General features: G+C 35.6%; 9 protein-coding genes, 1 long non-coding RNA gene and 1 pseudogene across 12 annotated transcripts in view; 4 read left to right on the forward strand and 7 right to left on the reverse strand.

The window, feature by feature from the left end:
- The first annotated feature begins 13,473 nt into the window (after positions 1-13,473).
- On the forward strand, positions 13,474-13,944 carry LOC136066198 (uncharacterized). Its single transcript, XM_065770110.1, has one exon. It carries the CDS (start codon positions 13,474-13,476, stop codon positions 13,942-13,944), a length of 471 nt encoding a protein of 156 aa, XP_065626182.1.
- A 7,195-nt stretch (positions 13,945-21,139) lies between these two features.
- On the forward strand, positions 21,140-24,344 carry LOC112006451 (GDSL esterase/lipase At2g42990). The gene is made up of 3 exons (XM_024038723.2): positions 21,140-21,568; positions 22,751-23,237; positions 23,835-24,344. Exons 1-3 carry the CDS (start codon positions 21,203-21,205, stop codon positions 24,026-24,028), a joined length of 1,047 nt encoding a protein of 348 aa, XP_023894491.1. The 5' UTR covers positions 21,140-21,202; the 3' UTR covers positions 24,029-24,344.
- A 3,714-nt stretch (positions 24,345-28,058) lies between these two features.
- Positions 28,059-29,357, reverse strand: LOC136066199 (uncharacterized). Its single transcript, XM_065770111.1, has one exon. The coding sequence runs from the start codon at positions 29,355-29,357 to the stop codon at positions 28,059-28,061; it is 1,299 nt and encodes a 432-aa protein (XP_065626183.1).
- A 5,588-nt stretch (positions 29,358-34,945) lies between these two features.
- Positions 34,946-38,141, reverse strand: LOC112006425 (4-hydroxyphenylpyruvate dioxygenase). Its single transcript, XM_024038689.2, has 2 exons — positions 36,854-38,141; positions 34,946-35,420 (listed from the first exon to the last, which is right to left on the reverse strand). Exons 1-2 carry the CDS (start codon positions 37,978-37,980, stop codon positions 35,234-35,236), a joined length of 1,314 nt encoding a protein of 437 aa, XP_023894457.1. The 5' UTR covers positions 37,981-38,141; the 3' UTR covers positions 34,946-35,233.
- Positions 38,142-55,500: 17,359 nt separating this feature from the next.
- LOC112006409 (4-hydroxyphenylpyruvate dioxygenase-like) lies at positions 55,501-60,027 on the reverse strand (annotated as a pseudogene).
- Positions 60,028-61,797: 1,770 nt separating this feature from the next.
- Positions 61,798-87,413, reverse strand: LOC112006471 (anaphase-promoting complex subunit 5). Its single transcript, XM_024038749.2, has 20 exons — positions 87,020-87,413; positions 86,732-86,891; positions 86,475-86,596; positions 82,824-83,073; positions 79,016-79,193; positions 78,838-78,916; positions 78,622-78,707; positions 78,021-78,150; positions 77,853-77,885; positions 76,828-77,076; positions 74,159-74,236; positions 73,778-74,040; positions 71,930-71,989; positions 71,687-71,754; positions 66,942-67,047; positions 66,690-66,831; positions 65,976-66,074; positions 64,963-65,227; positions 63,206-63,273; positions 61,798-62,279 (listed from the first exon to the last, which is right to left on the reverse strand). Exons 1-20 carry the CDS (start codon positions 87,188-87,190, stop codon positions 62,118-62,120), a joined length of 2,769 nt encoding a protein of 922 aa, XP_023894517.1. The 5' UTR covers positions 87,191-87,413; the 3' UTR covers positions 61,798-62,117.
- A 1,864-nt stretch (positions 87,414-89,277) lies between these two features.
- LOC112006433 (uncharacterized) lies at positions 89,278-99,874 on the forward strand. The gene is made up of 8 exons (XM_065770113.1): positions 89,278-89,468; positions 89,599-89,721; positions 90,139-90,204; positions 91,516-91,773; positions 95,476-95,802; positions 97,734-97,961; positions 98,161-98,453; positions 99,289-99,874. The coding sequence occupies exons 1-8, from the start codon at positions 89,445-89,447 to the stop codon at positions 99,650-99,652; spliced, it is 1,683 nt and encodes a 560-aa protein (XP_065626185.1). The 5' UTR covers positions 89,278-89,444; the 3' UTR covers positions 99,653-99,874.
- LOC136066217 (uncharacterized) lies at positions 90,573-91,080 on the reverse strand. Its single transcript, XR_010627667.1, has 3 exons — positions 90,969-91,080; positions 90,814-90,845; positions 90,573-90,682 (listed from the first exon to the last, which is right to left on the reverse strand). It is a non-coding gene; the product is annotated as an uncharacterized LOC136066217 (long non-coding RNA).
- A 5,312-nt stretch (positions 99,875-105,186) lies between the features above and the next one.
- LOC112006470 (transcription factor JUNGBRUNNEN 1) lies at positions 105,187-108,675 on the reverse strand. Of its 2 annotated transcripts, none has more exons than XM_024038748.2 (3): positions 108,392-108,675; positions 106,658-106,953; positions 105,187-105,782 (listed from the first exon to the last, which is right to left on the reverse strand). In XM_024038748.2, the coding sequence occupies exons 1-3, from the start codon at positions 108,588-108,590 to the stop codon at positions 105,390-105,392; spliced, it is 888 nt and encodes a 295-aa protein (XP_023894516.1). In that variant the 5' UTR covers positions 108,591-108,675; the 3' UTR covers positions 105,187-105,389. The 2 variants fall into 2 exon arrangements, with proteins under 2 accessions (XP_023894516.1, XP_023894515.1); XM_024038747.2 differs by having other exon boundaries at positions 106,658-106,956; positions 108,392-108,672.
- Positions 108,676-134,879: 26,204 nt separating this feature from the next.
- On the forward strand, positions 134,880-138,279 carry LOC112006453 (putative pentatricopeptide repeat-containing protein At1g16830). Its single transcript, XM_024038726.2, has 3 exons — positions 134,880-137,115; positions 137,722-137,828; positions 137,928-138,279. The coding sequence occupies exon 1, from the start codon at positions 134,969-134,971 to the stop codon at positions 136,967-136,969; it is 2,001 nt and encodes a 666-aa protein (XP_023894494.1). The 5' UTR covers positions 134,880-134,968; the 3' UTR covers positions 136,970-137,115; positions 137,722-137,828; positions 137,928-138,279.
- A 111-nt stretch (positions 138,280-138,390) lies between these two features.
- The window catches only part of LOC112006452 (disease resistance protein RPV1), an 8,073-nt gene continuing 2,284 nt past the window's right edge, over positions 138,391-144,179 (reverse strand). The window contains exons 3-5 of one of the 2 annotated variants that reach the window (XM_024038725.2): positions 142,125-143,238; positions 141,380-141,652; positions 138,391-141,289 (exon numbers count right to left, since the gene is read on the reverse strand). In XM_024038725.2, the coding sequence (XP_023894493.1) occupies positions 140,792-141,289; positions 141,380-141,652; positions 142,125-143,238 (1,885 nt within the window). In that variant the 3' untranslated portion in view covers positions 138,391-140,791. Of the gene's footprint in view, positions 141,293-141,379; positions 141,653-142,124; positions 143,239-144,179 lie in introns of both variants that reach the window. The other variant, XM_024038724.2, reaches the window with a different exon arrangement.

Genomic DNA, 144,179 nt, shown 5'->3' on the forward strand with positions numbered 1-144,179 from the left:
ATGTCACATGAGAAATGATGAAAATGAACTTGGCAAGGAAGGGTTTAACCCCGGTTGGACACGTGTCCCTCTTCTGATTTGATTGGACAAGCTGGAGCTGATGATGATGGGCTCCAGCTGTTAGGTTGTACTTAAATTTGACTGGACAGTTCACGTGAGCTTCAGTTGCTGGGATTTGTATATGAGTTAGGCTGGCTTAGTTGGGTTTTGTGGTTAAGCTTCTTCGGAATTGGTCGTCCCTACAAAAATGAATGGTTTTGCCATAGGTAATATACATGGGCTTTTGTAATTAGTTGATTATGAGAAAATAAGCATAGTTCCCATGAAATTTGTAAAAGAAATTTTTTTGAGAGATGAGTGAGGGACTTTAGCATATGTAAAATAGGTGCTAAAATAATATTGAGCTTTTAGAAATAATTGCCAGAATAGATTTGGACCTTATGAAAATAGTGCTAAATTATTATTTGGGCTTTATAAAATAGTGCCAAAATAAGTATTTAGGCTTTGTAAAAATAGTGTCAAATTATCATTTGGGCTTTATGAAAATAGTGCCAAATTATCATTTGGGCTTTATTAAAATAGGTGCCAAATTAGTTTTTGGGTTTTGTAAAAATAGTGCCAAATTAGTATTTGAGTTTTATAAAATAGGTGTCAAATTAGCATTTGGGCTTTATGAAAATAGTGCCAAATTATTATTTGGGCTTTATGAAAATAGTGTCAAATTATCATTTGAGATTTATTAAAATAGGTTCCAAATTATTATTTGGGCTTTGCAAAATAGTGCCAAAATAAGTATTTGGGCTTTGTAAAAGTAGTGTCAAACTATTATTTGGGTTTTATAAAATAGGCGCCAAATTAGTATTTGAGCTTTGTAAAATAATTTGAGATTTTGTAAAAAATAGTGGCTTGTAACAACGGGCTTTGTAAGAGTGCCATGTAGCAACGGGCTTTGTTTGTAAAGGGTGCCGTGTAGCAACGGGCTTTGTAAGAGTGCCATGTAGCAACGGGCTTTGTAAGAGTGCCATGTAGCAACGGGCTTTGTAAAGGTGCTGTGTAGCAACGAGCTTTATAAAAGAGTTTTGTTGGGATTTGCCCACAAGTTAAAATGATTTTGGGTTTTTTTGTGTGGAGATAGTGTAATTTTGTGGCCCAATTTTGGTAGTAATGTGATAAATGTTTTTTGCAGAAAATCCAAGTTGGATAATATGTGGGATATAATGGGTAACATTTGTGAAAGAGCTCAAGGTAATTTATGGGGCTCATATAGGAAATATTTATGGGAGCCCAAGTTGGGCAATAATGTGGGAAATATTTACGTGGGCTCAAAATAGCTTATGGGCTTGTGTGGGTATATATTTTGTGAGCGGGCTAATGAATTAGGGCCCGAAAATTTGTATCTCAATAGATACTACTTCAAAAAATAATTTATCTTAAATTTTCTTACTCAAGGGGCAACATGTGCCTTGCACGTGCAACCCTTACTAGTATTAAGAAAAACACGTATCTGATTCTCAAATGACTTTGTGATATAATATAGTAATATACTTGTTTATATTTGGCTCAAAAAAAAAAAAAACTTGTTTATATCATATCATATGCTTTGTCATTTGCTTAAGAGAATCATGAAGTTGTCATGAGCTTTCAAGTTCTAACTCTTCCCTATTTATTATGTTTCCAAAAATCACATTTAGAGTTAGAATTCTCCCCCCAACTATTGAATTAAAATAAATAAAAGAGAAAAAAATCATGGGTTCTAGACTTATTTGATTTCGCAATAGTTTCATCTCAAAATCAAGATATTAAGGGTCTGTTTGGATACTGTTTATTATTGAAAACTAAAAACTAAAAACACTGTAGAAAAATAAATTTTAAATGTATGAATACTGCTGTGAGACCTAGTTTTAAAAAAAAATGTGTTGAAATCCATACTTGCGAGTCTCGTGAACAGTGCACGGAACCCACAAAAAAAACGCAGACGCGCGTCTGCTTTCTTTTTCAGTGCAGTCCAAACCTAGCCTATGGCTTTCTTGGGATTAATGATCCCTCCATTCTCAAAAACAATCTAGTCATTACTTGTCCAGTTTTTCTTATAGCGAATGAGTTTAAGAAGAGTTGTTAAAACTACTTAAAAGAAAGTATTATTTAGCTTCACATCATAACATAACATATGTCATTTCATATCATATATCAATATATCATATATACTATATTAAAATTGGAATACAATTATATAATTTAAATCTAATCCAAATTGTTTTTAATTGTAGTCAAATTTTGCATTACTTGTCAATTTTAATTTTCTTAATTTTGGTGCGAAGTCACCCATTCATAATACTTGGCACAAAGGTTGAGATGATAATCTCACTTAACTAGGTAAAATTACCTTGTCATCATTGTTGTTAAATATTTTCATGCATAAGCATAAGTTACAACCTAATAATCATTTCCTTCTCAGAAAAACTTAATAATCATTTTAATGATGTCAATTGTCAAATGTAACATATGATAGTTGTATATTGTACATTTTTGTGCTTCAAATTTAAAGGATAGATGAATTTGTTTTGTTTTGAAAAAAAAAAAAAAAAAAAAAAAAAAAAAAATTTTTTTTTTTTTTTTTGGGTATAGAAATGGATTAGTTTGTAACTCTTATATGATAAAATATTTTGTGTAATAACCAAAACATTTCTCCTATTTTGTTTTTGATAAGAACATTTCTCCTATTCAAATGGAATGAAGGTCAAATGAGTTCAAGATTTCAATCTATTTAACCTCCCCGGCGAAAAAGAAAATAAAATTGTTAAGTAAAAGAGTTTAGTTTCTAATTAAATTTTATCATAAAAAGAAAGAATCATTTTAAGCCAACTAATGTTAATAATTTTATAGACAAGATATTTGTGACAAGTTCAATTGATGTTTTGAGTATTGACATAGCCTGGTGGCTCCTAATCCTTAAAATGATCCTTATAATTAAGTTCGAATATCCCCTTCCCGACATGAGAGATAAGGGGTAGGGGGGGTGTTTGAAAATAAAGGAACTAGCAAATTGTTACTATTATTGACTTTGGCAAATTTGTTTCTTGGTTTATATGCTCTGTCATCAAAATCTCTTTGTATGTCAATATCTCCCAAGTAGATAAGGGTCGGCACTGTTACAGAACGAGAGTATAGAGGAAGGATTATACAACCAATAATCAATCCCAACAATTAGGCAAGACAAATTCAGTTGGTAGCAAGCAACTAATAAGAATTCTGCTCCTGTATTTTTAGTATCAGAGCATTCACATCGACTTGTATAAAAATTATTTATTTATTTTAGCATAAAAATCTACTTTTCTATTTTACGTACTCATTTTTCAAAATACTCTACATCAAATTATTTATTTATACTATATTTTATTAAAATATCAATTTTTTTAATTGTTTATTTTTCTTCACACACAATAATTACTATCTACTTTCTTTCTTCATTCTTAGGACACGTAAATAAATATATGCAAAATAAATTGTGTCAGTATAAATTTACATGTTTACTGTAACAAGTATGTTTTTACACAATTTTGCATGACTTGATGTAGATGAATTTTGAGTTTAGTTAGCTAAATTGTGGTCCTTTTTCTATTATACAAGCATGCTTTTATAAAAGGATTATAGAAACTCATTTAATTGTTAAAGTATTGTTTCATCAAATATGACCATACGAGATCTAGGATTTTCAATAGGTTCAAAATCTATCGTATCTATTTTTATTTTTATTTTTTTTTTTCTGATTCAGGCAATTCATTTACGTGTAAAATCATAACTTTTTTATGACCTTATTGACCTCAACAGAAAAAGATAGTTGATGAATTAGAATATTAGTAGCTATCAACTGAGTTTCAAAAGTGCATTTTAGCTGGATGGTTATCTACTTATCTTATGAAAACTGTATAGTAAGATTCTTATCAGCTTATCTTGAGCCAAGAGATTAATAATTTTTATTAGTCGGCCCTCACCATTATAGATTAGTGCAATTATATGTTTTTTTATATTAAATAATTTGATAGTTACAAGTTACAACAATAAAAAGAAATTTTTTGATTATGATTCCTCCTCATAAAGGAGAATAGGCAATAGCACTAAGGTATCGGGCTCTTAGCAGTTAGCATAACCTATTGGTTTGAATGATCCCTTGTGGCCAAGAGCGGCTCCACTTGAAGCCTATGGGGTTCAAATGAACACCCTGAACCGGCTATAAAAAAACTGTTATATATAATTTTTTTAAAATATTTTTTGTTTTGACTTCCTAAAATAAAAATTTAAATACTCTGACCCTAATTATTTTTCAAATCTAGCTGAAACAAGCTCGAATATGACAAAATTCAATCTATACTTTACACTACTAACTCCTGGCCATAGATTTAATAATGTATTAATATCATACAAGTAAATTTACTGGGGAAAAAAAAAAAAAAAAAAAAAAACCTCACACAATTTACAACGTGCCCTCTTGTTGATACATAATTATTAGTTTATTACACGATTGATCTAGATCACAAACACGCTAAATATCAACATACCTCTTGCATGGTGTCGGTCTCATTTTGTAAACTCAAAAGGTTTTAAATTATTATTTTGACAAAACAAGGATAGGTCCATAGACAAACTAAGGATGGATCTACAGCCTGCTGTTCTGTAGATCCTCAACTTCTGAATGCCTCAAGATTCAAGACATTTTAGGCAGCTACGAAAGAGCCTCTGGTCAACAGTTAAATTTGTCTAAGACATCTCTCTTTTTTAGCAAATCTACTCCAGCTGAATCCATAGAGCAGATCACAAGGTTACTTAGGGTCCAAGAGGTCAAGCAATACGAGAAATACCTCGGTTTCCCTACCCTAGTGGGCAGAAATAAGATGGCAAGTCTCCGGTTTATCAAGGAGCGGGTTTGGGCCAAGCTTTGTGGTTGGAAAGAGTAGCTCCTCTCCCAAGCGGGTCAGGAGGTATTGCTAAAAGCGGTGGTGCAGACTATACCAACCTTTGCCATGAGCTGCTTCAAACTTCCCATCACTCTATGCAATGACATTGAACAGTTAGTCTGTAAATTCTTGTAGGGACATCGTGGAAACCAAAGAAAGATTCATTAGTCAAAATGGAGCACTCTTTGTCTTCCAAAGGACATGGGCGGCATGGGTTTTAAGGATCTCCATAAATTTAACGATTCTTTGTTAGCAAAACAAGTGTGGCGGCTACTAGAGAACAAGTCCTCTCTCTTCCATAGATTCTTCAAAATGAAGTTTTTCCCAAATGGTACTATCTTTGATGCAAAGGAGGATAAGGGCTCCTTTGCTTGGAAGAGCATCCTTAAAAGCAGAGAGATGATAAAAAAAGGATTGGAAGAGCATCCTTAAAAGCAGAGAGATGATAAAAAAAGGATCCCAATGGCGTGTGGGAAATGGCGAAAATATCCTAATCTACAATGACAAGTGGCTTCCTGATCCGCAATACCAAAAAATTCAATCTCCTCCTTCTTTCTTCGGCTTTGATGCTAAAGTTTCAATTTTGATAGATAAGGATAGAAGCTGCTGGATTGAGGAAGCAATTGATAACAACTTCTCGGAGCATGAAGCCAAGTTAATAAAAGCTATTCCCTTGAGCATCACTGAAGTTGATGATAGGCTTTGCTGGTGTGGCAATTTGGATGGGTTGTATTCAGTGAAAGTTGGGTATAAGCTCTTGATGAGTGAAGAGCTGACCACAAATGTTGGTGTTTCTCTTGGGTTCATGCCTAAGTGCTCGTTGGGGGGGGGGGGGGCTTTGGGATTTGAAAGTTCCTAACAGAATAAAAACTTTGATGTGGCGAGCCATTTCGGATGTGCTTCCAACTCGGGCTAATTTAGTTAAAAGAAAAGTCCTCATGACCCCTCTTGCCAGGCTTGCGTTGTCGCTCAGGAATCTACTCTGCATGCCCTCTGGTCATGTCCAAAGCTGCTGGAGGTTTGGTCTGTCCACTTCAGTTTGCTCGGTAGAGAAGCCAGGGATGTTTCTTCTTTTCGGGATGTGTTTAGATTGTGCTTGGAAAGGTCTCACCCTTGTAAATTATTTGCAATGATTGTTTATCAAATCTGGTTCAGACGAAATAAACTAAGATTAGGCGAAGACGTGGCTGATCTGAAGTTGATTAAATCTCTGGTGAGGGATGCTTTTCTAGAATTTCATCAAGCCAACACAGCTCCGCTTAAGTCTCTCCCTGCCCGTAACAATGTCAGATGGTTACCTCCCCCTTTGGATTGGGTTAAAATCATTTTTGACGGGGCTATTTTCTAGGATCGTGAAGTAGCGGGTCTTGGTGCCATCATTCGCAACGACTGTGGTCTAGTTATGGTTGCGCTAACACAGGTTATTCCCCTACCCACCTCTGTGGAGATAGTGGAAGTGTTGGCAATGAGAAGTGCTCTTTTCTTTGCCTTTGAACTCGGATTTGATCAGGTCATTCTTGAGGGCGACTCTGAAATTGCTATTCGGGCTATGAACTCTGATGACTACACGGCTGCATCCTTTGGGCATATAATTTCTGATGTAAAGTCCTTTTCCTCTCATTTTCGGTCCGTGGGTTTCAGCCATACTCGAAGACTGGGAAACAAAGTAGGTCATAGGCTTGCTCGGTCAGCTTGTAATTTTTCTTCTCTTTTTTGTACATGGATAGAGGAAGTTCGTGTATGTTCTTTTGCAGAATACTTTGCTGAAATTATCAATGACACGTAATCCCCTTCTCTTGATGGGAAGGTTTCTAAAAAAAAAAAGGATGGGCCAAAGGCCTTTTAACAAAACAAAACAAAACAAATATAGACCTAAAACAGAAATTGATATGGATGGATTAGGTACTAGACAAAATGAGGATAAGCATAAGGATTATTTATGAATTTTGACAACACTCACCAAAATAGTTATACATATACGGGTAAATTGTATTTTTGTCTTTTCAAATTGGGGGCACACATGATTTTGATCATTCAATTTTAAAGTGCTTTATTTAAATCCCTCAAAATAAAAAAAATTTAAAAAATTAACAATGTAGTCACGTGACATCATCAACTTTCTGTATAAATTTTGAACATCCACATAAGCTAACTACTATTAGTTATGTAAAAAAAATTATAATGAAATCATATCATATCATCATATTATATATAATAAAAGTTGGGCTCAGACGCCGTGGTTACGTCAAGTGGTTTCACCGAATTGCAGAAATTTTCTTAGATTTTTAAGAAAAAATATATATAATTTTTCTTCTCCTATAATTTCTAAGTAGATATTGGACACTCAAGTAAACCTAACAATATTGGACACATAGTGCTAAAAATAAGGAAAGATTTTGATGAACACAAAAACTTAATAATTTAATAATATATATCAATCTCTTCTTTGGATAAATATAGACTTCTCTTAAGGGAAAAAAACAATTTGGTGAAATTAGGTTTTTTTTTTTCTTATAAAAATTTTAAACGTCCCATAAAAAAAAAAGTTTAAAGGATAGAATTAGAGTCCCACATAAATTAATGAGTTTTTTTTTTTTTTTTTTGGAAACCACGTGAATTAAGGAGTTTGAATAGCACACATAATGGTATGTAGCATATGGTGATATATATTGAGTGTAATATTTATTTTTGTTGTTATCCAAATTTTTTTGCAATTTAGTTTCTTAAAAACTCTATATTAACGTAAACTCCAAGAAGTTTAGGGTGTTTGATTTTTACTTGGTTTCCTTTTAGGTGGAATGTATATATATTCACGGTTATTGGGTGTTTTTTATTTATTCTCCAACCTATTGTATGGTTTTTTGGTTTAGTCTTCCATTCTTCTATCTATAGCACCTACAAAGGTATGTATTTGTATACTATGATTTTTTTATTATTATAATCAAATTGAGTAGTTTAAAAAAAAAAAAATTATTATAACATGTTTTACTTCCCAATTCTCATCATATCTTAAAAGTTATTTTCAATTATCAATGCAAACTTACTACCAACGTTTTAACTTTTAGTTTTTTTATTAAAAAAATATTGAAGTTTGTGTGTATATATAAACCCTCTTTTTTCTTTTGTAGGGTGAAACTCACCCAAGTTTTGGTATCTCATCCCCATCTTTCAAAGACAAAAATTAAATTATCATGTGAGTTTCTCCACTTTCATTTTTTTTAAAGTTTAGTAATGTGGATTGTTCTTGAATATTGAATTATGGTTACCACCTAAATATGCTTTCAATTATTATTTTTGGATTGATTATAATTATTGAATTCAAGGTTTTTCCATTTATATATGCAATGGTGAGTACTTAAACTTTAAAGCTTAATATATATAATGCAAACTCCCTGAATACTTTTTTTTTTCTCAGAAAAAAGAAAAGAAAAGAAAAAGAGTTATGTAGTTATCTATCATCTTCCATTACTAGACTTATATTTGATTTTTTTTTTATATTATTATATAAAAACATTAGTCTTACACAATATGCATTCATTAAGAAAAGATAAGAAAAAGAGTTATATGGTTATTTATCATCTTCCATTAATAGACTTATATTTGATTTATTATTATTATTATTATTATATAAAATCCTTAGTCAGACACAAAATGCATTCATTTTATAACCCAAAGTAAAAGATTACTTTATTTTTATTATTTAATTTTAATTAAATTAATAAAAAATTTCTTCAGTTTGCAACTACACATCATATATACATATATATATATATATATATCATATCCTATCATTTTATATTATATTATATATAATAAAAGTTGGGCTTAAACGTCGTGGTTGCGCCACATGACTTCACTAAATTGCAGAAATTTATTAAATTTTTAGAGTTTTAAAGAATTAAAAAGGAATAGTATACTTCATTCTCTAAAAAAAAAAAAAAAGGAATAGTATACTAGCAGGACTCTAATTCATTTTATCATTAAGTCATTTATCTCAAAAAAAAAAAAAAAACTATCACTTGCTTCACGTAACTATCATTAAGTAGTTTATCTAAGGGAGGAAAAAAAAAACTACTTCTTCTTTTTTTGTATTAACTTAAACGTAAACAAAAAAAAAATTAAAAAAATCTAATAACAATCTAGGTAATAACCTTAACTATTTTTTTGGGATAAAATATACCTAAACTTTTTAATTAGGTAAGCTCCTTTTTCTTTTTGTTCATATCAAATTATCAACTTTTTCACAACTTAAAATTATCTAATATAAAAATGAGGGTATATTATCATGACTCTAATTCATTCTTATCATTAAGTAGTTTAATAAAAAAAAAAAAGTGTTTCATATCTAAAGTAAGTGTATATCTATAATAATAAAAATATTGGAAAAAAAAAATTTCTTCACGTTAACTTTATTGTAAAATACATACAATATATATATATATATATATATATATATATATATCTAATAACAATCTAGCTAATAACGTTAACTATTTTTTTGGGATAAATTATTTTTTAAAAAAAACTAATATGTAATTAAACCTAAACTTCTTGATTGGGTAAACTCCATTTTCTTTTTGTTTATATCAAGTTATCAATTTCTTCACAGCTTAAAATTATCTAATATAAAAGTAGGGATATATATATACGGTTGGGGTATTTTTTCCTTTTCCTATTGTACAGTTTGTTGATATTATTTAAATACATTTTATGTATTTGTTGTCTTTTGTTTTCATAACAAATTTGTTGTCTTTTGTTTTCATAACAAGTGAAGACAATTTTGTATCAATTCTATAGCCATATTTCTTTTGTGCTGCTGAGGTCAGGTTTGTAATCTAGATGTAGAACTTCGCAATTTTTTTTTTTTTTTTTTTTTCCGTTTACACTAAGTTTATGTATAAAACTGTGCATTGCATGGAAAAAATTAGAACAAAGGTTTTATTTCTTGAATAGTTCTATCTTTTAAAAGTGACTAATTTTATGTTACTTTGTCTAAAGATTTTAATCATTGATATTATTGTTAACAATACTGCAAATCACTTATATTGTAGATTCATTAGATATAAAATTCATATGCAAATAGTTTGATATATGTAACTACAAATGATATTATAGCACAATTGGCATGTTAGAAGATAATTTTGTATTGAGGTGCTATCATTTTATATTTGATGTACTAATGCAATTTATTCCTTTTGTTTAATAATAACTTATTTGGTATAATAATTATATATATTCTATAAAGTTTAACATAAAACTGTGCAACGCACGAGCCTTTAACTAGTATATATTTATAGTCCCATGCCGTTTTTAGATTATGCAGCAATGATCTTCAAGTTTTATTTATTTATTATTTTTCTTGATTTGGCAGGTTTCTATACGAATTTATCATAAGATACGCTGACTTGATGGTTAATAATGATCAAACGGGAAGCCTATTTTGCTTTTTGTAGTAAAATCTTTTTTCTTTTTTCTTTTTTGATGAGAGTAAAATCAATAAATAAGTTTAGAGTTGATGGCGTTTATGACCTCTGAAAAATTCCCTTAAAGTTTTACAGTATGTTTTTATGCTTTCATGGATAAACCTAACTGCACTGCCTAAAGAGCTGCTTAGCTTCACCAATAGAGGAATTTGATGAAGAACAATTATCAAACATGATTGAGCAAAATTTGCCTTCATAGTTTCCTGAGCAAGAGAGTCAATACCATATCGGAGGCTATACCAATTTGTCTAATGATACGATATATTTCGAATACCGGTCAATAACGGTATACCGTTTTGAGTTTACCGCTATTTTTTATATTTATAAATAAATATATATATATATATATGTGTGTGTGTGTGTGTGTGTGTGTATTATAATAAATATAAAAGTTTACCATAAAACATTTCCTTAATTTAGAACTAATTAGTCATGGTTTTAGACTTTAATATCAATTAAAAGAAAAAAGAAAAAAAAACACAATATAAAAAATAGAAAGCTTAAAAGTTACCATTGCATACTAAGAAAAAAAATAATACTAATAAGTTAATGCAAATAAGTTACCATTCTACCCTAACAAAAATTTAAAAATTATAAAACTTTAAAAAAAAAAAAAAACTTTTTTCTGTACTGGCTGATATGCCCGGTACCGGCCAGTATTGCTCGAAATTGGTTAGTATGGCTAGTACAACCGGTATTTAAACCGGTACAAAATGTTGATGTTTCGATACCAGTATTCATACCGATACAGTACATACCGGCCGGTACGGTATTGACTACCTTGTTCCTAAGACAGCATAAGCATAAAAGGCTGCGGTAAGGGATAGCCATGAGCATTAAAAATTATTTACAAATTAAGTGCAGATTTCAGCCATAAATTATATGGATACTTGCACTTTATATCTCAAATTATAAGAACTTATAATTATAGAAAACCATTTTGTAAGCTTCCGTTTAACATCATTTGCAGGACAAAATCATCATTTTATAATATAAGCACACAATCATAATTTTAACCATTGAATTTTCAAATACTTAATTGAATATGAATCTAGAAACCCTAACGATCAAAACCACATATTATGCACTTAAATTGAACAATTAAATTGCAAGATATAGCTTAATCAAGATTTTAACAGTAGATGTTCTTGCGATTAAGGCCACATGTGAATGTAATTAATTAATTTTGATTGGTTCCCTAAAGGATCAATTATGATGCATCATGTGCCATATTTTTCATAATTTTAATTGACTTAGGCTTTGGACAAGGCTTCACATGCATGAATAGGATAGTTTAATTCTATTGGATAATTGAATTTTTTTTTTAGATTATTAATCAGTTATTTTAAAAATAAGAGTCTTAATTATAGCATTACCTAACTAACCCTAGCAAGGTTAAAAATGGTCCCAAGACGGATTTATCTCAACACTGATCAAAAAAATCCCAAAAGTTTCTTTGACCAAATCATAAAACTTGCCAACCAAGACATAAGAATGGGTAAGTAATTGAGAGAGACCCTAAGTTTAGAGTCACATAGGAAGGAACGGAGGAGGATAGTCCGAGGAGGAACTCCTTCTCGAATATGATGAATACTGATCAAATCTGTATTTCAACAATCTAGGTGACCTTCCAGGAGGTTTCAACGATAAAGATGAGCCTCATGCACATACAAGAGCGATAAGAACTCAAAAATATCTAAAGGAAAAGCTGCTATCATCGCATTAAATGCACTGCAGCTACTTTTCTGATTGCATTTATGTGGAAAAGATCCCTAAATAGTGTAGTCTTAACTATCACAACTCACAGAAAGCCAAAGAAGATGTCTAATGGGACATGCACTCAAGTAAAGGCTTAGATAATTAACAAGTGTAGAATCAAGATGATCTGAAAGGAACTATATAATGTGAGAGACCTCCTATGAGAAAGGGATTGAAGAAATACTATAGCAATCAAAGTTGTATTTGTAAACAGTTATATTGATTTATACTCAGAATTGTCTCCTCTAATAGTGAATTTACCCAGTCCTATGTATCCTGTTCTTACTTGATCATCTTCTGAACCCATACTGGCCATTATTAAATTTACTAGGGCCTAGTTCTTTGACCCACTCTCTACAAATTTATTGTACTGGGCTCATTGGGCCATTATCCCATTCATCTTGGGCTTAGGCTGCAAATTGTGTCCCTACAATTGGCGCCATCTGTGGGAAGAGCTTGTGTGATAATAAAGGGAACGGTTAACCATGGCAGAATCGGGTCCACAACAAGCAAAGTTGAGGGGATCCCAACACAGTGACCCTTTTCTCAACCTTAAGTAGAGAGGTGACCGTGAAGGAAGTGTCCATACCACACGCACTGATAGGATTCAACCTCGAGGAAGGAGCCATATCTCCCATACAAAGAACAACAAGAACATGCAACTGGAGATCGACCAGTTAAAGAGAGAGTTACGCCATGCGAAAAGGAAGCAAGCTTCTCCGAACTCTGATGTTTCTTCTGATGACAAAATGGATGTTAATTACAGGCGGAGGTCTCGAACCCCACCCAGCGAGTCTTTCTCCTATGAAGAGGAGCATCATCGTGAGCGGCGGTTTCGAAGCCCGTCACGTAGAGGTGTGGGAAATGACGCTATGAGCAAGGCCCTGAACCAAATCTCCAAGTCGCCTTTCATGCGTAAGATTGAAGAGGCAAAACTTCCTAGACGCTTTCATCAACCAACATTCACCATCTACAATGGTTAAACAGACCCTATGGAGCATGTGAGCCATTTCAACCAGAGGATGGCTGTTTATTCCAAGAATGAAGCCTTGATGTGCAAGGTTTTCCCATCTAGTTTAGGACCAGTCGCAATGAGATGGTTCGATAGCCTGAGAGCAAATTCTATAATTTCCTTCAAAGAACTCACCCAGGCATTTGGTTCCTGTTTTGTCATCTGTCGCAGGGTTCCTAAGCCTTTGGCTTCCCTACTATCCTTAAACATGTGAGAGGGCGAGATCCTAAAAATGTATTCGGATAGTTACTAGGAGAAGTTCAATAAGATGGATGGTGACTTTGACAAGGTGGTCATTAGTACTTTTAAGCTCAGCCTCCCAGCCGAGCACGGTTTAAGGAAATCTCTGACTGATAAACTTGTCACCAGTGTGCGCCAACTGATGGACTGGATTGATAAATATAAAAGAGTTGAGGAAGATCAACAGCAGGGGAAAAGAAAGGATAAGGTTATCTCTCAAGAGAAGAGGAATTTTAGGTCGGATCGGTATAGTAACAACAAACCATGGAGAGATTTTGTTGGACAATCAGGATCGGCGAATCTTCCGGCAATCAACGCCGTGTTTCGAGAGCCAGTGCATCAAGTTTTGGAGAAGATTAAGAATGAGTCATTCTTTAAATGGCCAAATAAAATGGTGGAAAACCCCATAAGGCGCAACCACAAACTCTATTGCCAATACCATCAAGATCATGGATATACCACAGAAGATTGTAAGAGTCTGTGGGACCACCTGGACTAGCTCGTCTGTGAAGGTAAGTTAAAACAACTCTTACATCACTTTAATGGTCAGAGGGCCAGGCAAACTCAGAATCTCGAAGAGATGATTCTTCTAGACTCCCCTTGGAAACGATAAATATCATCTTTGCTGCACCAAGGAAAACTGGGTCCTACCCATCCACAGTAATGTTCGTGGCTCGGCTATCTGCCGAGGATGCTAATCAAGAGTCGAAAAGGGCTAGAATGGAAATTCAACCAATATTGGGCTTCTCGAATGAGGATAAAATCGGAACCATCCAGGCTCATGATTATGCTTTGGTGGTCACCCTCAGAATTGGGAGATATGATGTGAAGAGGGTGATGGTGGACCAAAGCAGTAATGCCGAGATAATGTACCCCGACTTATATAAGGGGCTGAACTTGAAACCCGATGACCTAATGCCCTACAGTTCACCCCTGGTGAGTTTTGATGGGAAGATTGTCACCTCGAAAGGCCAAATTAGACTACCCGTGCAGACTGGTTCAGAAATGGTGAAGGTGGATTTCATCGTTGTGGATGCTTATTCACCCTACACAACAATTGTGGTCAGACCCTGGCTTCATACACTAGGAGTCATTTCTTCTACTCTACACCAGAAGGTTAAATATCCATCCGAAGGCTAAGTTAAGGAGATCCTAGGAGATCAGTCTGTAGCTAGACAATGCTTGGTGGCCGCCATCTGGCATAAACCCGAGGTTGAATCCTCGGCCCATGCGGAAAGGGATTTATAGCAGTTAAAACCTCTGGCGTTGCCTATCAATAATTCAACCGAGGAGGCAAAATGTGAAGAATTGGTAAAAGTTGTTATTGGTAACGATCCAGAAAAGTTCTTTCAGGTCGAGTTTTAGCTGCCTCCTCAAGAGAAGTAAGAGCTAGTAGAATTCCTCAGAAGAAACATTAATGTGTTTGCATGGGATGTTACTGAGGCCCAGGGGGTGGATCCGGAGTTCATTTTCCATCATTTAAATGTTAACCTAACCATCATTCCCAAAAAGCAGCCACCTCGCCGCCCATCTAAAGAGCATGCAGATGCTGTTAGAGACAAGGTGATGAAGCTCAAACAGGCAGGGGCAATCAAAGATGTTTTCTACCCTAAATGGTTGGCTAACACTGTGATGGTAAAGAAGAGGAACGGGAAGTGGCAAGTGTGTGTAGACTTCACAGACCTGAATAAGGCTTGCCTGAAAGATCCATTCCTTATGCCTAAAATAGATCAGCTGATGGATGCAACTATAGGTCATCCTCAAATGAGTTTCTTGGACGCCTTTCAAAGGTATCATCAAATACCATTAGCCTTGGATGATTAGGAGAAGACAGCTTTCGTCACCCTTGTTAGGAACTACCACAACAAAGTAATGCCATTTGGTTTTAAAAATGCGGGATCTACCTACCAAAGGATGATGACGAGGATGTTTGAGCCACAGTTGGGTAAAAGTATTAAAGTTTATATAGACGACATGGTAGTGAAAAACAAAGTGGTATCTGATCATATAGGAGATTTCGGAAACATTTTTGAAATTCTTAGAAAACACAAGTTGCGCTTAAACGCTTCCAAGTGCTCGTTTAGTGTGGGATCAGGAAAATTCTTGGGCTATATAGTAACCCACAGGGGGATTGAGGTCAATCCTGATCAAATCAAGGCTATTAGCAGTTTGCAACCATCTCGAAATCCCAAAGAGGTCCAAAAACTGAACGGAATGGCCATAGCCTTGAACCGGTTTATCTCTCGGTCAGTAGATAGGTGCAAGCATTTCTTCTTACTGATTAACAAGTGGAAGGAATTTGAGTGGACCGAGGAGTGTGTCTCAGCTTTCTAGTAACTTAAAAAATATCTAACTCGGCCACCTATCATGTCCAGTCCTGAAGTGGATAATGTCTTATTTGCCTATATAGCTGTGGCCCCTTATGTTGTAAGTTTGGTGTTGATACGAGTTGATAGTGGCATACAACAACGGCCAGTTTATTATGTGAGCAAGTCGTTGCATGAGGTCGAGGTTCGTTATCTACTACTAGAGAAAGCCATCTTAGCAGTAGTACATGGTACACAAAAGTTGCCCTATTATTTCCAAGCACATACAGTTGTCGTCCTCACCCAGCTTCTACTTAAAGCCATACTATGAAGTGCTGATTACACAAGAAGGATCGCTAAATGGGGTACAGTTCTAAGGGCTTTTGATATCAAATACATGCCTCGTACCTTTATCAAGGGCCAAGTCCTCGCAGATTTGGTGGCTGAGTTTACCGAACCGCCATTAGAAAAAGTAGCGTTAACACAAAACATGAATGAAAAATCGATTGGCATGATCTCCCAACGAGGTCCCTTATCCTGGGAAGTGTATGTTGATGGTGCAGCAAATCAGAAGGGTTCCGGAGTAAGGCTAGTACTAATATCCCCTGAAAAGATCACTATTAAAAAGTCATTAAGGCTGGACTTCTTGGCTACAAATAATGAGGCTGAATATGAAGCCCTACTAATGGGAATGGTCATGGTTCAAAAAATGGGCAGAAAGGTAGTAGAGATATTCTCGAACTCAAGGTTAGTCGTCAGCCAAGTGAAAGGAGAATTCGAAGCGAAAGATGAAAGAATATAGGGATACTTAAGTCAGGTTAGACACCTGCAATTCGAGTTCGAATCTTTCAACTTATTGTACATCCCTAGAAGCAGAAACACACATGCTAATTCCCTAAACACACTTGCAACCTCCTCGGCACGGAACCTACCTCGGGTTATCCTCATAGGGAATTTGAACAAACCTGCGGAGGTAAGGAGAAAGACGATCAAAGTTCACCAATTCAAAGCAGGGCTTAGTTGGATGGACCATGTGGTACTATTCTTGAAGGAAGATACCCTGCTTGAAGAAAAGTCAGAAGCTAATAAGGTATGGAGAAAGGCTCTTCGGTTCTGGCTGTCCAAGGACTAAAAATGATATAAACGCTTCTTCTCCGGGCCATACCTGTTATGTGTACATCCTAAAGCAACTGAATTATTCCTCGAGGAGTTACATGAAAGAATTTGTCGAAGCCATACTGGAGGCAGATCCCTGGCTCACAGAGCCATCACTCAAGGCTATTAGTGGCCAAATATGCAAAGCGAAGCACAAAACTATGTGAAAAAATGCGACTAGTGCCAACGGTTTGCACTAAACATACACCAACCAGGGGGAGTCCTTAATCCTTTATCTAGCCCTTGGTCATTCGCTCAATAGGGCTTAGACATTGTGAGCCATTTTTCCAAGGCAACAGGAAACAAGAGATACCTGTTGGTCGACATAGACTACTTCACTAAGTGGGTCGAAGCTGAACCACTGGCAAACATCAGAGATGTCGATGCCAAGAAGGATTTCTGGAAAAACATTCTCACCTGGTTTGGGGTCCCTCATACCCTCATCTCGGACAACGGCCTTCAATTCGATAGCAAATCTTTCAGGAGATATTGTGGTGAGTTAGGAATTACGAATAGATATTCTACCCCCACTTATCCCCAAGGGAATGGACAAGTAGAGGCTGTTAACAAGGTCATAGTAAATGGACTTAAGAAGAGCCTAGATGATGCGAAGGAAAAAAGAGTGGGAGTTATCCTGCCCAAACCTTGAGAAAAAATATCAGCTGTCAGATTAATGCCTTACTATTAGATACACGAGACATAACGCCGCCTGAAGCAATTAATGATGCTTCACGGATTCCAAAGAGTCAGTAGCAATTATGAAGCGCATAAAACTATACTCCTACACATGTAAACTTAGGGATTTTGATATTCCTAACCCTTGAATTTGAAACAAATCAAAACCCCACTTTTTCTCTTCAGATGCGACGGAAAAACTGAAATTTTGAGGGGCTATTGTAGGGATAAAAACCCAAATTTGTATATTGGGCCTTGGGCCTTATCTGGGGGCGTGGGCGTGTCCGAGGATGGGTAAGTAATTGAGAGAGGCCCCAAGCTTAGAGTCACATAAGGAAAGAACGGAGGAGGATAGTCCGAGGAGGAACTCCTTCTCGGATATGATGAATACTGATCAAATCTATATTTCAGCAATCTAGGTGACTTTCCAGGAGGTTTCAATGATAAGGATGTGCCTCATGCACGTACAGGAGCAATAAGAACTCAGAAATATCTAAAGGAAAAGCTGCTACCACCGCATTAAATGTACTGCAGCTACTTTTTTTACCGCATTTATGTAGAGAAGACCTCTGAACAGTGCAGTCTCAACTACCACAACTTACAGAAAGCCAAAGAGGATGTCTGATGGGACATGTACTCAAGTGAAGGCTTAGATGATTAACAAGTGTAGGATCAAGATAGTTTGAAAGGAACTATATAATGTAAGAGACCTCCCATGAGAAAGGGATTGAAGAAAAAGAGAGAAGAAATATTGTAGCAATCAAAGTTGTATTTATAAACAGTTATATTGATTTATACTTAGAATCGTCTCCTTGGACAGTGAATTTACCTAGTCCTATATGTCCTATTCTTACTTGATCATCTTTGGAACCCATACTAGCCGTTATTAAATTCACTAGGGCCTAGTTCTTTAACCCACTCTCTACAAATTTATTGTACTGGGCTCATTGGGCCATCATCCCATTCATCTTGGGCTTAGGCCACAAATTGTGTCCCTACACCTACCTTGATATAAGCTTGGTTTAGATACAGCATTTGCGCGTCTTCATTTTCAGTTTGCACATTTTGCCTCTTCTTTTTTCTTTTTTTCTTGGTTAGCCGTGTTTTTTGACTTTTGGTTAGTGTACAATGCACACTAGTGTACTATTTGGCAACTTTTCAGCAACTTTTTATTAAAAATGGGTCTCATAGCACTATTTACACATTTAAAAATTATTTTGCTACAGTATTTTTAGATTTTAATTTTTAGCAAAATAAGTTGTATCCAAACGGACCCATAGTGAAAATAAAAAACAAGAATTAGATAGTATCCTGAGAAGACCTTCAATCTTCATCACAATTTCACATGGTGCCCAAGATGTGCATGTGTGTTCTATTAATCAATTCTTACATACATTCACTTACGAATGGAAAACTATGCTCAAGAAAGATTATAGAGAAAACTGTTCCCTTCTTAATTTTAATCATAAGTACGTTTTGATTGCCTAGATAATTACGTTATTTAATAAGTTTTATTAAGTAAATAACTGATTATTTAACTGGATTAGCCTTTTAGGCCAGTCCAATTAGGCTCTAGTGTGTTGCTTGAGATGGAACCAAAAGGACAAATAAGACTAACTCTAATGGGCTTCAAGCTTTCATCAACTCTTGATAAGTCCAAAGTTACTATTAATTGTATAACAAATACTACTATGGAAATATAATTGCAATCTAAGCTTTATTAATAAATTACATCCCAATATGACCCCTGCATAAAACATTCATAATGAACAAAATAATAATAAACTGTCACTTCATAAATAAGACAAAATTTAGATACAATACTTAAGTATTGTTCCTTAAGTTTCTCTTCTTAAAATTTAGCCATGTGGCTTTTTTTTTTTTCATGAGATAGAAGTATATTTTTAGTTAAGCACTACTATATGGTTGAATTTTTAGATAGAAACCTAATAAACAATACCTAAGTATTGTACTTAAGTTTTGCCTTCGTAAATAACTATTTTATTCCTTGAGTCATTGGTTTAATATTTTAGTTATTTATATATTTTATGAAAACTAATTTCATTAAATATAAATTTTAGTAAATCTTTACTAAAGTGGCTAGGTCCAGACAGTTGAATAATCAGCTCTTATTAAACTTATCTTAATGAGATATTTTGTGTTTCTATAGAAAGATATTATTATGGATTTCATTTTAAAAATATGCGTTCCCTCAACACTACGTGTGGTTACCCAATATATTGAGATTTGACTTGTAATATTAGATCTCACTTTTGATATATTAAAGTAACTTACATTTCATGATCAAGTTTATAATACAAAGATGTATGGGACCCATCTACTATGAGAGAGATGGTATATTCCCGAAACAAGGTATACTACCCCCTATCATATATGACTTTTTGTCTTTTAAGTATCTGTATTTATCTTTACTTAATCTCATTTGTATTGATCTTTTGTCATTTAAGTAACTTTCATTGTAGAATAGTTTATTAAAAAGACTTTCATCAAATAATAAATGGGTCTAGTTAATAGGTGGTCTTAAGCCATTTGTTAATGTACTATTTTAAGAAAGTTTTTATACTACTTTTATGAAAAATATAAAAAATTATATAAAAAAAACAATTACTTTTTTCTTTTCTCATAAATTTTTTTTAAAAAAATATTTTCCTAACAAATTTTTTTAGAGCATCTATTAACTTTTTTATTTTTTATACAAGATAAAATTCTACTGTAGCCTAATTTAATTGTATATGTGTGTGGAACTTTCTCCTGGAGATTTGAATCCCGACCTTTGCCTCTCCCCCCCCTCCCAACACTCCACAACAAGCACTTATACTTGTGGAGTAATCATCGTACCAAGGATATGTGGTGATTCTATTAACTTTTTCATTATTCCTAGTAGCGTTATAAATTCAAACAAAAACATTGGTGCAGCGAAGCCTCCTGATAAATCACCTCTAAGCTAGTTTAATGTTCTTATTTATTATAGAGGCTCATTTAATGCAATTTAATATATATATATATATATATATTGGTTCTACAAAATTGTGAATTAAATCATGCTTTCTGAAAAAAGTAGAAAGGGGACTGCTTTTTCAAGAAGCACTTTATAGTTAACAGCTTATTTTTTTACCCAACGAACCATAAAGGTTGTATAAGTTTCAAGAAATGCAAGTGATTCCTTCATGTAACTAGTGCATGAGATCCAGGGGGGTACCGGGTGGAGCAGCAAGGGGCCAGAGGCTGCATTGTGGTGTAGTAATTTCTAACCTTTTCCCCACACAACCACACACACAAAATAAATTCATTATATACTTTTGACTTCAACAATTCGCACCATAAATATGAACTCAAAATGTTGGGAACACCGACTTTGATCGGCACATTACTGCAAGATGTCTTGATAGCTAAGCCCTGCACAACCTCATAATGATGGTAGACCTTGGTACTTCACAATTAAAAGCAATAATAACTACCCCACCAAACTTTTCAGATCGGTATCCAATTAAATTCTCATTTCCTTTATGCAATAAATTACTAGCATTTCTACTCCCACATCCCATTTCCATATCCAATCTCTATTGTTGCTTCAAGCAACTGAGATGCTAAAAAACTGCGATGGCATACATCTACATGCCCTGGCTGTTCTTAATCCAAATCCTAGTACTAGTAGGAAAATCCAAAGCTAAAGTTCCAGCAGTCATAGTTTTTGGAGACTCATCTGTGGATTCAGGTAACAATAACCAGATTCAAACGATTGCCAAGAGCAACTTCGTGCCTTATGGTCGTGACTTTTTTGGCGGCCGCCCAACCGGACGCTTCTCCAATGGTCGGATTCCTCCTGACTTCATCTCTGAGGCTTTTGGACTCAAGCCAGCAATACCTGCCTACTTGGATCCAACTTATAATATCTCAGATTTTGCTACTGGAGTTTGCTTTGCTTCTGCAGGAACTGGCTATGATAATGCCACTTCTGATGTGCTAGTAAGTACCAATATGAACTTTCCAATACATACACCTTAACAAATTTTGAATGTTTTTGTTTTTGTTTTTTCTTTTTCAATTCGAGAGTTAGCGGTGGGGAGATTTCAATCTTAAGTGTCTTTGTAGGAAACAGTAAAAAGTATCAACTAGTTGAGTTGCAAGACTTTTGACAACAAATTTGGCATGTTAATTCTATGTGTGCGTAGTATCAATATGCACATCACATTGCACTCTGCACACACTCATGCCTTATTTATCAAATTCTACATAGCAACAAGTAACCCATCAGTCTATGCGTAAGGGCTGTGGTAAATGTCTTCCATCAAAAGTGATAGGTCATGAATTTGAGTTTGGGAATCAACCTCTCAAAAAATAAAATGGAGATAAGATTTACCAATCACAATCTCCCAAATTCCACCAAAAAAGAGTATTACTTTTTCTAGTCCATATGTTAGTGTATTTGTAACTCAACTAGTTGGTACCCCTTGGTAGGAGTGTGTAGCCAACTTGCCAATTTGCCAAAATCAACCCAATCCAACCCAATCCATTGGGTTGGGTCGATTTTTAGGGGTTGGTGAGTTGAATTGGATTGGGTTGGTTTAGGTGCAGGTCAGCAAATTCACAAATCTGTCTAATCCAACCCGACTCACTTATATTTAATATATATTTAAGAAATATGTTATATAATTTTATTATTTACTCTTTTGTTCAACAACTGAGTTGGGATAGAAATATATGATATTCTTCTAACTTTGAAGCACTAATAAAATAGTTTGCGTTGGTTTGGTTCTATGCTCATGTTTATTAGGTTATAAATTTTCTCTTATTTGTATTAGTATTGCTCTAATGCTCAATTAAAAATTTTAAATTAAAAAATATGTCAAATCCATGGATCCAATCAGATCCATGTGAGTTGGGTTGGACCTCCTATGATGGGTTAGGTTGGATTGGAATTTTTTCAACCCAATCATGTTGGGTGTGTATGGGTCGGGCCATCGAATTGAAGAAACCCATCAACCCAACCCATACACATCCCTACGGCCCTACCTCCTGGTATTTTTAAAGAAGACATTTATGGTTTAAATTCTCACTTCCTATTATCTCCCTTGTTATAAGTAATAACAACGGGTTATCTAAAAAATAAACAAACAAGTTTTATTCATGTAATTTATCCCGTTTCAGGGTGTGATACCTCTATGGAAGGAAGTGGAGTACTACAAGGACTACCAAAAGAAATTGAAAGAGTATGCTGGCGATGAGAAGGCAAAAGAAATATTAAGTGAATCTTTATATTTAATTAGTGTAGGAACAAACGACTTCCTTGAGAACTATTACACATTACCAGACCGACAATCCCAATTCACAATCGAACAGTACCAGGATTTTCTAATCGGACTTGCCAATAATTTCATTCACACACTTCATGGTCTAGGAGCTCGAAAAATATCCTTAACTGGGGTTCCTCCAATGGGGTGTTTGCCATTGGAGAGGACAGTAAACATTTTCGATCATGATTGTGTGGAGGAATATAACAATGTGGCCTTGGAATTTAATGGGAAATTGAAGAGTTTGGTGGCAAAGCTTAACAAGGAGCTTCCTGGTCTTAAACTAGTGTTTGCAAATGCATATGACATTTTTCTTCAAATCGTTAAGAAGCCTTCTACATTTGGTAAGTTTTGATTTCGTATACATCATTTTAGTTTTTCTTCCTTCTCATTTTTTCTTGACATTTATTTCATTACTCCTTATTTTGGATCACACCAAAACAACTTTCCAACTGCATAAATTCAGTTAATAATTGCTTCGAGAAACAACTGTGGCCTTGGCCTGTCCATTTATTTAATGACTAGTTCCTAAATGGTCCTACTCCAACGGTAGGCAACCACGGGGAACTTAACAAATTTACATACAGTATATTTTTTTTAAGATACAGAATTATGAACAGCCATAATGGGACCAAGACAAGGGCGATTAATATGTCAGTTGGGAAATCTATATTAAGCCACAATTTCTTTATCACTTCCTTGTTTATTGTTCTAGCAGAAAATTTTAGTAATTTTAGAAAGAAGGAAAGGAAAATTTTATTTTATTTTTTTATTTTTTTTATAATTCCTATTTAATTATTAAATAAACTTGCAAAAGCATGCATTAATGCAATTTGAAATTAAATTTGAGATCTCTTAAGTTTTTCCTTTTTTAGCTAAATTATTTCTTTATCCTTTAAACCATTGGATTGGTTTTGAGAACTTTTTGCTCTTGGTTGCAGGGTTCGACGTTGTGAGTGTGGGATGCTGTGGCACTGGGTTATTTGAGATGAGCTACATGTGTGATCCGCAGAGTCCATTTACATGCTCAGATGCAAATAAATATGTGTTTTGGGATGCTTTCCATCCATCAGAGAAAGCAACTCAGATAATCTCGAATCATTTGATTAAAAATTCTCTAGCTAAGTTTCTGTGATATATATGTTATAGCGTGTGATGTCTGGTTCTCATGCTATGCGTAGAAGAAAATATGGGGCTAATTTTTTATATTTTTATGAAATTAAGTTGAGGGGTTAGGATTTTATTTTCTTAATTTCAGATATATTTAAGCCTTTTGTACTCAACTACTTAGAGTTCTGTTATGGTACTACTTTAATTAAAATATGTTTAGGAATGCTTACTTGGAAAATAAGTTTGTTAGAGGTTTAAATATGCCCTAATTTGTAAACAAAATAGAAGTTTATGTAAGATGGTTTTAGAGAATGTTGTAAATGTATTATAGCATAATTGTTATAGAACTTTATTAGAAATGAGTTCATCATAAAAAACAATAATTATAAATTGCACACACAAATCCATTATAATTATTCAATTGAAGTAATGAGGAAAAAAAAAAACAACAACTGATGAAGTGTGAATTCGTCAGCCAATGCGTGTAAACAGAAATGATCTCCGGCCTCCTGCAAGTATGTACCCTCGAATGTGGTCACCGGTGTGGTGCCTGCCACAACGTCTCCGATGCCAAAATCAGTATTGGAAATTATCTAAGAAAGGGCAATGTAATGTATCTGGGAAATTTTACAGTAACTATCTCAATGTGCACATACCTTTTTCTTGGGCATTTGAGGGCTTTATATATATTGTTGTAGCCTCTAGCCATTGGGTAATTATGGTGGTTCTTAATATCCTTCTGGGTAACGTTTTCTGGCCTCATCATGTTGCTTTAATTCTGTCCCAACGGTCTATACAACTGGTTTTGTAACCGTCCATGGCATTGAATGAGATGTTTAACTTCGTCAGTGAAGTGGATACTCGTCACTGCAGGCTTGTCTCGTTGGTCCAAATTACCTCGTCTATACTTGACTTCGTCAGTCCATCAGTTGCCCCCGGATTCCGTGGTCGTCATGACATGTCGTGTTGACCAGGGAAGGTGAAAGGTTTCTGAGTTGTAAGCGATTGGGTTTTTTAGCCGTATTAAATGCGCTGTGGCGGCTCTTTTGGGTTGTGGCCTACGTGGCACATTTTGATTGGGGGAGTTAATGCTGTATATGATGGGTTTCATTGATTTTCCCGCTGGTTTTTCAGCTTCCCAATCCTTGGTTTTAAACTTCCCCTCTTCTCATCTTTCCCTTCTCACTTTTTCGAAAAAACACCTTAATTATTGCTCTGGCCCTCTTCTTCTCCACCTCTCTTTTCTCGGCGATTTTTCCTTCCGATTAGTGTGCAGTGCAACAGTTTTCTTCTTCGAGGTATGTTCTTCTTTCTGCTTCTTTTTATCTTGCCTATTCGCATTGTTGTACATTTCTGATCTTGTATTTTTTATTTCCTTGCTGTTTTTCTTCTGTCTGGCTTCTCTTTGGCTTTGGGGTATTTAGATTCTTCTTTATTTTTTTGCGTTTTCTAGCTTCCCATGTTCAATAGCTCTAAAGTTAGATTAGATTGCCCTTCAATTTCATTTCTTTTTGCTCGATTAGGGGGGGGCTTTAGGAACTTTCCCACATCTTGAAAATTTTGTTTACGAGGGCAATAGTTTGGTCGTTGCGTTGTCTGATTTGCTGCCTCTACTGCGTCAATCAGTTGATTGGTATAAAAATTTAGTGAAGGAGGGTAGGACGATGTCAGAGGTCAGGTCTAGTGAGCTCGAGACTGGGTTATCGTCTAGCGGTAACCCAATAGAGGAGGATACAGCCCTTTCCAACCCTCGGGAGGTTAGGGCTTTTTATGCCCTGGAGGAGGAGTGTGGGCTGGACGCAGATACTCTGGGTAGATTTAGGGATAGGTTCCAGTTCCCAGATCGGGTTAGGGTTCGTCTGCCCGGTGAGGTGGATCGGGCCTGCCACTTCTTCCCCAAGGAGGTATGTTTCTACGAATCTGCCTTCATCTGTGGGTTGAGGTTCCCGGTCCATCCTTTCCTGATAGAGCTTTTGGACCGTTTCGGTATCGCTCCCGGGCAGCTAATGCTTAACTCGTGGAGGATTTTGGTGAGTTTTATGGGAATTTGGTTGGCTGCCAATGACGGGGATATGCTCAGGGTTGACGAGCTTGTTTACCTTTACCGTCTGAAAGCCTCTAAGGAGCATGGGTATTATGAGTTGGTGCCTTGGGAGAGAAAGACTAGGATCGTCAAGGGGTTGCCGTCCTCTTTCAGGTACTGGAAATCCAGGTTCTTTTTTGTGTCTAGGGACGATTTTGAGACATCCTCAGGCGAGTTGTGGGGTGATCTCCCAAGGTTACGTCGTCGGTGGGAAACCCCGACTTTAGGTGCGTCAATATTTCTTCTTTGTCTTTTGAATTCTGTCGTGCTTACAACTATGGCTGCTAAATTCTTCTTCTTCTTTCCTCTTTTTTTTTTTTTTTTTTTTTTTTTTTTTTTTTAGAAGGGTAGGCATTTGTCCGTCGCTCTAGAGATGAACCTATTGAGGGCTGCAATCCTTCCTGTCAGCTTCTGGACGTCCTTGACGATCTTGGGTGAGGTCATATTGATTATTGCTTGTACCTTCTCTGGATTCGCCTCAATTCCCTTCTGGGACACCATAAATCCTAGGAATTTCCCCGAAGCTACGCCAAAGACACATTTACTGGGGTTCAGCTTCATATGATATTGCTTGAGAGTAGCAAATGTCTCTTTAAGGTCATCCAGATGGGTGAGTTCCTCCTTGCTCTTGACGAGCATGTCGTCTACGTATACTTCCATGTTCCTGCCTATTTGCTTGCTGAACATTTTATTTACCAATCTTTGATAAGTGGCACCGGCATTCTTTAGTCTGAAGGGCATTACCTTATAGCAATAGAGCCCTTGGCTTGTGATGAAGGTTGTTTTCTCCTGATCTTGCTCTGCCATTTTTATCTGGTTGTATCCGGAGAAAGCGTCCATGAACGTCAGAAGCTTGTGCCCGGCTGTGGAGTCTACCAACTGGTCTATTCTTGGGAGGGGGAAGCTGTCCTTCGGGCATGCTTTATTCAAGTCTGTGAAGTCTACGCACATTCTCCACTTCATATTTGCTTTTTTCACCAGGACGACATTTGCGAGCCAGTCTGGGTAATATACTTCGCGGATAAAGCCGGCAGCCAAGAGCTTATTAACTTCGTCAGTAACCGCTTGATCCCTTTCTGGTGCGAAAACTCTTCGTCTCTGTTTTACAGGCTTCCTTTCCGGGTCTACGTTCAGCCTGTGTTGGATGACTTCTGGGGATATGCCTGGCATGTCATCATGGCTCCAAGCAAAGACGTCTAAGTTTTCTTTAAGAAATTGAACTAGCTTTGTCCTCATCTCAGGACTTAAGGTCGTCCCTATCCTGGTTGTCTTATTTGGTTCTTCATCGGATAATTCTACTGTCTCCAAGGCCTCCATTTTTTCTTTCTCTTTTTCTTCGATCGTCCATGTATGGTTCTCCTTTGCGCCCACGACGGTCTGGTAACACTCTCGAGCTAAGACTTGGTCTCCTTTGACTTCTCTTACCCCATTCTCCGTTGGGAATTTTATCTTCAGGCAATAGGTTGACGTGGATGATTTTCACTTGTTGAGCGCTGGTCTTCCAATGATTACATTGTAAGTCGAGGGACAATCCACCACCAAGAAGTCCAGATCACAGGTCAACTGTTTCGGGTAGGTTCCCACTGTCACCGTCAACGTCACTATGCCCTTGGGGTTTACCCTGTCTCCACTGAAGTTGACAAGTGGGGAGTCAAACGGGCACAATCTTTTTGGATCCAGTTTCAGCTGCTGGAACGCAGGGAAGTAAATGATGTCAGCAGAGCTCCCATTGTCCACGAGGATCCTCTTTGTGTTGAACCCTTCTATTGTAAGTGTTATGACCAGGGGGTCATTGTGAGGTTATTTCACTCCCCTAGCATCTCCTTTATTGAAAATCATGTCCTGATAAGTTCGTCTCTGTTTCAACGGGGTGTCATGTGGACTCTATTCACCTATCGTTGATATGCTTTCTTGAGGGACCTGAATGACCCACCTGCCATGGGTCCTCTTGCGATTGTCTGTATTTCCCCTATCACATTTTAAGGGGGCTGGTACTGGCGGTTATTTCCCCAGAGGTGGACTCGCGCTGACCCTTGTTTCCATCTCGGAATCTACTATGTTCCCTTCTCTTGACGAACTTCTGTAGCTTTCCCCTCTGTATTAACTCCTCAATCTGTTCTTTGAGGTCTCGACAATCCTTAATGTAATGGCCGTGGTCCTTGTGAAATTGGCAATATTTATTATTATCACAGACGTTATGGGATGAGTGCAATGGTCGCGGCCACTTAAGGTAATGCTCGCCCTTAATCTCCATCAAGATTTTATCGACTGGCATAACGAGAGGGGTAAATTTTACCGCTTGCGGCCCTTTGTCATCCTTCCTTCTGATTCCGTCACTGGTCCGACGATTTGGGCGCTCCCACTTTTGCCCTCTACGGTCATCATCTTTCCTTTCTTCTTTGTCTCTGGGTCTCCCTCCATCCCTGATGGCAGCTAATGCGTCTTCGGCGTTCATGTACTTCTGTGCATTCAGGAGCATTTCGGCCATCGTTTTTGGGGGATTCTTTGCGAGTGACGAAACAAGTTCTCTGGATCTCAACCCTGCCTTGAAGGTCGTCAGTTGCACCTTATCGTCTGCGTCGTCCACTTCCAGCGTTTCGCGAGTGAAGCGTTGCACGTATAACCTTAGAATTTCCTTTTCTCCCTGCCTGATGGTAAGTAAATGATCCGCGGTTCTCTTAGGACGCTGTCCTCCAATGAAGTGACGAAATAAGGCATTGCTCAGCTGCTCGAAGTTGTCTATGGACGACGTTGGCAGCTTCGTGAACCATTCCCTTGCAGCTCCTTTGAGGGTGGTGGGGAAGGAGCGACATAGTATCTCATCTGGGGGCTGCTGAAGCCCTAGGGTCGTCTTAAAAGTATTCAGATGATCCTGAGGGTCCTTTAGCCCATCGAATGGTTCAAGCTGGGGCAGCCGAAATTTCGACGGTACTAGACACTCAAGTACTGCTGGGGTGAACGGCGAATCTGTTGCCCTAACCATTCGGTCTACACTTCGATCTGTTTTCTCCTTGATGGCGTTTCTGAGTTCGTCCATCTCCCGCCTCATCTCTTGGAGAAGGTCCGAGTTGTGCTCGGTTGGAGTAGCGGGCCTTTGATGGTCACTTCTTCTGTGGCTGTCTCCCTCATCGTTTTGGTTCCTTTTAGATCGATTCTCTTCTTGTTGAAGTCGTAGTTTCAACTCCTGATTTTGTCTGGTCAGTTCTTCAACAGTGGCTGCGAGGGCTTGAACTTGTTGAGCTAAGGCTGCAGAATCCGGATTAGACTCCATGTGAGACTATTTTTCTGTATTGAACACGAAAATGTCGATTCCCACAGACGGCGCCAAACTGATGAAGTGTGAATTCGTCAGCCAATGCGTGTAGACAGAAATGATCTCCGGTCTCCTGCAAGTATGTACCCTCGAATGTGGTCACCAATGTGGTGCCTGCCACAACGTCTCCGATGCCAAAGTCAGTATTGAAAATTATCTAAGAAAGGGCAATGTAATGTATCTGGGAAATTTTATAGTAACTATCTCAATGTGCACATACCTTTTTCTTGGGCATTTGAGGGCTTTATATATATTGTTGTAGCCTCTAGCCGTTAGGTAATTATGGTGGTTCTTAATATCCTTCTGGGTAACGTTTTCTGGCCTCATCATGTTACTTTAATTCTGTCCCAACAGTCTGTACAACTGGTTTTGTAACCGTCCATGGCATTGAATGAGATGTTTAACTTCGTCAGTGAAGTGGAAACTCGTCACTGCAGGCTTGTCTCGTTGGTCCAAATTACCTCGTCTATGCTTGACTTTGTCAGTCCATCAACAACAACAACGACTTTAGAGGAATATTATAGAATAAAAGTTGATATAGAATATGTCCTTCTCTTTCTTCTTAATTCTAAAACAAAATACATATCCCAAACACTCATAGTTAATCACATCATTTACAAAACGCACAAATCCACAAGATTTGACCTTTACATCGAAATCGTAATTGCCATTATCATTCAATATAAAATGTAAGCCCCCATTCTTTGGTTGTAGCCAACTCATATAAGTTGGGATTAGATGAGACAACAGTGTTAGAGTTAGGTAGGTGTCGTCGAAAGATTAAAGGTAAATAATATCATTTTTAGTCTGTGTATTTGACATGGAATAGCATGAAAAGTTATGGGTAGATATATAATGATGTAGAAGTGCAAGAGGTAAAAATTGTGAATTAAAATGCAAAGAGTTTTGTGTGTATGTGTAAAGAATAAAAAATCTTGAAACATTGAATCAAAGGATACAAAGAATATTTATTTTTTAATTAGAAAAATCTTGAAACATTAAACTAAATGAAACAAAAAGTCAATATTTAATTTGTTCTTATCTCTGATGTGGTACCTGAATATTTCAATTCTTTTTGCATAAAATGCCTCACTTGGCAAAACGGATCTTATGCTTTCTCATATGAGGGCCCTGCTTTTTTATATAAATATATATATATATATATATATATATATATATATATATATATAATATATAATATATATATAGGTTATGAGATGAAGAAGCAGCCGTGTGTGAGAGAGAATTAGAGAATTCCTAAAACCTAGCAGCAACCGCATAAGAAGAAGAATAGTGTTTTCTTGTCTTGTGGGTGAGAGAGAGTGCTAGGGTGTAATTGGGATTTGGGTTTCTTGAGAGTGTTCTTGTGCACTATTGTATCTCCCTATTTTATAGTGAAATTTCTCCGTCGTCTCCGTGGAGGTAGGCAGTTTGCCGAACCACGTAAATTCTTGTGTTTTTGTGTGTGCTTGTTATTTAATTTCCGCTTATTTATTGTTATTGATTGGAGTCCTGGGGTGCTATCTGCACAACAAGTGGTATCAGAGCCAGGTTAGGATTCAATCCTTTGAACACAATAAAGATGTCAAGCACAAAGTATGATGTAGAGAAGTTTTGTGGCAAGGGAAATTTTTCTCTTTGGCAAAGGCGGATGAAGGATCTCCTAATTCAACAAGGAGTTCACAAGGCCTTGCTTGGGAAGGAGAAGAAACCGGAAACGATGGAGGATGTAGAATGGGTAGAGATGGATGAGAAAGCAGCTAGCGCTATTCGTCTAAACCTAGGTGATGAGGTCATTCACAACATCCTAGAAGCAAAGACCGCAAAGGAGGTTTGGGAAAAACTAGAAGGTCTTTATATGAGAAAGAANATCGACTGGCATAACGAGAGGGGTAAATTTTACCGCTTGCGGCCCTTTGTCATCCTTCCTTCTGATTCCGTCACTGGTCCGACGATTTGGGCGCTCCCACTTTTGCCCTCTACGGTCATCATCTTTCCTTTCTTCTTTGTCTCTGGGTCTCCCTCCATCCCTGATGGCAGCTAATGCGTCTTCGGCGTTCATGTACTTCTGTGCATTCAGGAGCATTTCGGCCATCGTTTTTGGGGGATTCTTTGCGAGTGACGAAACAAGTTCTCTGGATCTCAACCCTGCCTTGAAGGTCGTCAGTTGCACCTTATCGTCTGCGTCGTCCACTTCCAGCGTTTCGCGAGTGAAGCGTTGCACGTATAACCTTAGAATTTCCTTTTCTCCCTGCCTGATGGTAAGTAAATGATCCGCGGTTCTCTTAGGACGCTGTCCTCCAATGAAGTGACGAAATAAGGCATTGCTCAGCTGCTCGAAGTTGTCTATGGACGACGTTGGCAGCTTCGTGAACCATTCCCTTGCAGCTCCTTTGAGGGTGGTGGGGAAGGAGCGACATAGTATCTCATCTGGGGGCTGCTGAAGCCCTAGGGTCGTCTTAAAAGTATTCAGATGATCCTGAGGGTCCTTTAGCCCATCGAATGGTTCAAGCTGGGGCAGCCGAAATTTCGACGGTACTAGACACTCAAGTACTGCTGGGGTGAACGGCGAATCTGTTGCCCTAACCATTCGGTCTACACTTCGATCTGTTTTCTCCTTGATGGCGTTTCTGAGTTCGTCCATCTCCCGCCTCATCTCTTGGAGAAGGTCCGAGTTGTGCTCGGTTGGAGTAGCGGGCCTTTGATGGTCACTTCTTCTGTGGCTGTCTCCCTCATCGTTTTGGTTCCTTTTAGATCGATTCTCTTCTTGTTGAAGTCGTAGTTTCAACTCCTGATTTTGTCTGGTCAGTTCTTCAACAGTGGCTGCGAGGGCTTGAACTTGTTGAGCTAAGGCTGCAGAATCCGGATTAGACTCCATGTGAGACTATTTTTCTGTATTGAACACGAAAATGTCGATTCCCACAGACGGCGCCAAACTGATGAAGTGTGAATTCGTCAGCCAATGCGTGTAGACAGAAATGATCTCCGGTCTCCTGCAAGTATGTACCCTCGAATGTGGTCACCAATGTGGTGCCTGCCACAACGTCTCCGATGCCAAAGTCAGTATTGAAAATTATCTAAGAAAGGGCAATGTAATGTATCTGGGAAATTTTATAGTAACTATCTCAATGTGCACATACCTTTTTCTTGGGCATTTGAGGGCTTTATATATATTGTTGTAGCCTCTAGCCGTTAGGTAATTATGGTGGTTCTTAATATCCTTCTGGGTAACGTTTTCTGGCCTCATCATGTTACTTTAATTCTGTCCCAACAGTCTGTACAACTGGTTTTGTAACCGTCCATGGCATTGAATGAGATGTTTAACTTCGTCAGTGAAGTGGAAACTCGTCACTGCAGGCTTGTCTCGTTGGTCCAAATTACCTCGTCTATGCTTGACTTTGTCAGTCCCATCAACAACAACAACGACTTTAGAGGAATATTATAGAATAAAAGTTGATATAGAATATGTCCTTCTCTTTCTTCTTAATTCTAAAACAAAATACATATCCCAAACACTCATAGTTAATCACATCATTTACAAAACGCACAAATCCACAAGATTTGACCTTTACATCGAAATCGTAATTGCCATTATCATTCAATATAAAATGTAAGCCCCCATTCTTTGGTTGTAGCCAACTCATATAAGTTGGGATTAGATGAGACAACAGTGTTAGAGTTAGGTAGGTGTCGTCGAAAGATTAAAGGTAAATAATATCATTTTTAGTCTGTGTATTTGACATGGAATAGCATGAAAAGTTATGGGTAGATATATAATGATGTAGAAGTGCAAGAGGTAAAAATTGTGAATTAAAATGCAAAGAGTTTTGTGTGTATGTGTAAAGAATAAAAAATCTTGAAACATTGAATCAAAGGATACAAAGAATATTTATTTTTTAATTAGAAAAATCTTGAAACATTAAACTAAATGAAACAAAAAGTCAATATTTAATTTGTTCTTATCTCTGATGTGGTACCTGAATATTTCAATTCTTTTTGCATAAAATGCCTCACTTGGCAAAACGGATCTTATGCTTTCTCATATGAGGGCCCTGCTTTTTTATATATATATATATATATATATATATATATATATATATATATATATATATATTAATATTGATTACTATCAATTTATCTTCTTTGGTATGTGAATTCTTGAATTCATAATCTCCCTCTCTTTTTTCCTCCGTATTGAATGAGCCCTTTATGGATTTGAATGACCCCGTTTTGGATTTAAAGGTCACATCTAGCTAGAAATAAATCAAACTTTTTCATGCTTTCTATTCAGCACCAAGGATATCAAAGCTTGTTCGTAATATGGTGAAAGATAATGTGGAGGACAACCACCAATTGACAATGATTGTGGTTTGCGCTTGCGGAGTGTAGTTGTGCAGGCATTCAAGGTGACAACCACTCTATTGACAATGATTGCCGTTATGCAAAAGTTCCAAAATATTTCAAGCTACAACTGTATCTAGTAAATTTGAAAACAATATAATCTATTTGTGGGAACGACATACATCTCACATCAAAATACACTGATTTTCTTGGAGTAGAAACTTTTGGTGTTGTCTTCAATCATTTGTTGATTGATTTTGCAAATCAATTAAAAGCCAATGAGAAGAAATTTTTTGTTATTCTCTCTAAAGAAATACACTAGTTCCAAAACTGGATCGTATTAGTCAAACTGCATCCGATTGTTGTGTTTCGGAATTTACATACGTCCATGTACTAGTTGGGCTCTCTATTTAATAGATAAGTTTTTGGGTTAGATTCACTAACATTTTATCAACGATTAGAGCTGGGTTTGTTTGTTCTTGCCAATTAAGCCTATTTGTCTTTGTTCTGGTGAATTATAAGGATTCCTGTATCAGTTGTATGAGTAATAGTAATACTACCAGTTGGGATTCTCTACCTACTAGCTTACTGAACGTGCAGTGTTAGAAAAATCCCAAATGAGTTTGTTTTCATTTGGAACTTGATATGGGTATATGTACTAATTTTGCCTCTCTACCATTGCTTGCTACAACCTTCGAACCCCAACTTCTTTGCCATTACATATTCCAAATTGCTCCACACTTCTCTCACTCCTATCCTATGAGTTCTCTTCAAAAAAGTACCACCAATTCCAGATTGACATGCTTCACACCTAAATTTAAATTTTTTTGGGAACTGAATCTACTTGGTTGGAAATTACACTTGTTTTCACTTTACAAGATGGACTTTCTCCCTTCCTTTGGAGATGCCAACCTATCCTCCTTGGGGTTTTCTAGGCAATTGGCACCGAGTAGCAAGAAACCTTTAGGACAAGAGCTCTAGTAGCTTCTTTATACATACCCTAATGGACTACCAGCAAAATACACCTTGCCTTATTCATCATAGCTTGAATCCTCCAACACTCAATTTCCTCACTGCCAATTAGCCTCCAGTCTGAGACTCTCAATTCATACCAAAAATGAAATATTAACTACTGTTGCTAAACATCTATTTAGATATTGTTTACATAATTGTGCATTCTCCAAGGGACAAATATAAAACCTGCATTACAGAAGAAATTTCCAGAATTTATTCCTCATTTAAGTTGCCGAAAATTACAGCCAAAATGCATACACTAGACAATTTATATAAACATATTTCAGCATTCATGTCTTTGTACATTGAACTGATGGTTTGTGTGACACATGAAGCTTCCATGCATGACAATATCTTAGAATTTGTCCACAAATTTTGTAAAAATAGTATAACCAACCATGGCTCTAGCAACTACCTTATTCTTGGAAGAAAAATAGTATTGTGGTTTGTGGATGAACATTACATCAAAGACTATATTCTCATGCAGCAGCTGGTTCAGAAACTCGCTTGGTTTCAAGCGTCTTCTCATATTCCTCGATGGACTTGAAGAGCTCGGAGAAGTTACCCTTTCCAAATCCTCCACATCCACCTTTTTGGTATTCCTTCCCTTCCTCATCCTTGAGCATGCATCCTACTCTCTGAATTATCTCTATGAAGATGGTTGGCCTGTCCATATGATTAACCAAAACCAATCAATCCAAAATAATGTAAACAGGGCAAAACAGAACAACTAAAAAAAAAAATGAAATTATGTTGAAATTGCTATAATTATTACAAGTTTAAATCCCAACTACATGTGAACTCTGCCACTATGTTTGGTTCACCAATCTCCACTAAAGAAAGGAAAAGAACCAAAAGAAATAGATAAGAAAGTTGTGGGAGGGGGTATCTACACCACGTGGATTGCAGGCCGAAGAAAGACTATTGGAGCAGCAACTTAAGAGGATGGGATTAGGCCCAAGTCTCAGTATCATAAGCCCAAAGGCCAAAGAAGAGCAGAATCACCCAAGCTACCAGCCAAGGTGACCTGAGAATCCCTTAGCCAGGGAAAGCTACAGCAGTATTGCTGAGGTTGAAGTCTCAGCCCAGAATTCTCGCTGAGGACACTAAAAAACAGCACAAAGCCTAAAGCAATAGTTACCTCCGCGTTAATTAGATGTTCCTGCCTAATGTCAGCGCATTGAATGATGAATGACCCGCCTGAACTGTAAGGACACCCCAAAATTCTTCTTTCATGATCAAAAAGTAAGAGAAGAAGTGTCTGATGGGACTAGCTTCCTCTGAGATCCAGCCAGATAATGAACAGCTGGAAAAGGAGGAGAAGGGGGAAGATAAAAGGAGGACCTAACCCACAGAAGAAGGGGGTTCCAGTTTTAGAATAGAAAAAGAGAGAGGAAAGACTTTGTAATAGCTTAAGTTCATCTTTTGTATCTCGGCTAAGGCCATTTCTTAATGAAACATACTCAGTTCACCCATCTTGGTCTTCAATCTTTCTCCAATCTTCCCATTGTAAATTACCTTCTCTTTCCTCATAAAATAGTTGTGTTGATCTTAATCATCTAGTTTGTTCTTTTTTATTGGTGTTTTTGACCCCCCACAAAAATAATTTAAAATATTCCTCAAAAATCCATCTAAAGTCACCTCTACATAAAAGGTGAGATTTGGAGGGAAAGTCCATCGCAAGAACAAAAACATACCACAAATATCTTTTCTTTTAACATTCTCCACATAACTAATCAAGCAAAAAATAAACCCATAACTTTCTATTCTTTCAATTTACATTCTTTTCTCTTTTTCACCTTTTCAATAAAAAGTGAAGCAATCAAGGTGGGGGCAAAAGGTTACCAGCCAAGGTTACACTTGGGACCATGTTAACCACCACATACAAAATTAACCACCAAAACTACATTCAAAACACAATCTACTATTTCATTTTCATTTTCAATTTTCACTCCAAGATGGTTGCTTTTTAACCCACCTATTTCCAATTTTTGGTTCAAATGTGAAAAATGATCTCTAAAGTTTGGAAACAAATTAAAAATGCAGCAGCAATAGTGAATATAGAGTTAAAGAGTTAAATTAGTTGTTGCATAAAATACCTATCACCAACAGGTTTGGTGAAGATTTGGAGCAAGGTCCCCTGATCATCCCTATCAACCAAGATCCCCAACTCCTCACACTCCTTAATCTGCTCATCTGTCAACACATCCCCAGCCCTGTTCTTCAGATTCTTGTAATACGTTGGCGGCGGCGACGGCATGAACTCGAAACCCCCAACTCCACTCCTCTGCCTCATCTCCCTCAGTGTACTGAATATGTTCTCGCTCACCAGTGCCAAATGCTGCACTCCAGCTCCTTCGTTGTGCTCCAGGTATGTCTGTATCTGGCTCTTCCTTTTCGTCCCGTACACCGGCTCGTTCATCGGTATCAGAACCGTTTCCTCGTTGTTCGCCAAAACGACGGAGTTCAATCCGCTCTCGCTCGTCCCGACGTCCTCCGCCGTGAATTCGGCGAACTCGTGGAATCCGGTGAAGGTTTTTACGTAGGATACGGCGGCGGCGAGATCGGACACGTTGCCGACGGCGTGGTCTAGCCGTCGGATTCCGAAATCTAGCGACGGAAACGACGAGGTCGCGTCCACGGCCTCGAATTTGGGGAGGAACAAGGAGTCGGAGGTGGATTTGGAGCTGACGTAGCGCAAAACGACGTCGCCGTAGAGGTGGACTTCGGAGAGAGTGGTCGTCTGGTCCTTGTCGAGGTGGGCGGGAGGGGAGACGGGCGCGGCGCCGTGGGAGACGCTGACGTGGAAGGCGGAAACGGCGTCGTCGACCTCGACGGCGATGGCGCGAACGCCGAGGCCGTGCTTGGACGCGAAGTCGAGACACGCAGCGCGATCGAAGGTGGGGATGGAGGACGTGGCTGCGGGGGCCACGTTTTCCATGGTGGCTAGAGAAGGAGAATACGGAGCCGTGAAGAGGAAGCTGAGCTGGCCGGAGCGGAGGAGATAGGATGCGTGGGTCAAGTTACCCGTGGATAAATCCGACTTGGCTACGATGGGCATGCCCAAGCCCCATGAGAATCTTCGGGCCGTGTTGGTGGCGTCCGTGCACCAGAACTCCACGTGGTGGAACCGGTTGACCTTGAAACGGTCGGATTTCGGGTTGGCCCGGACGAAGTTGGTGAATCCGACGAGTTTGAACCCGGTTTCGTCCGGATTGTTGCCCATTGTTGTTGGTTGTTGGTTTCGGGTAACGTTGGGTTTACGGGGCAGAGTGAGTGGGAAATGATTGGGTGGTGGAATAGTAATATGGCGGAGAGTGAGTGGGTTTAAATAGAGATGGTGGAATTGGGTTTTGGAATGTGGGTTTGGAAAGATTGGATTAAGCGAGTGAAGTCCGCACGTAAGCGTTATGGTCAACATGGGCTGAGATTTTGCTTGTGGATGGAATAATGATCGGATGACGTGGAAGGTTTATCAAGGATTCACGGTAAGCAATGACTCCTATTCTTTGTTTCTAGACTTTTAGTCTTATCGGAGAAATTATGAGTAATATTTGGAAAAAAGTATCGTGGTCTATTATTTCATTAAAAAAATTTTATATATTTAAATTCGTTAAGTTAGAAAAAAGTGTTAAACAAAAATTAATTATTAACTCAGCAATTTTAAATAAATGAAATTTTTTTAATAAAGTGGTAGATAAATAACGTGGTCCACTAAAAGACTGTATAATTTCTCGTCTTATTGGGGGTAGGTACACTCATTTTGATTAAATTTATTTATCCATTTATATCTATATTACTAATAATAGAATTTCTTATTTTGGTTCCATCATTCAACGCACCAAAATGCTCTCAAGCTTAAATAATAAAGTTAAATATATAAAGTTACTTGATGAGTGTGAACTCGTCAGTACTGTTCATCGGACGGAGATGATTCTTCAGCCTTTGAAGATGGTCACCGTTGTGGTGCCTGCCACAACGCCTCCAATGTCAAAGTCAGAATATGAAACTCTCTTAAAAGAAAAGCAATATAAGATGAACATAAAAGCAAATAAACAATCTCCTTTCTTACTTGTCTCTCTTCTTTTTCATGGGAGTGTATGGGCTTTATATATGCTCTCATGGTCCCTAGCCGTTGGAGGAGTTATGGAGGTCTTAATGCTCCATTGGGTAACGTTTTGGGGCTGTGTAATGAGGCATCAATGTCTTCAAACGGTTCGTACAGTTGGAAGTGTAACTGTTTAGTTGACTGCATTAAATGGACTGGGTGTCCTCGTCAGTAAAGCTGCCTTCCACGTTGTCTATCCTGAGGGTGTTCTCATCTCTATCGAAGGTCTCCTCCTCATAGGACAGGCTCGATAGTTTCATCAGTACTTGTTTACCTCGTCATCTGCCCCCCGATTCTGTGTTCGTCGTTTTAATGACGATCATAGAATATGAAGGGTTACAGGTTGTAAATGACTCTTGGGGTTTTGTTCCGTATTAAGTGCGAAGCGGCGGCGCTTCACAGATCGTGGCCTACGTGGCGCGCACTGATTGGTGCAATTAATGCCTAAGGTGATGAGACTATTGGGTTTCCCGCCGACCTTTCCGTTTTTCGAGCTTTTCTTTTTAACTTCCTTCTCTTTCTCATTTTTCTCCTTCACATTTCAGCCATTACTCTTCTTTTAGCTTTTTCCTGCTACTTTTCTTTGAGTTGATACGTTGGTCAAGCAAAGCTCCCTCAATCCGCCATTGATTAAGGTATGCTTCTCTTTCCCTCTCGTTTCTCTTTTCTTGGTTTTGCTTGTGGTACTGTTCCTGATTTTCTTTTTTTTCTGCTTCTTTTTGTTTTTAATTTTCCTGTGATTCAGTTGGGTTGTTTGTCTTTTCTGTGTTTTTGTTGGATTTTCATGGTTGATAGTTCTGAGGTTAGAGTTGTTTGTCCCTCGGTTTCTTTTCTTTTTGCGCGTTTAGGGGGGGGCTTTAGGCACTTTCTCTGATTTTGGGAATTTTGTTTTTGAGGGTAGTGGCCTTAGTGTGGTATTGACTGAATTGTTGCCTTTAATTAGGCAATCAGTTGATTGGTTCGAGGGTCAGGTGTGGAGGGAGAACATTATGTCCGAGGTCAGATCCAGCGATCTCGAGACTGGGTTGTCGTCTAGCGGCAATCCAGTGGATGGGGATACAGCTGTCTCTTCTCCCCGTGTCGTTAGGGCTTTCTATGCCCTTGAAGAGGTTTGTGGTCTGGATGCCGAGACGGTGAGTAGATTTAGGGATAGGTTTCAGTTTCCAGAGAGGGTTCGTGTTCGTCGGCCTAATGACGAGGATAGGGCTTGTCATTTCTTCCCGGGTGAGGTGTGCTTTTATGAGGCTGCTTTTACCTATGGACTCAGATTCCCCGTCCACCCTTTCTTCATGGAGCTCCTGAGCTATTTTGGGATCACCCCTAGGCAGTTAATGCCTAATTCATAGAGAATAGTAGTCAACTGTATAGAGATATGGTTGGCTGCTAATGGAGATATGATTAAGGTGGGTGAGCTTGTCCACCTTTATCGTTTAAAAGAATCAAAAGAGTATTGGTATTATGAGCTGGTTCCTTGGGAAAGAAGGACCAGGATTATTAGAGGGCTGCCTTCGTCCTTCAGGTATTAGAAGTCAAGATTTTTCTTTATGTCCGAGGATGACTTTGAGACTCCCTCCAGTCCGGAATGGGGTGACATTCCAAGGTTGCTTCATCGGTGGGCAACCCCGACCTTAGGTGTGTCAGTTTTCCTCCTTGTCGTTTTAGTTTTGTTGTATTCATTTACTTGTGGTCGTCACAATTTTTTGTTATCCTTCTTTTTGCAGTGAAGAGACGGCCTAAGCTCAAGAGTAGGAATAAGGAATGCGTTGAGCAGGCAATCGAATACGCCCAGACAATTGAAAACTGGGACGACTTGGTAGACCCGAGGACGTTAGCCTTCTACAATCTTGGTCCAGATCCTTCCTCTTTCGTTTTGCGAAACATCGAAATTGAAGGAAAGAAAAGTAAGTGTTGAATCCGTCAGTTTTTTTTTTTTTTATTTTTTTTTTATGTTGCTCTTTTCTAGCAGAGATGACGATGAAGTTTAACAAGGACCTTTACGCCAAGATAAGGTCGAAGAAAGATGAGCTGCTGTCTAATCTCGGCAAGAAAACAGTTCGTGTTACTGGGAGGGGTGCCCCCGTTGCTCCAGCTGCTTCCGTCCACCCGATCGTCTCCGTGGGGGAGACGACAAGGACAGCTTCTCCAACGGTATCGTTGGAAGAGATAGGTGGCACTCCCGTCTCGAAAAGGCCACGTCTCTCTGAAAAAGGGAAAGAGAAGGAGAAGGCTGACTCTCGTCCATCTACCATCTGGAATGACGAGAAAATGGCCGTGGATCGAGCCCATGAAGTAGTGACTGCTGCAGATTTAAAGGCCTTGTCCGGTGTCCCCCTCAGTGGGGTAGCTGCTGGCCACGTCCATAAGATCATCCAGGTACTTCTTCCTCGATTTCTTTTTTTTTTTTTGAAAATCTCTAACTCTCTTTTAGGTGCTGGGGGAGAGTCTTCATCTTTCCTCTGAGTATCTTACTCAGGAGGCAAATGTGGCGTCCCTGACTTCTAGGGTGGAGGCGTTGGAGGCGGAAAATTCAGGCTTGAAGAAGGATCTCATCGAATCCATGGGCACGGCGAATACCTTGAGAGAGCAAGCAAAGAAACTTACAGACGATCTTAGGGTGAAGCGTCAGCTGAACATTGAGAAGGACGAGCAAATTGTAGCGGCCAAGGAGAGCCTCAAGACCATTGCAGCTAGATCAGTAGCAGCCTTCCAGACCACTGACGAGTACAACACCGTGCTCTTCAGTTGGTATTTCAAGGGTTTCGAGCTTCTGAGGAGATACCTCGTCAAACACCCTTCCGGAGTAAACATGGAGGCGCTTGATCTGGAAGAGGTGGATCAAGAAATGGCAGCTGACGAGGCTATTCAATCGTCTGCCACCGAGACTGAGGCTCTGGCTGACGCTCCTGATGACGCCGCTCGTATCGAGGATGCCCCTGCCGACGACACGACTGGACGAGTTTGACACTTAGCAGAAAAAATTTCTTTCTTTTTGTGGTGCCCGTCATGTTTTGGGCTTTTTCTTTTTTTTTTTTTGTAAATCTATTTGCTAAACAATTTTACGTATTTTGAGGACAGCATTTTTAGCCCAGCGTTTATGGGCTTTTAGTTGTAGAAACAGTGGCAATTGGCCTGCTAGCCTCTGGCTTTTAATTTTATTTCTTTGGCACTTACTTGTATTTGTGATTGCACGTCCCTCTTCTTTTTCATTTGATGCATGTTAGTAACTTGTATCCGTCTAGGCGGGACTTTATCACTTAGCCATTTTTGGCTTTTTAGTGATCTTCGTCAGTCTTTGGCTTTTCAATCACTAAGTGATCTTCGTCAGTAACTTACATCCGTCTAGGCGGAATCTTGTTACTTAGCCGTTTTTGGCTTTTTTAAACACTTAGTGATCTTCGTCAGTAACTTACATCCGTCTAGGCAGAATCTTGTTACTTAGCCGTTTTTGGCTTTTTAATCACTTAGTGGTCTTCGTCAGTAACTTACATCCGTCTAGGCGGAATCTTGTTACTTAGCCGTTTTTGGCTTTTTAATCATTTAGTGGTCTTCGTCAGTAACTTACATCCGTCTAGGCGGAATCTTGTTACTTAGCCATTTTTGGCTTTTTTAAACACTTAGTGATCTTCGTCAGTAACTTACATCCGTCTAGGCGGAATCTTATTACTTAGCCATTTTTGGCTTTCATTAGTTTCTCCAGGCATGTTTATACACAAATATTGGCTGAATAATTCATTTATTGATCGTAAATGACGAATACGTCTTTTCATTACATCTACTGATGGTATTTCTTCAAGTGTTCAATGTTCCACGGTCTTGGGAGTCTTTGTCCGTCTAGGGTCTCCAGGTGGTAGCTGCCTTATCTGGAGTAGTGAATGACTTTGTATGGCCCCTTCCACGTGGGGCCGAGCTTTCCTTGAGTTGGGTCTTTGGTTGCCTGGGTTACTTTGCGCAGGACGAGGTCCCCTATGTTGAGTCTCTTGAGCTTCACCCTTCTGTTGTAGTAGTCTGTCATTTTTCTTTGGTATTCTGTCATCTTGCTGAAGGCTTTGTCTCGTACTTTGTCAAGGCAGTTTAGGTCAACTCGCAGTAGGTCGTCATTTTCTTCTTCATTGAACGCTTCTCTCCTGGTGCTGGTTATTCCCACTTCGACAGGGATCACTGCTTCGGTACCGTAAGTGAGTCTGAAGGGGGTCTCTCCCGTTGGGGTTCTAGCCGTGGTTTTGTAGGCCCACAAGACGTTGGGCAGTTCTTCTGGCCAGGCTCCTTTCGTGTCGTCCAGTTTGGTCTTTATGATCTTGAGCAATGTGCGGTTCGTTACTTCCGTTTGTCCATTCGCTTGTGGGTGGCCTGGTGACGAGAACCGGTTCTTGATGCCCAAGCTCGAGCAGAAGTCCTTGAAATTCTGGCTATCGAACTGTCGTCCATTGTCTGATATGATCGTCCGTGGGATCCCGAACCTGCAAACTATATTCCTCCACACGAACCCCTGGATTCTGGCCTCGGTGATGGTTGCCAGTGCCTCTGCTTCAACCCATTTAGTGAAATAGTCAATAGCAACTAGTAAGAATTTTACCTGACCTTTGCCTTGAGGCAGTGGGCCAACGATGTCGATTCCCCATTGTGCGAACGGCCATGGAGATGTTATCGTCGTCAGCTTTTCTGATGGGAGTCGTTGAACGTTCCCGAACCTTTGAAATTTGTCACATTTCTTGACGAATCTTGTTGCGTCATCTTGCATGGTTGGCCAAAAGTAACCTGTTCGCATAATTTTTCTTACCAGGGATTTTAGGCCTGCATGATCTCCATAGATCCCTTCATGGACCTCTCTCAGGACATATTCGGCCTCTCCTTCGTCAACACACCTCAAGTAGGGCATGGAGAAACCTCTTTTGTACAAGGTATCATTGAGAATTGTGAATCTGGCGGATCTCTTCTTAATCTTCCTAGCTTCATCTGCGTTTTGGGTAGGTGGCCATCTTGGAGGAAGGACATGATGGGCGTCATCCAGCTATTTGTGCCATCGACTGCGAATGTTGAAATTTCTTCTATGCTGGAGTTTCTCTGTATCTCCATCATCAAGTCTGTTCTTGATTCTGTCTCTTCCGACGAGGCTATCTTTGAGACTTCGTCTGCAGCCATATTCTGGCTTCTCGGAATCTGGATGAACTCCACTTTTTCGAACTCTTGAGTCAAGTGTTTCGTCAACCTGAGGTATTTCTGCATTCTTTCTTCTTTTGCTTCGTACTCTCCTCTGATCTGCCTAATTATTAGCTTTGAGTCATTCTGGATTAGCAGGTTCCTAGCCCCAAGCTCTCTTCCGAGCCTTAAACCCGTCAGAATTCCTTCGTACTCAGCTTCGTTATTGGTGGCTGGAAATTTCAGCTGGACTCCATATTTCAATGTTTCTCCGCCAGGAGTGGTTATGAAGACCCCTACTCCCCCTCTTTTTTGGGCTGATGAGCCATCGGTCTGCATCACCCATGTCTCGTCCATGTTGGCAAGGCTCGGCTCGTCTGGGTGGGTAAACTCGGCGATGAAGTCAGCCAGAGCTTGTGCTTTGATGGCCGTCCTGGGATGGTACTCCACGTCGAATTAGCTGAGTTCAATTGCCCACTAGACCATCCTCCCGGCTACCTCGGGTTTATTCATAGACTTCTTGATGGGTTGGTCCGTCATCACTAAGATTGGGTTTGCCTGGAAGTATTGCCTGAGCTTGCGCGAGGCTAATATCAATGCAAACATGATTTTCTCGATCTTTGGGTACCTGAATTCAGCTCCTTGGAAAGCTTGGCTGACGTAGTAGACTGGGAGCTGTTTCCTATCTTCTTCTCGTATTAAGGCTGCACTGACGGCTGTAGATGAAACTGTCAGGTATAAGTATAAGTTTTCACTTTCTTTGGACGGGCTTAGGAGTGGTGGATTGCTAAGGTAACGCTTGAGTTCTTGGAAGGCCGCCTCACATTCGTCGGTCCATTCAAAGGCTTGCTTCAGGGTCTTAAAGAATGGTAAGCATTTTTCCGTTGCTCTAGACACGAATCTGTTAAGAGCTGCAATCCGGCCTGTGAGCTTCTGGACTTCCTTGACGGTCTTAGGTGATGCCATATTGAGTATAGCTTGCACCTTCTCAGGATTTGCTTCTATTCCTCTCTGAAACACCATGAATCCGAGGAATTTTCCTGAGGCGACACCAAAAACACACTTACCAGGGTTTAGATTCATTTGGTATTGCTTAAGGGTATCGAATGTCTCCTTAAGGTCGTCCAGATGCGCGAGTTCTTCCTTACTCTTGACGAGCATATCGTTGACGTACACTTCCATATTCCTGCCCATCTGCTTGACGACCATTTTATTCACCAACCTTTGATACGTCGCTCCTGCGTTCTTCAGTCCAAAGGGCATTACCTTATAGCAGTAGAGCCCCTGGCTGGTGATGAAGGCGGTTTTATCCTGATCCTCGTCAACCATTTTTATTTGGTTGTACCCTGAGAATGCATCCATGAATGTCAACAGCTTGTGTCCGGCCGTAGAGTCTACTAGCTGGTCTATTCTAGGAAGAGGGAAACTGTCCTTCGGGCAGGCCTTGTTTAGGTCTATGAAGTCCACGCACATTCTCCATTTTTCATTTGCTTTCTTTACTAGGACGACGTTTGCCAGCCAGTCTGGATAGTACACCTCCCTGATAAAGCCTACAGTCAAGAGTTTACTTACCTCGTCAGCAATTGCTTGGTCTCTTTCGGGCGCAAAAGTTCTTCGTCTCTGCTTGATGGGTTTCCTCTCTGGGTCCACATTCAACCTGTGTTGAATAACTTCTGGAGATATGCCCGGCATGTCGTCATGGCTCCAAGCAAAGACGTCCAAGTTCTCCCTGAGAAATTGAATGAGCCTCGTTCTCATCTCAGGACTTAAGGTCGTCCTTATTCTGGTTGTTTTCGTCATTTCCCCTTCGATCAACTCCACTATTTCCAGTGCTTCCACCTTTTCTTCCTCTTTTTCTTCCACTACCCACGTGTGGTTCTCCTTAGCTGCTAAAACAGCTTGATAGCATTCTCGAGCTAGAACTTGGTCTCCTTTAACTTCACCAACACCATCTTCCGTTGGAAATTTCACCTTCAAGCAGTAGGTGGATGTGGACGCCTTCCACTTGTTGAGTGCTGGCCTTCCGATGATGACATTATAGGATGAGGGACAATCTACTACCAAAAAGTCTATCTGACGAGTCAACTGCTTTGGGTACGTTCCCACTGTTACCGTCAGCGTCACTATGCCTCTAGGATACACCCTGTCACCGCTGAAACTAACGAGTGGAGAATCGAATAGATGAAGTCTTTTGGGATCCAGCTTCAATTGTTGGAATGCGGAAAAGTAAATGATATCGGCAGAGCTACCATTGTCCACGAGGACCCTTTTGGTGTTGAACCCTTCTATGGTGAGCATTATGACCAAGGGGTCATTGTAAGGCTGTTTCACTCCTCTGGAGTCACTCTCGTTGAAGGTCATATCCTGATCAGTTCGTCTGTACTTTGGCAGGGGTGTCATATGGACGTTGTTCACTTGTCGTTGATGTGTTTTCTTGAGTGACTTGAATGAGCCCCCGGTGGTAGGCCCCCCTGCGATCGTCTGTATCTCCCCGACCACATTTTGAGGAGGTTATGATTGACGGCCGTCGTTCCTGGATGAGGACCCATGTTGGCCTTTGTTTTCATCTCAGAATTTATTGTGTTCCCCCTTCTTCACGAATTTCTACAGCTTCCCCCTTCATATCAATTCTTCTATCTGCTCTTTGAGATCCCTACAATCTTTGGTGCAATGGCCATGATCTTTGTGAAATCGGCAGTATTTACTTTTGTAGCGGACGTTAGGAGATGAGTGCAGTGGTCTCGGCCACTTAAGGTAGTGCTCGTCTTTAATCTGCGCTAAAATTTTGTCAACGGGCATAACGAGAGGAGTGAATTTTACCGTGCGTGGATTTTTATCATCTTTCCTTCTGACTCCGTCATTAATTCGACGATCTGGTCGGTCCCGCTTTTGCCCTCTACGATCGTCTTCTTTTCTTCCTTTGTCCCCTGGTCTGTCCCCGTCCTTGATAGTAGCCAATACGTCCTCAGCGTTTATGTACTTCTGCGCCTTGAGGAGCATTTCAGCCATCGTCTTTGGGGGGTTCTTCGCAAGTGAGCTGACGAGATCCTCGGACCTCAGCCCTGCCTTGAAGGTCGTCAGCTGCACCATATCGTCGGCTTCGTCCACCTCCAGTGTTTCCCTCGTGAAACGTTTTACATACGACCTCAGGGTTTCCTTTTCTCCCTGCCTGATGGTAAGCAAATGGTCAGCGGTCCTCTTTGGTCATTGTCCTCCAATAAAGTGATGCAGGAAGGCGTTGCTCAGCTGCTCGAACGTATCGATGGACGATGTTGGCAACTTTGTGAACCATTCTCGGGCGGCTCCCATGAGTGTAGTTGGGAAGGAACGACACAATATTTCATCTGGGGGCTATTGAAGTCCCAGGGTCGTCTTGAAGGTGTTTAGGTGATCTTGGGGGTCCTTCAACCCATCGAAAGGCTCGAGCTGAGGTAACCGGAACTTTGATGGCACTGGACAGTCGAGGACCGCTATTGTGAATGGCGAATCCGTCGCCCGGACCATCCGATCCACGCTCCGCTCTGTTTTTTCTTTGATGGCATTCCTTAGTTCCTCCATCTCCCTCCTCATCTCTCGAAGAATATCTGAATTTTGCTCGGCGGGAGTGTTTGGCCTTCGATGGTCACTTCTTCTGTTGCTATCCCCCTCATCTTCCTGATTTCCCTTCGAACGATTTTCCTCCTGCTGAAGCCGTAACCTCATTTCTTGGTTTTGCCTAGTCAGTTCTTCAACTGTGGCTGCAAGGGCTTGAACTTGCTGAGCTAGGGCTGCAGAATCTTAATTAGACTCCATCCTAAAAAGAATAAGAATAAGGAACCACTATTTCGAGTTTGAACACGAAAAATGTCGTTCCCCACAGACGGCGCCAAACTGATGAGTGTGAACTCGTCAGCACTGTTTGTCGGACGGAGATGATTCTTCAGCCTTTGAAGATGGTCACCGGTGTGGTGCCTGCCACAACGCCTCCGATGCCAAAGTCAGAATATGAAACTCTCTTAAAAGAAAAGCAATATAAGATGAACATAAAAGCAAATAAACAATCTCCTTTCTTACTTGTCTCTCTTCTTTTTCGTGGGAGTGTATGGGCTTTATATATGCTCTCATGGTCCCTAGCCGTTGGAGGAGTTATGGAGGTCTTAATGCTCCATTGGGTAACGTTTTGGGGCTGTGTAATAAGGCATCAATGTCTTCAAACGGTTCGTACAGTTGGAAGTGTAACCGTTTAGTTGACTGCATTAAATGGACTGGGTGTCCTCGTCAGTAGCGCTGCCTTCCACGTTGTCTATCCTGAGGGTGTTCTCGTCTCTATCGAAGGTCTCGTCCTCATAGGACAGGCTCGATAGTTTCGTCAGTACCTGTTTACCTCATCATTACTAATTTAAATATTTCTAAATTTTAGCTAAATTAAATAAAATAGTTTTTTTTTTTTCACTCTATCTCTCTCTCTCTCAACTCATGTAAGTTTTTTTAACACTCTTTTTCTATCAGAGGAATGAGTAGTTCATTCCTACAAGGTAATTATTTTAGTGGTTTCTTAATCATTTTATTGCTCATATGATTTTGATTGTTGTATATGATTTTTAGTGGCTTCTTTCTCTTTTATTTTTTGGAAAATTTTGACACTAAAACTCAAAAAAAAAAAAAAAAATTCATCACACTCGTGAAGCACGTGTGGTAAGGCTGGTTTTTAATAAAAAGTTAGTGTTGTTATTAATTGAAATAATGAAGTAGTAAATATAGGAGTTCTTCCAACTAAACATTAAGTCACAAGCTTCCAAAGTTTGTCTAGCTAGCGCTTACGCTAGAGTATTTGTGTTGTTTAATGGTTAGATTGGATGGGGGAGGGAGGAGTGTAGGAGAGTACTCAAATTGACATTTTGTCCCAAAACCAACTAAACCACACTGCTCCACAAGCCAACCAACTAAATTCAAACTTGTAATTGGAGAAGACAGCTAGTTTCAACGCCAATGCGGTGTGCTCGTCGAAGCTAGATCATGTATTCTGATAGTAGCTAAACCAAACCAATATATATCATCAAATTTCTATCTCTCTCTACCCTTTCATCTTCATTTTTTTATTCAAAACTCTAAATTCTCTCAATGGCACCCTCAATCTGGGTATTAAGAATTGATACCAACCAAACCTTAACTCCTAAGTGCTAAATCTCTCTATTGTGGCTTAACCAGTGGTTCATCTCTCCACCACCACCCAACTAGGTGTCAAACCTCTCTCCCCCTCATTGTAATCAAAGAAAGTCTAATGTGGGTTTGATTTGTTGTGGGTTTTAGTGTATAGATCTAGGGTTTTGGATTTAGAACCTTTAGATCTTGGGTTTTGTTGTTTAGATCTTAAGTTTTGTATTTATATCTTGGATTTTTGGATTGAGATCTTAGATCTATGGGTTTGATCTAAGATTTATGAGTTTAGAACTTAGATTTTCATGTTCCTCTCTCTCTCTCTCTCTCTCTCTCTCTCTCTCTCTCTCGTGGAGGAATCTTGTGCAATTAACTTTCGATTTGACAAAAACTTAAAGACCAAAGAACCAACCTCCAATGGTTATCATCGGAGCTGGTGAAGGGGAAATTGACCCCTATGGTGCGGTGAAAAAATTGGCCAATAACCACAACAACCAAACCATAAACACCCTTACCTCTACTTCCCCCTCCATCCACTTAGACCAAATTGTGTTGTATAAAACTTGTGCTTTTTAGATTCTGGTGGCGGCTTAAGACTTTAGGCCACTTACAAGTTATGTCTGCATTTTTTAATGGTTTTTTTTTTTTTTAATAAATTATAAAAATAAAATAAAATAAAAAACTCATGCCTTATTATAAAATATCCCAAAATTATAGAATTTTAAGGATACTATAAACTTTATTATATAAAACTAATAAATTGATGTATCATCAATTATAAAATAAAAATTCCCATAAAAAATTATAAAATAAAAATAAAACAAAATATTCATTTATTAGAAGGTCAAAACTCACTAATAACATACATTGATATATTAGTTTGTATGTTTTATATAGTAAAATTTGTAATACCTTTAGCATTTTTAAAAAAAAATAAAAATTGATAAGAAGTTTAGGGATGGTAGGCCCAGAAGTGTATGTTGGGTCGTGGGTCCTGTCCGAAAACACTTATTAGTCCCAAGACACACTGATGTAGAAGTGTAGGCTAAAGAATGGAGGAAGGTGACTGGTCATGAGAGTTCAAGACGATGGTCTAAGGATAAACTCCTCGGCTTTAGCGATGCTGATGTAGAAGTGCAGGCTAGTGAATGGAGGAAGGTGACTGGTCATGAGAGTTCAGGAAGATGGTCCGGGGATAAACTCCTCCTCGGCTTTGACGGTGCAGAGGTCAAAAGGGTTGACCTACCATCAAGAGCAACATTCTTGGCAATTCCACTGTTAAGGATAAGCATCAAGAAGGAACGAGACAAGGGGAAGGTAAGAAGTATCTGAGAGAAAGCTGCTATCATTGTATTAAATACTTTGTAGCTAACTCTCTAACCACATTAATGTGAAAGTAATGCCTAAACAATGATGTTCAGCCTTACAACTACCACTAAAAGTTTCAGGAAGGTGTTGATGGGACAAGAATAAAAGCCAGCCATTTGATCTACATATGAAGGGCTAAGATAGAATAAAGGAGGGTAATATAAAGGAGAAGAATCCCATTCAAAAAGGGGATCTGATAATCGAAAGAGAAAAAACACTATAGCACGAAGAACTATAATTTTAACAAGTCTAAGAGAAATACAGATATCCAAGAATTACTCTCCTCGGACATTGCCAAGGAAGAATTTCTTTGCACAAACTTTTTTTTTCATTGTTTTTCTTGCTTTCTCACTATCTTTGGTCCATTGTGAGTGTTGTCCGATTCATTGAAACCTAGTTTTTAGCCCACTTTCTACAAATTCATTGTATTAGGCTCTTTGGTCCTTAATCCATCTATCTTTTGGGCTGAGGATACAAACCTGCCCTTACAAGAAGTGGTTCAAAAGATAAGGAAAAAAAAAATGGGTAATACACTTGTGTGTGCCCAACTTCTACTTAATGGATCGGGCTTAGAATTGGGCTCACAACTTATATGTATGGTGGGTTTAGAATCTCCTACTAAGGGTAGTTCACTACCAAGTATCCTAATTACACCTCTCAACTTTCACGAACTTCCCTTATCCCATTTTTAAGTTCCTCCCTTTAGATAGTGCTCTCTCTCTTTTTCTCACTCTCTATTTCTTACCCCCCCACCAACCAACCCCCTTATTTACTCCCTACTTCTATTTATAGCTTGAGGTTGGTGGGGTGCCCATGATTAGCTTCTAGTCTCACTCATGTGGGTGGGGTCCAATTTGATTATTCCTAACAAGGAATATGCTCCATTGGAAAAAGTGGTAATGGCATTGAAACTGATTTTTGTCTCCAAAAGATTGCTCAGCAACGATACTCCCCAAGGCAATACCGAGCTGTCGGGGACATGGGTTGTTCCAAGCAAACATATCCCCGAGCAAGTCATAATTGACCGGACATGGACTCGTCTATCATGCATCCAAAATAAAATGGACTTACTATAAGGTTTGGGCTCAGTTTTGGTCCTTGAGAATGTTTGGGACAAGGCTCAAGGCCCAATGGGCCTGGGATCATACCCCATACAACACTATTTTTCTTACTTCCAAAAATGGACTTCAAAATATTAGGACAATAAAAACTCAATGTAATTGAAAACCATAAATTTTTTTTTTTTTTTTTTAAGGTTTAACTTTTTTTTTAGGCTTTAACTTTTTTTTTTTTAAGGTTTTAAGGCTTTAACTTTTGTAAACTAATATCTTATATCATAGATTGTCAACATTAATTACTTAATTTTCCACATGGCCACATAGCAAATAATCTCTATCACTTTTTTAAACCAAATAAAAGTTTATAATTCTTCTCAAAAAAAAAAAAAATTATAATGACACTTTGCCTTATCTAAGATGAAGTAAATCACATTTTTAAATCTTTTCATTCATAATGATAATCCTACAGCACACCGATAGTTAAAAAATATATATATTGAGGAATTAAAACCTCAGAAAATGGATATACTTGATGAAAAATCAATTTTTGAACCCGGTTGTTGCTAGTTGGGGTGGAGTCAGTGGGAAATGGAGTGGTGAAGGAGGTACGTAGCAGAGAATGAGCGGGTTTAAATAGAGATGTTGGGGGGAATTTGGTTTTGGAATGTGGGTTTGGACAAATGGGATCAAGCGAGTTAAGTCGGCACGTAAGCTTTTGGGGGTAATGTGGTGGAATTGTCTCGTAGGGATATTGATGGGATGATGTGGCACGTTTATCAGAATGGCCAATCACTCTTATTCTATTCTTCCCTTCCGGCTTCTGGAGTCCTTCACTCATTAGTCATTTGGCTGGCTATTGATAGATGATCGTTATACATTATCGTCTGTATCGGACATATAACAACACGATTTGAGTTGTAACTGTTAAAAGACAATTTTATTGTGTAACAAATAGTGTCCCGTACGGCATTGTATAACTCAACGTGTAACAATAAATCGTGTAAAAGTTTATGACCATTTTGGGATTGGTAATGCTGAATTAGAAGCAAGAATTAAATGCACTGCTGAATTATGTGTTCAATTCTCTCTCTTATCCAATCTACCATGCCTTGCTGATGAATTGGTCAAAAGGGAGTGACAATCACGCATGACCAGAAAATTAGTAAAGGAGTCGAATCAATGTTGTACATACTAGCCGGTATGACCTATATTTATTGTACCGGTCGATGAACTGGTACATAAATTCATTCAAAACGTATCACTCTAAATATCGGTCTATAACGGATGTAGCGGATAATATCGGCCATTTCGGCAAGAAAAATAAAAATTGGTCGGTACAAATTATTGACTTGCAGTGCGAGTCTTGCATTTTCTTCTCCAGTTCTTTTTCTTCTTCTTCGTCGGTCTCTGCTTCTCTACTTCTATTTTCTCTTTCTATTATGACCATCTCTCTCTCCTTTCTTCACATTTTTGTGACAGAGATGTTTTGCGGGCTGAAATGAATCTTTTCGTGATTCCTTTTCATGTGTCGATTATTATAATTGCTGTGCTAGAGATTGGCATATTAACTTAAATATGGGCTAATAGTTTTAAGCTCTTAACAAATAGGGTTAAATTTGTTGCACGCAAATTGATTTACATAGTTTTACAATCACACCCCAAAAAGCAACTGAAATCGATATTGACCAAAATATATATTCTCTTAATTAGTCAAATTAAAATGATCTCTAATATGAAATTGGCTCTCTTTGAAATTACACACACTCGTGAGAATAATCAAATATACAAAGGATTTTTTAACACCCACATTAAGATAATAAATAAGAAATGACAACCGTGAAGTTTTATCTGTATATATTAAGAGGATTCAGAAAGTTAATTATTGCTTTTTTTCATGTCAAAAATACCCTTAAATTAATTAACCAACAACTTAAAAATTGGGTTAAAATAGTAAATTGGCAAAAGAAACTTAGTTATTGTTTTTTTTTTTTTTTTTTTTTTTTTTCTGTCAAAAATACCCCTACCTAAAACTTAAAAATGGGGTTAAAATAGTAAATTGACAAAAATAATAAATTCTTACTTTTACGTTGAAATGTCTTCCTGCTTCTAAACCCCTACTTTTATGTTGATTTAAATTCATATTTTTACTACTACTAACTCCCTACAAGATATGATTACTCTTTTGTTAGTTTTAAAACTCCTCCAAACTACAAAACTCACCCCACGTATTCATTTTTTTTTTTACCCAAAAAATAGAAGAGCCTCTGAGCACACGCGTGCTCAGAGGCTAGTTATTATTATTATTGTTGTGAAATTTTAAAGTACTCGCAAGTGTCCAAACCGTACCGAAGTATAGTTTGACAAAAAAGAGGTCGAACTCATAAAGACTTGAATGAACATAGAAAAATTAATCAAATCTTAACCAAATTAATCATAATCTAGTTTAATAAAAATTGGTTGTTTGAAATTAAATATACTAAGCAAATAATTAAACAAAAAAAAGATATAATATAATGCAGTAAAGAGATGTAAACAATTTAGAGAAAGTAATTAAGGTTTTGGAATCCACATTATTAATTCATATCAACATATATTTATGATCATTAATTTTTCCTAACCACTACATGATAATCTAGAAATCAATCATGCTACCATGGAGAATATTATCATTAAAACTTCTATTTAAATATCTAAAGCATGCTCTTCTTCGCTTCCTAGGTATAAAATCAAATCATCAATTGTATTTGTAGCCAAACAAATCATAAGAGATATCCAATTTTAAAATCAAGAAATAATAAACCAAGCATTCAATTAATTAAGACAAATTCTAAATCATGAGAAAAACATGATTGAACTCATATCTAGAATCTCATATTAGTCAATTGATATGAAGCAAGAACAATTTAAATCATTAAAGAACAACTATTGTGGGAAAAATCAAATCACATGAATATTACTGATAATCCTTAACAAGGTTTCACCATCAACCCTAATTATAAATTTAGCTACTCATGGTAATTGAAATAAAACACAAAAATAAAATACTAAACATTAAACTAGACAAATAAAATAGAACTAACTGTCATGAAAGAAAATCAAAGAGGTAGTCGCGCTCTCTATGTCTAGCCCACAGCCCTAGCACTAGCCTCCTCTGAATTTTGCCCTAAAGAGCCTTTAAATAGGTCAAGGAATCATATTACAAATTGAATTCCTGTTTGGAGAAAATCTCAGATTTTTAGGCTTCACTTAACCGATAATTTTGGCCCATTTAACGTTAGAATTCGTACTTTTGGTAAACTACAAAGTTGTAGCCCTTTAAGTTAAATTTCCAGCCCAACTTGAATTATCTCGATTAGATATCTGAGCCAAAACACTAATTGATATGCAAGCTGGAATCCTAATCTGAATTGGACTTGGATTTGGTGAAAATTTCCTTTGATTTCTTGCCTCAATTAGACTTAAATTTAATTGAGTTGGCCTTTTTTAACTTCATCATGGCTCTTGTAAAAGTAAAGTTCATTAGCTTTCTTCTTTGCACAAATCCACTTATTTAATTCCAATCTTCTACAAAAGACAAATTCACACAATAAAATTCAATTAAGCGCAAAATTAATTATTCCAAAACCAAATATAAATATGAATTAACTCAAAATAAGTATGATAGTACTTTCTAGCAATGATATAAATATGCAAAATTAAGCTATTATCACATCATTTTCTTTTTAAGAAGAACCGTGAAGCTTATTATGCATCACAAGATCTTTCATTATTCCACCATTTTTTTTTAAACATTATGATTTATGACCAAAACCATGGCTCTTGCAACTACCTTATTCATAAAGTAAAACAATACTCGTGATTCTCATAAAAAAAAAATACTCGTGATTTATTGATGAAAATGCCACAAGGAATTTATTTATGCAACATCTGGTTCAAAAATTCACTTGGCTTCAAGTGTCTTCTCATATTCCTTGATGGACTTGAAGAGCTCGGAGAAGTTACCCTTCCCAAACCCTCCACATCCGCCTTTTTGGTAATCCTTCCCTTCCTCATCCTTGAGCATGCACCCTACTCTTGATCTGAATTAATCTAACATAATGGAAATATAAAAAATTAATCAAAATTCCTATTCCACTTTTCTTCTTCTTCTTCTTCTTCATTTTTTTGGTTTTAAAAAAAAAAAACCTTAAAAAAACCATTAAATTATGTTGACATTGCTATAATTATTACAAGTTAGGACCTCCCCAACTTATGAACTCTAATGATAAAAAATTCTTTTTCTCATTTCGAGTATTTCATTTTACGCTTCACCAGTCATAATTTGTCACAAATATTTTATTTTTATTTTTTAAATAAAATAATTAAAATTTAAAATAAAAAATAATGAGACATATAACATACTCTAGTTCGTGGGGTATAAATAAAACACTATCAACAAAATAGGGAATTTTAATTATAAACTCGACCACTATATTTGGTTCACCACTAAAGAAAGGACAAGAAGAGAGCATCATTTAGTGGTATGTCTTATCATGCATTGTTAAGCTAGAATCAAGTCTTTCATTTTGTTTAATATATATATAGCACACTTAGAAATATTAATTTATTGGGTAAATTTCATTAACTACCCCTGAGGTTTGGCCAAATACCAAGGAGGTCCAAAAGATTTCAAAACTGATCATTTCAAGCCTTTAGTCCAAACAAATTCTAACACTATTAACCTCAGTTATAATGCTCATGTTTTGGTCTAATACCATATCGATTTTCCATGTCATCCAATAGCAGTTGACCTTCCTCTTAGATTCCTGCATGTGTACATGCCACTAGAACCCCAAGAAGGACAACCACATTAGGCTTTATCCCATCATCTACTTGCATCCTATCCAAACAATGAATTGCCTTCCCTGTGTACACATGTTAAGGCTATCCACGGGTCGGGCCGGGTCGGTTTTGGACCCAACCCAGACTCGACCCGCCGGCATCGAGTGGAGGGCAGAGGAACCCAGACTCGACCTGCCGAAACAATCGGTTGAGTCGGTTTTGGATGAGGGTGAACGTCGGTCGGGTCGGGCGGGTCGTCGGAATAAAGAAAGCATCAAAATTTGGAAAAAAAAAAAAGTCGCTGGAACCTGGAAAAACTCACCGGATTCTAGAAATATTCGCCAGATTTTGCATTTTCTCACCAGATTTTGCATTTTTGCCTAAAAATTGCTGGGACTTGGCTGGATCTCCTCGAATCTAAGTTTGACCTCGCCAGATCTACTCGAATCTAAGCTCGATATCGCCAGATCTCCTCGAATCTAAGCTCAATATCGCCAGATCTACTCGAATCTAAGCTTGATCTTACCAAATATGGTCGAGATCTCACCAGATCTCCTCGAATTTAAGCTTGATCTTGCCAGAGTTGGCCGGATTTGTATAGAACATTGATCGGGTCGGGTGGCTCGGGTTTTGGAGAAGAAAACCGCCACTCGACCCGCCGGCATCGGGTCTTGGGCGCAGAAACTCGTAACCGACTGACAGGAGCGTCGGTTCGGGCTGAAATCGGGTGGAGATCGGGCGGTTTGGTCAGTCCGACGGGTGTGGGTCGGGTCTGGGCACCCCTAACACATGTACTACCCATCCTTCAATCATGGCTGCCTATGAAAACACATTCCTTTTAGGCATCCCCTCAAAGACTTCTTCAGCCATGTCTATACTCCCACACTTAGCATACATATCAACAAGCGCGGTCCCCATAAACACATTTGACTCCATCCCATTCATCTTCATAACATACTCATGAATCTATTTCCCTTGCAAAACCACCACAATTTAAGCATAAGTAGTAAGCACAGTTTACACAAAATTCATCAGGCTCAACTCCACTCACCAACATATCCCTCAAAGTCTCCAAACCCATATTACACTTAACATAACCATTCATAAGAACCCACAAAACCTTTTGCTTAAACCAACTCAAACTCTTCGCTCAAAAAAAAAAAAAAAATCCAAAGTAAACCCACCACCACCGATCCAAACCAAAATCCACAAACCTCCATCGCTAATCCATAACCGATCTAAACCAAAATCCATAAACCTCCACTACCGATCCATAATCGATCTAAACCAAAATCCACAACCCTCCATCGCACTACCGATCCACAATCGATCTAAACCAAAATCCACAAGCCTCCACCGTACTACCGATCCACAATCGATCTAAACCAAAATCCACAAGCCTCCATCGCCAACCCACAAATAACCCAAACCCTCCAACGCCAATTCACACCAAAACCCCTGAACCAATGCTAACCCACAGCATGACGCCGCCACAAAGACCATGAGAGCCAACATAGATCCACATCAAAACCCATGAACACCACTTACCCACACCACGACGTTGCCGCAAAGACCACAAGAAGAGAAGAGAGGTCTAAGAGTGGAAAAGGGATGAGGGAGCCAGAGAAAGGGTGAGAAGAAAGAGTGGCCTGAGAGTAAAAAAAAAGGGGGGGATGAGGGTGCTAAAGAGAGAGTAAGAAGAAAGAGTGAGGAGAGAGAAGAAAGGTTTGAGGGTGAGAAAGAGAAACTAAAATAAATAACGGCGTTAGAGTCCATTTGAACTTAAGGATTAAAATAATCAATTTTGAAATTTACCCTAATTTATTTTTGGTATTGGCAAGCAACTAAGGTTAACATAATACTCAAATAATTCTTAAACTAACTTAACACAAACAGTGGAGTAACACTTCCCTCCTATTACATGCACTAACATATATGGTTCCATTCTACATCCACTTCACTTCATGCACATTGTCCTAACCATGCACGTATCAATAAAAATAGGACAACATATACCAATTCTAAGTTCAGGACATATTTAATCAAACTTTAAGCAAATTATTTCACTTCATATTCGAATGAAGGTAGTGTTTCAGTCTTTAATTATATTATTTCACTTCTTACTCATAAAACCATGAAAAGCCCAAAACACTTCAAGAATGGATAATATGGTAGTAGGTTTTTGTCTATTGAGTCCACCACCTAGCAAAGAAATACATATCTTTCTTTTTTAGAAGTTTTTTTTTTTTTTTTTTTAGAGAATCTCAACCTATGGAGTCCGGTTATGATAATAGCTCTTTATCATTGACAAATACATACTAGATTGTCATAACATTAGTAATATATATGAACTCTTAACTCTCTTCCATACTATTCACTACTACATTATATTATACTATAATGTATTATTAATGTTACATATTATACACACATAGCAGAAATTGAAATACCTATCTCATACAGGCATGGAGAAGATTTGGAACAATGTCTCCTGATCATCCCTATCCACCATAATCCCTAGCTAACTCCTTACACCCCTTAATCAGCGCATCCGTTAACACATCCCCTACCCTATTCTTTAAATTCTTATAATACGTTAGTGGCAACGATCGCGTGAACTCAAACCCCAACCCCTAGTACCCCATTTCGCTTGCTCATCTCCCTCAGTGTTCTATATATGTATGTCCTCACTCTCCAATGCCAAGTGGTACACTAGTCCTACCCCTCTATATATTTGGCTCTTTCTCTTTGTCCTAAACACCGGCTTAGTCAATGGTAAAAGAACTATTTCCTCATTGTTGACCAAAACTACAAAGTTTAACCTACTCTCACAGGTCCTTACATCCTCAGCTGTGAACTCTACGAATTCATGGAACCTGGTGAAGTTCTTCGGGTATGAAACCACAGGTGCTATTTTGGGGACGCTGCTCACAATGTGGTCAAGCCGTTGGATCCCAAAATCCAACAACGGGTAGGATGAGACTTCATCCACACTTTCAAAATTGGGCAAGAATAACAATGAATCGTCAGAGTTTGATGATTTGATGAAGGACGTCGCCTAAGAGGTGAACCTTGGTGAGAATGGTAGAGGAGCCGTCTTTGTTGCCGAGGTCAATAGGTGGAGACATAAGCTTGGCACCATGGGAGATACTGATATGCAAGGCAGACTCGGCATCCTCAACCTCAATTGCAATGGCATGCACACCCAACTCGTGTTTGAATGTGAAATTGCAACACACAGAGCAGTCGAAGAAAATACATGTCAAATTTCATGCCAATGAGATGTTACCACTACCCTAGCCCAAGAATCCACTAATCAATAATCAAGCGGTTACAAGTATAAGGAATCTTACCACTACCCTGACCTATCCCAAAATACCAACCTACAGTTGAACATTTGCTCCAATACCCAATTGGACTTGATTTTGTAGTAACCTTCTTTCCTTTGTTGCACGAATCTCCAATATGTGAATAACACGGATCCCAGTATGTGACTAACTCCAACAACTTGAATGATTGTTGTTGGCTACAAAATTCTTCACTTCATAAACGATGAAGATCAGGAAGCATTTGGTTACAAAACCTAAAGGCGTACAAATGCAGTCGCTTCACACATAGTATATGAGTTCTGGTTCTCTGTATCCATGTATGACGGCTTTTAAAATATGTCTTATATATTACTAGGGTTGTGAGAAAAGAAACTCTAATCAACTAATACGACATTGACCAGATTTCAGATCTGAAATTTTTGAAATCGTAATTCTCAATAGATCGAGCTTATGTTAAGCTTATTCATTTAACCTCGATAGTAGTATATATCAAGCTTCTGTTGAGACTTAATGAATCAGCTTTTATTCACTTGTTTCTTGGATCAATCTTCATGACTTTAAAGATACCACTTGATATGTTTAAGTAACATACGTCTTGGTTGATTAAACCTAACTTAGATCTACCCAATTACAAGTAAAGTGTGTTTTGTCAAAAGACTAGTTAATTACATGGAAAATATGACCCTAACAACATGCATGGAGGAAATAGAAGAAAATGTAATTTAATTGCAGATTTGTCAAAATTCACATTCAATAAAAAAATTTAAAAAAAATTTATTAAATGGAGTTATAACCTTAATCTACAACCAAGTTTGTTGCCAAACTTTGTCCAAAGTTTATTTATGTTGGAATTAAAAAAATTTAATATGGTCACAACTTTTTTTAAAGGTAAAAAAATCATACAATTTTTAAACTTTATTTATAATAAATTTTTTTTTTTCCAAAGTTAAAGTGCATATGACCACCCTGGCATGAATGTAGAGCCGCCCTTGGACTTGGCCACAATGGGCATGCCCAAAACCCATGAGAAACATGGCGCTGAGTTGGTGGCGACGATGCAACAGAACTCGGCATGGTGGAACCGCTTGACCTTGAAACAATCAAACCTTAGGTTCTTACGAACAAAAATGCATGTGAATAGTCTCTTGCAATGCACGTAATAGGTTGGAGGACGTTTCCTCCAAACTAGTTTAAAGGTAAACTTTTTCCTATTGTTTTTTTACTTCACTTTAAAGAAAATTCAAAAAAATTAATTGATACTAGAGATATTATAAATTGAAAAAAGTTTAGCCAAAAATCAAAATATATTAACAATCTCAATCTTTACATATTGAGCATTTTTAGTTTTTGAAGTCTTAAATGAGCACTACTACTCCATAAAGTTTAGTAAATAAGCAATATTGGTCCATTTATTAACTTCTGATAGCTGTCTAGCCTAATACGAAGTGCAGACATGACATTTTTTAATTATCTGGCAATCATTTAATTATTAAAAAGATAGACATAAGTTAACTAAACTATTAAAGCTCCAACTCAACAAATTTACAAAAATTACAATCTTTGGCGCAGCCCTCCATAACCCCCCATCCACGGCAAGATCATTATGCAATAGAAACAACACCTGTCAGAAAACTTGTGGACACAAAAATTTGCAATCAGAAAAGAAATACAGGTTAGTGCGCCACTACCCTATTGTCCTTTGAGGAATAGAAACAAGCACACCCTAAATTTCCATAAATTAAAGGAATCAGATCTCCTTCAGATCATCCTCGACCGATGATGCTCCGAATATTGCATTAACAAAGAAATCCCAAATGGGTCCGCACGACGAGGCCCAAAAATTAATGAAGGAACGAGCTTAAATAATAATCCTATAAATAGTCCTGCCACAAACGATCTTAAAAGGTTTCTAGGCGATCAACTCATAAAGACCACATGTTACATACTAAGAAACACTACATACATGACATACGGCTTCTTAATAAACATGAAATGATTGCTATGAACAGCAAATTGACGAATACAAAACATATTAGTAGAGCATAAACTAGAACACAAAAAGTGAGATAGAATTTGTATTCATATGGTACACGATAGACTTTTTCCAATTACTATAGTGCCTTAAAAAACAATTACAAGGACATGAATTACATAAATGCTGAAAAAAATTTCAACGTAATAATCAAAGCCTAATTGCCCTACAAACTACTCTGTAAATTAACATGGTGCAAAGCTGAACATTCTTGAGGAATAAAAAGAATGAAACAAATAGAGAAGCATTCATTCTCCCAATGCATAAAACCATTATATTTCCATATCTACAACTGGACACTTCAATTGGGAGAAAGCTACCGATATCATGGATATTATACAGGCTTGTCTAGATTAATATTCAACTTTGGCTTCATCATAAGACATTGAATAGAGGATCTTCATCGTCTAGAGGATTCTCAAGAGCCATCATGTGTTTCTTGAATGAATTTGCAGCTTCTTCCCTTTCCTCTAGTTGCCCCAGTTTGTGAAATACAATAGCCATTAGGTAGAAAGTCTCCGCTGCCAATTCGTGATACTGTAGACAATAGGAATTTTCATATCATATTTGAGAATATTGTACAAACCAAACATCAGGGAAAAAAAGCATCAATCCATACGAAAGAAACTTTAGTGAAGACACACAACAGATACATGATCAGCTGGAGGATTTAACTAGGAAAATCTAACATTCTAGTTTTGTACAGGGGTTCACTGGTTCTAAATTTTAAACTAAAGATATATAACATCCTGAAATGCTCCAAAACCAAAAACAAAAAGAGATATGACAACCTGAAAACCACTGTTTGATGTACAAGCTAAAAAAAAGTTCTATTTGGGTCAATTACATCTAAATGGGCATTTGCAATGTGCACCCCAAATATCAAAATTCCACAATCAATACACTAAACTATGTAATCATTTGCAGTGTATATCCTTAATTACAACAAAAACAAAATCTGTGAGCACCAACCAGCACCTGAATTTGAGGTTAATCTAATATTTTGGAAATTAACTTGGATGGTGGAAGGACATTACAAATTAATCTCAAGTTAATTTAAGCCTCATGCTCCTTTCTAGTTTTTGGAAGCACAAACTTCAAACTCGACAGAAACTGAAGAACAAAGTCTAAAAGGTGGGTCTGTTGAACTCTCACTATATTTTGCCACGAGATCACACAAGTGCAACATCAAAAGTGTGAAAAATTATGTATTTGAACTGCTATATGTTAAAACAATATTTCACCTCATCACACCTATGGCTAATCTACATGATTCAGCAAAACTGGAAAAAATGAAATTTTAGAAAGATTATACTTGCAGCTTTCACTATTTATAGGATACAGCATAATTACAGTTTTAGGTTTCCAAACCACGCTGTCTAACAGAATTCAAGATAAAACAGAAAACCCCACAATTGGTTAACAAATGCATAGATCTTCTCAAACTCATAAGATAATTTTACCTCTAGCACTTGAAGCTCAACAGAAGCTTGACTCAAAGGATCCAGTACGACCTCAGAATTCTCAGAAACTGGTGAAAAATTGAACAGAATTCTAAATGTATTAATTCAGTAAAATTAAAAATAAAGTTCAATTTAACCAAAAAAAAAAAACAAAAAAACAAAGCAAGGGCAGAAAAAATAGGCATCCCTAATGAACAAAATGTTGCACCACACTGTTTATCTACAAAAGCATTGTGATTAGTATTCTGTGTGAAGTATATAAACAGCTAAAAGAATAATTTGTGTAAAGTATATAATGCTACAAGAGTGATGAGATCAATTGTATTAATAGTCCCACAGCCCTGAAAAGCAGAACCTGTGATGGAGTTGGCAAAATTGACCTGACCTGTCAATTGCATTCAGAAACAGCAGAGTTTTATTTGATCACACAACTTTTTTTTTTTTTTTTTTAATTCATAAGTTACACATGTACCAGTGGGTCTTGAGAATCCATGACCTCACCCTCCATCCCATTAATAATACTAGTAATGATACTCCTACATGCATTTAAAGATGAGGGTACGTGTACATTAATTGACATGAAATTAACAAAAGATCTTCAGTGTGTTTCAGTCCGTTTTTTAATAGGTAATTAAAAAACTTGTTAAAGATCGAAAAAGATACTCCCCATGTACACAGACTGTGTATTTGGGGATGCTACAACAGTCGTCTAAACTTACATAAATCTAGAAAATGTTCCAATGAAAAAAGAAGTGACAAATCAAAGCAGTCATTTAATCACAAATGGAGCATAATAAAAACAGTTTTAGCTCCGCAAACCAATGCTCAACCCCTTATAAGGAATAAGGTACGTCGGTTTCATTCTCTCCAAATAGTCCACATAACACAGTGGAATAGCCCCCCATGAATCAGCACAATGATGTTTACTAAATCCCCCCTTCCAACAAGCCAGCAAATCCACCATCCACTTGAGCTATCCCAATGGACTACAAACAAACAACAAAACCCATAGGCTTGCGCATAATCATACTGAAGGAGCAAATGGTCTGCAGACTCCCAATTGTTCTTGCACATGCAACACCACTCGACAATACAAATATTTCTCTTCCGCAGATTATTCATAGTAAGAATCTTTCCTCTAGTTGTTTATGTCCATTGTATGACAACAAACTTTGTATCCATCGTGTGACATCTTTGACTTTGTCTAGGTCATAAAAACTTCTCACACTCGAAATCATTCAACAATTAATCATGTACCTCTATTTTATTTGGGGAAGAGGGAAAAAAAAAACAGTTGTTAATGGTTCAAAAACCTCGTAGCTTTTATAACCTTTACTAGCAACTATTACAGTTTACTGGAGACTAAATCGTATTTGTAAGGCCAAGAGCCTTGTGGCTTAATGGCACTACCTGGTTCTAGGTTCAAGTCCCCCTCTCCTACTTCTTGTAACTTGTAAGCCAAAACAGAAATCATATTTGAATGATAGTATGTGATTTAATGCAAAGTTCAAACAAAGCTTAATATAGTTATCTAGAAAAAATCAGATTGGCAACCAAAGTAATCATGAAGATGAAATTCAATATCTAACTTAGAGCACAAAAAGTGATCAAAGTTATAACCATTCAAACACATAATATATCAGTTCTCCAAATTTTATCAAGAATGGTTAAAAAAAAGAGGTGGGGGGTGTGGGGGGAGGACGGTGGTTCTTAACCGCTTTGATGTTTTAAATTTAAAGCAGAAAGACCTAACTTACCTGAAAAGCTTGGATCAGAGAGGTAGCATTTTGCTTCTGCAATATAGGCTCGAGCACGGAGCTCCAAACCTCCATGACCAAGAATCATAGGAAGAGCCCCCTGTATAAGACTTAAAGCTCTTTTTGCATGGTTTGATCCAAGTGAAAGCCACAACTCAGCCAGTGTGAGAGTGGCTGATGCTTTGAGAAGATCCAAATTAAATGATTGGCAAAAGGAGAGACTTGCCAATGCATATGGTAGACCTAAAACAGCATTTCCTGATCGCTGACAAAAAGAAATTAAGAAATGTTTTACCCGTAGAGAACTCAAACACAAGAAATTAGAAGATAAAAATCATAGTAAAATATAAGATTGACAAATAACTCCAGAGCCACAAGGCCGAGAGGAGAGAGGTGAAAACACCATGATTGATCAAATCTTTAAGATTTGTTAATACAACATAAAATCTAGGAAACCCCAATATCAACATAAAACATGGATACAATACAACACATATGATACAGTGGAAAGACATTAATTACTTGAAATATATTATTTGGTATAATTCATGTCACTTTTAACTTAGAAAAATAAATAAAAAGCATCAAAATGTTGAAAATGTACATAAAAGTATTTTATAAGCAATAATAAGTAGCAAAAAAAATATGTTTATCTTGATTTAAAACAAAGAAAATACACAATACAGCAAAGAATGATGTTTGTACTACTTATTTTTTATTATCTTACACTTCCACACAATAATGTTGGTGGGCAATGGGCTCTAATCAACAAACATTAGCAGGGCTGCAATGTTACTTTGTTAAGTTTTATTATTATTAAATTTACATATGCAATTTTGGTTGGGCTGCTTGTGCAGTTCACTATTCAAAAATTGGTTGTGCTTTTATTCATTTGCATGTGTGACAACAGGAAACAGATTTTAAAAAATAGTCAGCTTGTTTTTGCTAAGTAATAGTAAGCTTATTTATTCTGCCTTAACCTCCAAGGGATTTAGCCAAATGTAGCAGTGTACCTTGTGGATTTCAGCAAGCAAAAGAAGAACAGTGGCATTCTCAACCTGTAGATTAAATTTGTAACACATGCAAAACAGGGAGTGTGCTACTGCTGCTGCCTGCAAATAGCATTGTATTAAACAGATAAGAACCCTGGGTAAAAAAAAAAAAAAAACAAATACATTGAACCCCAGGCCTCTATCAAATATTTACATTAATAGATCATGCAGGATTATTAATTTTCATGCTAGGCTGTGCAATTTAGTTTTTCACCAAACCAAGCATCAATTTGCCCATACATTGGTTTGACTCGCATCATCTTGACAAGACTAGATATCCTGAAACTCTAACCAACATCTCTATTTGTTTGAATAGTATTTTCATGTCTACCATAACTCTACCTTACATACTTATACTGGACATTCTATTACTTATAGCTCTACCTTACATACTTATACTGGACATTCTATTACTTATAACTCTACCTTCCATACTTATACTGGACATACTATTACTTAGTAATTATACCAAGGGCATTACTAATTTGCATTTTGCAATATACAACACATCCAGCTTTTCAATTGGTCTCCCTACTAGACTTGATGTTTAGAATATAATACAAGCTACAGCAAAATTTATTATAGGTTGCATGATAAAAAGAAGCTCTACTATAAATAAGGTAGATGGACCACACAAGCCTATGAAAATAAGTTAGGTGTATTGAAATACTAAACCTCACTATACTGGTTTGCAGCAAGCAATGTACAAGCATGGCGAAGGCTTGCTTCTGTCTTCAGCTCCATGTCCACACCAGTGACAGATGATGCCAAAACTCCAAGTTCATCACATACTTGTTGCGCCAGCTTCAGATGTCCTCTACATGAGTGTAATATTAAACTTATATTAAATATCATGACATATGTGAACAATTAGCATGCAGTATGTAAATTGAAAAATCATGAAAACAATGCACATGGTAAACTTACCGATGTAAAGCACGCTCATGGAGCAGCTGCAATTTTAGTATCAAGATTCGTGATTTTGATACAGACAAAAACTTCTCCTCTGCTATTTTCAGAGCAGCAAAGGCCTCTAGAAATATTGAGAAACAAAAAATATAGTTCATCAAGGATGAAAAGTACTTATATGCTCACATGTCTATGCATGTAAGAGAGTTGCTACTCACACAAGAAACAGCCTTAAAAATAAATAAATATAGCAAAAACACAAGAAATTTTGAACAAGGTCCAATACAAGTAAATTTACCAGCTTTAAAAAGAAAAAAATAAAAATAAAAACAATGATAATAACTAACTCTAGGGCACCACCTCCTTTTCACACTATGCACAAACAAAAATAAGAATTTATTAAAACAACTTATATATATATATATATATAATTAATTAACTAATTAATTAACAGAATTTATTAATAAAAAGAAAGGCCACCAGAAGTAAACAAGGACTCAAAAAGAAAAACAAAAGAAACTAAAATTTTATAGTTCAACGACTCTTAAAAATTAAAGAAAGGAGTTAAGAAAAGAAATTAGACGCCACCATCAAAATTGTGAAGCGAACTCATAATTCATAAACTATGACAGTACCACAAAGGCCATAATATTTCAGAATTTTTTCACTCCAGTAGGTATCATCTAAGACATACGGGAACTAAATTTTAGATCAAACTATCCCAACGATCAATAAAGGACCCTTCCCAACATGTTACCATTGACACACCCATCCCAAGCATAACCTCTAGTCCAAGACAAAATGAAAACAAGTGACAAAAGATCTGTAGCAATGATGAATTGCAGGAAAATGTGGTCCCACCCTCTAGCCACTTATACAAGTAAGACCAATCTACTATACCATTTTTCTGCTTTCTACGGTTATCCACCATTAAGGTTTTATCAGGTGTGATGCAGCCATAGAAGATTGATTGGCAATTACTTTGCAAATTTGCCTCTTCAATAGTTATATTATGCAGTGCACTCGTGAAGTCCAATTGACGCAACAGTCATGTGGATTTAAAGGTCTAGGCATGAGTCTTTTAAAGTTAAAACAGGTTTTTATTTGTGTCTTTATTTTATTACTTATGATCAATTTTGTAGTCGGGCAAATATGTAATTCCAATCAACTTATTTATTGATAAAAAAAATTAAGAGAAAGGTGCTACACAAGCACACAAGAGTATACTGCTGGCACAACAGAAAAAATAAAAATAAAAAGAAAGAGCAAACAAAGACTAAGAATGAAGGAATTCAAGGAAACCCCTCAACAGTATAGGTCAGAGATTGCGAATTCCTAATCATATAAAGTCTTCAGCAATAGATACCTCAGCTTCGCCTCACTTGATTTTTGCCCCTCAAAGCACCTAGCATTTCACTCTCTCTAAATAGTCCACATGAGACACAAAGGAGCAGTTTGCCAAACCCTTCCACTACCTCTCCTTCCAAACCGCTTCTTCCAACATGCTAGGCTAGCGAATCATGCACTGACTTTGGCATTACCCAAGAATCTTTAAAAATACTAAAATTCATAGACCTCATCCCTCAAGCCACCACACAATGTAAGAATAATTTACTTACATCCTCCCCATGTTTCTTGCACATGAAACACCACTCTAGAGTGATAATGCGTGTCTTCCTTAGATTGTCAATCGTCAAAACCCTCCCTAACACCACTCACCACAAAAAGAAAGACACCTTTGGGGGAACCTGAACTTTCCAGATGCTATTCCATGGGAAATCTCCACCACTCCCCCTCAAAACCTTATAATAATTCTCCACTTAGAATCCTTTAGTTGGCGAAGGGATCCACACTAACTTCATTCCCAGGACAGATCTTATTTATGCAAAGATCTTCTAACAACTGTGTCACTAAATCTGCTTCCCGATCCTACTCTGCACGAATGAACACTGGATTCCAATAACATTGGTCATGTCTGATCTCAACATAATCTGCTGCCATGGCTTCAGTATCTCTCGTTAATAAAAACAAGTCAAGATATCTCTCTTTGAAAGTATTCTTTCCCTGCCATAGATCAAGCCAAAAACTAACTATTTTGGCATCTCCAACCTTGCACCTGCTATATCACTTAAGATTGTCCCATCCATGTCTTAGGTTTTATTTTCTCAGAGTCCAATTTAAGTCTTTTATTAGGTTTTTAGTTTATAGTCAAATAGAAGTCCTACCATTAGTACAAAAAAGAGTATATACATATAGCATAAATACTGAAAGGAAATGGAATTAAATAAAATGAGTGATAGAGTATAGGGCACATTAACCTTATTGTTCTTCTCCTGTTCTCTTCTCCCTTTCATCTTCCCTTTCTCTTCTCTCTTTTTTTGTTTTTTTCTCCTTCTTGTGGTACAGTTCATGGGTACATTATTTTTTTTAATAAGCTGTTCAAGGGTACTGTTTATACAGCCCCTAAACACCATAAATTGTCTCTTTTTTCTTCTTTCTTACAAACCCCAAATTAAGTCCTTCCTGTTACCTATCCAAACCCTAACTTTCTTCTACCAAATAGCCATCAAGAAACTCATCAAACTATCTTTTAATTCCTAACAGAACCCCATAACCTTCTCCTCAACAATTATAAATCAAAACCTACAAATTCTCCTAACCCTAAACCCACCACAAGCACATGTGCGCAAATTCCTCAATTTTGTCCTGCATCAAGGTGCTAATGGACTCTTACCTCCAATAGCACTTCCTCCCCTTGAAAAAAACCAATCTGGTGCATGTGCAACTTACCAATAAATAAAAGGCTTACTCAAAGTCACCAACTGACTAATAAAATTCAGTTAATATGTACTCTCACCTGCCACATGATTTGTGCACTCGAAGAAAACAAACCAAGACTCAAGCGACAATGGAGGTCAAAAGCAACCCAGGCATGTCACCTAAGCCAACATTAGGGTCTGTAATGTTCAAACACAACTTAAGATGGGCGAGGGAGGACTTCAAGATTGGGGTATATCTCATTTGGCCTTTGTCAGCATCCATCACTGGCACACAACACCACCATCTCTTGCAACCTCTTCTTCCCTCCAAGAACCTCCCCACAACAAACCTGACCGGTCCACAATCACAACATGCAACAAGGATCTCCCCCTCTCTTCAATAGAAAGAAGCAAAATGGGAGTAAGTTTTCGTATATAAAGAGGCAGGTGTGGCATTTATTGAAAATAGCTACGGCAATTGAGCCATTTTATAAACTAGTAAGTTACCTGTGCGATGCACGAATAATGCTGTAATATTTTATGTAAAATAGTTTTGAAGAATGTGGTAAATGTATTATAGAATAATTGTTATAAAACTTTATTACTAATGAGTTCATTATAGAAAGCAACAATTCTAAATTGTACACACATATCCATTATAATTATTCAATTGACCAAAAAAAAAACCCAACTCTGGGGGAATATGATAGAATAAAAGTTGATATAGAATGTCTTTTTCTTTCCCATTAACTCTAAACAAAATACACATCCCAAATATTCACCATCAATTACATCATTTACAAAACCCACAAATCCACAACGTTTGACCTTAACATCAAAATCGTAATTGCCATTGTCACTCAACATAAAATGCAAGCTCCCCTTCCTTGGTTGTAGCCAACTCACATGGATTAGAATTAGATAAGACACAACATTAGAGCTAGGTAGGTGTCGTTAAAAGATTGAAAGTAAATAACATCGTTTTCAGTCTATATGTATTTTGATATGGGATGGCATGAAAGGTTGTGTGTAGGTATATATAAAGGGATAGAAGAGCAAGAGGTGAAAATGATGAGTTAAAATACAAATAGTTTTGTGTGTATGTGTGAGGGATGAAAAGTCCTAAAACATTGAACCAAAGGATACAAAAAATATTTATTGTTTAATTAGAAAAGTCATGAAACATTGAACTAAATAAATCAAAAAGTTAATATTTAATTTGTTCTTATCTATAATGTGGCATTTGAGAATATTATTTCAATTTTCTTACCATAGAATACGCCATATGGCAGAACCTCATGTTTTTCCACATAAGGTCTCTGCTTTTATATATATAAAGGGGTTGAAGTACAAGAAGTGAAAATTGTGAATTGAAATGCAGAGTTTTGAGTGTAAGTGTGAGGGATGAAAAATCTTCATACATTGAACCAAAAGATACAATGTATATTTATTTTTAATTAGAAAAGTTTTGAAACTTTGAACCAAATAAAACAAAAAGTCAATATTTAATTTGTTATTATCTCTAATGTGGCATTTGAAAATATTTCAATTCTCTTTGCATAGAATGCACCATTTGGCAGAACCTCATGCTTTCTCACATAAATTCAATTCTCTGCTTTTATGTGTATATATATATATATATTGATTGATTTCATCAAACCTGATTCAGCTTCTTACATGAGCTAAAATTTGGCTTTTTCACAGACCCTTCAGATTACAGCTTTAGAAAACCATAAAATATGCTCTTCAGAGGAATTAAAAGAACTTTACTAAATTTTCTCTTGTATACCCGCGTGGACATTGGTTGCACCCAGTTGCACTCATTTAATGGGAATTGTTTACTTATCCAAAGATTCCAAACAAGTAACTATACAATAAGGATTTCATAAGGTAACTAATTCTGAATGTTAACAATCTCTCACAAACAAATAGTATATCAACAAAGAACACTATCTCAAGAAAATGCAATCTCATGTTAAATGTTGGATAAGCTTTCAATCTGACCTTTGTATCCTCTAAAAACTGCTAAATGTTGAATGAGCTTCACATATGCTAATGCTGCATCAGATGAGCTGAGGATACACAAGAAAAGGTAACGTAAACCTGTGTTTTATAACATTCAGCCCAGAAAAGGAAAAACCTCATGTCCAATAACATTTGTGTTGAAAATAAGAGGTGCTACAATTTAGGAAAGAAACGGCAAAAAACGCAAGGGATGATCAAGTGATACTTTCTGCTAAAGATTACCTTGAAGCATCAGTAAAGCAAGTTGCATAAACCAGTGCATTTATTCGAGCAAGAGGGGCACTGATAACAACAGGGAAAAAAAATAATATCAGAAATAATATCAAGGGTCCAAGAATTCCCAAACCTATAACCACAAAATTAAGAACACAAACACAGCATCACTTTGAATTTATTACAACTTGTATAGTCGCTGAGAATATCAAATATTGAGAGCTATATATTTTTGAGTTTAAAATCCAAGAATTAGAATTCCTTAGAGTTGACATTTATATTGTTCAAAAACACTAGGAATTTTAATTATTCCATATTTTAAGTAACAATAAATTTTATAAAAAAAAATTATATTTCAACTGCCAAGGCCTTGTAGCTCAATTGACACATTCTAATGTTTCTAACAAAGACATCCAGAGTTTGAATCCACTCCCCCCCAACTATTGAATTGTTAAAAAAAAAAAAAAAAAAAGTATATTTCAATCATTTAAAAAAATCTTATACATGCTCATTTAGTAACTAAAAAATAATGCTGGACCATTATGGATAGTCTTGTAAATAACCAAAATACCCTTGAACATTGAGGAACACTCTATTTGGGTGAAAAATATATATTTTTTCTAAAATTTACTATACATAGTTTTATAGGAAAAGAGTAAAAAGTTGAATTTAAGGATTTGTTTGGGATCCGCTTACTTTGCTGAAACTGAAAAATTATTACTAAAAATACTGTAAATAAAAGTAAAGTTACCTGAAACAGTACAGTGGGATCCATGAATAATACCAAAAAGTGCAATGGAACCCATGAATAGTAGCAAAAATAAGCCGAATAGTAAAATAAGTTAACAAAAATAATTTTTGCCAAACACACTAAATATCATATTAGTAACTCTCACAAGTACAAAATATTGTAAGAACTGATATTTCCTACATAAAAGGTGGGACTTGAAATCTTGCACGTCATGGGAATTGTAATTCTAAATGTCAAAGGAACAGCCAAATTTTCACAAATTCCCAAGATTTTATAATTCTCATCCAAACTCTTGCATAAAGAACACACCCTTAGAGGACTTGCTGGGATTAATCAAAACTTATAAATAGATGCGGGTTTCAAGGTTTCAAATAGTTATCATTATAAGCCGCAAGTATGTTTACATTGTTTTTAGAGAAAATTATGTTTTTAATGCTATAGTTTAGGGGTGTAACAAATTAAACCTTGTAGTTTGAAAAGAACAAATTAAACCTTGAAATTTCAAAAATTAACAAATTAAACCCTAAGGTTTCAAAAAGTAACAAATTAACCCCTAAGGTTTCAAAAGGTAACAAATTTAACCTCAACCCATTGAAGTAGATTGTGTTTGGGGTTTAACATAAGATAGGGGTTAATTTGTTATTTTTTGAAACCTCAAGATTTAATTTGTTACTTTTTAAAACTCTAAGGTTTAATTTGTTACATTTCAAAACTATAGGGTCTAATTTGTTCCACCCTTTAAATTATAGGATTCAAAATGAAGTTTTCCCTAGTTTCTATCAAATGCCGCATTCCACCAGCAATGTCCAGTCTTTATTATCTAAGAAATGATAATTCTAAGGATTTCCCCAAGAAAATAGAGATGCCTCCTATGTTCCTGTAATATGTGGAAGTGTGGCTGTGCATGCACAAGCACGGGAGGGCATGCATGCATGGAAGTATATCAATCTGATAATTGCAGCTAAGAAATCAACTAAAAATCAAGGTATGATTCCTTGTTTTCCTATTTCACTAGGACAATTCACTAACAATAATTATCAAAAGCTTTTAAATTTAAATAAGCACAAAAATGAACAAGAAATAACAGGGTCTAGAGTAAAGATCACCTGCCATATAACTCCCAGGCAGTGGCTCGAAGTAAGTATGAAGAACCTATTAATTGCAATACAGACCCAGGAATTGAACTGGGTTGCACACAAAACTGGAAAGCATTTTCACTGCTTCCAGATCCATTCTCTTGGGACAAAATTGCTGAACCCAATGGCTTCTGTAAATTCTTAAGCCAGGCAGTACTAAAAGCACCATCAGTTGTCATTGTTGAACTTTCAAAGCTAAATTCGCTAATCAGATGAGAACTTAGCCTCAATTCCTGCAAACATCACACAAAATAAGAAAAAGAAAGCAACAGCACTAAGAAATCAAATTATTTGGAATTTTATCTGAAATGGACAAAAGCCAAATGATAATCATCAAATGCCTCATGTTACCTTGCAAACATTAGTGGGACATGTTCTGAGTTTCATGGAAGCTTTAGGACCAAATGATACTAGAGGCCTTTGCACATGCTGCACATGATGGTAGAACATTTTCAATTTACTAGATGCAATAATATAAAACCATTAGAAATAAGATTCCATTCTACTCCCTAGATCTCTCTAACATTTTTTTTTTTATAAGAAAAGAGTTTATTGATATCAAAAAAAAGGGGAACACCCTAGCACACAGGGAGTGTACAAGGGGTCAAACAATCAAGAACAAAAATTACAAGAATCTAAGAAATCAAGAAAAGATAAAAATGATTAGTTCCGCAAAGCAGCCAACCAATCCATTAAAGTGCTAAAGAAAAATAGCTTCAAGTCTGATATGGATCTCTTCTTATCTTCAAAACACCGACTATTGCTCTCCCTCCAAAGGCACCACAATAAGCAATGGGGAACCATAAACCATATATACCCATTTCGATGATAGCCTCCCTAGATCTCTTTAACATGTAACTCATCACGTCACAAGGATCCAAAAATATGGGTTTTCTTTCAAATATAGCTTCAGAAAGATTATATATACATGACATGAAGTAATGTGTCACAGTAATTGTGGCACACATTTTGAATGGATATCACAACATTCCTAAACCTAAAATTTATCAAAGTTCAATGGAATTATTAATCTAGCAATGATTCAGTAGCACTTCCCAAAAACATTCCCCGTGCTTAAATTGAAAATAAATCAAAACCATAAAAGCTATTGATTTTAACGTTTTTAAGTATAGAAACATGTGTAAGTACACGAAACAGTTAATCCAGTGCAAAACCATGGAACCCATTCATTTATGCACAAGAATTTTTATATAAAAAAAAAAATTTATATAAATAAAATAAAATAAAATAAAATAACCCTAACAATTTATTTACATTCTTGCATGAAGCTGTTACCAGTATATGATACATAAATTCTCTTCATGCATCCCTAATATCTTGCATTTAGATAATAGAGTATGTATTTATGTATATGTGCATGATGGGCATGTGCACATACAAATGCAAACATAGTGGCAAATGCCAGTATTTGGTGGGCTGAGCATTCCCTTCCAATTGGGCATTTATGAATATAAAGAAATATTTGGAAAAAATAATAGAAAACATTAATGTTTCCTTTCTATTTAATTTCTGTTCCCTGAACATTATCTCATACCAATTAATCCACATTTGGCTAATTTCAATTAGCCTGTACGCTACCATATTTGGTAACTTCTAGAAAATCACAAGGGTTGTTTGCACTTTACACTGATCCAACAAGAAACGAAAATATTTTGTTACATATGTCCTTTTGGAATTCAAATTAGTCATAGGAATTCAATAAGGCCCAATGGACTAATAAGCACAGCCCATTCTAGAATATTAAGAAATTACAGAATTGCCCCTGGTACATAAATTATAATAAGTCTTTCTCACTGCCTCCTGCATCAGGCAGATTACCGGATGTTTCTACTGATGCTATACTGTGGAATCCATCTTTTCTTTTGGCATTTCAAGGGAGTTAGAATCCAAGGAATTTTCTTGTATGAATAGTTTATAGTAAAGATTCAATGTGAAGAGGAGGATAGGATGGTCTGCTAAAATGCCTTACTTGTAATCTTTTTCTTCTTTTTTTTCTTTTGGGCACTTAGGTGATTGCTATCAATCAAAGGATAGACCTTAGTGCAATGGCAAGTTCCCTCTAACCAGAAATTTGTTGCAGGTTTGAGTTCAAGAATCAAACTCTCCAACTTGGGGCAATGCTACCTATCAACCATATCTACCAGACCTCATAAAAACGAGTCTTGTGCATTGAGTAGAACCATTTTGGGTGATTCCTATTGATCAAAGGAGATGATGGACAAACATGTACTTTAAGTTTAATGCATCACCACAAAGTGGATTAAGTTGCAGCAGTAACTCATGCATGGTATTTTATTTTTATAGAGGACAAAAAAATACATACTAGTAATATCCCAATATTGCAGGAATCAAATAATCAATTACTGCTCCTTATGGACATCACATAGAGTAAAATTCTTCAAACATTTGACTCTTCAAAAGTAATTTTATTTGAACCTGAGAAGGACTATATCACTCCACTTCCTCCACAATTTATTTAATTATAAAGAGATAATTCTTTAGGCAAGCAAAGGTCAGAGCTGGGAGAAAGTGTTGTGAACAATCCAAATCATAGGGGAAATATCATGTCCCATATTTCTTACATATGAAAGCCTTTTGTAGGTGCTCAAGTAATTGCTATTGACGCCTTAGTGTGATGGCAAGAGCCTTCTGCCCAACCAATTTGTTGCAGGTTCAAGTATGAGAATTAGTCTCTCCAAAATTGCAGTAAGGCAGGCTGGCTACCACCAACCACCCATCCCAGAGCCCGTAGAATTGGGACCTTGTACATTAAGTATGACCTTTTCAGGTGATTGCCATTGACGAAAGGAAATGATGGGTAAACAGGTAACTTAAAGCACTAACACAAAGTGGATTAAGTGGTAGTTGTAACTCATGCATAGTTTTTTATTTCCATAATTCATAATAGAAATACATTATCACTACCAATTTCAGGGGAAGACATACAAAGAAATTTTACAATGAGATAATCCACAAAGTATAGTAACTCCAATTCTTACCGTTAAATCAAATTTAGCCATTGCAAGATGATTGGAAGCCACCAATCGTTTCAATTTTAGACTTTCTGCTCTCTTTAGAGACCCTCTCAGGAGGACAAACAATTGTTGCTGGACAGAAAGCGAAATACCTATACTGGTCAAAGGTGAGAATGATGACCCCAGTATCCCAGCTGTACTTGAGACCCCAATTTCAGACAACAAGTTGCAGATAGCTGCTAAAGTGTATGCAAGACAAGTATCGTTACTTAGCTGCACAAATTGAAATAAATCAGTCCTCATTGTGCAACAAAAAACTGAAATAAGAAAGAATACAATCTCCTAGTGCTTTGCAACAAATAATCCCCCATCATATTGTAAATAGAATGCCCAAATTGAGCTTCAAGTTACACTTGGTGTAATCCATGAGGATGAACCCGCTCCCTAGTTTCATATGCTCAGGTAAAAGCTATTTTCCGCATCTTTTAAACAAACATTACATATTATTTAACATTACTTTAAACACTAGAAAATCACAGTCTGACACTGAATTGATCTTGCATCTACCACATTACCAAGAGGAAAGCCAATTCCCTTATTACTATGTACATACCTCAATATTCACACTAAACCAGAAGCTATAATTCTACTTTAGCTGAGCCGCTTAATTAAAAATTAACAAAATTCAACTGATTCCCAATTTTTTCAATAAATGATTAGGATTCTTTAAAACTTAAAGCTATATTATTTCTCCATTTTTCACTAAAAAGATTAGGATTTTATATGCTAATTTAACAATCAACTGATCCAAACTATCAACAAGAAATCTCTAAAAGCTAAAAGCAGATGGGATATACTCATGCAAGAGTCCAATAAATTACAATCTGGTAATTTTTTATTATTGGTCAGTAGTACATGCACCCGGCAGGTTTTGAACCCACAATCTCAACCTCCATCCAGTTCTTACAAGGAAAGAAGATACCATTTGAGCTAGAGCTCATTCGCTACAAACTAGAAAATAAAGTTAATTACATAAATAAGGAGATTACCTGTTGAGAAACACGAACTGCTTCAGTCAAAACCTAAAGAACCAAGAAAAACAATTGTCAAACAATTGTAGGGGTATAAAGTAGAATGCTACAAGTCTACTTTCATAAATGGTACAGAAAATGGGCTAGAGGGTTCTTTTGGAAGGGAAATGCATTCCACATGCTCACCTCCAAAGCTTGCTTTGGATGCCCAAACTGAAAATGCATCATCCCTAGAAACAATAAAGCAATTTCATATCTCCCAAAACTATTGCTACCAGATGCAGGAGGAACAAAATCAATTCCTTCTGTCCCTGCACTTTTGTGCCAACATTTTTTCAGATTAGTTCATTTTTCTTAAATCTGAACTTATAACAAGAAGACAAGGAAAAAAAGTTAAAATTGATAAAATAAAAAAATTCTTAGAGATGTATTCTTTGCTGCAATATAGAATTTCAAATATAGACTACATTTTAGATAATTTATTTTTAGTTAGTGTTTCCATAACTATTTGTATGCAAAATAAGTTGTCAGATTTTTTTAAGTAGTCAAGCCACTGAATACTTACATACAAATAGTTATGGAAAAGCTAAAAACCAATCTGACAACAACTTATTTTGCAGAAGCTTCTTTTCAATATAGGTACACCAGGCGGCCAGACCTCAGCTCTCCATTTTCAGTTTGAAATTATAGATATTTAGGTTAAAACATGAAAATTTTAGCCACGATAGAGGCAGTTTACCTAGTACAACATTCACAAATTAAATAGCAAGGTAAAATCCAGATTTACCTGTAATCAAAATAACGGAGAAGGTTCTCCAAAGCAGCAAAATAATCATCATGACAAAGGCTATTCAAGTAACGCAAGAAGTGAACCTACATCATAATCCAGCAAAAAAAAAAAAAAAAAAAGCAGCAGCACCATATTAAAAGTGCACGAAACAAAAGAGAGTAGGAGAAAATTACCAAAAAGAAAAGCATTAATAAAGAATGAAAATTAATTTACACGATGAAGCTCTGGTGCCAATTTATGGAGCTGCCTTAAAATAAGTTCGAAAGCATTCAAAGAGAAAGAGCTTCCATTCCTGCCACAAGAATAAGGATTGAGAACTGAGATTCAGTACAACCTAAAGTCAAACTTCATAAGTTCACAAACAAAACTTTAATTTAGGAATATCACTTACTTTTCAAGTGCATCAGCCTGCTCTTGTAAGTACCCTTGTATCTGCCAGTTTGTTCGTAGGAATATTCCACTATTGGGCTCAAATTCTCTTAATGCATAATCCGGAGGACGCACATATGAAGAAGCCTCTCCAACTTTGTCACCGTGCTTGGATTTTGGGTCGGCAGGAGCTTCAATATCTGCATGTTTAGATAGCTAAATGCACTATTACCATTTCCTTGCCTCTAGACATAAGACATCAAATTTTAAAGAACAGGCATGATGACCGTAATCCAAAATACTGAGTTGGAGGGAGGTGCGACCATTGGCAAACAATCTCGGCATGAGAAAGTGATGAGGGAGACAAAAAGAGATATTTACTTTAATTTAGTATTATTTCATTTTGCTAGTCAATTGTATTTTATTTTAGGCCCTAGTATTTGATTAGGTTTGTATGTACTTTTTTTAAAAGTTAGGGTTAATTTATGATAAGACAATTAGGGTTTCTTACACCACAAAATTAGGGTTTCGTATCTCTATATAAGCAAACATTGTACTCCAATCAAAGGGGAGATTATTTTGATGAATGAAAGATCCTTTTGTTTTTTTTGGTTTGATGCCGACTCCTAGCGGTTTTCTACTGCTTGGTGCTGACTCCAAGCAAGCCTAGATGCTGACTCCCAAGTTCTATCCTTTATTTTCTTCTTCTTCTTCTTTTTCTTTTTTCTTTTTTTTTTTTTTTTTTTGCAAAGTTCTGGTTTGTCCTGCATCAGGGACACTGTCATCTTAACATCTTTGGTTGATTTTAAGGACTTCTTTTAAGGCTTTTTTTTTTTGGGGAGGGGGGGGGGGGTGGATGACAACAGGCATCTTGTTTCATGGCTAAACAACTTTGGGATGATTTCAGCAAGAGGGTAGAAAACACCAAATTGATATCTTCTCTCTCTTTCTCTAAACATTGCTACTGAATGTATTGATAATAGACTAAAGACAGAGATTCCAGGGGTGTTGTGTAAGCTGGATGTGGAGAAGGCATTTGATAATGTGAATTGGGGTTTTCTAATATATATGCCCCGTGTTGTAGGTTTTCAAAGAAGTGGAGGAAATGGATTGTGTGCTGCATTTCTACTGTTAAGTTTTCCATTCTAATTAATGGCAGTCCTTCGGATTTCTTTGGTCCTTCGGATTTCTTTGGAAGCTCTAGGGAGATTCGGCAAGGGGATCATTTATTTTCGCTTCTATTTGATGTTGTTATTGAGGCATTGAGCCCTATGTTGGAGGTGGCTGCAACTGCTGGTTAGTTTTTGAGATTTTGTGTATGCAATACGGCTGATACTTTGATGATGGTGTCTCATTTGTTATTTGTGGATGACACTCTTATTGTTTGTTATGCTAACCCTAATCATATAGTTACTTTAAGGGAGATTCTAACTAGATTTGAGGGGGTTTCAAGTTTAAGAATTAATTTAGGGAAATCAAAATTGGTTCCAGTTGGAGATGTGCACAATCTGGATGATCTGGTGGGGTTGTTGGGTTGTAGGCATTCTTCCCTTCCTTTGAAATATTTGGGCCTTCCTTTAGGTGCTAAGTTCAAGGAGCTCTCAATATAGAATCCTATTTTAGAGAAGATGGAGCGGAGACTAGCAGGTTGGAAGAGGCTTTATTTGTCTAAAGGGGGTAAGGTAACTCTTATTAAAAGTACTTTATCCTCCTTACCTACTTATTTTCTCTCCATTCTTCCTATTCCTAAGAAGGTGGCTAATCACATAAAGAAATTACAGAGAGATGTTCTTTGGAGTGGTATTAGTGGTGATTCTAAATTACACCTAGGGAAATGGCCTAAGGTTTGTAGGCCTGTGCAGGTTGGGGGGCTAGGTATAAGACGATTGAGAAGTATTAACTCTGCCTTGTTAGGCAAGTGGTTGTAGAGGTATGGCATAAAAACAGATGCTTTATGGAGGAAGGTTATAGAGGAAAATATGGGAATGTTTGGGTGGCTAGTGCACGAAAAAGGCGACAAGTGCATATGGTGTTAGCCTCTAAAGGTTTATTAGAAGTGGCTAGTTGAACTTTTCTAAAATCCTACGGTATGAGGTAGGTGATGGTGCTAGAGTGAAGTTTTGAAAGCATGTGTGGTGTGGGGATTGTACCCTCAAAGAGGTTTTTCCAGAACATTACTATCTTAGTAAGGCAAGGGATGCTTCAGTGGCAAAGGTTATGGGGTGGTCTGGTGGAAGGATTCATTGGGATGTTTCCACCTCAAGATTGGGAGCAAGAATCTTTTGATCGTTTTATGGGCATTGTCTACTCTTCAACTGTGAGGGGGGTTGGCCTTGATAAGGTTTTTCGAAATCTAGCTAGGAGTAGAGGCTTTGAAGTTAGAGGATTTTATCTTTCTTTCTACCCTCCAACTCTTACTTTTTTCCCTTGGAGAATGGTGTGGCAAGTGAAGGTTCCTCTAAGGGTAGCTTTTTTCTCATGGTTTGCTTCCTTAGGGAAGATTCTTATAACTGATAACCTTCACAAAAGGCGTATTATTGTTCTTGATTGGTGCTATATGTGTAAGAGGTGTGGGAAGTCAGTGAATCATCTTCTTCTTCATTGCCCCATAGCATTTGAGTTGTGGTCTTTGATGTTTTGTTTGTTTGGAATTCATTGGGTTATGCCACATAAGGTAATTGAGTTGTTTGAGTCTTGGCAAGGTAAGTTTGGGCGTCATCACAATATAGGCTTTTGGAGACTTATGCCACATTGTTTGATGTGGTGTATTTGGAGTGAGAGGAATGCTAGATGTTTTGAGGGATGTGAACGATCCTTGCTAGAGATTAAGTCTTGCTTCTGCCATACTCTCCTTGTTTGGGGTGTGGTTCTATCACATTTTTCTTGTTTTTCCATTCCTGTTTTACTTGATCATTGTAACCTTGGTTCTTGATTTTTACCCCACAGTACATCCCCAATGTACTCGGGTTGGCTTCTTATTTAATAAAATTTTTAGTTACCTATCAAAAAAAAAAATGTAATCTAGCAAGTATGTAATAGCAAGTTCTTTCATGTAATGAACACTAACACAATCAAATTCAAACAATTATAAACAATGTTGTTGAAAGCATTAGGCACACTAAAAAACAAAGGCCCTTTAGAGCCTCGGCACAAAGCATAAGTGCAGGCCTAACTGGAGTAAAGCACACAGTTTTTGAATATAATGTATAAGGGCTTCTAATAGAAAGATTCGTCACAAATAATCAAAAAGTCCCGTTAGCTCAAATGGTTAGAGCATCATGCAATTGCACAAAAGTTGTATGTTCAAAATTTCAAATCCTACATAGGCTATTCCAATTTATTTACATTTTCTACATTGCTATTTTGATCAAGATTATCAATTGGCAACAAGATAATCAACTAATAACATAAAAAGTTAAACATAATATTTTATACAACTCTGTTGTTCTTTACAAAATATATACAACTATGATAGCAATGTTCAAAACAAAAAACACAGTTTAATCAAAATACCACCAAAAGGCAAAGATCAAGGCACCAATATAGTGAAAAGCAATGACTCTTATGCACAGAATTAGAATTTAGGGCTTTGGGGTTTTAAACTTAGGGTTTACGGTTTTAGGGTCTTACTGGCTTAACTATGCAATAATTCAATCATAACATACCTTCTGAAAGCAATCTTAGGAAAATTAACTACTTGATTCTCTATTCTCTTCACAAGCTCACTTTCTTACTAGTTTGTCATCAAACAAAAGGGGCAAGGGGCTCTATGGCCTATGCTTTTATAACATCTATACATGCTTTACAAGTAAAAAATTAAGTGTTTATACCTTCAACCAAATTAAAAAGTGCTTTTGGCGCATGAAGATGAAAAGATACTCTCTCACTAGCCCTTTTTCTTGCTTCAATTTCTTCGGTAACTTTCTTGAATACAAAATTTTCCAAGTCCATGTTTTCATATTCTGGAAAGGCCTCCAAATTGCTACTGGAATCTTCAAAACACGTTGTCTCATAAGAAGCACAACTTGAGAGGGCTTCTTTACAATATACCCCTATATTTGTCAAAAGATGGCACACACCCTGCACTTCAAAATAAAAACCAAGAATGTTATCCTAAAAGTGGAAAGAGAGAAGTAAAGCACATATCTAACATTCTATTTGTCCCATAAAGGCTTAAATTACAACACAACTACAAAGCAGAAAAAATAAAGTGAAAACAAAAGGAGAAAAAGTAAGCACATAGATTTTTTTGAAATAATATTTGAATAACTTAGAGAGATGGAAAAGAATAATACCAAGGATAGTATGATATGTGCAAAAGTTAATGTCAACTATTAATAGCTCTAGCTCTTAATCCTTTCCATTGCTTTTCCAGTTTGCATCCGATGTTAAATTAATACATAAAGTGAACCAGTGGGAAGCAGATATGAAAAATGTAACAACAATATTTTTTAATAGTAATTACACACGCACTTAGTAGGCCTTAAACCCACAATCTCACTCTCCACCTTGCTCTTATAAAAACGAAAGATCAAAAATAAAGAGAAGAGAGAGATGAAGGAAAGATTATTGAAGAATATATCCCAACTGTCAAAATTAAATAAACAAATATACAATTTAGCATTAAGACTGATGTATCTAAAAGAGGGAATTAATACAACTTAAATTAATAAGAAATACACAGAAAGTTATTACCATATACAAATTTATTGTATTATGTTAAACAATGAATCATAGTTTCTTTTAAGAATTTTTTAGAAGCAACTTTTTTTTTACAATGCACATCATTCCTTTCTTCTACTTTATTTGCCATCCTGTCTGCCTCTTTTGCAACCTTTTTTTTTTTTTTGGCAAACCTCAACCATACTTTAACATCAGTAGCAGTACTATCAGCTGATCAAGAATTCAGCTATTCTAACAGAATACATTATTGCTTTTTTGGCAATTAGACATCTTTTCAAGAGATGTATGGTAACAGATAAGTAATCTTGTGATAGAAGGCAAACAAGTGACCAACTTTAATTTGAATAAAGCATGAAGGAAGAGGAACTGGCTGTCATCTCTATGCATTGATTGCCACCGTCTAAGCAATCTTAAGAAGTGATACACTTACGAATTGGGAATGGCAGATTTCTAGAGCAAAAAGTGAAATTTAAATTTCTTTCATGCTAATACTGAGATTTTTTAGCATGCACGTGTTTCAGAAATGTGTCTAAGTTTCAGAAATGTGTCTAACATGACTATTAAGTGTGTTTGGATCTGGCGTTTTGCTTTTTTTTTTTTTTTTGGCAGGCGTTTCAGCTTTTACCCAACAAGTGCACTGTTGAGCACTGTTCATGTACTATTCACTCACTGTTCACGGGACCCACAGCCACTTAATTTAGAAAAAAATTAAAAATTGGTCCCATAATACTATTCACACATTTAAAAATTATTTTGCTACAGTATTTTCAATTTTCAGCAAAATAAGCTGTATCCAAACGAACTCTAAAAGTCAAAAGGTTGACCAACTACAATCTAAGATACCTGTCAATTCAACTGAAAGGGCAGAATGCTTACCACTTGTAACTGACAAGAAAAAGTAATTTGCATATAACAAGTTCAACTCCATTTATTTTGGGTGGGTGTAGTATCCATGTTTGAAAAAGGAAAGAACCTGAAAAGGTAAATGAGGGCAGAACCTGGCTAAAGCTTTGCACGATATACATCGGTGTAGAAAGCTGGGACTTGGGAGGGGGATTTTTTAAATCCATTGGAGGCAAGATGGACCTATGGCTATCAAACAAGAGGTAGCCGACCCCATTTCTTAAATTAAATGCAATGGGATTTTATCACAAGATTCTGCTTCAACAGTAAGAGACCTAGCCATTTAAGGTAGAGTACACTTCTACCCTTGCATATGATGTCTATGCTTGGAAAAAAAAAAATGCTTTTTAAGGGGTCTCCAATGGCAGATCACCAGGATTTACTTTTCTAGGCATTTGATCAGGAAAAGGCTTTGATTTTCAAAAGCACCTCAAGCCTCCAAATCTCAGCATATTCTGGAAAAAGTAAATGAAATACAAGAGATCAAAGTTTACCAGAAAAATGGACAAGAAGGTATTCCCCTAAATGAAATGGAGAAGCCTCTATACAAATACTATTGTGAAGAGTTAATGAGACGAGCTAGAAATTGACAAGCACTTGACAGAACAAGTCCTCACAATTTGACCACAACTCAGAAGGAAGAATCAGAATTCAACCCTATCTATGGATAAATTTGGCCTCAATTTTTCAAATTTAAGTTGGGTTTGGATTAAGAGAACCCTAAGAAAGGATAATATCTTTTCAAATGACCTAAATATTGGTCAGCCAACAAAACTATTTGGAGAATATCTTGCTATAATTCATGTAAATTATTTATAATCCTTCCCTTTAAATTTCTCAGTTGTTATATGACCTTGCATCACTCTGAAAGACTACCTACAACAGACACAAATTAATAAAGGGAACAAAATACATTGGCAAACTAGTTAAAGGCGAAAGGCAACCTTAAGGCTCCAAGGCCTTGTATCACACAAGGCATGAAGAAACAAAAAGGCACTATCTTGATTAAAGAAAAGCACCAAATTCTAAATATAGTTATTATACATATAGAACTTAAATCATATGTATCTAATATATTAAAATATTATAATCATGTGTTGCACAAAGAAATCTAGTAATTGATTTCAAAATATGCTTAACATGGTTTAAGCTCTATTTATCATTTTAACAATAGGTTTTACAACAAAAAGTTTTAAAACAAGCTTTTGTAAATTAATTAATCCAACAATAGGTTTTACAAACTATGGATTGATAATCCAACAAGAGATTATATAATAAACTTCTATAAATAGCTAATCTACCAATAGGTTCTATAACAAGCTTCAAATAAAGAAAGAGGCTCTCACCTTAGCCTTTTTTACATGGTTTAAGGTGCTCACCTAGGCTCTAAAGACAAGTGCCTAACAAAAGGCTACTCACCCAAGCGCCTAGCACCCGCCTTTTAGTCTTTGACTACCATGGGCAAACTTAATAAAACTACATGTGACTAGAAGGGAGGAAGTGATACATGCAATAGATATATCTAACAACAGAACCAATATAAGCGATCTTCAAGATAGTAATTATATTTAAAATTTATGGTGATTTAAGTTTTAATAGCCAAGATTCACTTTCACATAAGTGCCATCTTTGGTTAGAGAGGTAGTGGAATTTGGAAGGTGGCTTCTCTTAACATGTAAATGTAAACAGTAAATACGACATTGAGCTTGAATTATAGTCGGTGAGGACACAGCAGATTAACTAACAATATAGAAGAACCACAGTAGATAATTAAAGATTGAACCTTTAAAAATATATATATAACTTTCATTCACAGCCAACCAATAATGAAACTGAGAAAAATAATGGTGAAAACAAATGGAAATCTTTCAAAACAATATTGAAAAACATAATACCTCAAATGCTAACAGATTGAAAGCAAGTATACATCGACGGAGAAACATCCCTAGGTTGCTAGCAGGGTCCAAAATAACCTGCTCATCTTCCAAAGCACCGGATTCAGGGCCGCCAAGAATCCCTAAACAACATTATACATAAAATTAACGAATTAACCATATCAGACAATTACTAAAGTAAGCAATGTGATTAGGTACATAAAATCGAAGACTCGAGAAAATGAGTCACATTGCTTTTTAAATTGGGACCAACTCACCTCGCATTTCGGAAAAGAAGTTAAACAAGTCATCAGGTGACGAAAGAGCCGAAAGCTTAGTTGTTAAATGATCAATGAAACGAGGGTTCAATACGCCAAAAACTTCCCTCAATTGACCAATTAGCTCGTCGAGTTTCGGCTCCAAAATATCATCGCACGACTGAGAAAACAAAAAATGCGAAATTCGAATGCAATCAGTACAAATAAGATGATCCGTTTGCGAAATTCTAGAGAGAAAGAAGAAGTTGAAGTGAAATTAAAGAGAGATTGAAGTGAAAGCGGTTTTACCTTAGTGAGAGCTAAGAGGAACAAGCCGAGGCGGTTGTGCTGAGCGACGGAGGCGAAGGGGAAAGGCAACGAGATTTGGACCGACGGAGCGTAGATCTGAAGGAGAATGCAAACCGAAACTTTGTGTGGCGTGATTGAGAACTCGCCTGGCGGTTTCACAATCCCTGCCATTTTTTTGAATTTTGACTCTCTCTCCCACTCTCTATGCGTTTGTATAGTGAGTGAGTGAGTGAGTGTGAGAGAAATATAAAGGTGTTAACTTATTTGGTTGTAGGGTGGTCGATGACTCGATAATGGCAAATGGATTTGGTTAGGGTTTATGGGGAAAGAAAATTTGGGGTTTTTAAAAAGAACCGGGAAAATTGATGAGCCGGAGTGGAGTTATTTCCTTTTTTATCTTCAAGTAGCTATAAATTATAGGGAGTCTATTAATTTTATTTTCTTCTCTCTTTTTTAACTTTTTAAGGCAAATTTTAACGTTTTCATCCCTACAGTTTTTGGTTTCCTTCAATTTAATTATTATTGTTTTCAAATTGCAGTAAATTTAGTTTCTTTAGTCAAATCACCAATTTTCTTGCACTTTTTTGGCAATCAAATACAAAAAAATAATAATAATAAATTCAATTTATCAATAGACATAATACCCAATAACTAAAACAAACCTAAATTTAGACCCACAATGACGGTAAATTAAAAGTAATAGAGATCAAATTAACAACAAGTTGAAAATAATAATGACCAAATTAACTACTACTAAAATATAGTGATCAAATTGACAATAACCCCAAAATATAATGATCAAAATGGCATTTACGAAACTCATCTAATTTTATTAAATTTATTTACCCTTATTAAGTACTAATAATAGATAAATTTTTTTAATATATATATAAATAAAGATATTATACATCAAGACAAAAAAGAAGGGCAAAGCTATCTTTAGGGCCTATTTGGTAACGTCGTTCAAATAACGTTGTTTATAGTTTTTAAAAATACATGTAGGTGAAAAAATGTGTAAAAATACATATAATGTTGTTTAAAAACTAAAAAATGTTGCTCAAAATGCCATACCAAACGGCTCCTTAATAATTGCCAACTTGGATTTTTTTTTTTTTTTTTTTTTTGAGGGAGAATTGCCGACTTGGTAGGAGACCCAAATAGGATGAAAAGAGATGTTATCATTTCAGAGCAACAGCAAAAGTTATATCTACACATAAGCTATCTAGGAGACTAAAATACAAAACTACAAAATTATAACAATATTATATATGGTTAAGTTAAATTTTACGTACAAGACAATTTGTGAAAAATAGTGTGAGATTTTGTTGTAATATACAAAAATCATATCAAGTATGAGTACTTGTTGTACAAAGACATGATCCATGTTAGCAATGTCGTGAGCGAGTATCGTGTTCACAAACTTTTTTTTTCTTCCAAATTAGGAAGAAAATAGAAAAAAAAATTGAGAATAAAAGTACATAATCACCACTTTTTCATCTTTCTATCTTTAATAATAAGGTATAAAAGTATTTTATTTTCTATTCCTCCTTTTTTTTTTTTTTTATCTCTTTACTACACAGGTTGGAAAATACAAATATTTATTATACTCTTATTTTTACATCTTCCTTATGGCAAATGTTCTTAATATATTTTATTCTCTTACCTTTGTAGCCTTTCAACCAAACATACGTAGAAAGATTACTCAAAAAAAAAAAAAAAAACATAGGTAGAAAGACGGAAAATACAAAGCCACGATTATTCCAACCTTTTATATTTATTTACAAAAATGACAAGCTACAATCTTTGAAAACAGAATCCTAAAAAACTTTGTATCTCAACTAATTAGCTGAGTGTCCTAATATTTCTAATCGGGTATATTTAATATTCAAACCTTCACACTGAGCTATTGAATTAAAAAAGAAAAAGAAAAAGAAAAAGAGAGTATACTATTATTTTTTTGGTTAAAGAGAGCATACTATTTTTCAACCAATAGTAATAGTAATAACGCAGTGGAATGCGGCATGGTGCACGTGGTAGAGTTCACACTTGTACGCGGTCCGTGGCATTGACGTTAACAACTACATCGTCGCTCGTGTCGTGCCGGGGCCTTAACCTTAGTTTAGCACTCAAGAGTCAAAAGTAAACCTTCGAACGCAACAGAACAGCTCAAAAAATAAAATAAAAATAAAAACACATAAAAAAAAAGAGGATTTTTGGGCTAAATAAGAATTATAAATTATAATTATGGAAAAGACAACTAAAACTACCACCTGCAAGTCCATGAAACAAACCTAACAGCCTTGCATTGTTTGATAGCTTTCCGAAATATCATCGACAGCGAGTGAGAGATTTTATAGCAAATAGCCCCTTCCATTTTACCATAATTGACATCCTGATCCCTCTTCTCTAAAAGTCCACTTCTACCATGGCCTCCAATGCTGCTCTTCCGGTTTGTCCCTCTCTCTCTCTCTCTCTCTCTCTCTCTCTCTCTCTCTATCTGTGTGAGATTATATAAATATATGTATATTTTTATATGTACAAAATAATAATGTTATTGGAGTATTTGTATAAACTTGAAGAATTTGGGGATGGAACAGAGACCTGGTGATGCAGAGAACAGTTTGGAGAAGATCAAACGCCAGTTAGCGTCCGGCTCTGGTAGGAATTTGTTGCAGGGCCCACTTCTCAAGCGATCTGAGACCGTACAATCCTCTCTCTCTCTCTTCAATTTTGATTGTTGCCTGTTGTTGTTGCTTTATTAAGAATTTGTGCTTTGGTAATTTATAAATGCTTTTAAATTTTAGCTTGCTAAATCGTAGTTTTCAAAAAAAAAAAAAAAAAATTGGGGTCAATTTAGAAATGTTCTATCGGAATCTATAATTAGTAATTAGCTCTAATTTCTTCAGGTTTGCGTAAATTAACTGAAATAGTAATAGAAAAGAAAAAAAAAATTGGTTGGGTGTAGTGGGTAAACATGAGTCCAACTACTTGACTACCCAGCTGTATGCTTATTCTGAGCTGACATAAGAATGATTTTATGTTTAAATTGCCATTTTAAGATTTGGGAATTGAGGAAGTCGTTGATTGCGTAACTATTTAAGTTGTGTGCATTATAACAGCTGAGGAAATGGAACGAGCGGTGGGTGATTTTGGACCCAACCACTGGGAGAATGGAGTACAAGTTAGTATTTGTTTTGCTTGAATTTTTTTTTTTTTTTTTTTTTTCATCAAAGTAGGGTGATTCAATATGTGATATTTTTATTGGACAAATGGCGGGGGAAATAAGAAGTTAGAAATGTCAGTTTTCTTTTTTTGATAAGTAAGAAGTTAGAAATGTCAGTTTTCAAAGAGCTTTTAATGATTGGGAGTTGGATTCAATGAGTGCTTTTCTTACTCTGCTTCAATCTAATACCCATAGGAGAGATGATTGTGATAAATGTATACGTGAGACTCTCCAAATAAATAACAGATGCACACAGGAATCTTGACACACTCATAATTATTTATACAATCATAGAAAATCATTACAACAGACTCAGACCCTGTAAGAGGCTGCAAAAGGAAAGATCCAGAGAACTTACTTCAAGGTTGATACCCAAGCTCTAGCTGCACCAGGAGTCTCTGCACAAAGGAAGTAGTCTTTTTTCTGTGGGGTCCCAATATCTAATCACTCTAGTTAAGAAGCACATACGTTTAGAAATTTCAAACAAACCCCATACCAATTCTTTCACTTGAACTCCAAAATATTTTCCACATTGTTTAAAAAGAAAAATAGAAATGAAAAATCAGGATACAGAAACAGCAGCCATCGTACTTTGGTAGTCCACTAAATCACATTAAAAACAAAAAACAAAAAGCATTAGTAATCTTTAAAGCTAAAACCCACTTGCACAAAGAAGTAGTTAAGAATTCAATAAAGCAAAGTTGTTAAGAAAAGCATTAATCTTACTGGAAGTTGACAGGAGACACTGTAATGGTGCTATTTGCATCAAATATAATAGATCCCTTGACAGTTGGCTCATTTCTCCTAATCCTAATGCAACCAAACAACGCGAAATATCAAAGATCAAAAAATTGCTCCATATTTAAAGTAAAAAAAAAAAAAAAAAAAATTNTAGCCTTCCCACATATTTTTTGTCTCTTTTCACCATCCCTACACATGTGGCAAACAAAATTGAGAATCTCCAAAGGGATTTCCTGTGGGGAGACCCTAAGAATCATTTATTGGGATGGGATAAAGTGTGCTTACCTATTGCTAATGGTGGCTTGGGTATTAGGAAATTGACTACTTTCAATAAAGCCTTGCTAGGTAATTGACTTTGGCGTTTTGGGATTGAGGAGAATAGGCTTTGGAGGAGGGTGATAGCTTCGAAATTTGGGGAAGAATGGGGGTGGGGGGGGGGGGGTGGACCTCTAAGTTGGGTAGGGGAACTCATGGTTGTGGTTTGTGGAGAAGTATTCGGAAGGGTTGGGAAGTTTTCAACAAATATGTCTAGTATAAGGTTAGGGTGGGAGATAGAGTGAAATTTTGGATAGACAGGTGGTGTGGAGATCTTTCTCTTCAATTGGCTTTCCCAGTCTTATACAATTTTGCTGCAAATAGAGAGGCTTCCGTAGAATCATCTTTGATAAGTCAAGGAACAAGGGATGGGAGAACTTGGGATGTTTGTTTTAATCGAGGTTCTAATGATTGGGAGGCTGCTGTGGTGGTTGATTTCTTCCGATTCTTGGCAGCCAATTTACCTTCAGGGACTGTTGGTGATCGGTTGAGATGGAAGTTGACCAAAAACAGGGATTTTACTATCCGTTCATATTATCATAAGTTACATGGCCCTTCTTCTGTTGTTTTTCCTTAGAAAGGTATTTGGAAAGTTAAGGCTCCCCGGCGCGTTTCTTTCTTTGTTTGGACAGCCGCATGGGATAGAATCCTCACGGGTGATAACTTGTGGCTTAGAGGCTTTGATTTTGTTGATTGGTGTATTATGTGTCGTTGCTGTGGTGAGACAGTGGATCAGTTGTTGTTACATTGTGGAAAGGCTTATCGGCTGTGGTGCTTTGTCTTTAAGATTTTTGGGATCTCTTGGGTTTCCCCCCCCCCCCCCCCACCCCCATTCTTCCCCAAATTTCGAAGCTATCACCCTCCTCCAAAGCCTATTCTCCTCAATCCCAAAACGCCAAAGTCAATTACCTAGCAAGGCTTTATTGAAAGTAGTCAATTTCCTAATACCCAAGCCACCATTAGCAATAGGTAAGCACACTTTATCCCATCCCAATAAATGATTCTTAGGGTCTCCCCACAGGAAATCCCTTTGGAGATTCTCAATTTTGTTTGCCACATGTGTAGGGATGGTGAAAAGAGACAAAAAATATGTGGGAAGGCTAGATAGTGTGCTTTTAAGCAATGTCATCCTACCTCCTTTCGACAAATACAACTTCTTCCACCCAGCTAGCTTCCATTCTATTTTTTCCAAAATAGGGTTCCAAATAGAGGGGGACTTATGGGACGCCCCCAACGGCATACCAAGATAAGTCATTGGCAAAGTTTCAACCCTACAACCCAATATCTCTACCAAAGCCCCATCCCATCCTGTCCGAATGCTTTTCCACAAGCTACTTCCATGTGTCCCTTGAGTCAGTTTTAAAATCCATCTTCCCCATTCTTTGTAGCAATTACTCGTCTCCATAAATGAGTGTCTTCCAAATCAAAGCACCAAAGCCATTTTATAAAGATTGATTGAAAGTACTTATCTTCCTTACACCCAAACCACCATTAGCAATAGGAGAGCAAACTGCATTCCACCCAACCAAATGGTATTTGAACTCCCCACCACCCCATCCAACAAGAAATTTCTCAACAATTTATTTTTGTGAGAAGTTGTCTTCTAGGTCGAAACCATGGAACATTTTTTTTTTTTGTTCAGATTTCAGATGGTTTGCTCCTGTGAGGTTGGCTTCACAGTTCAAGGGACTATATGATGATTTATCCTATAATTTCTTAGTTTGCATATGTATATTAGCAAATTGATGGATAGTTGGTATGCAAAGTTGCCTCCCCAGTAAAGAGATTAACCAACATCATTGATCATTTGGTCCCATGAAATTATTATTAAGTTAGACTATGGGAGAGAGAGTCTGACATATTTGATGGTTTTTATTTGTAAGTGCCCAATTGTTTTTGAAAAGAAAGGATGCAGTCATTTAGGGAGAATTTGGAAAAAGATGCATCACTTCTTCCAGCTTTGTTGTTTTGGTTAGTGGTGAAAACTTAAGTTTCTTTTTGAACCTCAATAGAAAGCAGGCAGAAAACCATGAGGGTTCAGGCTGAACAGCTCTTCAAATTGAAAGGTGTAATTGGATGAACAAAAAGGAAAGGGAAGGAAAGGGGAAGGTTAGGGGTTGGGATAATTCCCTTCCACTTGTTTGATGTATTTGACAGAGAGGGAGATGATTAAAAGGGATTTAATGTACCCTATCAAAGCCCTTTTTTCCAGTTCTCTCAAATTGGGGAAATAGAAAGGAGAGGACACCAACTCTAATGAATTTCTCTGTACTTCCCTTTTGACCCTACCAATTTCTTAAAATCTCAACAATGTCTTAAACAGTTTTTTTTTTTTTTTTTTTTTTTTTTAATTTTATTTTGGGGGATATGTTCAACAATGATCTCAACAATGTCTTAAACAGTTTTTTTTTTTTTTTTTTTTTTTTTTAATTTTATTTTGGGGGATATGTTCAACAATGTATAAACAGATTCCTATCATTAATCATAGTTTGCTGGTAATTTACTTTATTCTTGCCTTTCCACCCTACAACCAAAGAAGGGAAGGTATACCTTCTCCCATCTCCTCTCTTACTATTAAACAAAGAAACAGATATCTATTTGAGTGGAATGCGGTTTCTAACATTAGCAATAGGGGATACTTATAAAATAAAATAAAAAATTAAAAAAAAAAAAATAGCAATAGGGGACATTGTGAGCGGACTTATGGTTAAGATTATGGTCTGGATTTGATTGCAACTTGTTTATCTTTGTTTTTTTTTTCTTTGTAAGTAAGAAAGATATATATTCAAAAAAGTGTAAAGCAAACCAAAGAGTACAAAAAAGAGAAAAACAAAAAATAAAAAATAAAATTAATTGCAAAGAAGAGAAATAAGGAACACATGGATAGAATCACTAGATGTGAGTCCCCAAGCCTTAGACTAGTCAAAAAGAGAACTACTAAATGAAGCAAGCAACTGGTCATCAGATTTATCCATGTTCTCAAAAGTTCGCCGACATCATTCCTTCCAAATACACCACATTAAATACAATGGAATTAATTCCAACTATTAGATGAGAACTTCCCAACCAACTCCACCAATCAAAAAGTAAATCTACAATCGATCTTGGTAAAACCCACAAATCCCAAAAGATCTAAAGACAAAACTCCACAACCGATGAGTCCTCTCACAATGTAGCAACAAATGGTCTACGGTCTCCCTGCAACAACGACACATAATGCTCCAATCAACAAAATTAAAACCCCTATTCCGCAAATTATCACCCATAAAAATCTTATCCCAAGCTGCGGTCCACACAAAGAAAGAAACTCGCCGAAGGTGCCTTGACCTTTCATATGTCCACGCTTCCATATGTTTGTTGTGCGAGTGGAGTGACATGATTGATTTCTATCTCTTGTATGATGTTATGATCCTTCCTCCACTGAATTCATGAAGTGTGGAACTAGCAACAGCCTTCCAGGTTAATTTTTCTCCTAAAAAAAGATCAAGATTTGGGTTGGGTGTCAAAGTTAGGTTTTAGGAGAGAATTTGGTGATTGATACTTTTTTTAAAGATCACTTTTCTTTATTGTATTGTTTCTTATCCTTAAATGTACAACTAAGAACATCTTGGAGAAAATTTAGAGCATTTATGAGTACTTTACTTTTCATGCTCATAATGATACAACAACAAAGACTTAATCCCAAAACTTTGTGATTGGCTATGAATTCTCACTAACTAATTGGGGTTCACCACATGTATTCTCATTTGCATCCATAATCATACTCTTTTCATGCTCAGAATGATACTGAATTTTTTATATTTGAGTTTTTTCCCTAGTTTACAACATTCTTTGATCCTTCTTGCAACTGAAATGTTATCTTTGATTTACTTATTACAAAAAAGAAAAAAAAAAAAAAGAAAAAGAAATGTTGTCTTTTAATTCTACTGTTATCTTATTCTATATTTTATTAAAGCTTTACCTTGAGAGTTCTTCTTTCTTCTTTACATCATGTTGGCTACTTAAAGCTTCTTGAAATTTATTCTTCTGTTCTAAAGTAACCTAATAAAAATGAAAGTAACATACTAAGGTGGGTTAATTTAATGAATGAACAACTAGTTGTTCTTACAGTTGAATTTTATTCTTTAAATTTCTTTTCATAAAATGAGCATCTGCTGATGAGGTTTGTCTTTGCTAGGTTGGAGTTCTTGTCTTCTTGCCTGAATTATCAAATACATATATTGCATTTTATTTCTCTACTTATGTTTCGTTTTCTCATTGCCTTCTGACATTCAGCGCAACACAATTGGTTCTGAAGGCCCATAAAGAGGCTGTGAATTCCTTAAGTGGAAATGGTTCTGCAAAATTAGGAACAGTCGCAGCAGTAGTTGCTGCTGCCAATTCAACAGCTCTCGAATGTTCTAAAGAAATTGAATCAGCAATGCAGATTTCTTTAAGAAATGCTCTAGGAATGGTGACAAATAGAACAACTGATGGTCCAATGGATGATGTAGCAATCATGAGGGTACTCTACCTGTGCTTTCCACTTTCAATTTTATAGTAGTGATACTATGTCCTAATTTCAGTTATGGATTGCATATCCAATAATATTTATATAAAGGTCACTCTTATTGCTTTTGTACTTCATCAATAACATATTTATGGTGATTAATGCCTTCATTTGATATTCACGTGCATAGGATGAAATATAATTTTGTCATTTCTGCAGTTACACTAGAATTATATCCTGCAATTTCTCTTTAATTGTTTGACAAACTTGAAAATGCAAGTTCGTAATTAATATAAAAAATTAAAAAAAAAATTAAAAAAAAACCTCCTTGGAAGTGTACATTCCTAATCACTTGTAAATGCATTTGCTGTTGTTTGACTGCCTCTGATCATCAAGTAGATAGATGGAAAAATCTAGGAGGCATAGCTAGAATGTCCTCTCTCATGTTTCTACAAGGAATATTTAATTTGTAATAGTTAAGACGTGCCAGTATATGCCTTTGTATTGGTTCAAGGGATATAGAGTTACTGCAAATATTTATTTTTTATTTGTGCCAATAAATTACCTAATTGACTGGTTCTGGCTTTGTGGCAATTTTATTTTCCTTGAGAAGAAGAAGAAGGGTTGGAAGGACATAGGATCCTGGACATTGCAAGGCTTATGAGTCATGAGTTACAAAAACTTTAACATCCCCCACCCCCCCCCCAAAAAAAAACCCTCTCTTTTCCCAAAACTAGGAAAAAAAGGGTTGTAATCAGATTAATATTTTTTGAAATATTGGTTTCAAAATCAAGAGTGCTCAGGCTCAGCCTTTAAATTATTATCCTAATAAATGCCTTAATATTCTCAGAATTTTCAGATGATTTACTTTAAGTTTATGAAGTTACATAGAATTAGACATTGAACGATTTCGGACTATCAAAATTGGTACAAATGAAAGTACAGTGGTACATACTGCTCATTCACTAAAAAAGAAGTTCTATGTTGTGTATATGTTTTCAATTTATCAGACAATTTATGTTCATTAAAATCTAAAAATTGATTATCTTGAGAGACCCAGTTTCTTGAAACTGAGACATAAAATCTGATCTAGAAGACAAATTATAAAATATATGTAGAGCCTTGTTTCTCTTTTTGTACAGTTAAGAAGCACTTAAGTGCACCAGAAGCATGATACTAGGCAGACAACTTTAGCAAGAAATAGCAATAGCTTCTAGTAGAATAGTGGTAGAGAACTCTTTGTTTTCATATTATTATTATTATTGAACTTTGGAAAGTAAATTTGGGGGTTTGGGTAATGGCATATAAGCATCCTGTAGAGTCATCCAATATTTTATGGCTGCAATTAATGTTGATTTGTCTTGGCTAAGGAATTAATGAACAGGTTGATGAAGAATGTCTTTCTGATGGGCCTTCTGTGTATTTTCTTGTTTGTGGATATGCCCTTGCCTCAATTTAAGCTGGTCTTGCATAGTCATTGAATAAACGAATACATGTTTGGGTCCCATAATTTTGAGTTGTCATGTAAATCAAGCTGGCTTGGCTCCTTAAAGTTGCCTTTTATTATAAGACCACTTATACTCAGTGGTACTAAATATTGGATGTAATGGAGTGATATTTTGGGTGGGATAGAATGTCAAAAAAGAATACATGTGACTGACCCTAGTCTTTGAAGATCCATAGCCAAACCCTAAGTTTTGGGACCAAGGTTTAGTGGTTGATGTTGTTATGGTCCTGTTTGAGCCTGGCCTTGCTTGGCATGTTGCCACTATCTTGGGGTTCTTATCCCTTTTAAGTCTTTCTTATATATATATATATATATATTGCTTTTGTTTTTGCTTTCTTGCTGAGCTTATTCCTTTAAAGTCATCACTAATCCTGCAAGTCTATTTGGTCTTTAATTTAACCTAGATTTGATTCTTTAACTGTGTGAGTACATCTTGCAGGAGACACTACGAGTTAAGGATGAGGAACTGCACAATTTGGCTCAGGACCTTCGTGCACGGGATTCAACAATAAGAGAAATTGCTGAGAAATTATCTGAGACAGCTGAAGCTGCTGAGTCTGCTGCATCTGCAGCTCATACAATGGATGAACAAAGAAGAATTGCATGTGCAGAAATTGAGCGTGTTAAAAGAGATTCCGAGAAGCAGCTGGAGTCATGTGTGGCAAAGGTACTTTGTTGATTGCTCATTGCATAGTATTGATAAAACCTGATATGGAGTAAACAGCTTAAAAAGAATCCTGTGCCAATGGCCATGTATATCTCCTAACTTCCCTTTTATTTAATTCTACTTGCACAAAATGCTGTTGTGATTTTAGATGTCACTTTTTAATTGTCTCTCTATATTTTGGCTTTCATTTGACTTGTAGCTAAAAGAGTACGAACAAAAGGTTATGACCTTGAGTAGAGAAAAGGATCAATTGATCAAGCAGAGAGACTCTGCTAATCAGGAGGCTCATATGTGGCGTTCTGAGCTTGCAAAAGCTAGAGAGCGTGTTGTTATATTAGAAGCAGCTGTTGTGAGGGCAGAGGAAAAGGTCAGGGTTACAGAGGCAGATGCTGAATCTAGAATAAAGGAGGCAGTACAGAAAGAGTCAGCTGCTGTGAAGGAAAAGCAAGAGCTTCTGGCATATGTAAATAAGTTACAAACACAACTCCAAAGGTTTAGCATCTTAACCCTTTTATCCATACACGTAGTACTCAGGGATCATTCTGGATCAATCCTGTTTGTAGTCTGCTTGACATAAGGCCCCTTGTTACAGGAAAAAGACTTGATAAAGTACTCTCTTTTTTTGATAAGTAACTTGATAAAGTACTAATGACACTGATGTAAAACAACTAATCAAGCAATAGAACTGGAGAGGGAGGGAGAGGAAAAAAACCCAACTAAAAATTAAACTAAACTAAATTGAAAATGATGTGAGTTCTCATCCATGTAAAAGTGGAACCAATAGGTAAGAAAAAGGATAAAGTTTTACCAAAACACAAAGTATGGGAAAAAAAAAAAAAATAGGAGTTTATAAAGATTTTCATTTTCAAATTTTTTATTTTGTGTATATGTCTCACCGAGTATTTCGGGTATGATATTGAGTTCTACTTCCACCCAAAGAATTTCCCAAGCATGATCATGTCAAAATGATAGTTAATGTGAACAGTTATGCAAGATGTTATTTTTTTCTCATGTTCAAGCAATAACCTGTGTCTCTCTAGATAATGCATTTCTCCTGTATTGTTATTATTCTCTACGGTTCACATAGTGTGACAATTATATAATTTGTTGCTGATATGAGGAACTATTGCTATAGTTTAGTCATTTCCCCCCCTTGTTTTTGACATGTCTAGGCTCAGCATGTTTGGCCTACATGTAGACCACTCTTGATTCCAAAATTTTCCATTAAAGTTACATCAGTAGTATTAGACTATAATGTAAAAAGTAATGAAAAATTGTTTGTTACTTTTTTGGGATTAATAATAAAATTTTTTTTTTTTCTCAACAGACATCATATTGATACTAAGCAAGTCTTTGAGGAGAAGACCGAATCTTGCTCAAGTATTGATAACACTCTTCCACTGACAAAGCATGTAGACTTGTCGGAGGAGAATGTGGATAAAGCATGTCTCAGTGTTTCTAGGGCAGTCCCAGTTCCTGGGGAGAGTGTAGTCCACGTGGCAGCAGATCAGGTCAACCTCCGGCCAATTGGAGACGGTGAATGGAGCGATATTCAGGCAACAGAGGCAAGGATAGCTGATGTAAGAGAAGTAGCTCCTGAGATTGAAGGAAGCAGCTTGGATATTCCTGTTGTTAGCCAACCAGTTAATAACCACCATGAACAAGGAGCAAACTCTTTTCATCAGCCTTGATATTAAATATCCACAACTACGTAAACAAAAATTTTCAAATGTTGGGATTGGCACACATTCAGTTACAGGAAAATGTGAACTTTCTTGACCTATTTCTTTTCCTTTTATTTCTTTCATGATTGAGCTATGAACAGGGTAAACTGATATCTATGTAATGGTATTCGATTCCTTCCCAGTGGAGGACAGTTAATATAAAGTGTACTTCTAGAGCTTCTCAATAAACCATTTTTTGATATTTGTACAAACAGCCTGCTTTGAAGTGTTCTTTGCATGACCTTGTAATAGTTTTCTTACCTTCAGCTCGTCTCTGATTCCTCTTTTTCTTCTTATTAAAAGTCCTGCCTGGTGACCAAAGCAGCATCAATGGAATGTTGTAAAGTAATATTGACATCCAAGAAATCATCCAGATTTTGCATGTCTTCCCCTTCTCTGAGCCTTCTCATCTCCTGTTACAGGAGCTAATACCATCTATTTGTTTATTTCCACTCCCAGGCCTTACAACTTTCGCTACATAAACTACTAGATCCTTTGCTTTTGGAGGAACTATAAGGACACTAGACTTACTGCAAACCGTTTCATGACTGAACATTTGTGCATCCACTGACATCCGTTCAAGCAAGACCTTTGACCAGATTGTATCTTCATTTTGAGTCTTTTGCTGAGTTAGTTTATTTTCCTTTGGAATCCAAACTTTGCTATTCTTTTCTTTGCAAGGCATTTGTGGAATGACCAAACGCCTTACAATGAGTGCAGCGAGGAAGTTTCAATGGATATTCAAGCAGAGGTCTGGGAATATGCACTTTTAACTAAGAAATTTACATCCTTTGCCTGAGTCCATAACACCCTATCATCATGCTTGAGACCTCTGAATGGGATTCTTAGTATCATATGTATCTCATGCGGCTGGAAATTTTAATTTAGAATATCTATTGTAATTACTTAGTGTGGTTTCTCAAAAAAAAAAAAAAAAAACTTAGTGTGTGTGCACGAGGGGAGACTACACACACTCAAAAAAATAGGTAGGCTCTTGGAGAGTTTTGGATATACTTATTAACATCTCAACATTGTATATGGAAGTTGTATACAATGCCAACTTCTATAGAGACATTGGTTAACCACACCCCGTTCATCCAAATGCGTCTATAGAAGCTTACCAATCTCATTATTATTTACTAATACGGCTCAAACATGTGGATGTCTGATATTCTTCTGACAATTGAAAAATATCTTCACCTAAATTGGAACATTTTTTGTTCTGAATCATACCCAAAACTGGAACCTTGGACAAGCAAAGACGAAGTAATTGTATTTTTGGTTCATTTTCCAAGAATTCAATTGTTTATTTGCAACATGCCACATCTTTATGTATTTTTATTATTATTTCTATTAATGAGTGTATCCAGAACTCTTCAAGAGCCTACCTATTTTTTTGAGTGTGTGTAATCTTCCCTCACACACACACACAGAGTAATTACAATAGATATTTTAAATCAAAATTTCCAGTTGCATAAGATACATATGATATGATACTGAGAATTCCACTTGGGGTTCTCTAGCATGATGATAGGGTGTTATGGACTCAGACAAAGGATGTAAATTTCTTAGTTAAAAGTGCATATTCCCAGACTTTTGCTTGAATCAATTCTACCTTGGGGAGAGCCATTGATCAAGATAGAGAAGTTGATATGCATTGGTGAATCCACGCTATGAATTTATCACATAATCCAAAATTTTTAATTACCTTGATAAAAATAAAAAATAAAAAATCCTATTACATTAGGTCATATGCTTGCCTCATGTCCAATTTGATGCCCAACAATCGTTCATTTCCTTCTTTTTTTTTCCTTGAAGCTATGGATGATTTCCTACACCAATCCATGACCAAATTCTCTAAGATTTGTCCACCTAGGACAAATGCTAATTTGGTTTTATTTAGTTTGCAGCATCTTGGATATGATTTTATGCACAAAATTGAATAAGTTTATAGGGTGAAATTGGTCAAAGTTGTTTGCAAGAAGTTTCTTTGGGTTAAGGGTAAAATGAATGTGTAGTTAAACTCTCCAACAGAAAGACCCCCCAATGAATTTTAATAAGAAAAAAAAAATCACAACTTAACATAATCTGATGATGCAAAGAAAATCAGTAGGCTGAATGCTCTAGGCTTCAATGGGCTAGTGATTGCTTGAGAGGTCTAAAAAGAAAAAGACAAGATCAAAGGTAACCGGTATGAACCGGCCAAGAACCCTCTGATACTTAAGTTAGTTTTTTCCTCTAGAATGTTAGAATTCCAATTTTTGGGAGTCGTGAGAACTTACCTCCATTAGATGTGGATGAGTGTTTATATAGTGTGTTTTGGAGTGGCTACTTGTCTTGTAACTTCCCCAATATTTGTGGAAGTTAGAAGGTTCAGACTTAACTTCTACAAACCGCTATAGAAGTTGGAATGTTCAATCTTATCTTCTGTAACTGTCATTGGAAGTTAAGTATTTAGTAGGAAGTTATAGTGATAAATTAGGATCTCGCTCATGTTTCAAAATAGTAACACATGGTTCGATTCACTAGTCTTTTGTAGGTAAATCTTTCTAGAAATTTTCCAAGTGTTAGGGGTCGTCCAAGTGTTGGGGGTAGTCTAGGCACTTTCTTGATGGGCGACCCTCATGCCCATGGATGACCGTCCTACGAGGGATGACCATTCCTATCTTCTTGACTTGGACAACACTCATGGACGAATTGAAGTTTATTCAATCTTCAGTTCACCATCATAATCATTTCAAGAACTTTTAGTACTTGTAAAAAGCTAATGTAGATGAATATATGAAAAAAGTACAAAAGAAATATACATTACACCGAGCATCTCAATCATTTTATATAAAATTGAACAACATGGCCTAATTGTTTTCCAATTTTATTTATCTAATTTATTTATTATGTTATTTCTATCATATTTTTTTATATTTAAGGAATATCATGGATTGAAGAGCAGCATATCATAGCCAAATTGTCCGAATAGACCAAAATAAACTGAATGGATCAAAGTGGACTGTATGAACTGAACTAGACTGTATGGACTAAACTAGACCAGAATTGACCAAATGGACCAGACAGACTGAACTAGATTGAATAACCGAAATTGACTAAAATGACACATTTAGGCTCCATAGGAGTGAAGTAACAATAATATTATGTTTCAACTTTTATATATATATATATATATATATGATGGGACTGACGAACTCTTTTGTTTTGACGAACTAATCAAACATCTCTGTCCACATATTCACGTCATTGACGAATGGGGGAAAGCCATTCAATGCAATAAATAATACCTCAGACGGTTATGAGACCAACTGTATAGACCGTTGGAGGCCCATCAAAGCCTACATTACTGAGCATGGAAGCGTTTACCAATAGAGGCATTAAAGCTACAATAAAAGCCACAATGGCTAGATGCTGTGGCACCATAAATAAACCCTCCACAAAACCAATACAAGGTATGAATAATCAAAATACATGCCATAACTCTAATATATGATATTCTCTTGGAATTTCCATACACTGACTTAATCATCGGAGATTCTTTGGCAGGCACCACACCGATGATCACCTAAGAAGGTCTTCATGTAGCATTTTCAGGTATAGGGACAAGGTTGTTGGCTCATCTGGACGAGTTCACTTGACTAAATATTTCTACTCCATCAAAATATATACACACACACACATATATATATATATGTGTGTGTGTGTGTATGTCTGGACTAGCAAAAAAGTCTTCCCAAAATAAATAATGGTATATATAGTGCACCATAAATGGTTTGCCAAGTGTGAATGCACTAAGATGCGCTCCAATAATGATACTGGAGGAGCTCCATTGGATTGATCACTTCCTTTAATCTACTACTCGGTTGGAATTTCAAAGACTCTTACATTTTCCTCATTCTTTATGCATGTACGGGGGGGTTGCTGGTTGGGAAGATTGGCTCTTTATCTATTAATGATGGTTAGCTGAATAGTGTGTTAAAGTCATATTTTATGTAACTGGTTAATCGTTTGATAAAATATATTTTACTTGTAATTGGATAGATCTAAATTAGGTTTAATACATCAAAAAATATATTGTTCAAACATATCAAGTGTTCATATTAAAGACATGAAAATTGATCCAAAAAACAAATGAAGAAAAACTGTTTCATTAAGTCTCGACAGATAGCTTGATAGATACTACTATCGAGACTAAATGAGAAGCTCGACAGATGGCTCAATAGAAGCTCAATCTATTGAGAATTACGATTTTTAGATTTTCAGATCTGAAATTTGGCTCAAGCTTATGTATTTGTTTAGGATTTTTTTACTCACAATCTTAGACATATATAAGGTTTATTTTAAGAGCCGTCACACATGGATACAGAGACCAAAGAGTTTATTTTTCTCTGTGAGAAACTACTGCATTTGTACACCATAGGATTTTGTAGCCAAGTTCTTCCTAATCTTCATTGTTGATGAAGTAAAGAACTTTGCAGCAAATAACATTCATTCAAGTTGCTGGAGTTAGTCATATAGTAGGATCTGTGCAAAAGGGTTAGTCACAAATTGGAGATTTGTGCATCAAAGGAAAGAATGCTACTATAAGATCAAGTCTAATTTGGTATTAGAGTAAGGGTTTAACTGTATGTTGATATTTTTGGATAGATTAGGGTAGTAGTAAGATTCCTTATATTTGTAACCATTTAATTGTTAATTAGTGGATTCTTGAGAGTGGTGACCTTAAAATCACCTAGTAGGATTTTTGCCTTGCGAGAGGTTTTTCCTATTAGTTAACAAATTACCGTGTTAAATTTATTTTCCGTTGCATTTGGTATTTTTGGTGATTTATTGGTGCCTCCACGATTTACATGCAATTTAACATAATTAATCAACTTGAATAATTGAATTAATTAACCGGGGTCAAGCTATCTTAACCCGACAGTCTACTTCCTTTCTATCAACAGTTTGGTGCTCGTGAGATCCCTAACCTACTAGCTACCTTATCAAAATTCTTGTGACAACTATATTTATCTGCAGTATTACAAATTTGATCTAGCTGCTTGGATTTATATATTTCTCTAGGATGCTATTGCTGAATAACAAGTGTTCGGGCATAATGGTAAAATACAACTAGTGTAAATGGTGTATCCTAATGTTTTGTTGTGTCTTTTAACTGTGGACACAAATTAGGTTATGGTTGTATTATGGACTTATCCTCAAGTCTGTAAAGTGATATTTTTTATGGGTGAGCAAAGTACAACCAGTCCAAACCACAAATGGAAATATATAATTATCACAATATTCTTTATTTTATAATACAAAAAAAAAAAAAAAAAAAACATATTCTCCTATAAAGTTATTAATATTGTGAAAGTATAGTTAAAATGTATGTAACTTGATCACAGAAAAATTATTATGTATTTTTAGAATACAATGACATAATACTTTATTCTCTCATATAAATAGTGGATCATACTATAAATTTAATTAGGAAGATACACTATTACGTGATATGAGGAAAAATTATGCCATTGCACTCCAAAAATACTAAATAATTAATCTGACTCATGAAACATGACAATTATTAAAGTTCATAACTACTGTTAACCAAACCAACTCCCCCTACCCTCTCCTCCGCCCATCCCAAGAACTAAAAAAAGAAAAAACAAAGAAAATAAAAAGAGGGAGACAAGTAAGAATGCTCTCCTCCATCTGCTTATCTACAGTTGTACACTTGGGATGGATCAGTAGCTAGCTGAACCACTGGTCTGAGCTCGTCCCAGTTTCCTTTTGTAAAGAAATCATCGCCACTTGGGTTCCAAAAGTTTGAATAAGATGGTGTAAATGGAACTTGATTTAGAGTATTCAAATGACCCACAAAATAATGGTTCCTTTCATCAACTTGTTGGATATACGGCTTGCATTCATTATGTTGTTGGAAAACAGAGTCTTCAAAACTTACGTATGGTTCACTATTGTCAGAGTCCAAACTGCATGTTTTAGGACTTGAATCAGTTGGATTTTGTTTGGTGCTGGTCTCTTTCCAATTTGGTGCATACTTCTTGTAAGATGGGATTCGTTTGAATATTCGGCAAAGTGTCCAAACTTCCTGCAAAACCGTTTAGAGAAAATTTTAACAAATTAGCTTTGTCTGTTTTGCTTAGAATCAGAAACTGACCAACTATTTTATCAAAATAGTTGTACACTTTTGACGTTTCTTCCTTGGCAACCAACATAGTCATGTAAGAAAATAAGTTGTGGACTGAGCAACCGAGGTTTTAAAAGCGATTAGATGGAAATGTTAGCATAAGTTAAAGAAGTGGCCAATGTAATTTATGATCCCTTTTGTCTGCTCTGTTCAAAGACCTTGATTCATGGGTTCAACGGTTTGACTGTCTTTCACAAAAGAGTCCGTAGGGCCCAAAACACATTAAGAAATGTGGTACATTTAAAAGGAGATACTGACGTAGTCGTAGATATTAAGTTCAATTAGTATAAGCTTAGTAGTTAAATAGGAGATATAAGATTCAAACCTTATTTAAATTGTAATTTTTATCTATTCAATTTCTTTTAACAGCAAATGGATGTAATATGATGCCTCTCAAAAAAAAAAATGAATATAAAGATGATATTAATACCTACTAATTTTTTTCTTAGATTAAATTGCAATTTTTAAATTTGAGATGTTAAAATCAAACTTAGCCAAATTCCACGATTGAAAAGTATATGTATTTTAAGCTAAAATATATGTTGACGTAATACAATAAAAAAATATGTCTATATATAATCACTTATGAGTTCTAAAATAGTAAAATATTTCCCGCCTGGATCGTGGATATTGTTGCTTGTCGACTAGTAAAATGTACACATCAACTACTTTTTTTAATTTTTGGCATACCTTGGTGTGAAAACATTAAAAAAATGCGAAAGTGGCGCAGCTAATTTAGAACAAAACTTAAGGGTAATAAGGAAGAATATTCTTACAGCTTCTTGAGCACTATCGGCATTAGTGAGGTTGCTACATTTCCCATTTGGTGGAAGACGAAACTCATGCATCATCCAATCAGTTTTGGTGCCTTTACCAGCACTTCCACGGTAGTAGACTAAGGACTTCTTGAGGCCAATGCATTCATGAGTTTCTTGGACCGAATATATGGGTTTGTCTATACCTGTGGCTTTCCAAAACCCTGACCCTGTGACTCTGTTTGGTCTTATGCTGTTCCTATACTTCCTCCCTCTTATGCAGAAGAAATACCATTCCTTGTCCCCCACAGTACTAACTTCTTCATATTTTAACAAAAGAAGATCAATAAGAAGCAAGTCCATGATACAATTAAAATTGATATATATAGGAAGCAAGATATAATATGAGGTTAGTCATGGCATGCCAACAGATTTAAACTATGAGGTTAGTTGTAGATGCTGGCGAATTCAACTTGAAACAAATACTAAATTTAGGTCTTGGATAGTAAAATGTGGTAGGTAATGTGGAATCAAGATAAATAACATTGACATTATTAGCATATGAAGAAAAGGGAATATTTCTTCATCTCTTTCATGTAGCACTGATGTCAAGAACAGGAAAATGCAAAGAAACCGTGCAGTTTTGTCTCATCTTGAATCTAAAATATGAATCAAAAGAACATTAGGAGAATGTTGTGGCCTCAGGTTCTTGCTTTCCATGAACCTTACATTGTGGTCGACAAGGTGGAGATCTTTAATATATATTGTGTTTAGAGACTACTTAAGTCCCCTAGATCCTATGCTTATTCTAGAGTAAAAACAAATGGAACTTATATATTCATATATCATGGTGATTGCATATACTTAAGTTGCTAGCTCCTTTAAGCAGCTTCTAAATAACATTTTATCACTCATATTTTAAATAAGGAGATTTTCTTTTCACCTTTTAAAATTTGCACATGAATACTTTAATTATGAGTATTATGTAAATTTAAACAGTAGATATAAATAAGTGTAAAATAAAATTTCCCTTTATATTATTATTGTCTAACAACTTGATGTGAGGATGTTTTTTTTTCCTTTACTACTAGTGAGAGAAGGAGTCAAGAGACGTATAACTTAATTGACACTTCCTCATGTATAAAATGCTTAGGAGTATAAAAGGGAGAAAGGAGTTCGAATTGCGAATTTGAACACAAGTATCTTCGCATGAAGAGAATTGGGTAATATCAAAATTTGAAATATTTCTCTTAAAAACTAAACATATTATATACAGTTGAATGATAATCCTACTGAGCCTTCTAAACATTCATGATCGTTCTCTCTCTCTCTCTCTCTCTCTCTCTCTCTATATATATATGTGTGTGTGTATGTGTTTTTTGAAACAAAGGTTTTGAAATTATTACATAACAATATTAGTTTTAAAATATACTTTTATGGAATTTGTGACAGGTAGAGAATTTAAACCCTATGGTTTCATTCGATCATTTGAGTGAAAGAGTGGGAAGAGAATAAATGAAAGTAAGTGTTGTACTTGCTTTCTTACTTTGATGATGAGTTATATTATGTTATATACATACACGTTCATGTGTAAGAGATGAAAATTATTGACAGCAGTATCCAGTTAACTTCATCAACTGCCCTGAGTTTAAATGATGGTTGAAACCTTTCCAAAAAAAGAAAAGACTATACATAGTGTATGGATCGACAAAACAAAACTGATGATAAGAGCTATAGCTAGCTAGAAGATCTTACTTGGAAGATCCCATGGATCATATTTGTAGATATCAATTTGTTTGATGAGTTCAATACTGATTGGTTTCTTCTCCACCTTTCGTCTCAAATAAAACCCAACAAGCTCTTCATCAGTTGGGTGAAATCGAAACCCTGGAAGCATAACTTCATTGTCTTCATCGTTATTGTTTTCTGTAGAACTCACCTTTGCTACCTCCATATCTCTCTGGTACTTCTAAGTTCTACCTGTGGGCTGTGGTTTCAATTAGTCCCGAAGTAGAAGCTTCTTATAAGGTGTGCCGTCTGGAAGAAGTCTTTGGTGTACTAATAATTCATGACTAAATGAATTAATTAACAAAGTAAATGTTTGATTTTTATTATTTTTTTTTTCTTTTGTGATATTTTAGAATTTAAAAAATAAAATAAAATAAAAATGTTTCATAGTTTAATAGGTTTGATGTGGAATATAAAAAATCATGAGACATTGGCCTTGAAATTTGGAATTAAGTGTGAAAGTCAACCTGAGTGGGCATCACATTTTGACTTAGGCAGGCTAACTTACACTAGCATAAAGAAAAATTCAAAGTTGAATCTTTCACAAACAGATTAATGTTGGGAAAAAGATTTGAAAGCTATACCATGAGTCTAAAATCATGTCTAGAAGACACATTGACGAATTTCTCATTAATACCAAGGCTACCATCCAACATAAACTTTGGCCCTCCTTTATAGACTAGGTTGTCAAACTTGGAAAAATAAACGGGTTGTCAGACTTGGAAACACAAGTTCTTATTGAGGAAAAGGGTGTTTTTTCTGTTCTTACTCCACCTTGTCTGTGGAGTCTTATTTCTCCACAGGAAAATGTAAAAGATAATAATACTATTTTAGGAAAAAAAAATTTATAAATGATGTGATAGTAAATGTGATTAGTATCACATCAAATAATATATTAAATAAATTTCTTAATTTTTTATTGCATTTAAAAATTGACATATTTTGAGTTCTAATTAGCTTAACATATAAAGTTTTTTTTGTTATCAAATATAAGATTTTGGCTCAAACTCTATTTACGCCAAATATCTATTAGTGTTTTTGTTTAATGATAAAAAAAAAAAAATCATTATAAAGCATATGACATCGATATATTGAAATTGTATAAATGTATCTATAAATAATAATAATAATAATAATAATAATAATAATAATAACAAATCCATTTATAAAATTTATGTAAAAATGTGTGTGATATGTCTAGTATCACTTCTTTTCTCCTAAAGCCGCACAAGACATGAATACTTTCAAAACTAAGATCTAAACCCAAGTGCCCTATCATTTTTTTTTTTTTTTTTTTTTTTTAAGCTGGCCTCTTTGTAACACCTATTTGGAGTCCAAGAAAGAGAAAGGTGAAAGGTACAACCTATTCTTTATTTGATCGTCTTACTAAATAATGGCATTATACATTCCCTGATTTCATGACAGCCTAATTTTCTCCTTGAAGTTGTATGAACAGTTAGATCTTGGATTGTGAGATTTGAACAATAATAATGATCCGTGAAGTTTTACTATGATACAATATATAGGTTGAATATTAACATTAGTCGAAGATTTCAAATTTGTGGATTTGAGCAAATTAACAATGTCAAATCAATCGCTTGCTGAGCTTTTTATTATTACTTGATGTAGGGTTTGACCACTTAACAAATTGTACATTTGTACTAATTATTTAATATATGTATAGTTGTTTTAATAATGGACATATTACTCTCATTTTGACTTGGTCACTACTCACCAGCATTAAAAATAAAAAATAAAATATCGAAATTAAGTCTTTGAATTATTTAATTTATCGTAATTAATTATTCTGTGCCTCACTAACACCAATAGGTCAAGTTCAAGTGTCATGTTAATTGATTCTCAAAAAATAAGTGTCATGTTAATTAAATGTAAGTATGTAACAATCTAACGCTAATTTGGCAACCGTAAATCACGATAAAGTATACTATGTTTCGGTAATACCAACTCAGTATCTATTTTGGTATTTCCTACCCAATAAATAACTGACACCTGTTTCAAAAAACCACATCAGACTACTCTAATAAATGATTAATTTATCTCTTCCTGATAGTATAGAAGATTGTGATTAATTTATTTGAGTAGTCTAATGTGGTTTTTTGAAACAAGTGTCAGTCATTTATTGGGTAAGAAATATCAAAACAGATGCTGAGTTGGTATTACCGAAACATGGTATACTTTTTTATATCCTTATAAAAATGTTCAAACTTCAAACCTGCTACGTATGCATAAATGGGATCAGGCTGGTGGTGACCAACATGGTCATAACCTTGTATGCTGTGTGTGAGCAACTTTATGTGAATCATTCTTCTTCTAACTAAATGTAAACCTTTGATTGCCCTCATCATTATTTTTTTTTAATGATTCAATAATTTTTATTTTATTTTTTTAATACAAAATTACTTTAGTCTAATCTAAATGTATGTCAATATATGTGTGTAAAACTCCCTCTTAGAGACTTGAACTCTGACCCTTACCCCTCATCACCCCACAAGAATTTTGTACTTATAGAGTAATGATTTGATAGTTGAGGGAGTGGATTTTAAACTTGGATGATACCTTGTGTGGTGGGTGCAACTTGTGGGTAGGTTTATGTGAACCTCTTTCTTTTTCTTTTTCTTTTTAAAAAAAAAAAAAAAAAACCATATGTAAAACTTTGATAACCCTCATCATTTCCTTTTCCTTTTCATTTTATAATTTGTTAGTTGGAGGAGCGAGCTGTAAATGCTAGACGTCTCCATTAAAAACACTAAGAGCTATTCTAATCATTATTAATCCATAATGTTATACCATTTTATTTATTTAATATTAGCTATTCATCCAAAAAAAAATAGTTATATAATGTTAGTCAAGAGCATGTAACTCAATTGATACATTTTGATATTTTCAATTAGTGTTTAAATCTCTCATCCTCATTAAAATCATCAAATTATCAACAAAATAATAATAATAATAATAATAATGATGATGAGGATGAGGATACACATTACACACGGGTTTAACTCAACTATTCAATTATAAAAAAATAATTATCATGCATAAACTTCAAGGATCTTATCCTATGAAAAATAAAAATAGAAAACTACACATTACTCATTTGTGTTAGTGAGTACTGAGTAGAGAGAAAGGATGTTATTAGGATAATTTTCATAATTCAATAATTATAATAATAAGAAAAGGGAATTTAAGCCTAATTCTCTTAATAAAAAAGAACATATTATATTACTAAATTACAAAACTCTTAGTCATATTACAAATTTACAATAATCAATTCATAAACTTGACTTTTGAATATTAGGAATCAAATTGGATATATGCCATAAGAGCATTGGTTTAAGAAGTAGTTTTAAAACTTTATTGATAATTTTTTATATTTTTCATAAAAGTGGTATCAAAATTTTCTTAAAATAATCAATTAACAAATGTGGACACCAATTAACTGGATGCATCTATATTTACATATAAAACTAAAAATGTTTGACTTTTGGTTGATTTTATAATATTGTACCACATAAATTTTTGATTCTTTATAATTTTACATATCATTAATCTAATATATATATTTATATGTATATTTTAATTGAAATCAAATTTCATTTTATTTTTAAATCATTCATTAATATATTGTTTAAATTCTTTTTCTCCCAATTATCAAATATATATATTATTTTGCTGAGAACACTAGTTACTATTACTTAATTAGTTATTGTCAGTAATCTTATTGTTGCACTCGATGCCTTAAGAGTTGTGCTGCTCATGAACAATAACACTACTAATTTGTTAATGGAGCCTTTGTTAATTGATTGCAGGAACTTATTGAAGGTGATACTTAACAAGCAAATAATCCATACCTATTGGGAAACCAACCAATACGTTGATGTATTGGCCAAGTTGAGAGCAAGCTCTTTATCATCTTTTACTCTATGTATTGGCCAAGTTGAGAGCAAGCTCTTTATCATCTTTTACTCTATTTTTTAATCCACCGCCTATGGTGAAAAGAATCATAGCTTATGATAAAGTTAATTCATAGTATAACGGACTAGTTAATTCTTAGTTTTATACAATATCCATAGTTAACACCAAAAAAAAATGTTCTTGTAAATTTTAGAGACCATAATAAAAAGAGGGTTTTCTTGGATTCTCCCATATTGATTGTCATTTGTCAATGCGCTCGTTAGGCATAATTTCAACGAATTCACATCACAGAAACAGGAGCTCCTATCTTTTCAAGACTATTGTGCAATATGCGTATTGTGTACATCATTGTGACGTGAGTGACGTGACAAAGATACATACTGACATAAGACATAATAGTCATTACCATAGCCCATGACTTTATTGACACGTTTATATACGTACGAGACTAACTATACATAGGCATCACAAAAAGTAATCTAATACATAGAAATTTGTACGGCTGAAGTTGGCAAGAATTTCACAATAATTTTACAACAAATTTAAAAGATAACAAAGTCAAGATGGTTACTTGTTGCTGACTATCATTTCAAGTCTATCAATAACATTAATATTTTATCCTTAACAATTTAGGTCTTGGTTAGGACTTGCTTACTTTGTTAAAATTTTACTAAAAATATTATAGATAAAAGTAAAAGTTAGCTGAAATACTAATGTGAAATTTATGAATAATATTAAAAAATACAATAAAATTATAAATAGTAACAAAAATAAGCTAGTCACACAAAATGCATGGAATCGTGCACTTAATATTTGAGTTTTATTGTGAAATCATTGTAAATATATTGTTTCCGATCCTCGTGGGTTTGAACTTGAATAATGAATATGGTCAATTCTCATTTTGTTTACGTTTCTAAATCTAATTTCTACAGTTTTTTTTTTTTTTTTCTTCTCTCTTTGGACATTTCTCTTCTAATTTGACAGCTATATGAGGTCATATGAGGAGGAAAAAAGAGTACTCACAATGCCAAGTACATCTGTACGGTGATCTAATTCTAATTGTACAACGATGCAAAATTTCAAGACAAGTGGCACTATGACCTATGTACAAAAGAAATTTAAAAAAAGAAAAAGAAAAGAGAAAAAGTAGTACTATGACCAAAATGAAAAATAGATAGTTACCTAACCCAGGAAAGATCAAAGCATAAAACAAGTTAGGCAATCTAGCACGGTTACTTCACTAAACACTTCAGAGACTCCCAACAAAGACCCAAGAATAAACATGATTACTTTTTTGTTACAATACATTGTAACAAATTTAAGTCTGCTTATTGATCCTAATTCAACCATGCCTTTTCCAGGGATTGTTTTCTTTCTAATAATAATGCACTCTTCGAGTTTTCTTTTTCAGAGTTGGTTGAATGCACAAATAATCAAAGACAAAAATGCACCTGGTGCACAAATTATGTGCTTGGAAAAGCATAAAGTAATCTATGTATACCAAACTCAATGCAAAGAAATTCTATTGACTTTTGGTTTTGAGGATTTAAAACGAATTAATTTATTACTTGATATGAATTTTAACAACATACATAGATTCGGGGTTCTATAGGTATATGTTCAACCAAAAAAAAAGTGTTATGAATTTTGAAATAACATGTTACGCTTAAATCATTTTAAATTCACATATTAATTAGTTTAAATTCATCTACGAATGTTAAAAATAGAAAAAAAAAATGGTAGTTTTGATACTATATTCAAGTAATTTAAACCAAAAAATAAAATCCAAAACCTTCTACTCAAATACTTCCACCCAATAAATAGTAATCTATTTAGGAGACATTTGTCACAACTTACAAATTAATATAGCTCAATTGGAAAACACTTAGAGAAAGGATTGGCTTGCAAATTTTATTGGAACATAATTACATGTTTAGGCTAGTCTTAGTTAATATGATAATATAGTGCAGTGAATTAAAGAATGATTTGAGTTCATCAAAGGGCAATAATTGATCAGTAGATCTAGCTAATTTGTAAAGAGCAAGTTCTCCAAAATTATGCAGATGTCTTCAATAAAATAGGCGAACTCTTATATAATGTCCATAATATGATAATAATACTTCTGAAGAAATAGAAAATAATTAAAGTAGTAAATAGGATTTTAATTTGGTAAGATTGAGATAAAAATAGGCATGATATATTGATAAAATTATAAATTAATTATACTTTATTTAGTAATTAATTTACTTAATGGCTCTTAATTTGTTGTGAAAAAATATCTGTTTTTCAGTTGGATTTATGGTCCTATGTCCTATTCAAGATACATACACAAACATAAGTATAAGTGCCTATAAAGTGTGAGAGTAAAGGTCAGAGTTCAAGTTTTCAGGAGAGAGTTTCACACACATATACATTTAGATTAGGGTAAAGTAAAATTTTTATCAGGTAAAAAAAAGATACTTGCACAAACACCCAAAAATAGAAATAAATTCGTAGCTTTGAATGGACAAACGTTCTATTCTCATCTCAAGAAGACCAAGATCAACAGGCCGCCATATTAGACACCACAGACTGTTTTTAGCTGTGAGGAAATAGTAATGACATCTTCCATCAAAACAAAATTCCAAGAAAGAGTTAAAGAACCCTGAAAAGCTATTCAATTTCCAGTAGCTGTACTAGTACTAAGATCCAAAAATACTAAATCCAATATGTGAAAAAAAGAAATTAAGCTTAATTGGATTTAGAAAAAATAATTAAGTAATTGGTAGTTCTAGTTTGTTCTTATTTGTTTTAAACTTTGTACTGCTTCCTGGTATAAAGAAGATCTCATACTCAACAAAATAATGATAATAATAATAATGACAATAGAAAAAAGAATTTCAGAGAAAAACAGTGAAACCTTTAAAACAGCGGCTGGGTATCTTGACAGGCTATAATTTTATTGTAAACCTTTGGCACTTTTTAATTAAAAGTAAGAGTGAGTCAGCTACTCAGCTTAATTAGACACTTCAGACCCAATTTGCATATTAATTAATTTTCATTAACATCATAATCATACATAAGAAATTAGGCTGGATTTGGTCTAACTAAGATAACAATAATTTTCTAGATATATAAGAGAAAAACATGGAAAATTTTTCATTGCAATTTTCCGCCACCAAAATTTCCAAAACAAAGTTGAGCCTAACTCCATGACCAGAATTTTTGAAGTCACAAAGTTGTGGCTTGAGATGGAAAAAACATTGTCCTGATTTTCTAATCAATTTAGTACAACTTATTGGTCCAACTGCTAAAGACTAAAGTTATTAACAATATTTCAAAAAAAGAAAATAGTACTTTCATTAATTTTATTTTTTTATTTTACAGTAAAAGCAGTCACACTAGCAAATGTTTTTAGGAACAGTAAGTACTGTATCACACGTACGGGCTGAAAAAAATTCGGTGGTGGATATTAAAAAAAAATATATTTTTATTATAATGAAGAGTTTTATTAACCAAAGCCTTTAAAATAATTGCTAATAAACTATTTTAAAAAACTTTTAATATAATTTTTATAAAATTATAAAAGAAATTATATTTTTCTTCCTTTATCATTTAAAAAAATAGTATTTTCTAGATCAACTCTCATTAGTCATTATCATATTTGCTAACTTTTCCTGTAACGAATCTTATGGGTTTTATTTTTTTCAAAAATAATAAATGCTGTGAAACCCAAGTACACAAACGTGGTCCAGAAAACAGAAGAATGTAGGCCTTTGTACAGAGATAATTATGAATCCCAAATTTCAAGTCAACAATACAAGGAAAAGGATCTTAGTTTATTAAACCAAATAATTGAAGAAAAAGTCCAAGTCATTGATTTGATATTGGAAAATTTTTGTTTTAGCCCTTGAGAGCATCCACATCCCAATCCTATATCTCATCCTATTTTACGATCTCAAAATCTACTTTTTCAATTATACCATACCATTTACAATTCACCCAGCATCCCAAAATTCTATTTTTTATCTCATTTTATTTAAATATTCTATTTTATTCTTTTTTTTTTACTATTTCTCTTTTCTATTCTTCTTCCTCTCTTTCTCCCTCATTACCCGTTTCAACCCAGCCACACACACACACACACAGAGCCACACAAACAAAAACAAAAACAGAAACCCAAAACAAAAACAAAAACAAAACACAATCTCATCACCACACACACCGACACCACACACACCGATCCACCTATCCAGAACCTTCTCTATTTTCTTTCATCTTCACACCAAACAAAAACTAAACACAATCCAAGAGTTTCAAACCCAAAAAAAAAAAAAAAAAAAAAAAAAACCCACCACCGGAGCCCTCACGCCGATCCAAACCCATTTAGGCCACACCGATCACCACACACACCGATCCACCTATCCACCGGAGCCTCACGCCGATCCAAACCCAAAAAAAAAAAACCCCACCACCGGAGCCTCACGCCGATCCAAACCCATTCAGGCTCACCGATGCCCTCACGCCGATCCAAACCCATTTAGGCCACACCGATCCACCTATCCATCGGAGCCTCACGCCGATCCAAACCCAAAAAAAAAAAACCCCCACCACCGGAGCCTCACGCCGATCCAAACCCAAAAAAAAAACCCCACCACCGGAGCCTCACGCCGATCCAAACCCATTCAGGCTCACCGATGCCCTCACGCCGATTCAAACCCATCGGAGCCATCGGAGCCCTCACGCTGACCCATCCGATTCCACCGTTGAGGAAGCCACCGGGTCTTGGGTCTAAAGAGAGCAGAGAGCAAATGAGAAAGAGAGAAGGCAGAGAGAGAAAAGAAGAGAAATAATGAGAGATGAGAGAGAAATTTCTAGGTTAAAAATGAGGAGAGAGGATTAAAAAATTATTATTTTTTATAACATTGAGCTACAGTACCATTTAACATTTAAGATGGTACTGTAGCGATATGCCAAAATTTTTTTAGCATTTCACATATGGCCTTCCAGCTGCTGGGTGTGTTTTGGGCTTGTATGCCAAATGTGCTTTGCATTTGGCATATAGCCATCCAAATGCAGATGCTCTGAGAACCTTCCTCTCGTAGACAAACAAAAGAATCAGCTTCGCTTCCTTTGCAATTGTGCGATCCCAACAAGTTTTGGTCATGAAATTGTCTATTCTCACCTTGATGTAATCTTATCTCATGAGTGCTGGCGAATTATTATTATTATTATCGGATAAAAATACAATTTATAGAGACCGGATTTGTGACACTTCTTCAGATTGAGAGAGTGGACCCAAGCCCAGCTTGCCCTTCAATGAATTTATAGAGTATGGGCTCAAGAACTAGGCCTTAGTAAGGGGTACAACTGCCCTGCATGGTTACATGTGACTTTATCAACTTGAACATGGATTGGGATGCACAATGATGTTCCTCGGACTGGTCTTCCGCAGTTTGATGTTCTTATTATTTCTTTTAAGATTCATTACAAAGGTTCCAGAGGGCATGAGTCATTACAGAACTCCTTAATGCCGATCCTCCCCACTCTTTCAGGAGAGACTCTCTATGTTATATACCCCTCTAAACTGATCCTAACCCTCCATTTGTCGATCAATCAGGCTACCACTTGAGAGCCTGTCCCATCAGCCGCATTCCTGTTCCTCCAGTGGGTTGCAGCACCCAAGGCGGCGCTGTTCAGGAATCTTGTCCTCATTAATGCGGCCAGGACGTTAGTTGAGGGCATTCAATGCAGAGGTGACAGCTCGCCTAAGGCTTGTTCCTTCGCTGTGCTTCCGTCGCCAACGCGTGGCACTGGACCCTTTCCTCCTCGGATATTCAAGGAGTCACCTTTGGTGGGATGGTGCTCGCGTTCTTCTGAGGTCTCGAACGTCCGAGGACGGGGCTTTCCTTGGATATGTTCCTCAGGGGTCGGCCCTCGCGCTTTCACCCTCGGACCCCTCATGCATCCTCGGTGCGGGCCTTTGGGCTTGGCTTGGAGTGGGCCGAGGCTACCTGATTTCTAGCCCCACAAGTTTTATTAACCAAAGCCTTTAAAATAATTGTTAATAAACTACTTTAAAAAACTTTTAATATAATTTTTATAAAATTATAAAAAAAAAAATTACATTTTTCTTCCTTTATCATTTAAAAAAATAGTATTTTCTAGATCAGCTCTCATTAGTCATTATCATATTTGTTAACTTTTCCTGTAACGAATCTTATGGGTTTTATTTTTTTCAAAAATAATAAATGCTGTGAAACCAAAGTACACAAACGTGGTCCAGAAAACAGAAGAATGTAGGCCTTTGTACAGAGATAATTATGAATCCCAAATTTGAAGTCAACAATACAAGGAAAAGGATCTTGCTTTATTAAACCAAATAATTGAAGAAAAAGTCCAAGTCATTGATTTGATATTGGAAAATTTTTGTTTTAGCCCTTGAGAACCTTCCTCTCGTAGACAAACAAAAGAACCAGCTTCGCTTCCTTTGCGATTGTGCGATCCCAACAAGTTTTGGTCATGAAATTGTCTATTCTCACCTTGATGTAATCTTATCTCATGAGTGCTGGCGAATTATTATTATTATTATTGGATAAAAATACAATTTATATCATTTAAATTTGGTGAATTGTCATTTTAATCATTTATAAATTTAAAATTTGTCATTTTAACTTTTTTTTTTATGATGTTATTTTCCTAAGAAATTTTTTTCCCCTTTGCAATAAAGGGACTTGAATTTGACGTCAAGTTTTTCTTTAAGGGTAAATTTTGAATAATACCAAATTATAAGTCTTTTGATTTCTAAAGAGGATTATATAAATAAGGATGATTACCAAAATTGTTTTAGATACTTCTCCATCCAGGACACATGAACAAATATCTACTCAAATCAAGAATAGATCTAGAATTTCAAGCTAGAGGGGCCGGAGTAAAAATAAATAAGTTCAAATAAGTATCTATATAATATTAACAAATTATCAACTAAGATAAAAACACAAAACCATTGTTTCTTAATATATTAAAATACATTTATCTACCAACAAAAACAAAAAACATAAGATAAAAATGCAAAATCATTGTTTCTTAATACATTAACATACATTTATCTACCAACAAAAACAAAAAATACAAAACACCATTGGCTTTTTTTTTTTAATTAAATAAAATTTGTTATATTTTGGGTTGAGGATTTACATGGGTTGGCCTAATGATTTAGAGGGTTAGGGGGGGAAGCTACTTAGAAGAAGGGCATATATATATATAGCTTATATATATATATATAAGTTGTTGTTGTGGGGGGCGCTTAAAATATATCTAATTTTTTTGGGATAATTACAGTAAACCCACTTGAGGTTAGGCCTGTTTTCACTTTACCTACCCGTGATTCAAAACTTATCACTTTGCCCACCTAAGGTAACGAAACTTATCACTTTACCCACCTAAGGTTACTTCCGTTAGCCTTCTGTAACCCACCTCTTTGTTTGCCGTTAGAAAAACACATTTTTAGACAAAAACAAATATAACAAGAATCAACAAGTTAGGAATTTTCATTACTCATGAACTTCAACGAGAACAAATGGGAGGAACAAACAACAAACCCAGATTCAGTCTCAAAGAAAAAAAAATTCAAACCCAGATTAATTGAAATTCCCTTAAACAGTCCCCAACCCATAACAAACACAAACCCAACTACACAAAAATCAATCCAAACTAAACAAATCAACCAAAGAATTAACCCAAACCAAGTAATCAACCCACAAATTTGGATACGCGAGAACCTCCCTATCAAAGACTCTGGCATCTCTTCCAATCACCTCCCACCTCTCTATCGATTATTCATCTGGATCCGTGTCGCCCAAATGGATCCTCCATGACTTCGACTCCTCAAACGGCTCTATCCTCAACGGAACCAAGCTACAACCAAACGCACCTCACGATCTCTCCGATGGCGATTCTATCCAGATCTGCAAGTACACTTCCATAGCTCCATCTTTCCGATGGCGATTCCATCACGATCTTGCGCATTGAGCGATCTCTGCGAGTACACTTCCACCCACACCACCCTGTTGAACCTTTGCTCTGTGTAAAGAGGCCACGCAACCATTGGCACGCCCGCACACACAGCTTCCAACACCGAGTTCCACCCACAATGAGTCATAAACCCACCCAGTTGTGGTGCCCATGACTTCACTACTAAGCCTCTCTCTTTGGTACAGACCAAAAACCCTTCTGGAAGCAAAGAATCTAAATCTGGGTCAGGTTAAGCTGACACAACCAAGCCATGTTTCTCACTCGGTGAATTTCGTACCACCCATAAGAACCTTTGGTCACTCTTTTCCAATCCTAAAGCTATCTCCTTTAGTTGTTCTATAGAGAACAAACCCAAGCTTCCAAAGCATAAAAACACAACACTTTGACTCGGTTGCGAGTCAAGCCAGGACAAACACTTGGGCATGGCTTCACCTTCATTTTGAGTCCCACTTCTTCTGCATTGTAAGTAGAAGCCTTTTCCTGTCTCAATAGATACTTGGAGGCATAGTATTTATTTCATTTGAAGTTCTAGGTTTCGTGAGAAATTTCCTGAGGGGAAGAAGTTTTGATCCATTTTATGTTATAACTTTAAATAAAAAAGTGTTTTTCTAACGTCTAAGGGAGAGGTGGGTAACGGGAGCAAACGGAATGAAGTACAAGTAAGCAAAGTGATAAGTTTTGAACCACGGGTAGGCAAAGTGAAAACGGGCCTAACCTCAGGTGGGTTTACTGTAATTATCCAAATTTTTTTATAAGGCCCGGGGGTACCTGAGTCCCTTTGGGCACTTCTCTTGGGTTCATTCCAAACTCAAATAACCTTTGTGTTAAGTATCAATAAATTTCAATAATTGTTTTAGATCCTCGATTCCATTCACGTTGGGGTGTCCTCTTAAAAAGTCATTGAATAAATTATTGCTAACTTTCTTAATTACCCTTTTTTTATTTAATTAAAAAGTTAATATTCTTCTTTCACTCAAATTTAAATTAACAATAATAATTTGGAAACTTGTATCTATTTATTTAAAAATAACACATTAGATAATATTCTTTAAAAAGTTAGATTTTCTAGACGGGACTGACAAAATGATGGAACGAATAATTTAATATCTTACGAACTTATTTACAAATTTAAACATCAAATCTCAAATTTATATAAATTTATTTTATACGTGTGCACATATATAAATATATAATATTATACATACTCAAATTAAATTTTATATTCATTTTTTAAATTATTATATTCGTGGTTGATTCATATAATAGCAAGCCTAATTGAACTTGAGTGTAGCTAGTTTACTAAATAAATAAACTTTTTCACGAGTGGAGTCATCATAAATAGCTTGATTCGATTACAATCTTATCTAATCCCAAAATTCTCAATAGAGGAGTACAAAATATTCAAACATTTGTATCCTTTGCAACCTGGTATCTCTCAATCTGTCCTTATTAAATAAAAAATTATAGATAAGTTTTTTTCCTCACATTGAGCCCTTCGTAAACAACTTGATTCATTATATTACTAACTAAGCCAATAAATCTCAGTAAGGGATTACAGAATATTCAAACTATTGTGTCATTCGTTACTTGACATTTCTTAATCTATCCGTATTATTTAACTAATTTTTGAAAATGCTTCCACCCTTTCAGTCTTTAGTCTACACAATAATTTATATCTACAAATTCTATTGGATGGCATTTTATTAGCTAAGGATTGAAGTAAACACTCACGAGACAGTGGTTGAAGACTTGAAGATCATCTTTCTTATTAGGGACGGAATCGAGATTCAAACTTAGGGGGGGCCAAAGTTCTTTGTTCTAGAATTTTAGAAAGTTGGAATATTAATACTAGAGGTTGACAACGATGCATTATTAGCATTAATTTTTTTTTTTTGTATTTTTTAAAAAAAAAATCAATAATAGATATTTATAATCAAGAGTTCTATAAGTCAATTGGCATGTCTTAATATTTTCAAGGTCTGATTGAGATTAGACCAATTCTTTATTCTATCCACATTATAAATTTTTTTTTTTTTAAAAAAAATCTATTTATTCTTTTCACATTATTTTATACCTAATAACTTCATAATGCTATATATAAAAGATTCTAAAAAAAAATACAAAAACTATAGTTAAAAGTTGAAATCCATGTCTAGTATTACATTAATAAAACAACTAAAATAATGGTTAATCAACATCATGCACTAATATTCAGTGAAAAAAAGGGTGAGACAATTATTGGTGTCTTGGTTAAGGAATTTTTTATTTATAATTACTTGGTTAAGGTTAAGGTAGCATAAAGATGTAAGATCTTTCCTTTAAAAAATTTCCATTTTGAAAAAGTATAGTAAAAAAAAGAAAAGAAAAATAAGATCTAATAAACAATCACATGATAATGCACAGTAACTTTGAGTCTTCAACTATGTAAATAATAAAGTTTTTCCCATTACTACATTAATTTAGCGAAGGCACAAAGTTTATTACCAACAGACTAATCACACACATGCTCTGGTGACAGTTTAGGTAAGGCACAAAACAGTAGATTGTTGTTTCACATGTGTATTACATTTATGCATACATGCCAAGTATGTCTCGAAGTTAATAAAACATTAAAAATTAATCAAATTCTATCATTCAAAAAATAAATAAAATTTTCCACAGGTTGTGTTAAACAGCAACAACTCTTTAAAAAAATAAAATTTTTTCATGGGTTGAGTTAAAGATACCAACTGATCCAAGTTGTCGATGACACTAATTGGTGTATGGATGGAGTGATTAGCAGCATAGGAGTTGTCTCTGTGACTATAGGATGAAGTCATTTGAGAGGGATAAAGAGATCTCAAATGAGAGGTAAAAATTGGGTAAAAATTATTGGGTTTTTGTGATTTGTTTTGCTAGGATTTATAATTAATTTGTTATAATTTTTTTTTTTTTTTACTTAGACTGTGTCCAAAGATTTTTTATTATTATCTGAATATGTAAATTGTTTTGTAGATTTTTCTTGTTGCCGGATTTGTAAATTGTCCAAATGTTAAGCTAAATGTTTTTCTTGATATTCTCGGGACAACCAGACAAGGGATGATTTGATAATTTTTTTTCATTTTTGGTTTCATGGGACAGCTTGTAAATTGTTTGGGAGAGGGAGGCCAAGTATATTAATTTTAGAGCCAAAAGTAAATTTTTTTATGCTAATATATATAATAGGGAATTTTTTTTCAAAAGTTGGTTTTGGGGGGGTGGGGGGCCGGGCGGGGGGGGCATGGCCAAAAAGTAAATTTTTTTATGCTAATATATATAATAGGGAATTTTTTTTCAAAAGTTGGTTTTGGGGGGGTGGGGGGCCGGGCGGGGGGGGCATGGCCCCCCTCAGCCCCTAGGTAGTTCCGTCCCTATTTCTTATCATTAATGTATGAAAAGTGTATATGATTTTTTTTTAGGTGCAATAGTATTTCAAACTAACTGTGTCCGCTCCATGATGATTGCTTTTTATTATCAAGCCAAAACAGTAATTGGATTTTTGTGTAGGCGGTGTTCAAACCTTAGATTTCTTGTTTGATGATGAGAGACTTTAGTAATTAAGTTAAATAGAGCCCACTAATATTTGTTTTTAAACATAGTAGCGATGTGCAATGGTACTTGACTTGCAGAAAATACACAGATTTTTTTGGGTGAAGTCATATAGGCATTATTCTGTTAGTAACTACAATTTACAATCATGCCATTGAACCATTGAGTTTTTTGTTGTTGCTGTTGTTGAGAAACTTGAACCATTGAGTGTAAGGGAAAATTCTTGTATAAGACGGTCCCATGAGACCTATCTCAATGACATGTGGGTCCCACACACGTGAGACCCGCATGTCGTGTGTGGGACCCGCATGTCATTGAGACATATGTCTCATGAGACTATTTCATATAATACTTACTCGAGTCTAAGAGGTAATGTTTGGCATGTTAATATTGTCAAGAAGAAATACTTATATTATTGGAAATAATAGATCTTATAATATAGTATCTAGTTTTGTTCATACGCTTGGTCATAAAATTTGAATAAAAAAAAATTTAAATTTCAAAATTTTTTTTTTTAAGAATATCTTATTTATACAATTATATTTACATTTGTTATGGAGCTCAATTATCACAAAACTTGAATATTTTTAAAGTTAACACTAAATAAATAAAGAAAAACCACGACAAAGAAAGTATTTCGCATGTCGATTTTCAAATAGTTGTTGAGCTTGTGATTAGTAGAGGTTTAGAGATGGACAACGTCTTAGTTTGAAATGAAACAAATGTTAGGTAAATCAAAATTATGGTGGAGAGGGATAATGTCACCGTACAAGAAATGTAAAATGTCAACTTTTCAGTTTGACGAAAATAATAACTATTAAGGTGTTAGAGAGGGAGAAATTTATTTATTTATTAATTTTTTTGGTTTTTGTTTGAGAGGGAGAGATTATTACTTTAGTTTTTTTTAATATATTTTTTTTATCTGAGATAGAATTCTACTCTAGCCAGGGGCAGCTTTACCTTAAGGCCAAGGGTTCAAATGAACCCGCTGACATGGCCATAATTATATATGTATATATATATATATATATATAATTTTTAATAATCTTTTTTAGCCCTTAAAATAAAATTTTGAACCTCTTCACCTTAAATTTTGTTTAAACCCAATTGATATAAGTTTGAATACAATCATTTTAATGCTACTTTAACAATAAAGATTAAGTGGCAATTTGTAATTGGTTTTTATTAGGACTCACAACTAACATCACTTTTTTTCTTACCTTTAACAACTTGTCACTTATTTTTGTTGTGAAAGTGTTGTATTAATAACACTAATATTAAAATATTTAATTTTATAAGAAAGAAAAAAAAATTTCAAATTTTTGCTTATTCATTAAAAAAAAAAAAGCATTTTTTCCAAGACTTTGGCTTACTTTTCTATTGATAGCAAAATAAAGTTGTTTTTTCTTGTACTTTTCTTCTTCATCAGCAAAAAGGTACACAGCTATTACAACTAACAAATCTATATCTATATATGTAATTCTTTCCTCATTCTCTCTATCTTTCTTTTTTCCTTCTATGTTTTCTTAGTTTTTCTCTCTATTTGATCAAGTAGTTTGATAAATGCTCTATAGATTTCGAAATCTAAAAAGTCTTTTAGTGCTTGCTCCAATTCCAAGAGACTAATTACGTGTATGGTTAAGAAGTCATACATTTCAAAAGTTAAAACTTATATTGGTTTTAAAAACATAACTAAATAACTGAATAGTTATACTATTGGAATATCTATTATATTACAATGTCTATTATAATCTACTAAACATGCCCAAAGTGAATCTTTCTAACAGAAGCATTATTTTTTTTTTAAACATTTATTTTTTGTTTTTTATTTTGCATTTGGAGGATTAGAAATATAGACCAAATGACAATTGCAGATTTCAGGGTTAAAAATAAGATATCCCTATTACATTTGTCATCTATTAACAATATATTACGGTTTTTCTTTAATTTTTACTTTTGTTATGTTTTTCTCAAAGAAAATAAAGTGCATTATATATAAAGAAAACGTTTTTGCAACTAGTTTGAAAATATTTATGAGTCTCAAACAAAGTCTTCAACATAGGCTAGATGCACTGTCTGAAAATATGCACGTGTGTCTTAAGGAATCATTAGAAGTTCACCATGGAATATAATCAAAATTGAATAACTACTCTTTAGAAATAATTATTTAGTTGTATTTTTATTACAAGATAGCTATTCATTCAAAATGTATATTCTTCAAAATTATTAAAAAAAAAAAAAAAAAAAACTATTCCTTGCCAGAAGGGTCTTAATAGTCATTCACCAAGCTATGTAATAGCTTAAAAATAATAATAAAATAAAATAAAATAAAAGGTCTGATGCACTATAGCTTCTCTCCAGCCTATTTTGGAAAAGATTCTCTCTCTCTCTCATGTGAACAAAATATTCATGGCTATTGTTCTCTTTGCTAGTTTTTCAGGGCTTCAAATTTTATTTTATCCATATAGTTCTATTGAATTCAATTTTTTTGTTCATATTGTTATGCTTCCACAACTTTAACAATGTTAAAGCTTCAACACCAAGCCTAACAAATCAAAATTTTACAACAAATATAGTTAAAATCACCTACTCGGTTTGTATCAGGCTTAACAACTTGTAGTACCTCTACCCTTATTGAGACACTATTCATTAACAAATCAGTTATAATTAATTTTATATTCATTTCTCTCTTTGGCAACCTCTCTCTCACCAAGTCACCAGTCCACCAGAAATTCCCTCTATCCCTACTGCATAGTTGTCAGTATCGTGCGATACGCGATACGTATCGTACGATACGTATTGAATCGTGTGTAAAAAGTTCCATATCGTATCAGCGTATCGTAAGTGTTCATGAATCGTACGATACATTGTGCATATCGTATGAATCGTATCGTATCGTAAAATTATACGTATCGTACGATACATAGACAAATGCTTTAAAATGAGATTTTTTGTTAAAATTTGTACTTTTATTTGAATCTAACAAGTTGTTAGATTTGTTTTTAACACAAAATTATTAGTTTTCTTAATTTAGCTTACTAAAATAACATATTCATAAGTTTTTTTCCCCTTCCTCCTACAATTGACTACACAGTACGCACTTACCTTTCACTTTAATATTTTAAATTTTTATAAAATTTTTTATTTTTATTTTAATTGTTATTGTTATAAGTCCAAGAAACTAGAATGCCAAAAAAAATTTATAGAAATGGAAAGAACAAGAAGAGATAGTAAATGTTAATGACGAATAACGATGAAGAAAATTTTAATGAAGAAATAAATTTGCAAAATTATAAATATGATGATAGCGTTAACTTAGATGGGGTTGATTAGGCAATTTGATGAAAATAAATTTTTATTTTTGAGTCATTTGTAATATATTATCACTTTTGAATTTAAGTAATTTTAATGTGTATGTTTACTTGTGTACGATCAAACTAAATAAATTAATCAAACAATTTTATTATTACATAAGTGATGAATAAATTAGTCATTAGTTGAACATATTTAAAATTTATAATGAATATATCATTTATATATGTATATTTATAATTTTTTATAAATTTTATTAAGTGTTTGTGTATCTTATGATACACGATACGATATGATACACGATACAAAAAAATTAAAAATCGATTCACGATACGATTCACAATTTGACAACTATGCCCTACTGTACTCCAGCTTATTTAGTAGTTTCCACCACTAGCTTGTCCAAAATTGAATCCTGAGATTTGAACTTAGCCAATAAAAATCTATATGATAGCACCGAATTTTTCTAGCTCAGCAGCTCTCTCGCAGCAGTAGTAGTACAAAGCTTTGTTATGTTTAACTGCAAGATAATAAGGGTCTGCTTGGATACCGCTTATTGCTGAAAACTAAAAACTAAAAACACTATAACAAAATAATTTTTAGATGTGTGAATAGTACATGGGACCCAGTTTCAAAGTTTTTTTTTTTTTGAATTCCGTACTTGTGGATTCCATGAATAGTGCACGAGACCCACCATTTTTCAGCAAAACGCAAAAATACATGTTCAACGTGCATTACAAACACACACTAAGGTTACTCTGAGGCAACAGCTTATGTCAAGCTTTAAACTTTTGTTGTTATATTCTGAGCTCAAATGAAACCTTGACACCTGTAGCAGGCCTTTGTGTTAAATTAGGTTGGGCTGCCTCCTGCGGTACTAGACCCAAGTGTTCTGAGTAAGGGAGTTGAGATCGGTCCAACTGCAACTCAACTTGGTTTGGCTTGTGCGCAAATTATGTCTTGTCTGCCAGGAGCATGCTTATGGCAAGTAGAGCTATTCTAGATGGGTTATGGCAGGCAGATATGATAATAAAACAAAAAGAGAATACTTTGGCTTTTCAATTAAAGTAAACAATTAATTAAAAGAGATAATCACAGTAACGATAATTACTTTTATAAAGAAAGCAAGTTAATAAATGGTTAGCATATGGGTCAATCAAGAGAAGAATGAAATCAGAGTAAATCCAGCCCGTAGGACCAAAACCAAGGAAAGAACGCTTCTTCTCAACGCAATCAACCTCCCAGGGAAAATCCTGCTGTGGAAATGAATTACTTTGAGGGAAACGAATCTAAATGGTTTTTTGCCCGGAGGAAAAACCTTTTTGCTTTTGGCAGAAAGTAGGATTTTGAGAGGGAGAGAGGGAATCAACCTATTAATGTATACTTGCCGATCTAACTCTCTGTTTTTTCCTTTCTTCTTTCTTTGTTTTTAGTTTTACTCTTATCTTTTCTTTCTTTTCTTTTACACTTGTTTTCTATTTCATGATTCCTTAGAGACAGTTCTTACTATGATCCTTCCATCTCCTCCCTCTTCTGGGCACGGTAAGGGTCTCCTTTTATAGTGCCTGCCGTGACCAGATTTTACTATTTGAGCCCTTAACTACCTCTGTCTGGTCTGGGTGTACTTGTCGACCACCACAGGTCCGTCTGTGTGCCACTTCTCATTTTCAGACAAAGGAAAACTATTTTATTTATTAGTCTGCTGTGGCACCCTTTCTTGCCATGATGTGGGTGCTCTCTCTCTCTCTCTCTATCCCTCATGGCATGCACCTAGTGGTTCCAACTCAATTTTGCTTCTTTTGGGTGATATGTCATCGTAGCAGGACGTATCCCCCAAAAGAGCTTGAGCAAGAACCGCAGAATAGGTTTTCCCCTCTCTCCACCGCCAAAACATGCCCTTTTACCTCTGACCCATGACTCCACCATGTCCCATATTGGCTGAGTACAACCTAGTGGTGCCTGGGCCTTGCGCGTGCCTCCCTTTCATGTATGTCCAAAATCTGCCTGCTGCTCATGCATTCGCCGCGGTCTGGAGGTTTGCCTGCACAGTCTGCCATCCTTCCTTGACCCTTTTATATGGGTTGCTTTATGATTTTCCACTCCCTTTAAGTGCCAAGCTTTGTTTGATGTTGGGCTCAGTCCGCCCCTTTGACTGCTATTATTTTCTATCATGTCACTCTGTTATCCTTGCTGTGACATTTATTTGATTCAATTTTGCTGGACCTCTTTGGGCCTGCCGTTTATTCTTTCCCCAGTGACTCAGTATGGCCATTGGTTTTTCATCACATTACTTGCGGGCTCTTGCATCCCATTTGTTTTCTCTTGGGCATCCTTGGCCCATTTGCTTTCCTTAGGCTTACTTAGCCCTTTTCCTAAATCTATATTCCCATGAGCTTTTACTGACTTCATTAGACTTCTCAGCCCAATTACCTTGTCCTCATCTTTGGGGTTCATGGGCTTGCCATCAACCCCTTACTTTCTTTGCTTGCATTATTTCAGGCCTATCGTGGCCTATTTTCACTTTTCTACGTTATATACTGCCTATGGGTTTGCTATTTCTTTCTTTCCGGGCTCCTTTAAGCCCATTTGCTTCCTCAAGACCCATTTGTTTATTTTATGGACCTGTGACCCATTATTCCTGCCGCTTGGGCTTAATGGTTTTTTCTTTCTGTTTACCAACTTCTTTCCTGCCTGCGTCTTTGGGCTCCTTTCTCATTTGTCTTCCAAAATGACCATCAACAACACCCTATATCTTGCAGATGGGATATCCTCCTCAGTTTAAGGGAAATAGAGATCATATCTATTTCATGGTCAAGATTATTTATTTATTTATTTATTTATTTTTTTGGAATTAAAAACCTTGTACTTCAAGTGGTTGGTACCTAGAGTTTTCAAGGGAGACTTAGTAGAGTTCAAATCTCGCTTTTTCCATTGTAATTATTAAATTATATATATGAAAAAAGTTTAGCATTAAACCAATTTGGAGTTAGAATTTTACTCCCTCTTTCTCACGCCTTGCGTGTGTTTCTTTCTCAAAAAATAAAATAAAATAAACCCTAAACTTTAAAAAGTCGTTCTCCTTGCACGAGTGACTATCATTTGTTAAAAAACTTGACTAAATTACATAATTTATAAAAAAAAAAAAAAGAAGATGAAAAGGCTACAAGTATTATATAAGGAAGCACGTGTGGAACTTGAGGGCCATGTGAGAGAAAAACAGATCATAAAAGCAGGAGAAAATTCATAAGTTGTTGCGATCATCATAAGAAGAATTATGTCGCTATATGTATATATTGGTGCGTTATTCCACTTTGACTCTAATTAAATAAAAAATGGTCTCATGTCATGTGGGAAATACCAGGCAAAGGGATGGAGATGGAGGAACTACATGCATTATATATAATTGCATATATGATAAATGTTTTACGAGCATAACAAGAATTCCACATATATGCAAAATAACCAAACCATTGAAATGGGGAGGCATCTCACAATATTAGTGAGGCTGGCCGAACTAGCTAAGATTATATATTTATAAGGATTATGCTAACAAGTGTCCTTAGGACATTGGTTAATAATCAATTTTAGGAACATTTTGATACTATTTTTATGAGAAATGAAAAAGACTGTCAAAATATTAATTTTCATTTCCTATAAAAACTTTCTTTAAATAGATTATTAACTAATACCCTGAGGGCACTTGTTAGCATAACCCTATTTATAAAGTCAAAAGTGCTTCCATGCCTCTCTCTTGCATGGGAACAAAAAACATCATTATTATACAATGACTTTAACGGTAAATATCTACCTTTAAAGTCTACCTTTCACTTTCAATCTTTAAGCAATGTGTCATATTTGGTGGCAAAATGCCACACTGAAAAGGGCTTTACATTAAATTCCTTCCCATGTGCTTTTCCATGGTTCTAGTTCACATGTATTTGTTTTGGAATCAAAGGTGATAAGTTCTAGTTCACATTTTGTATTCTAATTTTGTCAATCTTTCTCTTAATTAAATTTGCAATGCCTACCCGGCTATATATCTTAGTTAAATAATCATTTCCAGAGTTCAGATTTTCAAACCATATAGAATTCCCAATGGCATTAGACCAACATTATTGGCAGTTCTATCTAGAGCTCCAAAGTGGCAATAGAGAAAATCTCAATTGGTTAGATTGTTGTAATGGTAATTGGCCGAAAAATCCAAAAGAACTCATTCTTTTGGTCAATTTATTCTTTAATTTGCCTTCAAAAGTAGGCCCTATAATTTAAGAGCCGAGTTTGTGGGATCTCCACACTTTCCCACAATGCCTTTTCTTCATAAAAATGATTTCAATAATTCAATTGGATGTTCAAAGCAAATGGAAAAGCACCATGGCCCCATCCATGAAGGTGTGGTTTTATAAGATTTCGAATTTTCTCCCAAAAATATATATATACGGATGGTGTGTCTTTAATTCTAGTCTATTTATTGTCCTGATAGCATGAACATCTGAATCTGAGTTATAATTGATGCATGCATGTATATGCAGTACATGTTTGGTAAACCCATGCTTGTGGAAAGTTGCAAAAGTACGTAGGATTGTAGGAAAACATTTTCTTCTGCACAGATTCTTTGGAAAGAATAATACTCTTTGTTGTAATGTTCACACACTTTTTTATTAATTACTTGCTAGAGGAGGATATTTTTAATTTGGATAAAAAAATCTTGTCACATTTCTTGCGTGTAGAAGAAACTACTTACAATTTAATCGTTTGTTTTAAGTCTAAACTTTCAGTTAAGGAACCAATTCGAATCTATTATTCCATTTACTGATGATCACTCACCTATAGGCTATATGGCTGAAGAAAACGCTCATTGTGGTTGTTGATTGGATTGTCAAAAAGAGTACCCCTTTCTCCCTCTCTCTCTCTCTCCAATAATTGTCCTATGGATTCGATACATGTATTATTTTTTTCATTACATATAGCTAGCCTCCTATGAAGATGTATATATCAGGTCTATAAGATACATTTTCCTTTCTCTTGTTTACAATTCGCTTTCAAAGGGTCTGTTAAGGATCCGTTTTTTTGGCTAAAATTAAAATTTTTTTGCTGAAAGTACTGTAGATAAAGGTAAAAGTAAGCTGAAATAGTACACTAGGACCCCCATGAATAGTACCAAAAGTGCAATGAGACCCATGAATAATCGCAAAAATAAGCTGAACTATAAAATAAGTTGGCAAAAATAATCTTTGCCAAATGGTCACTAAGTTTCAATGAGATAGATAATCCCAACCCACAAATGGAAAATCAAAATCAAAATTTTAAAATGCAACCAATGATTTTCAAAACTTTGCTACTGGTATGGTTTGGAATGAACCTTTGATAGCTTCACCAGGTCATTACTTTTTTTGGCTGAATTTTTTCCTATGAATAAGCCAAAACAAATGAAAAATAAACTATGTAAGAAAGTAAAGACGAAGCAAGAAGAAGAAGTGTGAACTCAGAGACAGAAAATTGAGAGAGAAAAGATAAAGAACTTTCTCTATTAACTATTGATACAATGAATGAATCTGTACAGAATTAGAGTAATATACAGTTACATCTAAGCTATGAACCTAAACCCCCAAAACAGAGCATAACTAATTAAACCAAATTATAAGGGAAGTAGTTACTGCACGTGTAAAGATTATTTATAACACGTGTGATACAACCTGAATTAAATTAACATCTAAACTACTTGTAGTTTAGCTACTGATCTAATCTTCTTGCAGCTTCAGCTATACATTGTGTCGTTTATCCTTCTTCCCTTTCTTCTTATTCTCTGCCCTCTGATCCTTGACTGCCTGATAAACTAGTATAGTGAGAATCGTTAAATGCATGCTAAATGCATTTTCTTGTTAGAAGGTATACGTATTTATGTAAAAGCAACTGTAGGAATCATCTAACAAAAATAATCACATGCGCATACAACAGGTTTGTAGCTGCCAATACGTATATTGATGAGCTTCAATGTCATTCATAGAACAAGAACAAAACAGAGACTAAGACTACTGGCAGATTGTCTTTGTTAAAACAAAAAGAAGAGCTGGAGTTCATTGCTATTTTTACTGCTGTATGAGCAGCAGAGTTGCGAATTCTCCTAACCCAAGCATAACTACATTCAAGAAAAGACTAGAGTCTGTAGACAGCGAGTTTGTGTTTGATTTGCTTATTCCCACGGTGATCAACAGATCAAGAGGAGGAGAAATTCATTAAACGGAGGACAATGCAATACAATGGTTATTTCTCTCTTTCAAAATCTTAGTGCATGTTACATTAAGGTGTGTTTGGATACCGCTTGTTTTGTTGAAACTGAAAAATTATTGCTGAAAGTTCTATAGATAAAAGTAAAAGTTAGTTGAAATAGTACTGTGAGATACATAAATAATGTCAAAAAGTACAGTGGGGTTCATAAATAGTAGGAAAAATAAGCTGAATAGTGAAACAATTTTAATTTTTTCACCTAACCCAAACGCATACTAACAGTGGCAAATTATAAAATTAACCCTAATGACAAGTTCTTTACAACATTATAACATTGCTATATTATAAGTGATAACCAATCAAGTCTTGGTTGTTGCAAAAACCAATACATTTATTACGGCCCATCATAGCTCCATTTTTTTTATATATTAAAAATTTGATAGTTAAAATAATATGAGAATTATAATATGAGAGAGTGATTTGAATTTTGATTCTCTTTAAAAAAAAAAAAAAAATTATGCCATGTCACTGTAGTACAAGACTTTTGACTATGTCTCACCATAGCTGATAATAGCTCCAAATATCTCTCATATTCATTTTCCATTTTCATTGGTGGTTTGCATTGCAAATATGATTGAAACTTGACCTGGGTCATGTTTTTGCTAAAGAATCCTGGAATGAACCTCTATTAAGATAAATTGCTCTATATTTCAAAAAAGATAAATTTGTAGGGTTATGTTACATTATATGGGAAGATGTAAGACATTCATGCATGCTCGGAATTTTATCGGACTCTATTAAGTGAGTAAAATCAATTTAATAATAAAATAATTATTTTATGGGCAAGTCATTAAGAATTTATTCATAACTAATAAAAAAGTAATATTTTTATTTTATTTTATCGCTTGTTGGAAAAAAAGAAAGAAAAATAAATGGTAAAATAATAATAAGGGCGAAAAATAAAGTTAAAGAGTTATTATACATTTTTTGATAAGAAAAGTTTGGTTACAAACTTAGTTGTAACCAATAACTACAACTTCACTCAATATAGTTTTATCGAATGTGTATTTTCACAAATCTATCATTACTTGTTCAACAATTTCCAAAGTAAAAAACAAAAGAAGAAGAAAAGATGGGAGACCACACTTGCCCTATGTCCCAACTTTATGTTTGGGAGGAGAGAATGGAATATGGAAATTAATATATGCATTTGCGTACTTTTATGCAATTGTGGGTTCGTGTGCATTAGTTGAAAGCCCACACAACCCACTAGGCCCAGCCTAAAATTCACCAGATTAAGGCCCAGTAGAATTACCCATTAGGACAGTCCATTGACCGGAACGAAATACACATTTTGGTAACCCGATCCATCATCTCTCTCTTTTCTGTAGGGTTTTAGTTTTACACAGATTTTCAAAAACCCTTTACAGCTGTCTACTTTAACTCGCTTCCTATGTCGCGTTTGGTTTCTGGGAAAATTAAATTTTCCTGGAAATGTTATGGAGATTTTATAGGTGGAGTTTGCTACACTCAACCCCAAGTCGCCTCTTCGTCACTTCAGTTCTGCCATTTCGTTTTCTCTCCTCGGCAACGGTATGTGTAACTAATCCAACTACCGAGAGTAAAATATTCCGGGAAAATCAACACTTTCCGGGGAAAAACAATCCCTTTATCACTCTCACTCATCAGATTGTACATTCCACCTTACTGAACTGTACTTCTGATTTGATTGCATTGAGTTTCTTTTTATGGTGTGCTAAGCAACCCAACTACTTTCATAATACGACTGCGTTTGACCACATGGTTGCTGTGGTTAACCGCCTTATGCAGCGGTATGAAACTGTTGGAGGGGTTGTTAGGGGATTAGAGAGTATTGGTTGTGTTACAAAGGCACAAACTTTTTTGCTTTTGTTAAGGATTTATTGGCGTGGGGGAATGTATGACATGGTTTTTGAGGCTTTTGAGCAAATGGGTTGCTTTGGTTTTAAGCCTAACACGTTTGCGCGTAATGTAATTATGGATGTATTGTTCAAGATTGGGCGTGTCGATGTAGCCATTAAGGTTTTGAAGGACACCCAGTTGCCTAATTTTTTGACATTTAATATTGCATTGTGTAATTTGTGTAAGTTGAATGATTTGGTTCACGTTCGGGAGGTTTTTACAATGATGTTGGGAATGGGGTATTATCCGAATGTTGAGACATTTGAGATGGTGTTGAATTGTTTTTGCAAGTTGAGCAAGCTAGTGGAGGCATATCAAGTGTTGAGTCGAATGCTTACTTTGGGCATTCCAATATCTGTGAATGTTTGGAGTATACTCATTGATGGGTTTTGCCGGTTGCATAGAATTGATATTGCGTGTAGTTTGCTGGAGAAGATGGGTAAGACTGGTTGTTCTCCTAATGTTGTAACATATACTACTTTAATTAAGGGACTTATGGAAACAAAAATGGTTGGTGATGCATTCCTTGTTTTAAATATCATGAAATCCAAAGGGTATGCCCCTGACTTGGTTCTTTGTAATGTATTAATAGATTGTTTCTCCAAGATTGGAAGGTATGATGATGCGCTTGATGTTTTTGTAAATTTTGGAAATAAAAAATTGGCACCTGATTCCTATACATTCTGTTCTTTGGTATCTACCATATGTTTGTCTAAGAGGTTTTCTCTCTTACCCAAGTTAGTCCATGGACTTGTCATAGAAGCAGACTTAGTAGTTGGTAATGCGCTTCTAAGTTATTTTTGTAAAGCAGGGTTTCCAAATCTTGCTGTTGAGTTATATAATGATATGCTTGATAGAGGTTTTACACCAGATAAATATAGTTTTGTTGGATTACTAAGTGGACTATGTGGAGCCAGAAGAATTGATGAAGCAATCAATGCTTACCATGGGATCATTGTGAATTATCCTGGTCAGGATGCTTACATCCATACTGTAATTACAGATGGACTTATAAAGGCCGGTAAACTTTATAAAGCCATTAGAGTATTTAGGAAAGCAGTTGTAGAGAAGTATCCACTTGATGCTGTATCATACACAGTTGCTATCCATGGACTTCTTAAGAGTGGTAGAACTGGAGAGGCTTGCACCATGTATAACCAGATGAAGGAGGACAGTATAACTCCCAATGCGCATACATATAATGTAATCCTCTACATTTCTTGTAGAGAAAGAGATCTTAAAATGGTGATACAGTTGCTACAAGAGATGATTGATGCAAGGGTAGAACTGAGCTACAATAATTACTTTAGGCTATGTAATTTTCTTTGTAGATCTCACAATTCTAATTCAGCTGTTAATCTCTTAATTGAGATGAGAGATCTTGGGTTGATACCAGCTAAGGCAATCTGTATGCCTTTGTCTGAAGAACATGTCCCAGGTCTGAAAGTAGATGGTGAGAGCTTATTTCTGTTAAAAGGTTATATGGAAAATGATCCATTTGTGGGCACATCTGGCTCTGAGGGCCTTTCTGACATGGCTGCTTCAGTGGGTTGAGATTGAACTGATGATACAGGTTCTTTTCCCCATAATTCAGAGATTCATTTGTATTTTTGTAAGGTATCCTGAAGGTAATATTTTTATCTATTGAGGAGAGCAGGCTATGCCACTAAGCTACAAATCTCTTGGCAGGCATCTTGAAGGTAATATTGTTATCTACGATCTCCATTCTGACTGCTTGCTTATATTTAATTTTTATTTGGTCTTCTGGATTTTTTCTTGTGATATTATGTTGTCAATTCAGGATTTTTGATGGCTTATATTTTTAAACCTTGGTCACATTGCTTGTTCAACTCAGTTAACACCAAACTATAAAAGCTTAAACTGCATCAGTTGAGATGTAAATTGTATAAAACATATCTACTGTATTTGGTCTCTCTGAATGGAAGGCTGTTTCTCAATCCTGAGACCCCTAATCTAGCACTATAATTTTGGTTATCAACTTTATTTAATTACCTTTTGTTTTTGATTTTTTTTGAGGATGAGCTAACAGAGAGAACCCCCTTACACAAAAGATTAAATTGTTAGAGTCAACTTTATGGGATCTTCCATTGAATATTGATCAAAAAGTTTTCTTTTAGAATACAAATAACAGCAGCTAATTTTCAATAACATCTTCTTCTTCTTTTTTTTCTTAGAAAATTTATGAAAATATGTGCTATAAGCTGATATGCATGAATTCTAGAATTTAAAGTATGCTCTTATAAATATTCTTCATGTGGTTAGCAATTGTAATTGTATTGTTGCAGATTGATGCTAATATTGAAGGATGAGATTGCAAGGATGGTTGAGCTTTTTACAGGATATATCCTTTAAACACTGGCTTGATGGCGATGGTAGAAGTATCTGAACAAAGGTACTTGTATCTGTATGTATTGTCTTTATTTGGAGGTGGTATAAGTATCTCAATTCCTGCAGAGCTTATGATACATTCATTCCCTTCTATTTGAATCAGGTTTTGTGTTGTAGTGCTCCAGTTATGATGTAGGAAGAGGCTCCTCAAGTTCTGCCTAGTTTGATTTAAATAATTGAAGGATGGTTCTCAGTTGAGAAAGGTCTAGATTTGCTTTACTTAAAGGGAAGGGAAACCAATAAAAAAAAAAAAAAATGAAACGAAAAAAGAGGAGAAAATCATTTGTTTACTATCCCTTCTTTAATGTAAGAAGTGAAGCTTGCATGGCATCATGTCAGTTAATAAGTATTTTAAAGGGAAACAGTGTTGTTAATGTAGTGAATGTAGTCTGCTAACCCCTTTTGATGTTCCTGTTAATAAAGTGTCCATAATGAAAATCCCTCTGTTTCATCGTCTTGACACTGAACTTTACTGTTCAGTTATGCAGTAAAACTGTTGTTCTTTGTTTATTCAGATTAGCATCTAGCATCTGCTGAGAACCCTTTCTACTTGACAAATTTGCTCCACCAGGGAAAAAAATAATGACATGAGAACCATTATAGTAGCAAGTGATTACATGAGATATCATTGGTAAACAACAATTCAGTATTTTAAGACAGGAATGAAAAAGGATGAGAATTGTGCAAGAGTTGGGTGCCTTCTTTTTTTTTTTTTTTTTTTTTTTTTAATGCCTATAGTTTTTGAGTGGGGTTAAACTTTTACAATAACAAGTCTGATTGGCCTGAGGTAGGTGCAAGCAATGTGCATTAGGAAAGTTGTAAATAAAGTCAGGATGGGAGGAAAAAATCTAATCGAAAGTTGTTCAATTGTATAGATTTCTGGAAAACTAAGTTTAAAATGCATAAGCGGTTTAATTTCATATCATTTACTTGTTATTAATTTTATAATATTGTATATTGTTGTGTTTTATAACATTTAATTTAATAGTTCTTATATCATTCTTCTTGGAGTTGTGGATCCTTTCGGTTCATGGAATTTGGAGGATATACCTAAGATTTTCATGTGGTAATCCTAGATTACCATCTCTGGTTAAAACTTTTTGCGTGAGTGTTTTTTGGGCCTTTGAAGGATGAGAATTGTGCAATAGTTTGGTGCCTTCTTTTTTTTAATGCCTATAGTTTTTGAGTGAGGTTAAACTTTTACAATAACAAGTCTGATTGGCCTGAGGTAGGTGCAAGCAATGTGCATTAGGAAAGTTGTAGATAAATTCAGGATGGGAGGAAAAGATCTAATTGAAAGTTGTTCAATTGTATAGATTTCTGGAAAATTAAGTTTAAAACGCATAAGCGATTTAATTTCATATCATTTACTTGTTATTAATTTTATAATATTGTATATTGTTGTGTTTTATAACATTTAATTTAATAGTTCTTATATCATTCTTCTTGGAGTTGTGGATCCTTTCGGTTCATGGAATTTGGAGGATATACCTAAGATTTTCATGTGGTAATCTTAGATTACCGTCTCTGGTTAAAACTTTTTGCGCGAGTCTTTTTTGGGCATTTGAAGCATGTGGGCACCACATTAGCACATAACATGAGAAACTAATCACCACCACCAAAACAGGTGGTTTTCTTATTCCTAAACCGATAGGAATCTACTGAAAAATGCCAAAATTCCAATGTAGCCCACCCCAGTCAGCTTCTTCTTCAAGTTTCTGAGCAGATAGAGCAGTGCAGCATTGTTGTTGGTGTCATGTTGCCTGATGTACTCTGCCCCTACTGCAACTATTTTCTCAGTGTCTTTGTATCTGATACCCTCTCTCTCTCTCTCTCTGCTATTTGCTTTGATTTGTAGACTTACTCAACAAGGACTGAAGTTCACCATCACCATGTACAGCTACATGGAAATAGTATGACTTCTTCATCCTCTGAATCACTTCAACTATTGTTCTTGATCACTAGCAATATTTTGATGACCTTTTATCCAGTTACCTTTTTTTTTTCACTGCATTAATTGTTTATTTTGAATGCTTGGAAATATGAAGAAATGGAACTTCATTCTCATTTCATTTTCTTGATGAAATTGGAAATATGAACTTTTGTTCTTTGTGCTGCTCTTGTTTAATTCATGAATTATGATGAGGTGCTGACAACTATTAGTTTCTTGCTTTGTTTGGTTTCTATTTTTGTTTATATTATCAATTTGTCGCTCAACCTGAAAAACTTTTTTTGGGTTTTAAATAAGTGTTAACTCTTTTAGTGTTCTTGGAGAATTGTAGATAATTTTAACTCCAATGGAGTATATAATTTCAATTGGAAATGAAAGATTTTCTGGTTCTTGTAGGCATTCTGATTTGGTTGAATCTCTTCTTTAATGTTTTGGGGATGTGGCGGGGGTGGTCTAATTTCTTTGGTTCTAAATTTTATCAAAAGTTAAATATAGAGAACAAAAATGAGGATTCAGTCAAACAGCTATAGAGGGAGAGCTGGTCTCCAGAAATGAGGATTCAGTCAAAAAAATGAAGGGGGATTGGGGGGGTATTGAGAGAGAGAGGAAACCTGTCGGATGCTTTGCTTGAAAGTACTTGTAATATTGTTGCACCCTTCCATGTGAAGGATTCCAAAGTACTTCAACATTTTATCCAAACCTGGAATCTCAACTAATTTGTGGCAATTAGTAAGGAACAAAGTTTCCATGCTTGAGATCTTCGATACATTTGGCATTCTTTCCAAAGCCGTGCAGTTTCTTGCATGCAGACTATTCAAACTTGTAGGTAAATCTGGTATTGATTGAAGTTCTCTGCAATAATCCAAACTGAGCTTACGAAGCCTTGAAAGACCAACAAGGCTTGATGGTAGGGCATGGAACTTATTGCCTTGTAGATCTAAAGATTGAAGATCACATAAACTCCCAAGACCTTTCGGAATTGTGTCATCTGATAGATCGCAGTCACTGAGACATAATTATTTTAGCGAGGACAAGCCTTGTACTGATTCCAGCAATACATTGACAGACTTGGGAATTTTACTTGGTGATATCAAAGATGAAGACCTAGGTTGTGATCCTTTGCACCCACGTAGAGAGAAATGTTTGAGGTTCTTCAGTCGGTTTATGGTAGATGGAATTGTTCTTATGGCAGTGTAGTCTATCCGAAGAGTAGTCAAGCATTCCATCTCCCCCAAGTCGTCAGTCAAATGGTCAATTTTAGAACAATCAGAAAGAATGAGAGTTTCAAGAGATTTCAACTTATAGAAACTCCTTGGCAGACTTCTAAGGTTTTCGCAACCTTTCAAATTTACCAAAACAAGATAATGAAGATCTCCAATAGATTGGTGAAGCTCAAGCAAACTGGTACAATCTTTGAGTTTTAATTTTTTAAGATTGGGGAGTCTTGAAAAGTCAGGGGTCCAGGTTAGATCATGTGAATGACTGAGATTTAGGACTTCCAACTTATTGAGCAACTGCTAAAGAGAGAGAAAATAAGGAAAGCATAATATTAGCACGTAGAAGATAAACAATTATGGCTTGATGGTTTTAAGGTTAAATTATACCTTGGGATCTTTCCAAACTTCTCTAAGATTGCTATATCGCAAGTCAATTGCAACTATCTTTCTTGGATAAAAGTTGTTTGGTATAAACTTTAGAGGGAATCCATGCCAACGGAGCCACAGTAACTCTTTGGAAAGATATTCATAATCCCCAGTGAGTTGTGCGTAATCAAGTTGGAGTAATCTCAACCTCTCCATCTTTATAAATGTTTTTGTATTGAAATTCACCTCACTTCTTGGCAATTTTAAAGTGAGCCCTTCAACTCCTTCGATTCCCTGATTAAAACAAGAACTGTGTAAGCAAATTGGTTATGTGGAAGTTGAGATATTTAAAAAAAGAAAAAAGAAAAAAAGAAATACAGACTTAACAAAACATGCATGTACCACAGAACCTCGTACTATAGCAAAAAAAAAAAAAATGTCCCATTTTTCTAATCCCTTCATCAACATTTGCACCAAACCAATGTATTTTTATTGGCATCTATCAGACACTTTCTTAATAGAATAATGTAAACCATGCCAAGAAGCTCAAAAACAATAGAACGATGCATGTTAGAAAAGTAAACAAGCGTCTCTCTTGATTAGAAATGAAGGGGATTACACTCTTGTGGCATATCATTTTTTTTTTTTTTAAATCAGTCGTGGCATATCATTGTTATGAGGTCATGCATTTGTTTCCCTTGTTAACAGATGTACATAAACAAAGTTCTGTTTTACTATTAATCTTTTTCCTAGAGGAAGTTCTTACCTCATGCAATGTCAGTATGTCAATTACCTCCTCTTGTAGCCATAATCTACTACGTTTACCAGGTTCCTTGGGGTAATTTTCACGAACAATTTCTCTTCCCATGTCTCGAAGCAAATCATGCATCATAAGCTTGTTTCTCTCATCAACTGTAAGAAGACACCGCTGAATGAGGACACTGATTCCAATTTTGGAAAAAAAACCACAACCATCCAATATTTGTACAACATAGTTTTTGTCCATTCCGATAAAGAAACAGGATATATCAAGGAATGTATCCTTCACTGTATCATCGCTTAGTGCATCATAGCTTATTCTAAGTTTTGTTTGAACTTTTTCATTGGGAATCCTTTTTAATTTATCCAATGTAGAGTTCCATTCTTGCATGCTCCTGTTGAACAAAAAAGAACCCAAAACTTCAAGAGCCAGTGGCAATCCTCCTGAATAAGCAACTACACTTTTTGAGATGTCCTCATAATCTTTAGCTGGATATTCATTTCTAAAGGCATGCCAACTAAAGAGCTCAAGAGATTCACTGTCACCCATTTGTTTAGCTCTATATATGCCATCCACTTTAAAATTCTCTAGCAACTGCACATCTCTGGTTGTTATAATAATTCTACTTCCCAAACCAAACCAGTCACGACTTCCAGCTAAGGCATTCAGTTGCCCCAACTGGTCTACATCATCGACTATAACAAGTACCCTTTTATGACGAAATCTTTTTGATATCATAATGATTCCTCTATCAACACTACTTACCTCTATCTTTCCTGTCATCTTTCCTGTCCTCAAGGTTTTAGAAAGAAGTTGTTTTTGTAGATGAACCAGACCATGTTGTTGCTTGGAAGTTTCCCTAACATTTCCAAGAAAGCTACTACCTTCAAAATGAAGATAAAATTCATTATAAATGGCTTTAGCAATGGTTGTTTTTCCCGTTCCGCCCATTCCCAAAATTCCTACCATGCGAACATCATTAGCTCCAACACATAATAGTGAAGTCATGTCTTTCATGCGAGCATTTACTCCAACTGGGTAGAGTGCTACAAATAAGTATTTGTTGTCCAGTTGTGATAAAATTACTTTAATGATATTCCGAATAAACTCAGCTTCACAACTGGAAAATATTTTGAGAAGTTAGGAATAATAGTGATAATTAATTTTCCCCAACATAACACAAGTGCCTATTCCTAACGTGGTTGAGTTGCAGATTTTCTTCTCAAAAACAAAAAGAGTCGTGGATTTTCTTTATCATAGCTTTTTCTTCTCTGGTAATACGTGAAGGTGCACTGACTATATGGTTGCTAAACCGTACTTGAGTTGCAGAATATCTATCAAAATCTTTAATGATTTGTTTCCTCAAAGAAAAATTATAAATAAAAAATCTTTAGTGATTTACTGACAATTCCTAGGTGTGGAACATGTAAGCATTGGTTTTTCGTCTCTCCTTAAAAGTTTAGAGAAGTTTAGAGAGAGTCCGAGAGAGATATTTAACATTGTAAGAACTTCAAGCCTTACTATTGTCTTGTCATACGGTAGGGACTAGAATTTGAATTACAAAAAATTCTATTCACTAAACAGATTTTGGATAGTTTAATCTTATCATAATCTTTACAATTTGATAATCTTTATTGAATAACCAATACTTAAATAAGAATAAGGACATGACCATTCTAAAGAAAATCTGCAACTCAACAACATTAGGAATAGGCACTTATGCAAGGTCAGGGATAAATTAATTAGGAAAGAGAAAGAAAGTATTGAAGGAAATAATATAAGGTTTGTGGCTATGCATTAATCATAATATATATTTTCTCAAATTAATTAGGTTAGAGCAATAAATTTATTGATGAATTGTGTTTTTCTATCCATTAGATCTTTGGGGGCCTCAGAAACAATAATTAATTAATTTTACAAAATAACTATAAAGAAATTAAAAAAACTCATTAGAAAAATGAAGATAAATCGGACAAAACAAACACTGTACGCCTGATATGGCTTGCATCTTTGCTACACCTCAGTTACAGAGAGAGACAGAGTGTGCGTGTGTATGGGTTG

This window comes from Quercus suber, unplaced genomic scaffold, assembly GCF_002906115.3.
Source record: "Quercus suber isolate HL8 unplaced genomic scaffold, Cork oak 2.0 scaffold_3B, whole genome shotgun sequence".
Lineage (NCBI taxonomy): Eukaryota > Viridiplantae > Streptophyta > Magnoliopsida > Fagales > Fagaceae > Quercus > Quercus suber.

Coding starts and splice junctions, on each gene's coding strand:
- LOC136066198 (XM_065770110.1), top strand. CDS start 13,474: ATGGATGGTGACTTTGACAAGGTGGTCATTAGTACTTTTAAGCTCAGC.
- LOC112006451 (XM_024038723.2), top strand. CDS start 21,203: ATGGCATACATCTACATGCCCTGGCTGTTCTTAATCCAAATCCTAGTA. Junction 21,569..22,750: donor ATGCCACTTCTGATGTGCTA/GTAAGTACCAAT, acceptor ATCCCGTTTCAG/GGTGTGATACCTCTATGGAA. Junction 23,238..23,834: donor TAAGAAGCCTTCTACATTTG/GTAAGTTTTGAT, acceptor TCTTGGTTGCAG/GGTTCGACGTTGTGAGTGTG.
- LOC136066199 (XM_065770111.1), bottom strand. CDS start 29,357: ATGGAGTCTAATCCGGATTCTGCAGCCTTAGCTCAACAAGTTCAAGCC.
- LOC112006425 (XM_024038689.2), bottom strand. CDS start 37,980: ATGGGCAACAATCCGGACGAAACCGGGTTCAAACTCGTCGGATTCACC. Junction 35,421..36,853: donor ACCAAACCTGTTGGTGATAG/GTATTTTATGCA, acceptor TCATATGGACAG/GCCAACCATCTTCATAGAGA.
- LOC112006471 (XM_024038749.2), bottom strand. CDS start 87,190: ATGGCAGGGATTGTGAAACCGCCAGGCGAGTTCTCAATCACGCCACAC. Junction 65,228..65,975: donor TGCTTGCTGAAATCCACAAG/GTACACTGCTAC, acceptor TCTTTTTGTCAG/CGATCAGGAAATGCTGTTTT. Junction 62,280..63,205: donor TTGAGCTTCAAGTGCTAGAG/GTAAAATTATCT, acceptor TATTGTCTACAG/TATCACGAATTGGCAGCGGA.
- LOC112006433 (XM_065770113.1), top strand. CDS start 89,445: ATGGCCTCCAATGCTGCTCTTCCG. Junction 89,469..89,598: donor CCTCCAATGCTGCTCTTCCG/GTTTGTCCCTCT, acceptor ATAAACTTGAAG/AATTTGGGGATGGAACAGAG. Junction 97,962..98,160: donor TGGAGTCATGTGTGGCAAAG/GTACTTTGTTGA, acceptor TTTGACTTGTAG/CTAAAAGAGTACGAACAAAA.
- LOC112006470 (XM_024038747.2), bottom strand. CDS start 108,590: ATGGAGGTAGCAAAGGTGAGTTCTACAGAAAACAATAACGATGAAGAC. Junction 106,957..108,391: donor TGATCCATGGGATCTTCCAA/GTAAGATCTTCT, acceptor TAAAATATGAAG/AAGTTAGTACTGTGGGGGAC. Junction 105,783..106,657: donor CCGATAGTGCTCAAGAAGCT/GTAAGAATATTC, acceptor ACGGTTTTGCAG/GAAGTTTGGACACTTTGCCG.
- LOC112006453 (XM_024038726.2), top strand. CDS start 134,969: ATGTTATGGAGATTTTATAGGTGGAGTTTGCTACACTCAACCCCAAGT.